At 37.9% G+C, this 121896-nt stretch overlaps 1 protein-coding gene across 1 annotated transcript; it reads left to right on the forward strand.

Annotated features, from left to right (window-relative positions):
- The first annotated feature begins 39187 nt into the window (after positions 1 to 39187).
- Positions 39188 to 118868, forward strand: nr3c2 (nuclear receptor subfamily 3, group C, member 2). Its single transcript, XM_056766072.1, has 9 exons — positions 39188 to 39549; positions 41787 to 43527; positions 82723 to 82850; positions 98583 to 98699; positions 102661 to 102978; positions 104864 to 105008; positions 108515 to 108645; positions 112826 to 112983; positions 114487 to 118868. The coding sequence occupies exons 2-9, from the start codon at positions 41807 to 41809 to the stop codon at positions 114640 to 114642; spliced, it is 2874 nt and encodes a 957-aa protein (XP_056622050.1). The 5' UTR covers positions 39188 to 39549; positions 41787 to 41806; the 3' UTR covers positions 114643 to 118868.
- The last annotated feature ends 3028 nt before the right edge of the window (positions 118869 to 121896 follow it).

Raw genomic sequence — 121896 nt, forward strand, 5'->3', positions numbered from 1 at the left:
TTTATTTGAATTTAGGTAGAAATATTGTTAATAGTTTACAGAATTAAATAAAAAGAAATATTTTACCAAAACACATACATATAAACAATAAATTCAGAAAAACTGAAAGTAATTTCAAAATGGTCTCTTAATTTTTTCTGCAGCTGCATACATGACACGTGTAATAGTCATGCTCCATCAGTGTTAAATAAACAAATTTACTTCTTTATTCTAAAATTTAAGTTACTACAGTTACAAATCAGAAAAAATACTTAAAACACTAAACTAAATTTAAATACATTTTTTTTATTAAATATGTAATATGCAGTTTGTTTCTGTGTTGCAGCTTTTGATTCGAGAAGCAGTTTGTTGCAGCTGGATACAACTAAAGCATGCGTAATTGATGAATCTTGTCTCATTGACTTTAAATCACGTTTGTGATTCACGTTGATTTGTTTACTACGGAAGTTCTAAGAGGCCATGTATTTCTCGTGATCACGCAACTACCCTTTGTATTCTCCTGATCACGACTTATTTTTCTCGTAATCTCGACATAACAAAAGTTGATTTCTCGTTATCACGACAGGCAAGATACTTGCTATTAATAAGTTTATTATTCCTGTTTTTGGTTATTGAAAGTACGGCTAATATTTAATATGACGGTTGTAGCGATTTTAGCTGCATGTTAAAATAAGGATGAGTTTAACTCACCAAATATTGATTCTCCATCAGATCTATCAAGATCACATTCATGAAGTTAGTTATTTAAGCGTCAATTTCAGTCAAGGAATTAGTTTAGCTCAAAGGAAAATATGTATAATAATGGTCATTACACATACATATTTTACAATCTCTGATTACCAGTGTAGTTATAAAAATCCTATATGTATTCGTCCAGCAAATGCATCAATGATTTATACACTAACGTATCTCATGGCCATAAGTAACGTGACTTTACCAGACAGAATTTGTATAGACAGAAAGAGCAGAGGTTGTATAGATCGAAACACAGTTTAAGTGACCAGTTTGTGAGTGTGAGCACAGAAAACCCATCACAAATGCCTTCATTTTTTTTTATTAAACTCTACTCTACATGGTAAACATAATGACCATTGCATAAACACAAACAAATACATGAAACACAAACGCGCTAGGAAGCGCAGAGACAGAGAGGTTAAGAGAGAGAGAAAGATGGAGGTCATAGCCGCGAGGCAGGGAAAACATGTCTGAAAGCCAATAAAATCATCTTTTACAAAGAGGCACGCTCTTTACGCAGCTATTCTATATAAAGAATCGGATACTTGCAATCTCGGTATTGGACCAATTTCCGTATGCGCGTGGATGGAAATCTTGACTGGTTTCAGAATGCAGTCCTGTTGAAACGCTGAGCAAAAGTGCTTTATCCGTACCGGATACTCGGCTGAAACGACTCTAGCTGTGACAAAGACAGTGGTGAACTGCCACCGGCGGTACGTCACTTGACAAATATTAGTGTAATAAATATGACAGTTGCGATAAGGATTGCTATTTGTTGTTGATCGATTTATTTAAAAGAGTTTACATTCACAGAAATTATTGCTATAACTACGTTTCCGTTGCTGCATTTGAACGTGGTCCTGCACTGCAGAACCCAGGTTATTCTGCGGGTTCTGCAATGGATCTTATTGTGAAATGAATAGACACCTAAATTCAAAACTGTCTAAGCCTCTGACCCGCATGTTTAGTGTTTGAGCGCGCATAGGTTTTGCGAACAGACATCTGTAGGCCCTTTTCACACGACATCACGCATCTTTCGTTCTGCCGCGAAGCAGTGTTTAATTTCTTCCCCTAGTGCCTCAGAATGGACTTTACCAAGTGCCTTGCTCAGCTGCCACAAATACGGCTAGATGATGTTCAACAACTTAGCAGACAATTTTCGTTTACAACAATTGTCATGATTCCACCTCACCTTGTCAGGTATTTCTTGGTCTAGAGGTGGAATCATACAGTATCCTCTGTTTCATGTGGGAGAGATACGATTTCATCTCTCTCTGGTCTGCGTCATCGTTCCTACCCTCCTTCCTAACCTGTTCCCTGTTTCCTAGCCGTTCTGGCCTTGCCCATCTTCTCTGCAGCCTTCGCCAGGGGAGTGAGACTGTGGATGATTATGTGGAGAGGTTCCTTGAGATTGTTGACCAAGGGGTCTTCGGGGAGGAGGAACTGGCGGTGCTGTTTAACACCGGTCTCAGAGACCGGTCTCTCGGGCGGAGATGAGAGCAATGGAGCCGTTGGACTTTGATAGCGTGTGGCTAACCGCCGCGGCTCGATCGGAGTCCACGACTTCATCAATCTCAAGATCTCCGCTGGTCACGATAACTGAGAGTGGTCCTCTGCAGATCGGGGTTGTGGGCACTGCCACACACCTTCGCTCAGCCTCTGCAGCCTCTCCACAAACTCCCAGTCTCACTGGCAAGCGGGGAAGACGGGAATCCTGGGGGTCCTCATCGGAAGCCTCCAATCCCGAGCTCGGCTGAAGAAGAAGAGGCAACGGAGGGCAGCTCGTAGTCCGGTGGTCCCGAGTCCGGTGGTCCCGAGTCCGGTGGTGTCAATCCCCAAATATTTTTTTGGGGGGCACCGTGGGGATGTGACGGTCCGAGCGGCCAGCCCGGCCGCAGACTCTCCCCAAAAACCGGCACCAAGCCCCGTCCAGCCGGCCCAGCAGCCGGCACCAAGCCCTGTCCAGCCGGCCCAGCAGCCGGCACCAAGCCCTGTCCAGCCGGCCTTCCGACCGGCACCAAGCCCTGTCCAGCCGGCCTTCCGACCGGCACCAAGCCCTGACCAGTCGGCCTTCTGACCGGCACCAAGCCCTGTCCAGCCGGCCTTCCGACCGGCATCCAAGCCCTGTCCAGCCGGCCTCCCTACTTTCACCACCTGTGTCTGCCTTGCATTTGGGTTCTCTCCCTTGTCAAACCGTGACAACAATATCAAAGCTAGATAAAGGATACAAATATTTTGTTGAAAAGTACCTGTTTGACTATGAAGGTAAGTGTTTTGTTTTCTTTTTTGTTAGTGAAGATGCTAGGATAAGTACTTGAACACGTGTTCTGAATACAATTTTTTTTTAAATTGTTAAATTCCAACGCGATGCCAAAACTGAAGTTTTACTTCTTCTCCTTGTTTGTTGCAAGGCAGATGTTATGATACAGTGCTTTGCGAAAAGGCGGAAGTTGCATCATTGTGAAAAGGGCGTATTCATTTGCCAGTTTGTGCACATCTTTTGAACGTAAATTTAGTACAAATCTGGACATTGTCAACATGTACGTTTTCCATCAACGAGTTGTAAAAATTCACGTTTTTATGGTAATCTGAATAGGAAAGCCAAGGCAGGTTTAAACTTTGTTTCAAATGGAATTGTTAAGGACTGAAATGGTTTATATACGACTGACTGAAGTTGTCACTGTCACAAATCCTTCAGATCGAGGTTTGCAGATGACGACGTACACCCAAAGGGGTGAGAACAAAGGTTTTAATCTTCCTTGAAAAAAACTTAAACACAACTAGAGCTGGATACATCAAGTTTATTGTTTATGTGTACAAGTTGCCATATTTGTTATGAAAGCACAGTAGAACCCAAGTGCAGGCGAGCACGAGACGGAAGGTAGGAGTAACAAAGGTATTTAATATATACAAAACAGGACAAAAAGGCAAAACAAAACCCACAATGGGGAAAACACGACAGGGTAAAATATAAGCAAATACAAGGACACTGACTGACTAAAACTGGATACAAAAACAAACACTTGATAAGACACTGAACTGACACTGACACTGACACTGACACTGACACTGACACTGACACTGACACTGACACTGACACTGACACTGACACTGACACATACTTAGACAACTCAGACGAGGAACAGGTATCACATACAGCATACATGCAAGGTAACACTTACAAGCACAAGTAACGAACCAGCACAGGACAATGAGACATGAGAGGTATAAATAGGGAGACGAACACAGGATAATTAAATAGGGACCAGGTGACACGGATCAAACACTAAGGGGAAGCTAATTAACACAAACTTGGAAACAGGAGGGTAGGAACGATGACGCGACTCGGGGAGAGTATGGAAGGCCACAAGGTCAAAAACATCTCTGCCCACATGAAACAAAGGATTCTGTATGATTCCACCTCTAAACCAAGAAATACCTGACAAGGAGAGGTGAAACCATGACAGATATTATCTTGTGATGAATCCCTGCACCGCCGTGTATTGCTAATACAGTATATGATATGTGGTCACGATTCATTTACTTAAAAATGTAAAAAAAAAAATTACAAATATTACACTTTTCAAATAACCCTATGCATGATTAACAAAACTCTCATAGGCTAAAGCAAGCAAAAGTTTTATATAAACGTCAATTGGACAGTTGGGCTACATTGGTCTCATGGGCTTAATTTAGACAAACATGAATAAAAATGCAACAAGAGAGTTTTTTAAATAAATGTTAAATGAGTAAGATAATTTAAAACAACAAGGTAAAAAATCTCTCTCACGAACCTTGTCTGGAACGGTTCCACATTTTTTGGAATGATCTACCAGCGACTACAGCAGATTCTGGAGCCATCTTTAAGAGTCGTCTGAAAACACATCTCTTCCGTCAACACCTGACCGATCAGTTCTGACTTCTATTTCTTTTCTACTCTTGCCCAAAAACATTAGCTCTGTATACTGTGGTAGGCTATATGAGAACAGTTTTCTATTGCACTTATGCTTTTTATTGTCCTTATGTTGTTCCAACTGCTTTTGTTGTTTCCCTCATCTGTAAGTCGCTTTAGATAAAAGCGTCTGCTAAATGACAAAATGTAAATGTGATTCTAATATAAAAAAATTGCCTTCTACTGGCCTGTGCCTGTAAATTGATAAAATAAACCATCACGTATAATTTGACAGCAGTCACAACTGGCCATTATAAAGCATTTCAAAGAGTAAAATATAGAAAGCAAACAGGTAGACTTGTTAAAGAATTTGTAGAATTAGATTACTTTGTGAAAGTTGAGACAGGAAGTGAGCTTTGAGAACCGTGTAAAGTACATATCAGTTGTTAAAAAATAACAGAGGTGTAAAGAGTACCTGAAAACCATACTTAACTAAAAGTACATATACATTGGAGCAATAATTACTCCATTACAAGTTACAAGTCACCAATTCCAAAACAACTACACTAAAAGTCTTAGAGTATCTGATTTTAACAGAACTTGAGCATTTTACTCAAGAAGCACTAATCCTCAACACTTAAGAGACATGTCAGTGAAAAACAAGAAACAGATGATTCCTGAGGAGAGCAATCACATTTATTTTCTTAAATAATAATAAGAATGAACACCTCAAAATGAAAACAAATCATGGTCAACACCACAACCTACGTCTGTTACAAACAGTCTCATAAGCTCAGGTAAGCTCAGGTGCTCATAAGTAAACCAAACTTCTTTAAAAGGTTATCTTCAATATAACTAATAAATAAAATAATGTTAAGTCAAATAAAAAATTAAAAGCCTTTTTGCAGTGGATATGCTGGTTTTGGCCTCATCTCCAGCTGCAGTCATGTCCTCATTTCACATATATAATCGCCAGCGATTGGCTACTATCTGATACTGCTCCATATTCACATAAAGAAGTCATGTGGACAAGTTTTGGTAAGTTCGGGCAAAATGCACAAGATATAGTACCTTCAACTCCCTGTAAATGGCAATATTAATTATTCTGCAGCAAATATAAACTGCTGCAAAAAATTATAGGTGCCACGTAAAATGTAATTGCATTAGTCATCACAAATGTATTGGAGTAAAGAGTACATATATTTGTTCAAAAATGTAGTCAAGTAGAAAGTAGGAAGTTCTAATATCTTTAATACTCAGTACAACTACAAAGTAGTAATTATTTGTTAGAATTTTCTCAACAAATCAGGTTGCAGCGTCCCCAGATATTAAAAGATATGAACTGTGTGTGTCTTCCCAAAGTTTTTGCTTAGGTCGATGCCCCTCATCATTTATTTAAAGATGTTATGCTCTGCATAAATAAAATCTCTGGTATATATAAAACCAAAGCAATCAAGCCACTATTGTTTACTATATATTTTATCTTCGTGTAGTAAAATGCTACCATTGTTGATTTCACCATTGTTGGTATTTTCTTAAGTTGCTGTTTCTATGGTTACATCTGTTATTTACATCTATTTAGAAGAAAAGGAAGGTAATTGGTTGGATATTTGTTTATATTGCATTACATTTACATTTAGTCATTTAGCAGACGCTTTTATCCAAAGCGACTTACAAGTGGGGTAGATAATGGAAGCAATTAGGACAGCATAAGTACAACAAAAGCATAAGTGCAATCAAAAAGAAGACTAGTCTCATATAACCTAACACAGTATACGGAACCATTCATTCATACTTTTTTTTTTTTTTTAAGGGTAGAGAAGAAAAGAGTAGAGAAGAAAAGAGTCAGAACAGATCAGTCAGATGTTGGCGGAAGAGATGTGTTTTCAGGCGTTTCTTAAAGATGGCTACAGAATCTGCAGATCTTGTAGCAGTGGGCAGATCATTCCACATAGGTGGAACAGATCTGGAGAAGGTGCGCGAGAGAGATTTTTTACCTTTATGGGATGGCACCACAAGACGTCGTTCGTTTGCAGAGCGTAGGGATCTGGCGGGTACATATGTCTGCATTAACGATTTAAGATAAGGTGGTGCCGAACCAGTAGTGGTCTTGTAGGCCAGGAGCAGAGTCTTGAATTTGATGCGAGCGACTACGGGAAGCCAATGTAGCTTAATGAGTAGAGGAGTGACGTGTGCTCTCTTTGGTTCATTAAAGATAACTCTTGCCGCAGCATTCTGGATCATCTGTAGAGGTTTGGTTGTGCAAGCTGGAAGTCCTCCCAGTAGTGCATTGCAGTAGTCCAGTCTGGCCAGGACAAGAGCCTGGACAAGGATTTGTGTAGCATGCTCTGATAGGAAGGGTCTAATTTTCCTGATATTGTAGAGGATGAATCTACAGGACCGGGCGGTGCTGGCAACTTGATCAGTGAAGTTGAGCTGATCATCGACCACCACTCCCAGGTTTCTTGCTTTTCTGGAAGGTGTGATGGTTGATGAGCCCAGTTGAATGGAAAGGTTGTGATGAGTCTTCGTGTCAGCCGGGATTACAAGCAGTTCTGTTTTTGGAAGGTTCAGCTGCAGGTGATGGGCGCTCATCCAGAGCAAGATGTCGGCTAGGCAAGCTGAGATGCGTGCAGAGACAGTCGGATCGTCAGGGCGAAAAGACATGTAGAGTTGAGTATCATCCGCATAGCAGTGATAGGAAAAGCCATGTTTCCTAATGACAGAGCCAAGTGATGTCATGTATACAGAGAATAGCAACGGACCAAGCACTGAGCCCTGAGGCACACCTGTGTCGAGATGATGGGACTCCGACACCTCACCTCTCCAAGATACTCTAAAGGACCTACCCGAGAGGTAAGACCTGAACCATTGTAGCACCATTCCAGAGACCCCCATTGCCTTGAGGGTGGACAGGAGGATGTGATGGTTAACGGTGTCAAAGGCGGCAGATAGATCTAGTAGGATAAGAACAGATGAGTTAGAGGAGGCTCTTTCCAGTCTCAGGGCTTCAATAACAGAGAGTCTAATTTTCCTGCAGTCTCAGTGGAATGACCGCTCTTGAACCCAGACTGGTTGCTGTCCAGGAGGTTGTTCTGGGTGAGGAAAGATGAGAGCTGGTTACAAATAACACGTTCTAGAGTTTTAGCAGCGAAGGGGAGTAGGGATACTGGTCTATAGTTTTCTAACAGTGCAGGATTAAGAGTAGGCTTCTTTAGTAGTGGGGTAATACGGGCCTCTTTGAAGAGTGTAGGAAATGTGCCAGTGGTGAGAGACGAGTTGATAATGTGAGTCAGAGAGGGAACAACTGATGGAGAGATGGCCTGGAGGAGATGGGTGGGGATGGGATCTAGAGGGCAGGTAGTCGGGTGTTTGGAAGAAATTACCTTGGAAACTGCCTCTTCAGATAGGCAAGAGAACGAGGGGAACAAGCATGTGTCAGGGGATTGACTGTGGTCAAGAGGCGGTGGCGCAGAGAATTGATTGCTGATGGTGCTCGTTTTCTTTACAAAGAACGATGCGAAATCGTCAGCTGTTAAGTCTGATGGAGGTGAGGGGGAAGGCGGGCAGAGGAGAGCAGAAAAGGTTTTAAAGAGAGTACGAGGGTCAGGAGAGTTGTTGATTTTAGTGTGGTAGTATTGGGTTTTCGCAGAGGAGACATCCGCAGAGAAGGAAGAGAGAATAGACTGGTAGAGAGAGAGGTCAGTGGGTTCTTTTGATTTGCGCCACTTTCTCTCAGCAGACCTGAGAGATGTGCGATGCTTACGGAGAACATCAGATAACCAGGGGGCAGAAGGAGATGCACGAGATGGTCTAGATCTAAGAGGGCATAAGATGTCTAAGCAGGAGGTTAGTGTGGAGCAAAGGGTGTTGGTGGCAGTGTTAGCATCAAGGAGAGAGAACTGTTTAGTGGGTGGGAGAGTTGCCGAGACTGCAGAGGATAAGCGGGAGGGAGAGAGTGATCGTAGGTTGCGTCGGAATGTGACCAGTGGGGAGGCATGTGTAGTGTCTGGAGAAGTTAAGTCAAGATCAAGAGTGATGAGGAAATGATCCGACGTGTGCAGTGGGGTTACTTGGGAGTGATGGGTGAAGCAATAGCGTGTGTAGATGAGATCAAGTTGATTACCAGATTTATGGGTTGCTGAAGTGGGGACTCGCTTGAGGTCAAACGATGCAGTCAGGTTGTTGAAGTCAGCAGCCTGTGGTTTTTCCAGGTGGATGTTGAAGTCACCAAGTACCACCAGAGGAGTACCATCCTCGGGGAATGATGACAGAAGTGTGTCCAATTTCTCCAAGAAGAGTCCAAGGTGCCCTGGGGGACGATATATAACTACAACATGCGTTTTAACAGGGTAGATGACAGTGACAGCATGAAACTCAAAGGCGGTGTTGTTGCATGAGGGTGCAAGCTGTTTGAATTTCCAGTCATTAGGAATAAGTAGACCAGTTCCTCCGCCCCTCCCTGATATGTGTGGGCTGTGGGAGAAAGTGCAATTATTGGAGAGTGCAGCCGGTGTGGCAGTGTCCTCGGGTTTGATCCAGGTTTCAGTAAGTGCTAAAAGAGAAAGACCCGAATGTTTGGCAATAGCTGTGATGAAATCTGCCTTGTTTACAGCGGATTGGCAGTTCCATAAACCAATAGGAAAGGTAATAGAGGTAGTGCTGGATGCTGAAAGAGTACGCAGGTTGCTAGCATTAGCCATGCGTGGCCTTCTGCGAGTAACCGTTTGTGTACGAGATGTAATGACAGTGTGGATTTGGAAACACATAGTAAAAAAGGAAGGAATGTACAAGACAAATAAAGATAATAGATAAGTGCAATAGTCAAAGTGCAGACAGTAATACTCAAGTGCCTTGTCTGTGTCGTTGCTCGGTGGAGTCGCACAGGTAGAGTCGATGGTCTTTACTCTCTTCGGTCTTTAGTCGCACAGGTAGAGTCGATGGTCTTTACTCTCTTCGGTCTTTAGTCGCACAGGTAGAGTCGATGGTCTTCACTCTCTTCGGTCTTTAGTCGCACAGGTAGAGTCGATGGTCTTTACTCTCTTCGGTCTTCACGCGATGAGGGCTGCACGCGACCGCTGCACGCGGTGGATAGTCTTACTTATATACCCGTTTAAGTCTAGCACTTGAATTCAGCAGGACACGCCTTCCAAAATCTCCCAATAACACGCCAATTAAACGCAAATGTTAACACGTGACTCAGCGTGACTCACCGGACGCACACAATGGAAACGAAACTGCGCTAGATTTGATAAGACACTCACAATAATCAATTAAACTTACGACTTTTAGATGATTCTCAAACTGCAACAAACTGATTCTCCCTTTTATAAACTATGAACAGGAGAACTCCACGGTCAAACATCACTGTACATTCCACTATACTGTATATACTGTACTGCTTAAGCAGTTGATACGTAATAATTACACACATAAAAAATCCTCATAACACTGGCCTGTAAAGGACTGACAAAATATGTGCTTGTGTAAGAAAAAGCATGCGTGAGAACACATCTGGTGTTTGCCAAAATGCACAACAGTGACCCAGTTATGATGTGGAAAAATGTTTTATTGTCAGATGAAACCAAGAAAGCAGATTCGAGCCAAAAAACTAAAGTGACAACAAATTTGACGACATACAAAACATCAAAACAAAAGTATATAGAATAAACCACAGTAAGGTGTGTGAGTGTGTGGTGGTCAGTTAATTTTGATAACACTATACATTAAGGTACCCTTTTATGAAGCATTTATACATGTGTTCATTAATGAGTAATAAGTAGATTACAAATGCATTATAATAACTACATGAACAAAAAAGGGGGATTCTAACGAAATACCTGCCAAATAGTGAGCAGGTATAAGAAAAACAACATAACACCCTACAGTGTCCAGTCTGACAGCTTATATTGCAAAAAACATCAAAACAATAATGAATCTGCCTTCAAGTCAAATAAATTAATACATTTCAGCTTTCCTGTAGCTCAGTGGTAAGAGCATTGCGTGAACAACACAAGGTTGTGGGTTCGTGAGCCTTAATAAGCAGGCAACCCTTTGGGCTGCATTTTACCATGATTAAATCCAATCACTTCACGCGCCATAAACGCTTACTTTCTATCTTACCCTCTGTAAACCTGTCTAAATTACTGCTTATCACACAAACACAATTTATAAATGAACATTAAATATCATGGTCGTGGCATATATGTGTAATTGGATTAATTACATGATATATGAATTTGTTCATGAAATCCACCTCTTTTGGTGAAAAAGTGTGTAATCTCTATGCCAATAGCCGCACCAAATGCTTTCTTATTGTCTGAGGGGATAGATTGGGTCAGACATTACAACAAACACAGAGTTGACACATCCGTGGATTTCTGGACGGACTATTTTTGTTTGACCTTCGAAAGAGGTAATGTTTGAAACGTGTGAATTTCAGTCTCTACAAACTATTCCAGTTTATATTTATAATTTTTATTCAATTTCAAAAAAATCCAGTTTTGTGTAATTTTACTGTTTTGCGACAATTATACAAGGTGGGTCTAAAAATAACATTTTCTCTTTTTTCTGGTGTCCCAGCTGTCGGATTATTACCATTTTTATGGGATTTTTACATTTGACATAACATTATTATTTCTATACATATTTACAGGTCTCATCCTATCTGTTTGTGTTTCTAATGTATGTGCAATGAGGAAGGCGTTACATTTTTTTGTACAGTTTTGTTGACAATAAACTGTTTTGTTCTATTCTGTCGTTATATGACATAAAATAACACACGTGACTTCACCATGATTTTATGATGCCATGCATGTACAATAAAGATGTACAATTTTGCATTCTGTGCTGTTCTGTGAGTGTTTCAGTGAATATTTCTGGGGGGGCATGATATTGTACATTTTCCCGCTTTTTACCCTTTCCTAAAGAGTAAATATTACAATGTCCTCAAAATTACATTTCATGCAGTGTGTTATGCTGCTGTGTCTGGATGTAAGCAGTCTGCCAAGTTGTAAAGCTTAAAGTGAACGAATAACTAAGTTATTGGCTTGGGTGGAAAATGAGTCGACTTTGAATAATGCGAACAAGTCGTCTGTCATTCTAATTCAAGGTAGGATTTGAATCACGGCGTGTAATGCCCACCTACGTTCCATTTGTGACATTGCACGCGGTAGACCAATCACAGCAGACTAGACCATCTGACCAATCAGATCAGAGTAGGCTTACAGAAAGGAGGGGATTAGACAGATGAATCGCCGAACAAATCATTTGAGAGTCAGTCAAGAAGTAAGGTGATAATAAGTGCCTATTTTTTTAATATGAAAGTGTTTTTACACCATGTGCGTAAATTGTTGTTGTTCAATCCATAAACCAAAGTAGGACCTTAAAAATAACAAAATTTTACTCTTTAAAATAATGAATCAAACTTAATAATATCGAATGCATCTGCAGAGTGAAAATAATTCAGACAAATTCCTTATATTCGGAACCTTATCACTAAAAGCGATATAACCGGGACATCATCTGAAGAAAGTATGAAGACCTCAGGGTTACCTGTCCTTATGAAGTATATGATCATTGTAAATATCCATTGTAAATATAACGGTTCCTGAATGAATTCAGGTATCCGTTCCGTAACTGTTGACTGGGCTCCTGTGAGTGGCCTCCGTGTAGCCCGAGCTCTTGCTGTCATATTGAGCGATCGTTACTGAACTGCCCTAATTGTTTAATTAGGTTGGGGCGGATGAGATGTGACAGCTGCAGAGTGATTCGTGTTTACGAGTTTCCCGCCGTCATGATGGCCTGTCGGTGGGTGCGAGAAGTGATGAGGCCTTTGGCAGGCGGGCCAGCATCTGTCATCCATGTCATGAGTAATTGATGAGAGGCCTTCCAAACACTGTGAAGTCACCACTACACCTTTAATATTTGTCTTTTATCCTGCACCTATCTTTCACTCTCTCTCCTTCAATCTTAGCCAGCTGAAAGCTGCCAGGTACTCGTGCTTAGACATAGTCTTTATCTCATTCCTCTGCTACTTGTACAACATGCTGTTAATGTTCTATCTTAATCGCCTTTGGTTTAATATTCTCTTCGGCACACTCCTGTGTCCTCCTTTACGTTTATTCCCTTCCTATCTTCCCAACTACACAATTTCCTATTAGAGGAGAAAGTGTCAGGAACATTGCAGTGTCATTCTCACTCTCTCTGAATCTTTCTTGCACCCACTAGCACAATTGTATTCTTTGTCATGGAAAAAATAAGAGATTCCAGTTTGGTCTTTAATCTGTTAGTATTGTGGTCTGTCCAATGTCTGTTAGAGAAATACTGAGAGAATGCAAAGATGTATGGAAGTTGTGAAAAATTGTGATTCCATCATATATTCATTTTTGAACTGATCATTGAAAATACTGAAAATACATGTAAAACATTAATATTGTGTTGTTTAACCATTTTTGAGTGCTCTGGCGTGGATTCACAGTTCTAAGCACTATATAATGAATGCATGTGATCCTATCGGATCATAATGCAAATTCTAAAAATATGAGGTGTGGTTGACAAGATGTCACATATTATGAATAATAATAATCAACCTTATTTTATATAGCGCCTATAAATGCAGAATCTCAAAGTGCTTAACATACATATACAAAGTAAAAAAGATACACACAGAAGCACAAGCAATAAAAACAAATCAAATAAAACAAGGTCAAAAAAATAAAACTCTGAGTAATCACATAAATCACCATCATCATTGTAGTGCAATGTCGCTCGCATGTCGCTCCTCCGGTTCTGTTCGGAACAAACTAAATCCGCTTGTGTGCGGACAGGTTCGTGCTCACACATCAACATTGACGTACTTTTGCACTAAAATAACGTGCTCTTGACATTTGTAAGTAAATGCACACCATAAAAGACTGACTTAAATTTTGCTTGACGTTATGCATTCAATATTTGTGAATTTAGGGACCGTCGAAAAAGTGACATTCACGTTTCTAAAGTCATTAGCATTTAAAGGGAAAACAGTCATAAAGCAGTGAAGGAGAGATTATTGACAGCACGATGCAATTGTTTCTCTTCACACATACAATTTAAGCATGTAATGTGTGTTTGCTTTTTTATCATAAAACCTAAAGATTGAATGAATCTTCACTTTAAGATACACTTGTATAATAAATAATGTAAACCTGCTTTTGTGGTTTGGCCACATGATAAAATTTGATTTGATTATGATTACAAAGCATTCAACATTTAAAAAAATATATTTGTAGTTTATGTCCTGGATGAGTGTGGGATATCCCAGCCTAAATTTGTTTCCCAGTCCAGGCCTGATTGTATTTGGTGCAGAAAGTTTTACATCCAATCACATTCATGATGTTAAAAAATAAATCAGACAATGCACTGAGAATTAATATCCCTGTGTTCTTGACCGGTCATCTTAGTCATCTTAAAATTTTGCTGCAGTTTTGCAGTAGGTTTTCCAGTAACTTACTGTAGATTTAATTACTTTCCTATTAGTACTATTTTCAGTTTGAGTTAAATTTTACTTTAATCAAAATTAAAACACTTTAACTTTTGAGATTCAAATGAGCAAGAAGAAACTGGCACAGCAACACTGCAAAAAATGACATTCCTAAGCATTTCTGTCTTGTTTTTTTATATAAATATTTGAAACTTCTTAAATTTTGATACATTTACATAACAAGAGTGACCTAAGATATTTAGTATTGTTTCATGAAAGAATATATAAAAAATAAGTACATTTATGTTTAAAACAGCAAAGTTTTACAGAGCACCCTTAGTCTGAGACCAAGAGAAGACCAGACAATGGTCTAAAGTCCAGTCAAGACCAGTCTTGAATACTACAACACTTGCTTTGAAGCTAGTTCTGATTTTTTTATATCATATTTTTACACAATTGTGTAAATTAATCAACAGAGGGTAATTTTTTTACTAAATTACATGTTTTTTTGAACCAGCAAAATAATAACCGAATTAAGCTGTAAATTTGTAGTACTAAAAATATAACTCAATAAAGACAGAAATCAATAGATAAAACACATACAACAGGTGAATGTGTGATCTGTAATGATGATTTGACATGAAGTTTCCTTGGTCTGTTTTCTCGTGAATCTTGTCTTATGGTCTTCTGGCTCAATAATACTATCTTTAATTGATGAAACAGCAGCACTTGGACTCCAGAGATTAGTTCTGGGGCTCAAAACAAAGCTCACTGCAATTACAAAGTTGTAAACCAAACATATTGACCTGGGTGAGAGATGATTCAGCATTATTGTTGCTTCCTTCTGCACGTCAATATAACCACTGGAAGACAACGATAAAAAAGACGTAAGGAGAAGGGTCATGAGCAAAGAGTCTAATAATAGTGGTCCCTCCTGAAACTGCAGGTAAACACTCATTGAATTGATCGCAGCATGATGCATAGTGTGAGCTTCAGTGACTGGACTGTATATTACTGCTGTAATATGGCCCTGGGCTAAAAAAGCCACATCCATTTGATCCGCTGACTGTATATCATAGTTATACTAAATATACTGCTTCTGTATATCAAGATGGCTTAATCAACGTGTACCATGTTGCTACCTGGATGTTTCCTTCATTTGAATAGTTTATTTATTTTGTTTACCAACAAAATCAAGAAGTATATTCACCAAAAAATATGAATTCTGCTAATGTTTATTCTTTGTGGGTCACAAATTTAGATTTTAGGCAGATTGCTAAAAACTGACAGCCTCAAGTTGTGTTCACACTGCCAGACACAGTAACATGATATAATTAATTTATAATATCATGTCAGGAAAGACAGACCGCTCCGGTCGGAGCAATGGTCTCAGCTGCTAGTCCAAGCTCTGGTCATATCAAGACTGGACTTCTGCAATTCTCTACTGGCAGGCCTTCTTACCAATGCAGTTAAGACCATGCAAATGATCCACAATGCAGCTGCAGGTCTAGTTTTCAAAAGAACCGATGTAACACCCCTCCTGATCTCACTTCACTGGCTGCCAGTTGCCGCCCGCATCAAGTTTAAATTAATGACACTGGCCTTAGGAACGATAACGTCAAATTCGCCTCTATAGAAATGTTTAGAAATGTTTAACTATCCCTGCGATGGGTTGGCACTCCATCCAGCGTGTATCCTGCCTTGATGCCCGATGACTCCTGAGATAGGCGCAGGCTCCCCGTGACCCGAGGTAGTTCGGATAAGCGGTAGAAAATGGAATGGAATGGAATGTTTAACTATGCAAAGGAAGAGCGCATTTTGGGAGCAACTATGAATGGGAGTGATCATGTCTTCCATCCCTTGTCAGTTACTATAGATGGAAGTTTAAGTAAATAATTTGTTGTTTGATTTCCTGTTATATATGTCACAGGTAGGTTATTAAAATGATGTGTGGAAAAACTGATGGACCCAAAGAGCTTACGGTTCGCAATGTCTCCAAAGAGCAAATGTTGAAGCTCCTTTTCAGTGATTTAAACTGATAGTTTCACAAAAATGAAAATTCCGTCATTATTAACCAATCCTACATGGTTTCTTTCTTCCGCAGAACACAAAAGAAATTAGAGTATTTTGAAAAAAGTTGGTAACGGAACAGCACAGGTCCCTATTCACTTCTATTGCATGGAAACAAAACCAATGAAGGTGAATGGAGTCAGTTAACAACATTCTTTAAAATATCTTCTTTTGTGTTCTTTTAAAAAGTATAGTTAATAACACAGGAATTCTATTCCACTTTATAGAGTTATCATAATACGACTGCTATGATTAAAAAGATTAAATAAACATAACACTCAAGATAAAAGTGTACAGTGTTGTGACTTGAGAAAGTAGTGAAAGAAAATAATTCACTGTTTTAATTGGAAGCTGCGATAAGAGGCAACTTAAAAAAGAGCTGTGTTTCGATCTGTCCGTAACAAAGACAACCAGCTCATCCAACCTCCTCATTCCCTCATGATCTCCACTAATTAAAAGCTCATAATAGGTCAAACAAAGTTTGTGCAATCAGAGGAAGGTCAGACGTACGGCGTGGTACTCAGCAGCATCCACTCCATAACTTGCAAGCATTGGATATTAGCCAACCTCAAGGGCTAAGTGTTTTCTTCTGTCCTCACAGATGGAATCTGGAAACTACATTCATTTCACTGTGCCATCTGTATTCAAGTCTTTCCCCTTTAACCTAACACCGAGTAGGGAGAAACTCATGACGTTCTTTTGAGTTGTAAATGCACTTGCTGCAGTTGCTTTTAGCCCTTGAAGCTGCAGTAGTTAAATCCTCTTTACATGAAATGTGACGTATGACAAAAATGACAAAAGTATTAAAGAGTGCGACCGATGATCTCTTTGTAAGACGTCTCTGGGCTTTAATGGATGAAATAACTTCTCATGTAATCTATTGCCAAGCAGATTTACAACATTAAAGGAATAGTTCAACTTCAAAATAAAAATTCTGTCATCATTTACTCAACCTGTTGTCATTTTAAACCTGTGTGATTTTCTTTCTTCTGCAAAACACAAAATAACATATTTTGAAAAATGTTGGTAACCAAAAACCGTTGGTCCCCATTGACTGCTATTGTATTGACACAAAACCAATGCAAGTCAATGTGGACCAACGGTTTTCGTCAAGCAATATTTTTCAAAATCCTCATACGGAAGAAAAAAAACATTACAGGTGTGTCAGAAGGACATGTCATAATGAGACTTTTTTGTTATTTTTCAATCTTAATTAAATCTACTGTATTTATAAGAACATTAACTTTTATATTAAGAGCGTCCTTGCTAATCTGGTTTCCCTTTTGCTTTTATTGTGTAGCTGATCAAAACATGTCCATTCATGCTGGTGCTGTGGCCCCTTGCCCTTTCTTTCTGTAAGTGATGGAAAAAAATAATGATTCCCATTAAAAATGCCTTCCAAAGGTCACAATTATCTTGAGTGTTACCTAAACCAGCACCAAATAAACCAAAACAACCTTTTAATGCCCAAAAGCATTCAGGTCATCGCTTGAGGTCAAATCATCTGCTTACGTCCTTCATTAAATTACAGGTTAAGGGTCAAAGTTATGCACTCTTCTAACTCATCACCTACGAGAATCACTTGGATGCAATCAGTTAGGCCCTTCAGTGAAGCTGTAAAATTAGTTCACTTTTTTTTTATTTCAGATAAAAGTTTTTCTATGCTGTAGATGTTGAGGCATAATGAATGTTTCCTGTTGACCGACCTTTAGCTGGGTTCAGTAAAGCCTCGAGAGCTTTAAGCTGCTTCCATATGTCACGTGACTACTGTGTGTACACATTGTCCACGCATCCTTCCACAACAAAACAACACGCTTATTAATCCCTCGTCCTGTAAGGCTTCTAATCATATCATTTATTTTAGGTGATGGACAGAGCACGGTCGGTAACCTCCGCTGGACTTATACTATACTATGACCTACTTTGGAGGAACAATAGGGGTCATCTGCATTTTACACTGCAGTTTGTGAAATACACTGAGAAAATGGAAGTGCAGAAGTAACTTTTACCTCTAAATTCGGTATGAAATGTCATAATTTTTTCGGTTTTATTTGGTATTTTAAGCGATAATTGAAGCTTGTTATCAAATAGACATGTTCAGTTAAGGAAACACATTAAGTATTTTGGTGTAACCTGAAGTAGTTTAAGTTGATTTAGTCAAAAAAAAAGAAACCTGCGGAGACACTGTTGTACATGATTTATACAATTTATATATATAATTTGAATATTTATACTATATGTTAATTTGTATTGATATTAAATAATTTAAGGTATACAAGTAAACCGTTTTAATTTTGCTTAATAAAATAAATTTAGACTAAATCTTGCTGAATGAAAACTATTTCATTATCTAAGGTCCTACTTTGGTTTATGGAGTGTCCAAGAACAAGTTTATGTACATAGAAGGTATAAAAACATTATTATGCCGTAATAATAGGTAATTATTCTTACCTTACTTCTTGAGTGACTCTCAAATGATTCGTTCCGCGATTCACTCTTCTAATCCCCTCATATCCGCTAGCCTAGTGTCATGTGATTGATCAGGTTGTTTTGTCTTCTGTGATTGGTCAAACACGTTTGTAACGAGCAAGGCGGGATGATAGCGAGGGATGATAATGAGTGTCAGCTGCGCATTGCACGGGTATCGCATCTCCTAGGAGGAGATCGGAAGCACAAAAGGACCAGCGCCTTGAGTGTACGACGGGAGAGGACCAGACCTAGATTTTATGTTACGTTATGTTTTATGTTTGTGTGGGCGGCAGTCGACCGTGCGGGAGCTGCCGGCATTTTACCTTCGTTTGTGTTTTGTTTATTTTTTATTAAAAGTTGTTGAACGTTCGCCGGTGACCACCTCCTTCTTCCCATTCCTTGAACTTGTAACAGCGTTCATTGTTTGTCGCAAATGGAACGCCTACCATCATTGCTGGATTACGGTTTACAGGTTATATATTCTATAGGCCTACAGTGTATAGATAGAGATGGCGGGGATTTTACCTTACCAGTTTGAGCCCGAGTCTGAGGAAGAAACATCCAAAGACGATAGTACATAATAGATAGACGATAATAGATTGAACACTTAAATTAGCCAGGTTCTTAGATAGAAAAACAAACTGTAATACCCCAGAAATAACGGTACATGTTAAATTTAGCGTTAAATGCATTAGCTAAACACAGATATAAACACAGTTTGTTTTTCTCATATCACTGTTATGCCGACGACACCCAGATCTACATCTCGTTTCACCCAGACGATACCACTGTAGCAGCTCGCATTACAGCTTGCCTCGAGGACATCTCAGCTTGGATGAAAGACCATCACCTCCAGCTGAAGCCTGCCAAGACCGAACTACTCGTGTTTCCGGCACACCGAGGTCCAACACGATTTCAACATGCATCTTGGCAATACCACAATCACCCATTCCAAAACAGCCAGGAACCTCGGAGTCATATTTGATGAACAGCTTGCCTTCAATGATCACATTGCAAAGACAACACGGTCATGCCGATATGCCTTATTCAACATTAGAAAGATCAGACCATATCTCATGGAGCATGCGGCACAACTCCTTGTCCAGGCCCTGGTAATCTCAAGGTTGGACTACTGCAATGCTCTCCTTCCTGGTCTTCCTTCAAAGGCTATCAAACCACTGCAGCTGGTTCAGAACGCAGCAGCACGCCTCGTCTTCCAACAGCCCAAAAGGGCTCACGTGACTCCCCTTTTCATCTCTCTTCACTGGCTACCGGTTGCAGCCCGTATCAGATTCAAGTCACTAATGCTTGCCTACAGGACTATCACTGGATCTGCACCGGCTTACTTCCACTCTCTCCTGCACTCCTACACCCCATCAAGATCCCTGCGTTCAGCAAACCAGCGGCGGCTTGTATTGCCTTCCCATAAGGGCAGTAAATCGCTCTCCCGCTCTTTCTCATTCACAACTCCTTCCTGGTGGAACATTCTTCCTATCTCTGTCCGTTCAACCACATCTCTCACAACATTTAAAAAACTACTTAAAACCCATCTCGTCTGTGAATACTTGACAAACAAATGTTGAAACCAGTAACTTTGTATTGGCACCTAATGTATTATGGCTCCTGTATGAACTATCGCTTATTGCTCCTAAACTCTTTGTAAGTCGCTTTGGATAAAAGCGTCTGCTAAATGTCTAAATGTAAATGTATATAAGGTATGCAAATATTTCTAGAAGTTCAGACAAAAATAAATAGTCACACTTACAGGTTGTGATTCGTTGGAGCTTACAGGTCCAAATAAGGTTTATATTTCCCCCTCTTTCAAGGATAGTCTTTTAACATTTCCTGCAGTGAACACGCCAAGATTATTGAAGCAATATTTGGTGAAATGACGCGCTCACAGTAAATCCCTGGGGTAACACTCCTTTGGTGTCATTTGAAAATGAATTGAAACCATTGTTTCCTCAGAAGTCCTTTATTTGGTTGTTTAAAAAAGACGCACTTAGTTTCACAACGTAGAACACAGGTTTAAGAGGGTACAGGCATCACGAACGAGCGACAGTGTTTTGGGGGAGGAGAGAATGAAGTTTTCGCGGCAGTCCCAGCAAAACGTAGGCGGGGACAATGTCTAGTGATGTAGATACGCCGTGGTTAGAGACACGTCTCGTTTGCGTGATTCAGAGTCGACTCCCTTTTTTACAAGCCAATAACTTTATTTATTCACCTTAGGACTTACAACTTGGCAGACTGCTTACTTTTAAACCTGGCAACATAACACACTGCATGAAATGTAATTTTCATGATCTCATGCTGCTTACTCTTTAAACGAAACAATTATGCACATTTGCTCCCAAACATGTTTTCAAACATCACATTTATCCGATGTGTTGCCTAAACCAGCTTTTTGTGCCTAAATGCATTCAGGGCATCCTTTGAGGTCAAATTTTCAAGGTTAAATGTAGTCAAGTTGATTCAGTCATGTCAATAAACACCATGCCTATTTATAACTAGTTGACCTTGTACATATACAGTTTACAGTATATTAATATTAAAAATATTCATGACTCTGAAAATTGTCCTTTTCTCATTTTGCTTAGTTTAATCAAAATGTTTACAATTTCATACATATTAGGACTTAACTGTCATTAGTTAATTTAGCAGTACTGTCAGGTGATCTGAACAAAGAACCAAAGGGCAGAGAATTTCAAATAATAATATCCCCACGGCTGCAGCACCCTAGGCTGTGTCCAGGGAAAGATCAAATAAAAATCCACAGCAAAAGAAGAAGAGCAAGCTGAAAAGAGAGATTGAAAGAGAATATGGGGGAACCCCCGAAACCTGGGTCCTGACAAGTACACAAATAAAACATTAAAAATATTTAATTAACTGTCAATTTGGTCAAAGGGGTAAAAAAGAAGATAATAAACATTCTAAGCCGTTATACCACAGTTTATAGGACAGTTTGACTCATGTGACTAAATCTGAAAACAATCACTGACATTATAACATTAATTTACTGTGACCATTGCTTTGTGTCCCACACAGAAACACTTCAAAAGATGCTGTGGTCCAATGAGCCATGAATAAAAGATTCATTTAAAAGATCTGTCTTTCTTTGCCAGAAGTAATTTGCTTTGCTTTAGGGAGAGAATGGAGGAATTGTATTTTATCTGGAAATCAAAGAAATTACTATGATCACTGGCTTATAAGAGTTACTCAAGGCTTAAACCTTATATAATTAATAATTATGTATTAGTATTGATATATATTCATTCATACATTACATAACCATTATAAAAAATATTGTTAAACTTTCATGAAACTTAAATAATTTTGTTTTATCGTTTGTGACAAAAATAGTATTTTGCAAATCAATCAAATTTCACTCTTTTTTAACCTGATTATATATATATAAATTCTAAAAGATCACTATGATTACTACATATTTGAAAACTGAAATTAGAATCTCATCATTCTGAGGTGTTGAATCCCTAGACTTTCATCCTTATAGTCAGTAAACAGTCATTTAATGACACATCTACAAAAATAGTAAAAACACGAAGACACCCTCCCACACGCCTCTTTAAGCCTATTATACAGTTTCACAGTCTTATTAACCTCACTGCTGCTTGTTACTCTTACATCTGTTGGTGAGTCTGCAACAGACATAATACATTGCTCATACACCAAGAGCCATTTTTAAATAAACCGTTGGAGCTTACAGACCAAACAGACAGGAAACATACAACAGACATGTTGTGATAGTGTTTTTCATTCTGAATATTGTACTTGTTCTTCTGAGACTCATATCTCCATATTTCGTTAATACATTTTTTTGCCATAAATTATTATTATTATTCACCCTTATGTTTGTCACTGGGTTTTGCAAATGTCTAACCAATAAAAAGTATTCAATGAAAAGTATTATCTCCATTTCCTCAAAAACAGCACATTTGGATATCTGAGGTTTCAGAAGGACAGCCACAATATCATAAATTAGCTTTCATAATAAGCTTTTGGCAACATTTAAAGAATTGAGGTTTATGAAACACATGTTATTCACAAAGTTATTGAAAATGTAAATTAGTCACAGACCATGACACTGAATAATGACGTAGAAATAACTTGCTTTTTATAGGACTTAAATGTTTTTTAAACAAGATATTTAATCATTAAAAGCTTAAATGCACTGATAGTTAATGCACTTTAGTTAATGATAGTTAATATACTTTAATGCAGTGGTAGTGTCATCATTTACTCACCTTCTTTTCATTTTAAACCTGTATGACTTTGCTTCTTCCGCAAAGAAACAAAAAATATATATTTTGAAGAATGTTGGTAACTGAACAGTGCTGGCACCCACTCACTTCTATAACAAAACTAATGCAAGTAAATAGGTGACGGTCAGCAACATTCTTCAAAATATCTTCTTTGGTGTTCTGCGGAAGGAAGGAGGTCAAACTGTTTTGAAATGACACAAGGGTGAAAAAAATGATGACAGAATTTGTATTTTTAGAAACATCTGGTCTTACTATGCGTTATGTTTGTCATGTTTTCTGTAAAATAAATTTTGCTAGTAATATGACCAGGTGGTCATCTAAAAAAAAGGAGAGATTTTGATCTCCTTGAAGAAGGGAGATGAAGGGAGCTAACCATATAATAAAAATAAATAAAATAAAAATAAACATAAACATAATAATGGTTGCAACCGAATGAAACTATAATCTCATTCACTGCCTCACTGGTCCCTTTGATAAGGTTATGAGCTTTTTCTTTACCTTCCATTTGGACATCCACAAACCACACTGATTCAATCAGACACATGTATAAAAGATTTTAAGATTGATTTATTGGAAAGAGACCTTCTAGGGTAAGATCTAGCCATCCTTACTGTCTGATGGGAATTAAATTGATGAAAAACAAAACAACTGTGAACGGTGCTGTCTGTTTTTCAATCGAGGGTACAGTATATACAAACACAACTGCAAACAAGATTTTTTAACAAACAAATAACAATCACATGTCACGGAGGGACATCAACCACCACATTATTATTGCCGTTTAACACTAAAAAGGACTGTTGCCATGGTGTCCCATGAGCCAGTGTGGAGTCAATTGGTGGGCGGACGGTGGTTCCTTGTTCCTGAAATAGCTGCTTAATTGTTTAAACAGATAACCGGAGATCTGGCTCCAGGCCAAGAGCATGCCTGGTGGGTGCCCACCTGGGACGTGCGGACGGCACAAACAGTATACACCGCTGGAAGTGAATGAGTACATCAGCTAAAGCAGCACATCTCCTATTCTGCTCTCATTCACCGGGCCAGCACGTGCTAATTGCCTTCTTTTCAGTCAGGTTGTGAGCTCATTTTAAATGGAATTAAAGCTAATAAGAGGTTCAAATTAAGGGGGTTTGTGCTGGTGGGATGTAATTCTTCATTTGAGCTCTCAGAAGAGTAAGATAATGGTGACGGAAAAAGGGTTGGATTTGTTCTCGTGTTTAAAGTGATGGGTTCTTTAGACAGAATTCTCTTTAAAAGGACTTTTGACCAAAGAATATCACAGACTTTATAGGAGGAATTGGTGCACTGAATTGCATTAAAGATTATTATTATATTCATCCATAATATGTTAATGCCTTGATGCTGATTTGATCACGTTTACATTTTTAACATTAATTATGCTTTATCAAGATGAACTATGCATAAAGATTGTATAGCACACTACATATTAAATTGCATTTTAAAATTGGCTAAACTTTGCTATCTGCAAATGTCTTTATAGCATTTCATTGAATGGGACAATATGCATGTAGTTAAAAGAACAAATTCAAATAGAAAATAAAAGTTTTTTCTAAATATTCCTATCAATATTTAAATAAATGCCAGACCTCTTAGGTCAATCAAAATAAATAATAAATAATTAAAGAGATAATTTAATACAATTTTGTATGGTATTTACAATTGTTTGTAAGTGAGCTTGCCTCAACCTTTACTTATGTGTCCGTAAAAGGTGATGAGTTGTTGTTTCTAAACACTAAAAAACATTATTGGTGGAATATTTTTGAAAATGAATCACAAATCTATATTTTTGCTCCATGCACCTGAGGACACACTGGATGAGCGTAACAATTCTCTTAACCTTAGATGTTGTTCTAATCAAGCAATTTTTTTCAAAGCCTGCCAATCTCAATTTGCTATGGAGCGTTAAACAAATGTGCAGGCAAACCCAACATGTCATCTGGACAGGGTTAACCATGAACCTAAATATCCAGTACCGGACCACCTTGATGAAGCGCATCACTCATAGCCAATGGATGACCTCACCCCTGCTGCCACTGCCACTGCCTAGTGGCCCATGAAGGATGTGTCACCACAGACATCAAATTGTGATTTAATGCTTTTAATTTTCAAGACTCTGCTCACCAGTCAATGCTGTTGGTCCCCCTTGTCGTACAAGGGTTAGTTTATAAAGAAATTGTTGCAGGAAATGAGAACAATGTTTGAAAGCTGCATGTGCTGGGGGATTTTAAAGACAGTCAGTGATAGCAAAGGGAATAACATGCCTGGTTGAAAAGACAAAACCTTTTTTATATGCACAGAGGAAGACTTGTATAATCATAGTTCTTATCTCTTCATGACGCAAAATTGTACCAGTCAATCAGTGTTCATGTATCCCAAAGTGTAAGAGAACAAGAATTATTTATTCTACCATCACAGAAAAGCATCAAAGCACAGACGCTTATGCTGTACTGTACATCATGTTTACTCAGGCTAAATAAAAAATGTTGCTAGAGAAATTCTGTTAAAGACGGTATTACAGATGCCAATGGGTTTCCTCAAATAGCAGTATAAATATTTTTTATTTATTTTATTATTTTATGTCACAAAATACAAAGTGTAAAATACAGTAAATATAGTTTACAAGGGATTTCTCTGACATGAATAAGAAAAACACTTGCAGCAAAAATAAATTTTTTATTGGGCTATGAATTAAATTAAGCCTAATTAACTCTTTTAACATAAAACACCCAAGAGATTTATATCTTCATATGGTTTCATATTATATTATGTACAGTGATTCCCTGTGTTGAGCTAATATTCCTGGGCGATAACAAAGGAGAAACTTCAGACAAACCTTAAAGCGCAACCTTTAGGATGAACAGGAAGGAAATGGAAACTCATCAAAAGTTTAGCCATTTTTCAGAAAGTTCAGTCTTTATATAAAGACGAGGCAGTGAAGAAGAGTGGGAACTGTTGGTGAGAGAAGCCTGCTAAGTGAAGGCCTCATATTGAACAGAAGGCGCTGTCTCACACTCCTGGCCATTCACACACATAAACACATGCACACATTCACTCAACTCTCTACAGTGAGTAGTGAAATATTAACAGCTATCCTCCACTGTAATCCAACGTAGCTGATGGGCCACAAGGTAAAGTCCAGGGTGCGTCTGGGTGAGAAACTTTATTTACATATTTTAAAAAGAGGAGAACGTAAAAGAAAGGATTGTTAGTGTATAGAAATAAATGACCTTAAAAAAACATAATTACATTCTTAGCACCATAAACACAAGATTAACTGATGTATTGTACTATGCAGTTCTTCTTTATAACCTTCATATTCATCCTTGTGATCTACAATGTGATGTAATGAAGTCTAATTCAACTAAACCTTGAATCCTTCAGAACCTGACAGAAAATCTTTCTGCATTGTTCAAGATTTAAAGTTGACCGCTCATTAATATGAAAGAAAATAAAGAAAAATCTGAAAGTCCCCAAAATGAAAAGAGATGTTAAAAGATTTGCGTAGTTGCCAGACAAATTTACACCTTGGACAAATATCACGATATCTTCATTCAAACAGTCCCAGATCGTACTGTAGACAGACAAGCTCGCCAGCCAAGACTGTCACTTTCCCAGATGGAGACAACTGTTTTAAATAATGAGGAAAGGAAAGCTGGGCTTCACATGCCTGCTTTCAAACTTTAAGTAAGTCGCTGATAACACATGCTCATCTCTTATTATACAAGGAAATTATACCAAGATTTGTGGGGATTATTATTTTTATTTGTGTAGACTAAAGTAACCTATAGTGGAGACTGGGGCAAGTTGTCACATCTCTCTAGCAGTAATTTGGGCTTTATAAAGTTCAAAATCGTTATGTATTAGTAATATTAGTGTCGTTTTGTAAAATAACACAGGGGAATACATTTAGGAATGTTGATACTTAACAACATTGATATTACGTTGAGCTGGTCTGTCACATGTCAATTTTATATTCATTATTTTCGGCCTACTTATTATCTGTTAACTGGCAACTTAGTGACCGTGGAACATGATGTGATGTCACAAAAGGACCAGGAACAAATACAAAATAAATCCCTGATTTGTGTTATTTGTGAGTTTACAGGAATCTAGATCACAAAGAAAGGCAAATGGAAAAATGGAAAAGCAAATACAGTAAGTTATGCCCAGCTTTGTGCAACAGCCACATGCATTTCCTGCTGAAAATGAAATAGTTTAAAACATGACAGCACCAGCGGCGAGACTCTGGGAGAGTTTTGGTTGTCCTAGATTTACCAAATCTGACCTAGAATGGGCGTCCTCATCCTCCTGGTGAACACCTCTGATGCAGATTGTGTCTAGCCGTCATGCAGATCAAATGTAGATCTGTGTTTATTGAAGTGTATTATATTTCATTATTTATTTTCAGCTGCCCATGTCACCAGAGAACAGGCGTATTCAGAGAGATTTGATTAAAAGTGAATTTTGCTCTTAACGTGAACTTCTTCCAACTAATTTATAAATAAATCCCCAGTCAAAGTAGCCATTACTATTTACTATTTAGTGTTTTACATGTTTTAAAATACAGTATCAGCTACTGGCAAACACAGCAAACTCATAGGTAACATTTGTGAGATATGCAATTGGGGTTCTAACAGGTCCTCCTGACTCAGATACAGGCGACCTACTTTCTGAGGTGAATGACTTTTTATTTTGTAACAAGTTAAGAAAATAACAAGAGAATAATGACACTGACATTCAGCCTGACAACATTTCACCTACATCAGATATTGCATTGTTTTATAATTCAAAAAGGGTATATAATTCATACAAACATATACAACTCACAACAAATGAGATGAAATGAGAAAAGAATAACACCCTGTGTCACGTTTAAAAATTAAGACGATTAAAAGAATATAGTGCATCATACGTCTGCTTAAAGTATTTCCATACCGTTTCATTTTTCTTACCAATTGTTCAAAATTTGGCTTAGCTTTAGCCCATTTTTTCACATGAATGTGATATTTACCAAATAAAGTTAAAAGCTGCACTAGGAGATACAGGTGACAACAATATCATTAAATCGCCATGAAGTTCTTTATCAAACTTGAAATTGACTATCAAAAATGGACAAAATTCAAAGTCTGGCGTCACCCACTTTGACACATTGAATGGCATGTTATGCAACGCTGGCTGCTAATTGCAAGTGACACTTTGGAAAATGTTTTCCGTGAAATGATTCACCACTCATCAGCTTTAAATGTTTGGCAGGCTGTCTTTGTAATCCAAATTGAACTATGCAATTTAAAAGTCTTTATAACCAATGCACCGTTATTAGAGCAATCTGGATTATGAGGATAAAGTAAGAGCTGAATAAAGTAGGATTAAAGTGAGAGCAAAGGGAAACATGGGTGTTTTTCCAACTGTTGATTTCGGTATATTTTTTTCGCACAATGACAAGAAAAACAAACACTACTCTCTACTAAAAGAGAATAAATGTGTATTGTATTCCACAAATTTCAATTTTAAAATATTTTGATGGATCTTGAGTATACTTGGTTTGGTAATCCCTGCTTTACAGTATTTTGTAAATTGTACTCATATCATCAAAGTCATTTTAATAAGAGCAAATTTATAATTTTAGACTTTCTATTATAATTGTTTTTCAAGACTTGACTCGTTTAGGTCTATGTTTTAGAAACTTAGATACTTAAATTAGACACAAATGAGAAAATACTTAAAACGCAACCTTTGGGGAAAGAACTCTGGAAACTCACTACACATAACTACGAAGGGGTCTGATTTAGATTTTACTTTAGACAATTCACTCTATGCAAGGCCACTTCTGCATTTAGGCACAGTTGTTATCTAGCTTCCGGCTTGCTTACCAATGCGTGCTTACAACCAATGCTTGCCTAACATTTTATTGAGCTGCCGTTAGGACACAGCAAGATTGAGACGTCACACCTTCACGACGAAGGTATTTAAAGCTTCTTGAACGCATTACTACATGATATATTGATAACATTTATAAAACAGGTATGCAACAAAAGTTTAATATATACTGTATATATAATATAATAAATAGAAATCGCTAGATTATCAAAATATGTGAATATAATATGCGAATATGTGTAAAAAGACTAGGACCTTGTTTTGTTATGAGAGGTTGCTATACCGGAAGCCTGCGTAAAACTGAGATATGGGCGGAAACACGTAAGCAGCAGGGCATGCACACAGTACATTTATTTGAAATTGATGTTTCAACCCCGCTAGGATTGTATGGTCTTCATACATTTAGAGCTTTAGGGAAAATCTATTTAATTCAGTGAACAATTCAGTTAAATGTTTTTTAATGATTTTTAACCAGGTTATGTTCCCGCCAAAAGATCTGGATGATAAAGTTCTGAACCCCAACATTGTGACTATATCATTCTGTTTTGACATTTTTGCTCAATAAGAATCCAGATGCTAATCGTGTTTACGCGAAAAGTGGTGGGATATTTTCTTAATGTCTAAAATAACTATTTTCTCTTCTGGAAAGACATTAAAGAATCTAAAGAATAAAGATGATATTAAATATATTTCCCTCTGAGATGTTTCTATTTTAAAATGGAAGCTGGTTGATATGGACTATGGATTGCAAATTAACGTTTTACAACTTTCTTTAAGGTTTCTGTGTTTGGGATTCAATGATTTAAATAGCCTACAGTTTTTCATACCTAGACTTGACAGACAGAGAAATAAAGAAATTCAAACCAACAGCCACTGTAAACGATCAATATTACATGACACTTGCCTTGTCTGTGCTGGAGGGTTGACAGATAAGTCAGGTAACTCTGACAATGAAAACAGACGATGCTGCCAACCAAATAAAGCTGTGATTAATTAAAGCTAGTCATCAGTGCCTAAGGAACATTATGTCTCTGTTGGCACAAAACCCAAACAACTTATTGGAAATTTGCAGGTTTATTTCTCCACAGCTAAACACTGACGCGCATGAATGCTTCTTTAACAAAATCTTGCAATGAAAAGGGAAATAAAGTCCTCCGTGTCTTGTTACATGACAAATCCGTTAGACAATCAAACACTGTCAGAAAAAAATAGGCTTGATGTCTGATTCACTGTGTATGCTTCAGACAACATCATGTCGGGTAATCGCTGCAAAAACAGCACATACAAATGCTTGAGGAACATTTTGTGTCACTTCCCATCTGTAGTTTTATTCTAGCTGACTGGTGAGACTTGGTGATGCAGACAACAAGGATAATTTACCTTTATTTGGTGGACAAATATTTTGGATTTGGCTAATGGAGGTCACACCCATATCTTATTTAAATATCAACTTTTTTTCAGATGTGTCTAGCTTTTTAAAGTATTTGGCTTTTGCCTGTATTGCTTGTAGGACAGAAAAGAGTTGACAAGAAAGTAGGCGTAAGGATCCCCGTGGGATTAAGATTAGGTTTGGGATCTGGTATGGGATTTCGAGACTGGGTTTATATCTGAGAAGCTGGACACTAGGTTTTCTTTTGCTCTCTATTAAATCTCATTGCCAGAGGAGAAAATAGAGATGAGAGACTATCAGTAATTACTGAGAGAGAAAATGAGCGAGAGAGCGAGAGAGAAAAAGGCAGATATGAACAGGGTAGGGTAAATTATGAGTGAGATTTTTTTTTGTGTAAAATTCAACTTTACCCAAATTCACTATAGACGGACACAGGCAGTCAGAAAGAGAGACAGAGAGAGTTTTAATCCGCTCGATCCTCTCTGTCTCTCTTCCGCTTTAACATTACATCACGCTCACACTGACCCACTTTGTCTCCCAGTCTGCACACCACTGGCGGGTTCTTCCTGGTTCAACCGGGGTCAATGGCCCACTAAAGACACCCACACTATCGTGTTAGTTTAAAGGTGTTTGGATGAGCTTGTCATTGTGTGGGTGGATATCTGTAGTGTTTTCTATGTGTTGTACTGGATAAGAAATTATAATCATTTGGTATTTGTGTGGGTATCTCACACTCCTGGTCCATCCTGTTATCCTGGCATTCTCAAATGTGACTCGGCCTGTGTAAACCAGCCTAATGCTTGGTATTCTAATGATGAGATATTAAGCATTTAAGATTGATTTCAACCAAAAATGAAACTTCTGTCATAATTTACTCACCCTAATGTAATTTCATAAATGTATACAGAGAAAGATATTTGGAAGAATGTTAGCAATTTTCATTTCAGGAACATCATTCACTGAATGATTTTAATGTAGAAAACAGTACATCACCAAAAAATACTTTAGTTACTTTTCAAATATGCATGAAAAGAAGAATTTGGTGAATTTATTTTTTTATGTGTATTTGGTACACATCATATACGTATTGAAGGTCACAGGCACTTTATTTCAATAATTCAGCTAAAATAAATACACTCACAGATTATTTCATGTATAAAGATTTTATTCATTTCGAGTTCATTTCTATTCAGATTGTGACAAAATTTGATGAAGTGAATGAGTTGTTAATATACTAGGGACATCTTCATTTAATCACCCTCGAGTTCCAAAGCTCTATACATTTCTTTATTCTGATGAACACAGAAAAATGAAAGAATGCTTGTAACCAAACAGTTCTTGGCCACTATTGACTACCATAGCAGGAAAAACGACAATAGTAGTCACAAGTGCCCCAGAACTGTTTGTTTTCCTACATTCTTCAAAATATCTTAATTTGTGTTCAACAGAACAAAGAAGTTGACAAAGCAAATTTAGTCAAGGGCAGCCAAGAACTGTTTGGTTACAAGCATTCTTCCAAATATCTTTCAGAAACCAAGAGTTGTTACCTCTGCTATAATTGCTTTCATATTTTGTCATATTTGTTCTGTTTTATTTAGTTGATTACATTTCTAATTCTTCTCACTGTTTCTTTTGCCTCCTGGGACAAAGCCACTGCATAATCGTGACTACATTTCACCTTGCAGCGAACACTACATAAAGAGTACTAAGACACAAATATATATGCACCTTTTCAGTGCTTTACCCTGTTCAAAACCGGAAAATTCGTATCCTACACCGTCATGCTACAACATTACGGCAATGTCACCTCTGCAGTGGCAGTTGTGATATATGCACCGAGCTATATAAAGCATTCAGAATGGGCTAAGGCAGAAACATATGCACACTCTCGAAGTCCGCTTGTTTTTAGACAGCGCGGACCGAGCTTTTTTGAAACGCTACCCGGCATCTGGCTGCACAGAATGTGTGCTAGGAGACACGTCGCATATTAATTCATAATCTACTTGACACAATTTCTTCAAACACCAAATTATTCTGTGATAAAAGGCAGACGCTGTAATGCGCTGATGTGGAGTCAGATCGTTACTCATATTTTGTGTTCCTACTGAATATGCATCAGAGGCGTAATGGGATAAACACATTATTCAATACAGGCGTCTGGTGTACCTGGGGTTCTTTATTTAGCCACATAAACTGTTCACGAACAATCATCTTTTTTACCTGTTTATGGGCCTGGGCGCCTACTTTTTTCCCAGTGACCTCTGATGGTGAGGCGGAGAGACACTTTGAGTGTTTGAGTGTGTTTAAGCCGTACTGAAACTCTGCCTTTGGTCTTGCCTTTAGATTCTAAATAATGAGAGTAAATTATAGTGTTTAAAGATTGTGCTGAAGGGAAGTGGAGGTCAGATGGAGAGAATGTGGTGGAGGCTGGGACAGAAAAATAGAAAGAGACAAAGGGAGAGCGAGAGATGGAGAACTGGCAAATATGAGCACATTCAGGTAATGTTGTGTGATTTTACCATCCATTTGTCACATTGTGTTGTAGATGATAGTTCACCCAAAAATAAAAATTCTGTCACTGTGTGTGTGCCGGCACTGTTCAGTTATGAACTTTCTTCAAAATATATTTTGTGTTTTGAAAAAGAAAGAAAGTAATACAGTCTGAAATGACAAGAGGGTGAGTTAATGACGACAGAATTTACATGTTGGGGTGGAATATTCCCTTTAGTATTGATCTGTTGAAATTGTTACTAGATTACTTGTTCGGAGGGTTAAAGACAGAACAGAAACGGCAGCTGTAAACAAAGCTTTCTCAAAAGAGCTTGTTGTATACAACTAAAACAATCACATGGCAATTCATAACTATTTTACATTTAAGCAAATTGGCGGACAACTTGAATGGCATTATGTTTTCGTACAATCTGCTTTTAATCTGCATTTTTGGTAAATGTATATTCATACAAACAGCATCACCACCTTGTAAAAGACTGTAAAAAAAGTTTTCACATCACAACACATCAATGTTACTGGGTCACTTACTGTGCATGCTGGGGAAAATCAGACAGGTTTGGACACTTTTTGTTTATTTGAAAAGGCATCTCATTACCTGTAATAAAATTGGCCATATACACACATATTCATATATTATGCTGCATATGCTATGAGCTTGATCTGTTTAGTTTTTAGATATGTTAACTCGAACACATGTCTTAGATTATGTGTAAAACCATTTTTAGTTTTTCGAAGTTTTCAACTGCAAAACTCACAAAAGTGAAGTAGTTTGCATCTCTGCATCTTACCATTTAACATTTTTATAATGTTTACGTCTCACTACGCGGTCATCATTAAAACTTAATTACCGCACTGGAGTTTGGGCATCTCAAGCGCCCGCCTACCGACGTTAAATTCTGTCTTCTTTAGTTCGATTGGCTGTATTCTGCTTGGTCTCTGTAATTTGATTAGCTGGAATTCTGTGAACCCGGTCTTGATTTAATTTGATTGGTCAATGTTTTGGCGTTGACGAGCGCTTGTTACCGCTACTGCATTAGCCACTGGGACACAGACAGAAATCACACAGCTAGTAACACGTGGGCAAAATAAAATGATTATTGTTATTTTTTCTTTAAACAGTATCCCCAAAGTGGGCCTGTAAAAATCATTTAATTATATATTAAAAAATCTGACCACCCCATATTTAAAAAAAATGGTCCGCAGCCTCTCTGGCATTTAACAGAATTGCCAGATGGCCAATCCGCCTTTGGCCTGAAATGTATTTCCAGTTAGTTAACTCCGTAGATTCTTCACAGCGATTGCTGGCCTCACTACCTCTTCTCACACAAGTTTCCTTCTCGCTCTTTCAGAAAGTTTTGTGAGAAAAACTTTTCGAGGCATGTCAAATTCAATCAACACAGATTCCTCTTCCTGATAATTGCACCACTAGGACATCCATATTCTTGAATATTGTTTTATAGTCTACACATTTCAAAATGTATGCATTTCCTTGACTTCATTTCTGACTTCTTTGGCATGCTCTTTAGTCTTCATTTTCACAGTTGTCTTTCAGATTCCTTCAACATATGATGACTTAAAGATCAATATATCCGCACATCTCACCACTCAAATAAGGGAAGAGATAAAAATATCAGAACAGCTCCTTCCTTATCACATGTCCAAAAGATGCAAGTATCAGGGGAAAACCTCTCCTGCTAAAAATGCACCTAAAAGGAAAATGATTAATGACTAATATTTGATTAAAGGTTCAGGCTTCTTTAGTGAAAAAAAAAGACGTTGCAATCTGTCTTTAATGCAGCCAGATTTATTTCATTATGCACAACATTCCAGGCTGGATGTTTTCAGCAGATGTCTAGAGGAGTTACCTAGATTTTATGTTTAAAGCCTGAATATGAAAAAGGTTGAGTGCACATGTATTTGTTCATGTACAGTATAACCTGAGATGTTGTATATAGCTTACTGAATGTATTTGTGTAATGTTACATCTAAATGAGCCAAAAAAATAAAAATATATCTGAAAAATATATTTTTTAACAACCTTAATCATATTCTTTTTAGTTATCTGAAGACCAATGCTGCAAATAAAATGGAGGTTTTTGCAAAAGAAGATGTGTAACTGGTTCAAATTCAGCTCTATGGCTGTAACACTCACAGCATCATCGCCGGTCACGCCCACTTCAATGCCTCACGAAATACCTCCCCACGCACTTTCACTGGACTTATAGTTATGGACTCCCTTACCCAGAAATCTGTACACCCAACCATTAGCCCTGAATACACTCACACCTGCACCTCTTCATCCACATCATCTAACACACGCATGATTGTCAGGTCTAGTTGTTTCATACCCTGTGTTTAGCTTGGCTCTGGCTACTCCGTGGATGTTATTTAGTTTGCTGAATAACATGGATGTTTATCTGTTTTATTTGACTGGCTACATAAACTGAATTTACGCTACTTAAGGTTGTCATAGTTTCTGTTCTCCGAGTGTGGGGTAACAGAAGACCTGACCTATGAAAATCCTGATGTCAACACCTCCATCTTCACAGGATTCCCTCGCTGCACTTGTGCAACTTCTACAGCAACAACTCTCGCAGCCATCAAACACCAATCTTCCGTTACAAATGCCCAATCCCATGGCCGCACCCGTCTGGTATTCCGGCAACACGAAGGAATGCAGCGGGTTTATTCTACAGTGCAGACTTTTTTTGAGATGCAACCCAGACTCACTCCGTCTCTTCCAAGGTGGCTTATATTATCTCTCTCCTGAATGGTATGGCCCCTAGATTGGGCAAAGAACATTTGGGAGGCAGGGCGACCCATCATTACTTCCTTAGGCACGTTTATCTCACATTTTCGGGATGTATTCGTGAGTCTACTAACCTAACTGCATTATTAACAGTGTTCCGGCAAGGACATATTACTAATATTCGCATGCAACTAGTCACTTACGACGATTCAGTCAGTCTGGAGAAACTCATCCAATACTCAGAACGAATTGCGCTAGAAGTGCTACCTGCCCCACTTCTGAACCCGCTGTATATCCTCCGCAACCTCTCGTCACACCCTTCTTGAACCCTCCAGACCCGATCCCCATGCAACTTGACGCATCTCTCTTCTCACGGGAGGAAAGAGCCCGCCGTCTCTATAAGACTCTGCCTGTACTGTGGGGATCTGGACACATGATAGCCGACTGGCCTACCCGACCACCACGTCCCGCGGTGAGTAAGTCTTCCTACAATATCTACTGAATTGTCTCTCCTCAATGTAGTGTGATTTGTCCTTCTCGATCTGTCTCTGCCCAGGCCCTCGTAGATTCAGGCACAGCAGGAAATTTCATCTCTCAGGCACTGCTGAATCTACTCCATTTACCCCGAAAATCAACACCCCCTTCGCATCCACAATGTCCTGGGGAAACCACTAGGTCAAGGTCGAATCAATTATCATTCTCCCACCGTCCACCTACAGATCGGCTCTTCCCATAGTGAGGACATCTTGTTCTGGGTCTTGGAGGGTTCTACTGCAGACATTGTCCTGGGACGCCCATTGCTTCAAATACATCAACCTGCCAGAGACTTGAAGTCTGGCGAGGTGTTGAAATGGAGCGATGCCTGCGGTCCCCGCTGTAGTGCACCACAAACTCTTCTCTCTTTTCTCTTTTTTTTTAGCAAAAAGGGCGGAGGTTTGTGGCCGTGCATTGACTATTGGACACTGAACTCACACACCAAAAAGTTTTCCTACCCCCTTCCCCTGGTTCTGTCATCCTTAGAACATCTTCGCAACGCCAAGCTTTTTACCAAGCTGGATTTACGGAACGCTTACAATCTCATACGTCCTCTTGACTTGGATAGGTCCGCTGGAGCGAAGCTTAGAGTGGGGGGTACTGTAACAATCGCAGCATCATAGCCGGTCCCGCCCCCTGCACCAACACCCTCCAAATAGCTCCCCGCGCACTTTCACCGGACATTAAGTTATGGACTCCATTACACAGAAATCTGTGCACCCACTCATTAGCACTGATTACACTCACACCTACATCCCATCATCCACACCATATACACTCACCTAAAGGATTATTAGGAACACCATACTAATACTGTGTTTGACCCCCTTTCGCCTTTAGAACTGCCTTAATTCTTTAGAAAATGTTGGCCCATATTGATAGGATAGCATCTTGCAGTTGATGGAGATTTGTGGGATGCACGAAGCTCCCGTTCCACCACATCTAAAAGATGCTCTATTGGGTTGAGATCTGGTGACTGTGGGGGCCATTTTAGTACAGTGAACTCATTGTCATGTTCAAGAAACCAATTTGAAATGATTCGAGCTTTGTGACATGGTGGATTATCCTGCTGGAAGTAGCCATCAGAGGATGGGTACATGGTGGTCATAAAGGGATGGACATGGTCAGAAACAATGCTCAGGTAGGCCGTGGCATTTAAACGATGCCCAATTGGCACTAAGGGGCCTAAAGTGTGCCAATAAAACCCACCCCATTACACCACCACCATAATTCCATTAATGAGAAATTGAACAGGTGTTCCTAATAATCCTTTTGGTGAGTGTATGAACAGTACTCACCCAAGCATGTTTGTCAGGTCTAGTTGTTTCATACCCTGTGTTTAGCTTTGCTACTCTGTGGATGTTATTTAGTTCTGTATATTACGTGGACGTTTATCTGTTTTATTTGACTGCCAACATAAACTGGATTTACGCTACTCAAAGTTGTCCTCGTGTCTGTTCTCCGAGTATGTGGTTACAATGACATGTCTACCCAAATGTTGGCAAATAAAAAAACAACCTAAATGTGAAGAATTGGTGTTTGAAATTTGTTAACACCTGGCTGATATTTTTCATCCCTCTGCAGACTTAAAAATGTTATAGTAATAAAATATGAAATGGCTATGAAATGCTGCCAGTGTTAATGTATTTTGAATAATGTCATTACTAGCTATTCAAGCTTTTGTCTCATTTCTGAGATTTAAAAATTGGAGACGACAACATACAATCAGCAGTCGAATATCCTTTCTTTTAACAAATCAATTAGTCCACATTAAAAAACTCCAAGTCTTTTTCATTTCAGCAACATAAGCTTAAGCACCGCAGGACGTTGGTAAATGCCTGAAAAGTCTTGAATCTCTACTTAACAGAAATCCTTTAATAAAATGACAAAATAGAGAACCTAGCAACAATTTATTTAACATAACCTTCTTCTCACGTTTTTACACACTTACATTTCCTTTTACTGTAATCAGATGACACAATACAGGTAGCCTTAAATGAGTGATGTCAAGTGACATGGTAAATTAGCATCCTTAGATCAAGATTACATAAGCATAGGCTTAAAGGAGACTTCCCATGTCAGTCAAATCATAAAATTGCTCCACCTGGTGGTAGTTTTTTTGGAAGTGCCTTTATGTAAATCTTGTTTAATGGCAGTGAGATAAGATGACCTATAAAATCTGTTACATTCATGTATGGCTTAATTAGTGAACATACACACTACACAGTCAGTGTCATGGAACAGCTGGTGTTGACATGATAAAACATTGTAATGATCTTGGCTATGGCCTGAAATGAACACAAACCACTTTTCATGTAAACAAAAATAATTGCTTTGTTTTTATTTTTCATAATATCTAACTAACTTAAATTGATGGTGACCTCATGCTGTTTTGTTAGAAAAGCTATACAATTAATGCAATCCAGATAATTGAGTGAATTACCATTGGAGTGCTAGACAATAACGTTTTTATTATGATTATAAGTTATATAAGTTATAATTGAAGAATTTGGTTCCAAAATGAGATATTTTAAAAATCATCTTTTGCATTATGTAATCATGATTTATTGTGTCTTATTGTTTTAGTTTTTTTATTTGCTGTACTTTTTTGAGTTAGCTATTATGGCTTGAATATAAAAAAAAGAACTGCAGTATGATATTCATTTGAATGCACAATAAAAAACATTATTTTTGATTTTCTTTAAATGGAGTTATCTCAATTTGAAACCAAACTCTTCATTTCCTTTATTTTTTCCTTTCAATGACTGGTTAGGACCAGGGATGAGTCACTGCACAATGCTCTTTTTGTGCATAACAGAATAGGCCTAATGACAGTCGCACTTTCAGTTTTTAATGTAAGATTTAAGAGACCTCTGACTGAATATGACAGAAATCTGTAGCATGCTATTGAACAATAGAATGTATTTTTCCGTTTTTCCCACAGCACAGCGCTTGCATTCAATACATGAAATGACAACTGTAGGCTGATTTATATACACTCACCACAAAATAACATGTTCCTAGGGGGGTCATGCAACTAAATGTTTGCACATCTATTTGCCCTAGATGCACAGGTTAGCGCCTGCGTAATCAAACTACCTTGCCCTACTTCGGGAAAGAGCGCGTATATACCTGAGCGCGCGCGTCGCCCCCTCCCACCACGAGCTCTCATTGCAGTAGGAGGGTCCATGTGCACACAATGACGTCTCTACGCAAGTCTGCCCGAGTCCTCCGCTGTTTTATTCGTCTTCTGTCGGACTCCTTCAGAAATCACCGATCTAGTAGCAGTGTGCATGTAAACAAAAGTGTAGACAGGACCTTTGTCGACTGTTGTACGCATGCAGTAGGCTGTCGTATTGGATCTCGCGTAACGTGCGCAGCAGTGCACCGTGCGTTCAGCTGTCACAACTGAAACTAGTAGATGTAGCCGTCGCAACACTGGGAATACTTGCTAAAAAGAACTTAACGACACTGTTTAGTGTCATTCTTTACCTTTTGCTTCTTTGGATTACTATTGGCCAGCAGTAGAGACAACTGTCAAAATTGGATGTCGTAATTACGGTAAGATGTCTTGATATTAAACCATGTTTAAGGTAAAAACAATCAGTGTAGTTTTGTATGAGTTACATTATAACATTGTGCACTGCCCCACAGACGTGTTGAAGTTCGTTAAACTTGTAATCCTGTGAATTAAACACCACAAGAGAAGCGATGTTTAACTTGACAGGAGACCTTGGTACGGTCCACTTTAAAGTGAAATGGACGGCAAACGAACAGCCGATAAATCAGCAAAACTACAGTTAGACACAATAACAGAATTGTCTTTTTTTTCATTTGTATTAACACCCTTTGCGACTATCTGTATCATATTTGTTTTCTGACAAAAACCAGACAACCCATTGTAGCCCTAATAAGGATTTATAGAGGCTAGCCTACGCGAAATGTATAGATTTAAACATGCATGGCTTTCTATTTGGTTTGCTCGTGTACTAGACGATGTAACATACAATTATATAAGAGTTAATATTTTTTACACTGTTTCCAGTGTTTCGTCTTGGAAACTTCTAAACTGAATAGCAGCTGGTGTTGTCAACAAAACAATCCCTTGTTATTTAGTGTTTAAACTGTGCTCATCCCGGTCCGGTGACTCTTGATTTGGAATAAATTTAAGTTTATTCTGACAGATGGGCACAGTTATTAACAGTGATGTCCAGCCTGTCAGACGAGGTGGCTTTCACCCTCACCTTCTGGCTCATGTTATTTATCCGTGTGAAAATTCATGCGAAGAACTCAACAATTCGAACAAATCATACTTGTTTCGGTGTGACGTCATGCGATGATTAAAGAGCATCACAATTATATTAATCCGGACTATATGAGACAGAAACAACTGCGTCACACAGTCATCGTTGTGTGATGTAGGGAGGTCACTGTGCAATGCAGCATATGAAACATCACGCACGAATCACAACTCGTAAAGTTTACTTGAAGTTTTAAAGGCGATGCATAGAGCGAAGTTCTTAAATGATTTATTTTAAAGGTCGTCGCAACGATGTTGTAGCCAGAGAGTTCATAAATTAGACAATGACAGAGCGACCGGACCAATCCGTGAGTTGCTTGATAAACTCTTGGCGACAGTGTGTCTATTTCAGTCCAATGGTTGCACGTAGAAGTGAGGTATCGTGGGAAAAAAATTAAATACAACGAATGTACGAAAAGACAACTTAAAGCCGCGTTGTCGTTTTGACTTTTCAAAGTGCAGTGCAACACAAACTATCTACGAGTAGATAATGCTTGTAATGTTAGTAACATACAGTGTAACTTTATACGCTGGTGAAAATAGTTTGCATGCACTGTAAGCGCATGATTATAGAAAGTGAACTTTTAAACCAATACAGCCCTTGTGTCTGCGCGACTCTGTATTGCGCTTGAAGAGTCACACAGGAGGACCATGTCTAGTCCCTCCCATAAAAGAGCGCGTGCGCTCGCGCTCGCATATGGGTGTTCGCTGTTCGGTGTTTTTGCTTTCTCTCGAGGCAGAGACTTTTGCAGCTGTCAACAAGGATAGAAGGCCTACGTTTTTCAAAATGCACTATGAAAGTATAACATTTCCAACGCAAAACTGCATAAAACGTAAATATTGAAAGTAAAGAGTGAATATTGAGGACAATTTTGTGTTGTTTGTGAGTGTTAAAACACCTGCACATAATTCTTTAGGTTTCCTAGGTTTGATCGACCTTGCATACGTTTAGTTTTAATAAGGTTCATGATTGTTTCTTTCCGGTGTTTTAACCACAATGATTTTGATAGATTGTTAAGTGATCCTGTCAGTGTTATTTCGGCTGTCTTTGATAAACATGGCAGCATACACTATATAACACTTGACAGCACATTTGAGTGCCGTTTCTCATTTCACATGTGATAAGAGCATTGGCAGTAAGCAAAGTATGTGTGATATACAGTATCTCCTTTAAAAACTCAACAACCCCGTTACAATTTAAAAAAAAGGTTTCCTATTTGAATTGGCTTAAAAACAATGGTTAATTGAATCAGTATTCCTTAAATGCCATTTTGAAAACAAAGTTGACAAATAAAATGCACATGTGTCATATGATGTGACAGCCTAGCAAAAAATGCTAATCATTCAATATTTTATATTATTAATTAAAACTTATATTATGAAATAGAGATTTGTCAACTCCCGATATGCAGATGTAAGAGATTTTACCATTAGGATGGTACTAATCAAACGTTGCCATACTAACTCTACGGTTGCTGCTTTTTTATTGGCCCATTAGGTTTATCAAATGACCCTGGTATGGAGACTAAAAGATACCAAAGTTACTGCGAAGGGGCAAATACGGAAATGGCAAACACCATGGATTATTGCTGTTCTGCAGAAGAGACTTTGACAAACAGTGATGCGCTAATGAATATTGTTAATTCAAGCGGTGCCCCTAACATGCCATCTGTCTGCAAGACAACAATGCTAAGACTTAACCAGAATCCACCTTCGGCTCGTTCCACCTTCAACAACTCCTACCACAACCGCAAGTCAGAAGCAGACTCTAAGGAGCTCTCCAAAACTGTTGCTGAGTCTATGGGCTTATACATGAATGCTGTCAGGGAGGCAGACTTTGGCTTTGGCCAACAAGGGACTGCAGGAGGGCAGGTTAGCCCAGGAAAACTTTATCCTCTTTGTGGGTCAGCAATCGAAGGCCAGCCTAAAACGACTGGGAATACAAAGATGAAAGCTCCTCCGGCCTCATTTCCATCTGGGTCCCAACTACCCAATGGTGGCCCCCAGGAGTGTGTTGTAGGCTCTGCCTCAGTGCCCTCTGTGCTAGCCACTGCTCTCTCCTACAGGCCTGAGGGATCTGGCCCCATGTCAAGTCCTACCGGAAACAACATGGTGTCGTCCACTACTAGCCCCACCTATTTTGAATCCGATTGCCCATCGCTGGCTTCGGCTGGCTCCAACTTGCCTCAAGGTCATCTCACCAGCTCCAACACCTGTAGCCCTGTAAAGTCCAGCATGGTGGGGTCACCTCCACTGGCTAGTCCTCTCAGTGTAATGAAGTCTCCGGTTTCCAGCCCTCACAGTATAGGCAGCGTGAGGTCTCCGCTTTCCTGCAACACCAACGTGAGATCATCTATCTCAAGCCCAACAGGAAATGTAGGCAATGTTGTTAACATTGGACCATCCATCTCCAGTCCACCCACATTTGGCACCATGGCCATGTCCAGTCCCAGGAACTCATCCAGGGGTTTCTCTGCTTCAAGCCCCCCCAGTGGACTGGGCCTGGTGCAGAATGACACAAACAGCCCAGAAGGCAGGGATCATGACTTTAAGGGATTTGAGTTCCCAAAAGTGGAAAATGTTGATGGCGAAATATTTAACATAGGCCTGGATGCTATGGGAGTGGCAAAGTATATAAAAAATGAACCCGGCACTGATTACAGGAGTATGTGCCTAGGTGGCAGTAAGAGCATCGTGCCACACTCTCCTTTTATAACTCAGATTAAGACAGAGCCGAAAAGAGAGGTGACTTGTTCGAACCCACAGTTTTGTGAACCTCAGCACTCCCTGGGCTGCTTTTCTTCTGCAGAGACCACATATTTGTCTTTGAGGGATAATATTGATGAATATAGTCTCTCTGGGATCTTGGGACCTCCTGTTTCCTCTCTGAATGGCAACTATGAACCTGGTGTGTTTCCTAACAATGGCCTGCCCAAAGGGATTAAACAGGAAACCAATGATGGCAGCTATTACCAAGAGAATAATCATGTGCCCACGTCGGCTATTGTTGGCGTTAATTCAGGTGGACATTCATTTCATTACCAGATCGGAGCTCAAGGAACAATGTCGTTTTCATGCCACAATTTGAGAGACCAGACAAACCCCTTGTTGAATCTAATTTCTCCAGTAACTGGATTAATGGAGACGTGGAAAACTCGCACTGGCTTGTCACAGGGGCCTCTCTCTGCCAGGGGGGAGGGATATCCAGGCCCGGGCTGCCTTACAGAAAACATGGAAAGGTAAGGCGCATGCAGAGGTTTTTTATTAGTTTGTCGCAAATGTTATGGAAAATTGTGTCAATGCTTGACAAGTGGACTATTATAGTTCAAGATTCCTTCCATCTAAAAATGGAAAGAATATAAAAAATGTATTGTTTATGTATTGTATAATTTGTCTGTCTGTCTCTGAATGACATCATAGGACGTAACACAGCACGTAAAGACCAATCAAATCAAACCATTCAGCAAACCGCAATAATTGGTCAAAATCTATTGAATTCTTATTGAAGTCTGGGAGCTTCCCATCAATATAATTAAATGACAAACTAATAGCCTATAATTTATTGGAAGCATCCTTCTTCATCCCCAGTGGAATAGACTTTTGTGATGCAATACATGTAGTCATGTGATCCCAGCACTACATAACAGGTTGGATGTTACGTAAAGCTCAACTTCAAGAAGGAAGCAAAGTTTTGTTCTTATTAGGCCTTCGTTTTTTAACAACATATTACCTACTGCACTGTGCCTTGCAAGATCGTGCAATGAAAATTTGTCTCCTGTTGTGTACAGCCATTATGTGGCAACATTATAAATAATTAATGATGGCTCATGTGCCGTCCTCACAGAAACAATGATAAACAAGCAGTTTTTATGAAGCTCGCTTCAACAAAAAATGACAGAAAGTGGTTATTGAAACTGGTTATTTTGCAGCCAGTGTCCCAGTGAAATAATTGAAATTCCTATTTTTCATGAAATTTTGCAGCGCTTATTGTAAATAGTTTACAATCTGGGTCATTCTCTTTATAAAATTCATGTGCTCTCATAATCTCCCGTTAAAATCTGAAAATGCACCTCCGCCCAGGCGCCCACTGGACAATCCATCTCAAATGACCTATGTGTTAGACAGCTTGTGCTGAGCATCTGGTAACTCCTCCCCTTCAACTGTCACTCTGCTCCCAGAATCATTTCAAAATGCAACGGCTGGTTTTATACATCCAATCAAATCGCAGTTAATAAACAAACACGGCCACTATGTTTTTCTCATTAGAAACTCCGGTTCACTCGTTAATGTGTCAGTTAAAACGATCGCAACTTCCAGCTCATGGGGTCTTTAAGCTTTATTGTACCCGCATCTATGAAAGTTGCGATGTGAAAATTATTGTGATGTTTTGATGACGAAAAAGTCCCTTTATTGGTTAAGCACAGTGTTCTCATATCTGGTCAAACACATTTGCAGTTTCTTGTGAAGCAGCTAGTAATTCAGAAATGGCACCCTTCACCTTTAAGAAACGCTTGGAATGTAGCAGACTGGTAGACCAAATTATTTGGTTGTATATATATATAATTTTTTTTTAAGCTTGCAAAGTGCAGGAAGCCCTAAACAGCTCTCTAAAGCATATCCTGTCTGAAAGGCAAAACTTTTATAAGAGTCAGATGTTTGCTGGGTTTACTGAGTGATAGATTGAAGCCCCTTTTGGAATGTGTTCATTTGATGCTATTCTGAGACAAGGCAATTACAGCTAGCCGAGCTCTAGCAGTATAGCTAATGATTTTCACCCCATCCCAGATGTCCTCTGAAACAGTCAGCCAAGCACTCATTCAAAATAGCATGTCTTTTTTACCATTCTAATGATATCAGCATACATAATGTTAAGTTGGCTAATGAGGGAACTCAAATATGGCAGCTGTCTGTCGGTTTATCGCTATCTGCCAAGTGCACTTTTGTAAATCTGTAGTAAAAAGTGTAACTTTATAAACGCATATTTTCATGCCTGTTTACTTAAAAATGAGTATTTGCCAGGAACTGTAGAAGCATCTATTATGGAGTGGTCCCTATTGACAGGCTAATACAAGGCTGAAATAAATTATTTACATTTATGATTTACGTAACGTAATGTTTTAGTGCTTTTTAATTGTTAATGCATGTGTTCAGTTCCTTCGTCGATGAGAGGTTAATGGATGTTTCTAAAGGCACCCTAAATGGATTTCCCAAAAACACTATAGATTAAAAACAACACATTTAAAACAAGAACCCCGTTTTGATTTTGCTCATCGGGTGCGCAAATACTGAATTCAGATGTTTCTTTCCTCTCCGAATTGTTCCATGCTGTCATCGAGTTTAAATCAATATCCAACCTACCGTGAGCAAACCATGAGCGAGTGACATAGGCGCCACCACAGGAGGTGGGGGGAGGTGCTGATCTGAGACCGTCTTTTTCCATTTCTAACACAAAGGTTACGTGCTACTTACTACAGGGAACGTGAAAGTAACAGTAATAAAGCAGTTTACTTTGAGGGCAACCCATGCAGTGAGAGTCACATCGTAGCCGACAGGATCAAAGTCACCCTCATCCTAATGAGATCCAGCTTAGCCAGAATGTCAAAGTAGATGACAGTCAGTGGTGGGATGGCTTATTGCCACGCCGGCCCCAGCTGGCCCTCAACATTACGCTTCATGCCTGGTCAGTCAATACCTTGATGTGTTTCCTCTCTTTCGTTTGTGTTTCACTTTTTCTTTTGCTGTGTCTCTTCCTGCAAATCTGTTTTATGTCACTTCCTTCATAAGCCATTACGTTCATCATACTGTGGGAGTTCTGTCGTACACAGATCTTTGATATCTACATTGACGGTAGCACATTATTGTGTCAAAAAATGAATCATGTAGAGGAAGAGAGAGAGAGAAAAAGAGAAGAAGAAAGGTGGGGGTGGTGGAGAGAGAGTATTTTGTGCCTTCAAGCTGTGCATGGCAGTGGAATGGAAATCTCCTCTCCGTTGTTTTTCTCTTTCCTAGCTGTGACTGGGTTTTTGGTAACCAGCTGAATGCTGTTCACTAGACTAGACTGTTGACTGAAAGAATTATCTGTGTTATCTGTGATGAGAAAGATTGAAAGTGAGTGTTAACCGAGAAGAAGGGAAATCCCCTGCAACCAAAATTATGCAAGTCAGTGATGCAGCATAGCACTGTGCGGCCGGTCGTAGACTCGTAGCGCTATGAAATTTTCAGTCAACTTTTGTCTTACAAGATATATTATCTTTTAATGTGCTGGCGCTAAAAAAATTATAATGTCATAATTATCAATGCAATCTGGCTACATATTGCTATACTGTAATTGATCATTTATTTGTGAATTGATTTGTTTTTATATTTCTTGTAGCAAAACGTGCCTTTGCCCTGGGGTTCTCAACCTATGTTGGCCCAAAAAAGAGAAAAAATAATCTTGATTTTCACTGATAATTGCAAGCGGACAAAACCAGTAGTTTTAACATTTACATCTATTAAATTTTATTTTGCCGGAGCACTACAGTTTCAGAAAAAAGATTTTAGCACAGAAGAAATATGATCAACTGCATGGTTGTGTCACATTTATTAGATTCAAGTAACACATTTTTGAAATATGGTAAAAAACTTAAAATTACAGAAACAGACTGCGATTTTTTTGATCTTATGTGAAAAAACTGGTATATTACGGTTATTTTCTGGCTCCCCAGTTACCAGAATTTTTTTTTTTTACAGTGCAGGTATCTTTTGTACCCTTCATTTATTATGCATTGGATAACATGAACTTTTAATTTATATTTTATGACTAGAAATAATACACATATAACATAAAGGGGACTTTTACGTAGCATGATAAAACAATTTTTTTTGTTCAATGTCATTTTCATATTTTTTTCACACAGCAGAATTCCACATGGCTTTTCTGTGTGTGCACTGATGGTCAGTTTAAAATCTAGTGTGGTCTTAGCCAGAGGAGTTGCATGTTAAGGAGGCAGATGTACAGGAGGACGAGAGGTCTTTGCACTGGAGTGTGTCCAACTCTCAATGTTCCTCCAGCAGATGAAAGGCCATCTCCCTCTGAGAGTACTAATGAGCTCTTAATTGTATGTTCTGCTACAAAATTAATGGCCGGTGTAGATTTGATAAATTCGGACGTGGCTGGATACTAATATACCAATTAAAACCCAACCTCACAAAATATGCCCCTGGGCACGATGGCCTGCAGACAGGGGCAACACCTCTGCTCATTTGCGATGGGAAGTGGAAATGGAAAGAAATGGGAAGTGGGGGGAGTCAGAACAGAGGCATCTCTGCATCCTGCAGTGTAACCTGCCTGAGAGAAAAATGTTGGAGACTATTTTTATGCTGCTTGCTTTGATGGAACTAAATTGCTGTGGAGATAGTGATAAAATTCTAGTTTTTTATGTATTTTCTATATTTTTTAAATCAATCATAATTTTAAAGGGATTATGCTAAACATATGGCACAGGGTTAAATTTAGGCCTAATTCCTAAAATACATTAGAAATAAACCAAATACTGTACATTAACCCGCAAAAGCAAAAAAACAACAGAAAGTATTTAGACCTCTGTCCTTTTGTTAGTATACTGTAGATTATTGATGTTTGGGAACAATTATTTATTATATACTGCACATCAGTTATATACCTAATTAAATATTAACAGTTATGTTTTATTCATTTCGTAATATTACATACCCGAAAACAGCTTTTTAATAATAAATGCCTCTGGCCTAACATTTTTTTATTTCTTATGACAGAATAAATAGGATAGTCGGTTGCAAAATTTAGAGGTTTTCTGTAGGTATAGCGCCCTATCATGTCGAGACAAAAATCATATTTTTATGCTTAAGAATTTAAAATTTATAACCCATTATATTTAGGACCAGTATGAGGCTCTGTGCCTAAACTGTCCATGTACCCTCAGATTATGATTGTACATATACCAGATTTTGTGTCAATATGACAAAGCCTTTACAGGAAAAGCCTCAAGTCAGTTTTGCCAAGCACACGGTCGAATATGGTCAATTTAAACTAGTAAACAATACAATTACAAGGTATGATACAAGGATTCAGTGCAAAACGTTCCCACAGTTATGGACCAAAATGGTAAGGTGCGTAGATTTCGATGCCATAGAAGAACTTTTTAGTTCCATAAAGAACCTTTAACATCTTAACATTCTTCAGATTATAAACAAATAAAAATAAATTACTTTTATTTTTAAGAGTGTAGTGAGTAATGGATTTTTGACCATCCCACCAAAGTTTAGTATTTCTACCAGTTATGGCCCCTGATGACCAGACATCTGTTAGGGCAGACAAATAAACAAATTATTACAAATACATTAGGTTTCCAGCTCTTCATGCTTTGAACCTATATTTTATGTGGGCGTTTTAGTCGAAAAAAACCGTTTGATGCCAGTTATCTGTACATGGTAGTGGAACGGAAATCTGGTTTTGTGATAACCATCTCAGTTCATTAGTTCATTAAATTAGGCTGTTGACTGAAAGAAGTATCTGTGTTGTTGTATAAAGGTGATGGTAAAGATTGACAGTGAGTGTTAACAGAGTGGAAGGGAAATCCCTGCAATTTTTTTCCTACAAAATCTATTCAATGGGTGTGCATTGTGTCCGTTGAATTGGTGCTTAAACTTTATTAATTTCTTAATCCTTGTTAACTAGACAGAAGCATTTTTCTATATTGTTTTAAATCATAATTTATTTTTTTATTTATAATTCCTCTTTTTTTTCTTTCTCTTGGGCAGGGATTCAAAATATTTTTTGTTAAAAAAAAAAAACAGAGTCTTGATGTTTGGAACCAATTTGTTACTATAGATATTAGTTATATTTCCAATGAAAAATATGAATTGTAATATTTATGCATTTAAAATATTACATACAACAAAACAGGTTGATAATAACGAATGCCTTTTGTCCTGTCACTTTTCCATTTCTTAATTCTGGAAGCGTGTTATGAAAATGTTTGTCTTCTTAATACATAAGTGAAATCACTCTGTAATTTTGGTTATGTCAAACTGATAGTGGTGCTCGTGAAACGAGTGTTAAATCCATCTCTCTTAGCGTCTGCACTATAATAAAAATGTGGCTGCTGTAAGCTCAGGACCTTTGTATTTGGTGTCCTCATTTAAACTTCTTCCTGAAACAGCGTTTCAGGAAGATAGCTGTGGCATATCTACCCTGGCCTGCACTACACCAGTACCGATCCTTCATGCAGATTAACATCTCTATTATACATTTACCATGTGTCTAAGCCATGCTATAAATAATTCAACAGAAAATTTCCCAACAACAAGATGTAAATCAACTGTGTCTCTCTGTCTGCCTGTCAGTTTTGACATCTCCAGAGTGTATATGCTTTATATGTATGCATGGGGAGACAGACCACCTAAATGACTTGCGAGGGCCGTAATTTGTTTATGTGCATGTATGTTTCGTGGCTTAATTAATCTCAATGTGATATGGTTTATGAATTCATATTCATGACTGTTTCTCATAGGGATTAAGTACTGTAGGTGAAAGAAAACATTCAGACTTCACAATTACAATCTAAAGTGTTAATTTGAATGCGTTCTTTGATTAATTTGAATCAAATGCACTGAATTGGAAGGTCAGGTGATCTTTAATACCTCTCAAGGAGAGTCGCAATTCTGTCGCTTTGTGCTGTTAGACGGAGCAAACAAAAGAGTAACTCGATCATTCACATCAAATTGTGGGCTGTTTAAGCGTTATATTGCCTTAAGCTTCAACACCTTTCATGTTTTCAAGTTTGTTTGTAGATGCATTGACACATTCGTTATCTATTGATAGAACTGAATAGAGATAACAAAACATCAAAACAAAAGCAAGCACTTTACCTTGAAGTGGGTGCTTGACCAAACAAATATTTTACAAAGCAGGGGCATTCAATTAAAGTTCCAAGAGGTCCGGGTTTTTATAATTTTTCTTCCAAACGGAGGTCTGGACAATATGTTTTTTGAAAACAGAAAATATATATTTAATCAATTTAGCACAGCTGGATATACTGTATAAAAAATATGATCTTTTATCAGATCATTTATACTGTATATATTTTGATATCCATAGTATGTATGCATTGTAGGCTCTGTGGCTTAGGAGAATGCCCTCTTAATAGAAGTCTCATCATTAATATTTGTAAATAAAAACCTACTTACAACATACAAACAGCAATTGTAATGCAACGATTTAAATGCACTTATCATAAACAGAAAACTAAGTTACGTTGGAATTTATGTGAGTAAAACATTTTTGTACTATGCGTCACTATTGCTTTGTTAGAGATCGCTTGGTGTGCCCTGAGCACTATTCTCACGGGATTAGTGTTGCCTGAGAACGTGGTCATTTATATTAATTACAGAAGTTGTCTGTGATCTAAAGCCCCTGCGAATCAGGATCTCTGTGATTACTTCTTGATTTTTATGTTTTTAAATGTAAAAATCACACGAACGTCATAAGTAGACCTCAAACAACAGTATAAAACAATAAACAAGCCCAGTTGATCACACCTCTAAAATAAGCATGTGTCTGCTGCTCTTGATGCGGCGCATTTTTGGTGTTAGAGAAGCAGCGTGCGTGGAGCGGAAAGGGTTAAAACTAAGCGCATTTGCCACCAGATATTAGAGGATATAGAGTAAAAAGATAAATTACTTAAATGTTCCTGAGAGAGCGTGTAATGTGATTCTCCGTTGTGTAGATGGGCGGCTCAATTTAAACAATCAAAATATTCAAATGTTTTAAATAGTTTACTAGGCTATGTCTCGTAGTCTGGATGGAACGAAGCAAAGGTCCGAATCCGGCTCTGTTCCGCCAATTGAAGATGACTGATATAAAGTCACGCCAAAGTAGACATTCACATATGGTTTGATGTTCCCAGCACAGGCTCTTCATCGTCTGAATGAACTCAAAAACAAAGAAAACATGTTTCAGCTAGGGTTGTCCGCTAAGTGCGTCAAACTCAATTAAAGCCAAAGCGCATTTCCGAACACATTAACTGTCACTCCCACAGGCAGACCACACCTTTAGCATTCTTGATAAATCTTTAAAAATGGTCACCAATGTGGCATCAGATGTGACCTAGAAACTCACATTTTCCCCTCCTCTAAACTCATTTATGGGAAACAAACACAAGCTCCTCTGTGCATTGTTAGGTCTTCGGTTGCGGCCGTAAAAATATAAAAAATAACTTTTTTCCCATCCGCTTGATCCACAAATCAACATTGCATGCCATGGAGACAAACAGGATCAGCAGGTAAAAAGAGACATGCAGGTGTCAGATAGCACTTTATAGAAACGACACTATATCAAGTGTACAGGATTCAAAGGAGAAAACCTCAGCAGGAAGTTCAGCGGCATCGGTTACAGGAAAGGAAATAATGGTATTACAAAAATTCTTAAAGGTATTAATCAGTCTGGAATAACTTGTCAGAAAAGTACAGAAATGATGCAACAGTGTGGCGAATAAATCCAGCCTCGGTTTCGCTCTAAGATTTACACGCTCAATATCTAAGTTAGGGACTTGTGTCTGTGGCAAAAATTTGAAACACAACCACCTGTATTTTGAACCTCGTACTCATGAGTGTTTTCACAGCCCATGGCTATGTTGTGTTGTTTTTGCGCACCTATCACATAGCTTTGAGGCTGCCTGGGGCTGACTGTTCCAAACCCCCACATTTTACCGCACTGTACCGGTCGAGTTAACATTCTGTTTACTGACTGCCTTTGTTTCTACTGTCATCAGTAGTTGGGCGATAGACACTTTGTATTGCTTTGTAAGATTTGTATTTGTCTAATCAGAGAGGGAGTTTTATTATGTCTTGAGGCCATTAAGAAATTAGTTTTTTTTACCATTGCAACTGCATTGTTTTAGGTATAAACTTAGTGTTTAATTAAATAATAAAGGAAGATAATTTGAGAAAAATGTTTAAGAGACTAATTTATGTGACCAAAACATTTTGATGTTTTAGAAATGTGTCAATGGTAATAGGAAAACACGAAAGATGAATTATCGATGATGAAAGAAGAATACATTCACTGTAAAAAAACTTAATTTTGAGTTTTCATCTGTAATGTGGAGAAAAACAGGTAGTTTTTACAGTGTATTTTTGAAATACAGTCAGAAACCAGCAAATGACAGAAAAAGACTGCAAATTTACAAGCAATTTCTTTTACAGAATATTTCTGGCGTCCCAGCTAACAGAAAATATCGTTTTTTAAGGTTTTTTTTTACAGTGTGGTCTTGTTTTTTCATCATAGTCAAACAAGATTATTGTGTGTGAAACTGGTTAAAGTATCGAAACATATTCTCCAAAATCTTTAAATCTGTAAATTTTTGTAAATAATTTGTACATTTTTGCAATTTTTATTCACATTTATTTTAATCTTCTTGTCATCGAAGATGAAGATTTTCAAAAAAAATATTTAACTATTTCCTGGATTACAGTTTCTTGATTTTAATCAGTGCACTAACTGCATTTAACTTAAAATTATAATACATTTGAAGCCCCCAAAATATTTGAGAAAGTCTGGTGAGACACTCAGTTTGTTACTAGTATTTAAAAAAAGCACTTTCTTGCACCAGAAATTTCTGGGTCATACATTTACGATTGTGGTGGTATTGTGGAAGCGTTTTACCACACACACTGCAGTAATAACCCAGATTTACTCATTTATTCAGTGGAGCCACAGCGAGGCCAGTAGGGTAATTGTTGGGTCGTATCCCCACCAACGTTCCTCAGCCTACTTTAAACTATTGGACGGTCCAGAAAAAAAGTGCTGCTTTCACTGCAATTTACGGTGACTGGCCTCCCCATTAACCCACTTTATTGATGTCGCAAGTCGGCTGAAAAATGCTTTTCGTACTCTCACACCTATTTTATTGGTCTGCACATGCTTTAAAGCTGTGTTTGGCAAAGAACTCTTAAGTTGTTGTTGATATGTTTTACAAGCCTCAAGTGCTTCCTCCATACCGACGGTTCAAACGCATACGCCAGGTTTTGGGAATATTTGTCAGGATGTTTTATGGGCACTGATACTATTCTTCAAGTTTGTTGACTAGAACACATGGAGTTGAGCTGGATTCTGTCCCAAATATAGGGGTGTTTAAACTTCAGGTCAAAGACCATGATGAATAGAGTGAACCTTTGAAAAATCAATGTGTTGTCTTTTAAAAGTCCAGTTTATGAAATTTAGATGCATCTAGTGGTGAGGTTGCGAGTTGCAACCAATGGCTCACTCCACCCCTCCCCTTCGAAGCATTACGGTGGCTGACTTTGATGTTGTCACATTTGGGCTTTTTTCCCGAGGGAGATAATGTATTTACGAAACAGTTTGTCTGTTTAGGGCTACTGTAGAAACAACATGCTGAATTTCATGCGAGCGGACCCGGGGTGTATGTAGATAAGAGCATGTGAGCAATATTTTGCTCAATTACTGTGCGCTTCGCTCAATCACTCACAGACCAAGCAAACGCTCCGCTCACATACATTACGTTCACCGGTAAAGCAAATCCCGCTCAGATCCTGCGCTGACATAAAATGTGTCTAGTGAGCCTAATTGTTGTGAAAAAATGTCTCAGTTTAAGTAGTAGGTTAAAAAAGAGCAGTCACGTTTCAATCCGACAATCTGTGACATTACAGCCAATATTTTTAGTCATTTTTTATTGAAAGACTGTCAGGGCTGGGATTTGAACATGGGTCTTCGATGTTGGAGACGGACTCTTAACTCTGACGCACACAGTGGATCAAGAAGCAGAAAATAGTCCTTTTAATGATCCATATAGCTGCCATAGTGCAACATTCTAAATAAATGCACAAAAGATGAAATGCACTATGAAGACCTTTATTATTACTGAGTTTACCAAAAGAAACAGGCTCTAAAGAAAAACAGACCGAAACAAGGGGAAATGCAGTCTTAAAAGTCAAACCTCAATCGTCACAGCATTTTAGAATGTTCTTTTAGAAACTTGGACAAAGTAGCTGCGTCTTCGAAGGCAATCACGTTTTTGTAAGCGACACAATATCTTCTTAAGAGTAGTAAATATAAATGTTATAATGTTTTTTAACTGAAATGAGCCTGTATCACACATCTTTAGTCGCCCTCGCACCTCCGCAAATGGATGAGGAGTTTGTAGTTGACGCGCATACCGTTGTGCTATTACTCAGGCTTACATGGGACAATAATCCAGCAGCAAAAAAGTGAATCACCAAGAGGGCGAGCGAGCAAATCTGAGCGTATTGAGCGAGCGGAGCGGAATTTTCAGAAAGACGGTTTCCGTAAGAAACCGCTCCCCGCTGATGTCGATAGAAATAGCTAATTGGAAGGTAATAAAAACATAACGCTTCATTATGTAAAGAATTTATACACCTCTGAAGACATAGTTATTAGGGATGAGTCACGAATTTCGAATATTTGATTAGTATTTTAATTATAGAATTTCGAATAGTGTGTGCGATCTTTAAAAAATTTGCCGTGTTTTCACGCGTAACGTGCTCATGTAATCAAAGCGTGGCGCTGCCATTAACGACGCACCTTAAACCTAAAGGCTGTCAATCAAGAGACAGTAGAGGAAAACATTTTCTCACTACAATTTTTTACGAAGTTACGCACACTGTAGACCCGCGTAGCATAACGGATACGATGAATTGAGACGGTGTCAAAAATGAGTTCTGTGTGGGGGTCCGTTAATAAAATTAATTAAAATAAAGTGCAGTGCGAACTCTGCGGTGCAAAGCTGCCTTATCATGGATCAATAACTACGCACAATCATTTGAGGGCGAAGCACCCAGCAGATCCATCCACAGGTCAGCAATCGGTTGCTAGTTTTATGTTCAGAACATCCAATTTGGATGCCAGATGAGCGTAACAAGTAACGGCTTTAATTACTAAGATGATCGCTAAGGATATGCTTCCGATCGGCTTTGTCGATGGAGAGGGCTTTAAAAATCTTATGGAGTTTGCACAGCCCGAGTTTGCTGTTAGTCTATAAAAACGATCACTGCCAGACGACTGGAGAAACTTTTTCATGACAATAGAAATGGAAGCCTTTTGAGCTATTAATTCATGAAATCTATTTAATAGACTATTCCATAATAAATAAAGCAGTGAGTCGCCACGGATTTAAAGCGGAAGCGGTCTCTCTCTCCGTTTATGTGTGTGTAATACTGTAAATGCGTCCACGTGGGGGAGGGGTGCGAATTTCGAATAATTTTCGAATAGTTCTCATCGATCTTTGAATATTATTTTTGCTTTAAATGCCCATCCCTAATAGTTATGTAAATTAAATTGCATTTCTGTCAATAGATCCTCAAAAAAATTACACATTGGACCTTTAAGTGAAATGAGCTTTCAGTATAATCAGTAGTGATGATTAAATTATACATTTATAATTAAAAATATCAAAAAATATAAATTCCATTCCATTCCATTTTCTACCGCTTATCCGAACTATCTCGGGTCATGGGGAGCCTGCGCCTATCTCAGGAGTCATCGGGCATCAAGGCAGTATACACCCTGGATGGAGTGCCAAAAAATATAAATGTATAATAAAAAAATATCTAAAATTATATGTTTTTATTAGTATTGCTACATTGCAATGACATGTTTTGCTGTAAATGGTGATATAGTATTCAACTTTTTCTCACTTGGCTTGGGTACCACAATGTATCCCTGTCTAATACCCAACAAAACTGTGCATAACAAAGATAAACACAATGATTCAAAAAGAACTTTGAAGATCCTTCCAGGAAAAGTTAAAAAGAAAATGCTTTGTTCCAGTGTCTTAACTCTGTTAGTTCCATCAAACTATATTTCATATAGATGACAGAACATTGTTATTGAAGCAGAGTAGTATTGAATCTCATTCAGTTTCTTGGCACATTTCAATATTTCTGAACTGCTGGGATTCACAGTTGCAGGTTAACCAACTCTCAGTCGTGCACTATTTCACGTTAGTTCATCAAATAATGCCGTCTTTGTCTCTCCAAATCTCAGCAGATAAAAAACGTTTCTTCCTGTTTTCTCTGCAGTGATATAATGTTTATTAGATTTCCCATGGTGGTCATATTAGACATGCGCAAATGCAATTGTGGCATCCTCAATAGGACACCAAGCTGCATCAAATTTTTGGAAACTGGGCAAGAAGAGGAAAAAGCATTGTGGAAATTACACTTTTTATCTGTTGAGATGGAACAGCTTAGGTCACAGGATTTAGCATGATGAGAATAATTTTATAGAGGAAACACATTGGGCCCTATCAAAACACCAGCCGGACGCAGTTCTCATTTTCATTCGCTGCGTTGTTTAAAACAGTCCTGCAACGGTGTTTCATGCATTCTGACTTCTTTATAATATTAAACATGCTGTCTTATCATGCTTAACATGGTCAACTTGTCAAAAAACGAGTTGGCCGAATTACGTAGTATTTCTGTGCTCGATACACTCCCCCAGCGATCGTAAAGGTTTCGGAAAGATTTTTCTAACATATAAAACTGTTTTGTAACTATTTTTCTTAGTCCCTTATTGGACAATTCTCCTGGAAAAGCATGCGGCACGCCCACACGGCAGCAATGAGAGCAGGAGATGGAGCATGAGCAGACGTCACATTCACTTGTAAGCAGGAGAGAGAGAGAGCATACGTTCGCGACGTTCAGGTGTTTGTTTGTTCACTGCATTTGGGTGATGAATGTTATATAAACTGTGGCTATAACACTGGATTTGGAGATAATTTGAAACTGGTATATGGAGCTGTCCCAGCGCTAAAAGATGGCGGACATAAACCGCATGCAGTGAGTGAAACTGATGTCTGTGTTTTGTTGGCATGCTTTGGTTCAGCCAAAATCCGGCTTGTCCTGTAGATGCCGTTCCTCTCTGTAGAAGCTTCCAGTCCTTGCTCTTGCAAGGTCCGCTGTGTAAATAGCGAATACACCATGGCGCGAGCGCAACTGGTTTAAAGGGAATGAGAACTTTACACATGTGAAAACAACAATGCTGGCGGCGCGATGGGTGGACACTTTCAGAACAAGGGGCGGAAATATTATAATAAGAACGGCTACCTACGTCAGTAAGAGCGCGATTTCTGAAGTGCTCGTTTTCTCAAAGGCTTGCAGAGATAGGCTCACATAAAAAAAGTTAATGATTTGTCTGTTTGACAGATGCACAAGAGACCAGATTTTAGCATTTAAACATGGAAAAAGTCTGTTTTTCATGAAATGTCCCCTTTAAAAGTAGCTCAGCAGAATAGAAAAACGTCTTCTGTGTAAAATACACAAAAAAACAACACAAATTGGTTCATTTATATTTTGCAGTACTCAACACCTAAAAAAGCTTCCGACCTCTTCTGACCTCTACAACTCGTATAACGTGGGAATAAACTTAATTTAGATTTCTGCATTCAGAAGACGAGCATTTAACAGTCATTGCATTACAAATAAAGCAATATCAATCACCAAAGCATTAAACGATATCTTAATAAAAAAGTTGGTTTCACTTAGCTTAGAGGTATCTTTCGTGATTTCCTCACGTGCGTTAATCTATCCCTGCTAATAAGTCACGTTTAATTACTATTAAGTACTTGTTTTAAAGTCTGACAGTAGAAGACATCAATGAGAATGGCATTACTGGGCACTAAAATTAAAATACAATATGTATACTACAAATTACAATACAATACTACTCTTAGAACTGTCACACCATGTCTACACCGGATGCGGCGCGATGCGACAAGAGACAATAGAAAGCATTAGAACTCATTATAATTTTTTATTTTGTCCACACCGTACGTGGCGTGGTGCGGCGTGACAATCCCATTAAAACAAACCGTTTGTTGCATCGCGCCGCGTCCGGTGTAGACATGGTGTGACAGTTCTAAGAGTAGTTAGCCAAATTACCAACACTAGTCTGACTCTGAGGCGCAAACGTGACTCGATGACATCTTAAAAATGCTAATTAGTACGTCAAGAAACGATTCTGAATCGTATCTGGACCCTAAGAATCGTTTCTGAATTGAATCGTGAGGGACTAAATGATTCCCACCCCGACTCTTTATGTCTGCTGTACATTCACACCTGTGTATTTCATTTTCTTCAAAATGGTTGTTGGATAAACATAATAATTAAAAAACATTTATTTACACTCACGTCGTTGAAAATGGTTTCTCTTTGTTTTGTGGAAAACAAATGAAGATGTTCGAGAAATGTCTATGTGATTTTGTGTCCATATGAATAGGATGATACTTAATGGGGGCCAAGGTTGTTGGGTTACCAACGTTCTGCAAACGAAAGAAAGACATACAGGTGTGGAATGACATTAGGGGGAATAAATGATGACATTATTTTCATTTTTGGGTGAACTATTACTTTAAAGAAGACCACTGGGTAAGAAAAGCAGAAACATTGATTATCAAAATAGTGGTTTGCTGCAGCCGTGGTCTCTTTATTCACCCAGTATGCATTGCATCATTTATGCAGTATGCAGTATGCGATTTAAAATAAAAAAATGAACGTTACCTTGCTAGCATGGGAGCTTAAAGTAAAAGCTGTGCCTCCAACCTGCACCTGAGGCTGTTGTTTTTAATGACTTTTAAAAAAACAGACCGATGGGGGGCACGGTGGCTTAGTGGTTAGCACGTTCGCCTCACACCTCCAGGGTTGGGGGTTCGATTCCCGCTTCCGACTTGTGTGTGTGGAGTTTGCATGTTCTCCCCGTGCCTCGGGGGTTTCCTCCGGGTACTCCGGTTTCCTCCCCTGGAGGAAGACATGCATGGTAGGTTGATTGGCATCTCTGGAAAAAATTGTCCGTAGGGTGTGAGTGCGTGAGTGAATGAGAGAGTGTGTGTGCCCTGCGATGGGTTGGCACTCCATCCAGGGTGTATCCTGCCTTGGTGCCCGTTGACTCCTGAGATAGGCACAGGCTCCCCGTGACCCGAGATAGTTCGGATAAGCGGTAGAAAATGGAATGGAATGGAGACCGATGCCAATGACACACAGGCATCAGAGAGCATCAGGCTCGCTCCACCTGCTATAAGTTAGTTAGTGACTGGGTGCAATGAGAAGGGAAAAAAACGTTTGGCATCAGACGTTTACTGCCCGAATGCTGAGTCACGAGATATACTCAGGGAGTCAAGTTTCGCTCGAGGGCTGGAGTGTGCTGAAGAGTTTGGATCCCTCCATTGCAAACCTTCCTGAGAATCATCTGCACTGGAAATGAGGACATGCTGGAATCATGCAGGAGGGGCTGCATTCCCCTGGGAGCCCTTAAAAATTCTCCTTAGCGGCACTCTTATCGCTGTATTAGAGGCATAATAGCTGCTGCAATTGGTGGGCTGTTTAGACATGATCTCTCCTCTAACCACGTTAACGCTTTCACTGTTGCATAATTGTTTTCAAGCCAAGGATGACAAAATTGTCTAGCAGTGTCTTTTTTTGGTGTTTTGATCATCTGTGTTTTAAGAACACAATCATTTACTTCTTATTTTGGTAGGCAATACATCTAAACTGTATATGTAGTGGAACACCAGAGTTTTTTCTTCAGAATAATTGGATTTTAGAGTGGAAATAAAGAAAAGTTCATGGGTCACTTGTTTTTTTTAATGAATATGTGACCCTGATGCTGAAAATCAGGCTTAAGTCTTATAATGCAGTTGAGATAACAAGCATCAAAGTTTCATTTCAACCCTTAATTTCTTGTTTAATAATTTCTCAATAATTTCAATATTTGACATACATTTACTCAGCCATAATTAAAGTTATATAAAGGTATTATGTAGGATATAATTTGACATTATATAGGATGATTCTATGTAGAAAACAGCAAATCACACATTTTTCATAGGCAGGGTAACATATTTTCCACATTTTATAATAGGAATAAACTCATCAAACTTTGGGAATTATGTTGTGACCAAAAAACAATTACCGTCTTGAAAATAGTCTTAGAGTGATAGTTCACCCCAAAATAAAAATTCTGTTTATCATTTACTCAACACAAAACAAGATATTTTGAAGGTAGTTGTTAACTGGCCTTAATTCAAATGCGTTGGTTTTGTGTCCATACAATTGAAGTAAATAGGGGCCAGTGCTATTCAGTTACCAACTTTCTTCAAAATATCTTCTTTTGTGTTCTGCGGAAGAAAAAAGTCATAAAGGTTTGAAATGACAAGAAGATGAGTATATGATGACAGAATATTCATCATTGTAAGGTCTCAACCTTAGAAGCTTTTTAAATTATATTTAATAAGTTCTCATCTATTCAGGCCTCTTATTGGCTGCTTTGTCTTCATAATTTGGTCAAAATCATTAATTTCGAAAACGTTTTTCTTGGAAAGTATTTGTTATATAAAAGATGAGTTATGCATAATTATATTTTGTCTACAAAACAAATTTCAAACATGTAGACATCAGGAGTGTGTATTGAAGTTTTGAATTGAAACCACTGGAATAGGGTAAAATTGGTTTGCCTTCTCTGGTGTGGTGAGGAGAGATGGTGAGGTGAGATTTATGGTAGTTCTTCTGTTTTCAATCTTGCCATTTAATTTGAGAGCATTTTATAGCATAAAAAACGATTTAAAAGTATAGTTCACCCCTAAATTCAAAGACATCATTTACTTGATGACTTCATCAAGCAGAATATCCAAGCTGCTTATATCATAATGGAAATAAAACAGAGACAGGTTGGATGTGGATGTGACACAAACACATACTAAATCATCTTTTACCAACCTTTGTTTTATAAACTTGTCCTTTATGACTATTTATAGAATCAACAAGACGTTTGGCCAAGAAATGAAGAATACGGCCAGCTATCTATCCCTTATGTGAGCAAATCAGAGCATTCGCATTTCTCTTTAGCTGCCATCTGGGCATTTCAGTTCATTAAATCTGCACTAACAAGATTAAATCTAGTGCAAATGCTCAACAGACGGAACACTAGAGATGAAATGTGCCTATACTGCTGTTAGTCAACCACAGATTATTTTTGAGGAAATTCGGAGGAAAAGGTTTATGTGGTTTTATGAGCATAATATCAACAGTTTGGCAAGAATTTTTAAGTATGTGGTTAGACATCAGATTGTTTTATTGGATGTTATATCAATGAGTTCTACTCTCTGGGGTTAGCGTGTATAAAAATATAACTACAGCAGAAAATTATCAATATCTCAAAACTGGATGTTGGGTCATGCGAAGCTGAAAGTTATTACCAAAGTTATGACTTGTCGGGAATCTCATGGGAAAGTATTTTAGTTAGCTAATTTGTATAAAATTGTACGATCTTAAAATTCTGATATCTTATGATTGCTAACATTTATTTATTGCTGTAATGCTTTAAAATGCCTTATTTTAGGCCTTTTCTTTCCTTTCATAGTCACTAGTTGAAGGTTGGTCAACATTTTCACGACAATTTTTTTTTAGCCTCTTGTTTGAAATTGTGAATGACCAAAAAAGTACCAACATGCTAAGATATCCATTTCCTTAAATAATCGATACAGTATCAACAAGTTTCAAATGGGCAACGAATATCACCAACCTATCCTCCAACCCATGCGACCGTATAAGTCATTTGTCCCCCAATGCATCTGTAAATCACATACAGATTTAGCTAATTTTATACTGTAAACACAGTGGATTAGGGACTATGTAAAAAATTCACACGTTACTTATAATCCAACAAGCATTCTTGATTGGCTGCAACAGTCAAACATCATTTCATGACGTCAACAAGAGTCATTTTTCATGACAGCCAGAGGGCGATTATCTTAAAAACATAAATATAGGCTGTAATATGCTGCTGGCACAATGACGTATGGGGTCATTTTTGGAGGTCAGGCTCTACAGCACATGTCTCAGAGGTATACCAAAGTATTTTGCTTTTCCCTGAAATGACCTTCACGATATTCAATTGCAGCACTTGGATAAAAGAATTCACTAAAGCTTCAAAAAGCTTAACATGTGGAGAGAAGAAGCGTCATGCATGATAGCTCCATCACTTTAACACATAATGAGAAACAAATGAGGAGGGTCTCTTTGCTTTGCTCCACCTGCGGTCACTTACATGCCTTGACAGAGCTGCATAATACAAAGCGTTCACAGGAAAAGTGCTGCCAGGCTCCAGATGTGCCAGGGCCCACACAAACAGCTCTACAGCGTCGAGGTCCACAATTCTCCAGTGGGGCCGATTGTTATTTAATGTATGAAAATACAAATCGCAAATATCTTGGGACTCTATTCATTGTGGTTAATTGGATTGAGCGAAGCCCACTCGTTGGCCTACATACGTATTGTATTGTGCTCAGGACGCCTAATGCGAATGACACTGATCTGGTGAGGCTGACATTTAAGCTCTCAAATCCGCTGGGCTGTTGTGAAGGGCTTTTGGAAATGGATGGGCGGGCTTCGACTGCAGAATGATGCTGCAGCTTATTGTCAGAGCGCCTGTTGACGTGTCAATTAAAAGTGTGTTGTTTTAATCTGCATCTCTTAAGCGACCCAACGTTCTTCTTCCTCGCATCACTTCACAGGATCGCGTTTTCCTTAGACCCGTTATTTAACAACTTTCAGAATCTCTCACTTTCTTCCTCCGACGAAGGTATGCTCGGTAGAGCCAATATTTATTCACTTGTCCTAAAAAAATCTTAGACAGAAACCGCACTGCCTTCAATAAGTCATATTTAATTTCCTATCACTCTAAGCACGATTTGCAGTAAAAACAGGCCAAATGAAAAGAATATTGGATGCATAGCACATGAAAAGGCTCGGGTTCCTGCTCGTGTTTGTCTAGATTACCGTGCTTGAGGAGATTAGGTGTAGATTAGGTGTAGCGCAGAAATGAGTATGAAATGAGATTACAATCTGTTATCAAGGGTATGAGCAAACTAATTAGCCAGCAAGGAGGAACGAAACAGAGTGGAATTAATCCTCAGGCCTAGAAGGCATTTACACGCTCACACATTTATATACATATTCACAAGCACACACATACACAAGACCAAAATAAAATGAGTTTTGGAGGACAGTATTTCTTTTTAGCCTGTAACTCTCAGGTGGGTTGGTTGAATTGGTTGTAATTCATTTGATAAACTATTATACTGTAGTCGATCAGTTTGTGTTTGACTGCATACCACCGTGGTAAACTATACAGTACACATAAGGCTAAAAGCACAACTGTTCCCAAATCCACCGACACTTCTAACTTTATTTTAATTACTGCCTGAGACCATTCCACATTTCTTTTACTGAACCGAAGTACTTTCAAAGATGTTATACACATGAGGGTTTTGTTTGTGCCATTCACAGTATAAACATCAGCATCACTTTATGGCATCATTTTAATGTATGCAAATAATAATGACACAAGGGTGATGTTTATTTACGAACACCATTTTATAACTAGATTCCTTAAAGAATTGTGCAAATTGGAATTCTGAACCGTGCTATTCCACACCTATGGGTTAGTTATGAGTTTTCGGTTGATGCCAAGATTTGAAATTATTTTACTTGTACTGTGCCGCATGGGCCCCAATGAATCAACAATGTAAAATATCAATTTACATATAATTTATATACAATCATACATTTTGCATACATGTGCTTATACTTTATTACAATGCAGTTTTAGCACATTTGGAACCTGATTGAACGGCTTTGTGGATGGTATTGGAGAGACGCAGGTTTTTACGCTTAAAAAGTGTCCCAACTGTGCAAAAGTGACATAACATTCTTTATATACATGTTACACAATGTTAAATGTTACATAAAAAACGTGAACCTGTTATTACACAAAATATGCTGTAAGACAAAGTCACCTTGTTATCAAGATGTCTGTTTGTGTCTGCTAGGTTTATAGCCTGAAATATCTTGAATTCCAGGTTACATAGCACTTGTAAATACACAAGCATTCCTCGATCGCATGTCTTGCATTTTATTAAGTTTTGTTTGCAGATTACACAGTAAACTAACTACAGGGCCAATGCTTCATGCAACCCCTGTGAGCACTATACTACGTGCATGCAAAGAGAAAATACTGCAAAGAGAGAGAACACCTTTAAGCAAATACATGATTGCAAAATGAAAATGACAATAAAACATAGTTGAGGTGATGTCAATTCATTCAGCCTCATTTTGTCGAAAATCTGTAATAAGAGTTGTTTGGTCACAAACCAAATTCTTCAAAATGTTTAATTTTGTGTTCTGCAGAAAAAAAATCATACAGGTTTGGAAGAACATAAGGGTGAGTAAATGATGTAGATATTTGTTGTATTCTTACTTTTGCAATGGAGATATCAATACATAAAATACATTACGTTACAGTACTTTTATTTACATTCTACCGACATTCTTTCATTTAAAGCAACTACAGTGCATTCAAGATGTCAGGTCGTGTTTTCATTTGGAATTGACCCCCAGCTACAGGAACATCTGCTGTGTTTGCTTTCATGTTACTGTATTTACAGCTCCATTGTGTTTTGATCCTTTCATGTTCAACGTAAAAAGTGCAGACTCTGTGGAAACATTTCATACCAAAAACATGACAATGACAATGCTGGAAAAGTCAGATTTACTCAGAAGACTAACTATGATGAACTTGTATTTATTTGGATGTCAAAAGTCTTAAGGAAAGAGAGAAAATGCCATTTTAAGAGGACAAGTGAATACTAGCCTCACTGTCTGGAGGCCATAAATTGCAAAGCAAGACTTGGGGCCGGATCAGATGATAAAACAATGGCAGCACAGGTAAACAGGAACGAGTTTCAGAACAGGTTTTTTCACAAAAATTTTCATTGCAACTTTTATGGAACTGGAAAACGTAAAAGAATCAGTTTAATAAAGCAAGGCAAGATTAAAAATAATCACGACTTAAGATGTTTCTGAGCTTTATTTATGAAATAGATAAAATCTTTTGGAGGTCTATGACAGGACTAGATTTTAATTAATATGGCTTTTTTTCTGCTTATTTAGTAATCTGTTTTATCTAACATGACTTCATGTTACTACTGGGATTTAACTGACTGCGAGTGCCATGACCGACAACTAGTACAATCATATCCATAAAGTCTGGTTAAAGAATAATAGGGAATTGTTTCTAAGGGCCACTAAAGCACAGTAGAAGAAAAGTAAATTAGTGTCTGTTTATGTTAGATACATTAAATTTTTTCTTACATTGCATCAAAGTCATCCAAAAATGATTATTTACTCACCCTTTTGTAATTTCGAAGCTGTTTGACTTTCTTCCTCAGAACACAAACGAAGATGTTTTGAAGAATGTTGCTAACTGGCACCCATTCACTTGCATTGGTCTTGTGTCCATACAATAGAAGTGAATGGGTGACAGCACTGTTCAGTTATCAACTTTCTTCAAAATATCTTCTTTTGTGTTCTGCGGAAGCAAGTCCTAGGGGTTTGAAATGATGATATGATGAGTAAATGGTGACGGAATTTTTATTTTTGGGTGAACTATTCCTTTAAGCAGCTTATCATTCTGAGGTGAAATTAGAAAAGGGAAATTTCCATTCAGAAGATTGACAGGCTTTCAGATTTTTTCCTTCTATGTAGCCATTTGGTTATTTATTTACAACAGTAGGCTCGCTGTGGATCTTAAAAGCCTAATTTTAGATAGCACTCCCAGAACTAGTACCAGGGCTTTCGCTATACTGTACTGCCTTTGAACGGCTCTCACATATGCTAGAGACAAATCCCTGGAGACTCTTGTAGTTAGCCAAAGACAGAAGATTAAGATCTCTGGCTGGTTTCATATGTATGAGACATACTTGGGTTTTAATGTAGGAGGATGTCTAGAGGTGCGAAATGGAAAGAATTCCCTCTGGTTTACAGTGAAATCTGCTCAAGGGGCCGCCTCACCTCCCGGGGGCTGGTCATTACCACTGTGTGTGCTTCTGCACTGGGAATTTTAAAGAGAAATTGGCACTTTTTCTTAAAACAAATATGAGGTTATGGTTTTGGCGTTAAATGCTGGGATAGAGGACAGATCCCAGGAGGGTAAATAGACCAGAGACTGAAGGCCACTGAGTGATGTGTCGCTCTGTTACATTAACATAAAGGAACAAATTAAATCTAGAAGAAATACATTCAAAATTGAATGGAAGATGCTTTAAGTGTCTTATTAAATCTGTCTGTTTACAGCATTGTGCTGATAGTGATACTTCACACCTTATTTTATAGCTACTAATTAAACAGGGTATTTCTCAGTATACAAGAAGCAACATGCAAGGAGATAACAGGAAATATGTGGTGTTTTGGGTTTTTAAAACTGCCTTCTCATTGGGAGTTTTCACTCAAGGGAATGAACGGAAAGTCTTTTGTCGAATAAAGAAACTTTATACTTTGTCAATAAATTCAGAAGGTAATCACAAAAGCAAAAATAAAGCAAGAGTCTGTGCATTACAGTGATTTTACTGCGGATGTTCTACTTATAGTCATAGATTCAGGAAGCTTATTGCTTTTTTAAAATGGAAGCAACACCAATAAAAAACACCAATGCTCAATACAATTATTAGGCCAAGTAATAAAGGCATCACCCACATTACTCAGTAAGTTTGAAAAAAACATGTGTTCTACGTTCTGGCTATCCATCCACACTGAGACGGCATTTTGTGCCTTTTCAAAACTATTCGTACATGCGTGTTTGACAATATTTTTTTTACATGAGATAGTTATGTGATCAAAAGTAATGCGAAAATCCATGTCATGCTGATGTTATTTTGCCTAAATTTACTTTATCACTATTGTTAAATCTAATAAATTGTATAAGTACATCTGATAGAAATCTTTTGTATCTTATCTCACTATATTAGGTGGCTAATTCGTATGAATTTGTATGTTGCGAATTGTACAAAAATGTGTGATTATTAGTAAAACGCAACACCGAAGCCTCTGCCCTAAACCTAATGTCTTGTATTAAGGGTACAAATTAGATCATACAAAGAATATTTACAAATTGACTTGAGATTGTGTCGTTTACTTTTAGTTTAGGATATGTTGTAAGGGGATTTAAAGGGACAGTTCAGCCCCCCCAAAAAATCTGTCTTCATTTACTAACCCTCGATTTGTTCCAAATCTGTATACGTTTCTTTGCTCTGAAGAACACAGAGAAAAAGATCATTTGAAGAATTCTCGTAACCAAACAGCTCTTGGCTATCATTGACTACTATAGTAGGAAAATTACAATAGTAGTGCCCCAGAACTCATTCTTCAAAATATCTTATTTTTTGTTCATCAGAACAAAGGAATTTAAACAGATTTGTAACAACTTGAGGGTGAGCAAATAATGACTGATTTTCATTTTTGGGTGAATTTTTGGTCCCTTTAAGAATTTTTAAAGCAGTTAAACAAGCAACTTTTGGAAATGTTTGAAAAGTGTGTACGACGTTACAGTTTGTTATTGTGACTGTATGCATTACAAAAACAATGTAGCAACATGGTGCATAACCTAGAATATGTGATTACAGGTGTGCAAAAATTGGTGTTTTATTAACATAAGCCACTCCACCACAGAAGTTTTCAGACGATCTTCCAAATAGAACCCTCTTTACCCTCATCTACTGTACGCCTGTATTCCTCTTTTTCAGAACTTGGAATTTGAAAGCCCGGTTCAGAGTCTTAACAGCAAAACCCAGACTTTATTTTCCTACCTTCTGTTAAAACAAAGCTAGGCAGCCCAAAGCCTGTCCTTGTGCCTAAATATTTATGAGAGGAGCGGATGGTGTTGTGTATTTACCTTCACTGGAAGTCTTGGTTGAGTATACCTCAAATAAGGAGGTAGTGTTGGTGCAGGACAGTAAAACTGGGCGAGAGATCGTCCTGCATACAAACAGCTCCTCGGGGATGGAAAATATGGGGGAATATTTCAAAGCCCGGAGCGTATGTGATTGGCCTCTGCTTTGTTTGAACAGGGAATCTGAGTTGTGGGCTCCTGCGTTAGGATTCATTAAAAGCCAAAGTGAATGGGAATGAATATGTGGCAGCTGAATCATACTTTAAGACAGGGGAAGAGAGGCAGTCTGCAGCTATACATACCCTTCAGTCTTTGTTATGTAACCGGCCCTCCTGTGGTCTCTCTGACTCAGTTTATTTGTGGTGTCTAGAGTGAGATATGAAAGCTTTTGCAACCAGCGCTTCTTTACCTATCTACAGTATTCTTACCTTTTCAGTATCCAGTACCTGTGGTTTTTACTTATTAGGTACAATTAAGAGGCAGTTAGCATGTTTTAAAGCGATAGAGCCTTGTAAAGAGGAGTCTAGTTGGTTTATCATTTACCTTTCCTATCTCATCTGGATCAAAGGACACTAACTTTATGTAACGTTACTTATCCTGTCCAGAGTGTATGTACTGTATGCACATGCAACTTCTTTACAGTAAACATGGACTTCAGCATAGACTGCATGATTCCATTGGAATGTTTGTAAAAATGTGAATTCAAAATTGACTACGGTATATTTGCTTGGAAAACATTTTCTTAAAACAAACACTTGTTTTCCAGTGGACACATACATCACATATGAGCCTACTAAAATTTCCATCTTAAAGGTTTAATTCGCCTAAAATAATGGTTTGTCATTTATTTATTCACCCTCATGTCATTCATAACCTGTATATAGCTCTTGCATCTTCATTTTGTCTCAGTGGTTTTGTGTCCATACAATGGAAGTCAATAGAATTCAATGTTATTTGGTTACCAACTTTCTTTTGTGTTGTGTAGAAAAAATACATTAAAATACCTAACCTCTCATTACAGAGGAGATTTACGGGTTGTGATATGGATATATGTGAAATTTACAGCACCGTGCAAAAAACGACTTATACGGAATACAGTATGTGTTCACACCGAAAGAAATCGGTGTGTTTATGTTGGTTTTGCATTCTGACCTTTAGCGGTGTTTGTTATATGAAGAAGGTCCCAGTGAGCATGCTCTGACTTAGAGTGGTGTTCTGGTGCTGACATCACCTAGAAAAGGCTTATCCAAGGTGACATGTCTACCCAGCAAAGGGCAAATAGTGCATTGCCGCAAATATTTCACCTTATTAAATATACATCGATGGGCTCAGGTTTTTAAGCTCCTTCAACTGAGCCAATGTTGCTCTGGCAGGTTTTATTTTTAAAAGCTGCCGACTGAACGAATGATAGAAGCAGAAAGGTAAGAAAAATAGAGATTGAGAGAATTCAGAAATGCAAGAGTAATAGAAATAGAGATAGGAGTATAGGTATCTTTCTGGAAAGCATCCTAAATGTGTCATGAGGCACATGGCATACGCATGTGTGCTAGCATGTGACGCAGAGCGTGACACATCAGGTGGAGTCTGCCTGCAAAGGCAATGGATGTGGCACTGATGAGCTCAGTGTGTGTACAGGCTGGGTGATGTAGCTGGAAGAGGTTAGAACTTGCCTTCTATGAATTTACAATCACCTATACAATAATTATTTGTGTATGTTTGCATGAAATGTGTGTTTTTTCCAAATTCCAGTATGTTTTTTTCATTAATAATTCAACTCAAGTGTAAAAAGTGTTAGAGATTCAGCAAAGCTTTTGAGAGCCTTCAGACACGCCTTTGATGTTTTCTTCAAAATAATGACTTGTGAGCTTTAATTAAATCGAGCAACAAGAGCTATTTCAAATTTTGGACTGGTCTATACGTACATGCTTTGCAAGACATCTTGGACAGGTGTGGCATTGTTCCTTTAACTGCCATATGGTGCTGTAATCCCCCTCATGCACATACTACATCTAAAAAAGGTCATGAAACAAGGACAGCAAGTGTCCAGAGCAACATGTGTGTGGGATGTTCTGGTAGTGTTCTTTTACGTTTTGTACATAAGCTCAGTACCCATTGTACTATGATTTAAATTATTTTGGATATTTTGTTCAGGGTGTGAGATTCTGTTAAATGAATTATAACAAAAGGGATATAGTTTCAGTTGCAACAATCAAGTTAATATTCACCTCAGTTTGATTGATATCAAGCATTTATTTTGTCAGGTAGGATCCTGTAGTCTTGCTGTACCGCCCCAAACATTTTTCTTTCGCACTTTTGGATGCATAATTGACATTTTAAATATTGTCACTGTTCTTCTGAAACCATATGATAAAATTAGCTGTTTTTCAGAAAATGGAAAAAACATTGTACTTTTAAAATTATTACATGCTGTGTTGTCAAAGTTGTCAAGCACTTTTTAATACTTTTTATATAATACTTCTTTTGGTTATATATTTGCAAAGCCCAATAACACACATAAAGGGTGACTTATGATGATTTATGAAAAAATATATTTCAGCAGCGATATATGAATATCATTGTATTAGATAACTAACAGACAACAAAGTAACTGCAAATATGTCTCGCTAGAACATTTCTATGAACTTTTTTGAGCCATTCTTACAAATACTTTTAACAAACTGGTGTCAGGGTGTTTTTTAGTGGATATATAAAGCTTCCTCTAGTTTACCAGCTATCTTAGCAGTCACCACAACCATTACCGTATTAGTGCTTTTATTTTATTTTATTTATGCAACATCTCTTAACAATGTAACCTAACAAATTTATTTTAGTTAAATACCTTGCCTAAAAAGAGTGTTTGTACTGTATTACTTTAACAAAAAAAAAATTCCGGCAGAAGAAAACTGTCAATTATTTATGAAATGAACACTGTAAAGAACATTAGTTAAATTCAGCTGCATTCAATTTTTAAGTTAAATCAAATTAGCTTTATGAATCAATTGAACGAAGTCTTCAGTTCAATTTAATTAAGTTGACTCATAAAGCTAATTTTATTTAACTTAATAATTTAATGCACATGTCTATTTCTGTACCGCATTTTAAAAATACACGAAAATCATAGCTTGATCCATTTTGCCACACCATCTTAGTCATGTTTGGAAGAGAATTTACAACAAGGAGGCTGACTCATAAAATGAGAATTTTAATGCACATCTGTTGCAGATAAGAAGCGGTATGGTATTTTTGTTTCTTCTTAGCGGGAGCTTGATCTCATAAGTCCGTCGCCGATGTCCACTCGCTGCCCTTGAGCGATCCTTGTTCAAGAAATACAGTATGTCATTACAGCTGTTTGACACTGGCCTCGGGCCTGACGGTTTACCATTGCATGGCACGCACTCCAAAATGCAACTCTGCATTACCGACCGGGTGTCAGACGACTCAAGCAGCGGCACAGCCCTGCGTGAACTCTTTTGTTTATTGTTTTATAATGTAAACACGGAGACAGAATGCAGTCTTCAAAGGGGGTGGAGGTACCGCGGAGGTCTGCTCATTGACATGGGCGACTGTATGGCGCTTATGCTAAGGTGGTTTGTGCTTCAGGTCTTCACTAGCAATGTGTTTAGAGTTTCTGGTGGCTACAGATGAATGACAGAAACATTAATAGTTAATAGTTTATTTAGAGTCAAAATCTATCAATTGAAATAGATTTTCAGAGACATTTTTACCTTTAAGATTTATTTTTCTTACTGTAAAATCATAGTATCACGTAGTAATTATTAACATTGTCAAGTTACAACTCTAGGTCTTAAAAGAATATACAATAGTGAAATATACAATAAAACAGATTATAAAGGTTATTAGGGAATTCACCCCTTTTTTTTTGCATTAAGATTATTCAAAGCATTTTATGTCCATTTTGTTTAAGCCCAGGTCATATTTGCATGTATTTTAATAGCTTTTTACAGGTGTCGTGAGTGATGGGTGACTAGGTCAAGAACACTGACTCAGCTCAGTTTGTCTTCAGGTAATCTCACACACTTTATGGGATTTAGTTTGGCTGTTTGTCCTAGTCCTGATAAACCCAGTCTAGAGGTCACTAGTAAATCAGGGCCAGTTTTTGACTGTACATGGAGGCTTCTTAAAGCAAACGTGTGTTAAACTGGATCGAGTTTGGAGCCGCTCAGTGTGAGTTCACAACTTCACCTTAGTCACTAACCAAAACAATCTTGTATAATTTCATACATTTTAGTATGATTTGCTTTCGTTGCAGTTTTGTTAGGTTTACGAGTGGGATTAGGGAAGGGGCTTCCATATTGCTTTTTTCTAATAATCGTATGTTTTTGTATGATTCGCAACATAGGAAATCCCATGTATTTGCCACTTTGTGAAATAGTTATGAATTCCTGAGAGATCATGTAGCAGATTGTGCATGCACATGGTTTGTGCATGCACCATAAGACACATTGGTATAAATTCTGTGGCATATTATGCTGAAATGGGTGCTGCTGTGGTTGGTTGGAAAAACGTTTGTGTTCTTAACCAGTGTTGGTTCAGTGTTGTTTACAACTTTTGAAGTAATCTTTAACATAAAAACGCATTGTAAAGTTTAAAGTGTATTTAACGGATATCTTTAACAACTAAATTATTGTATGCTACTTTTTTCTTTATCTTACTTACACTCACCTAAAGGATTATTAGGAACACCTGTTCAATTTCTCATTAATGCAATTATGGTGGTGGTGTAATGGTGTGGGGGATGTTTTATTGGCACACTTTAGGCCCCTTAGTGCCAATTGGGCATTGTTTAAATGCCACGGCCTACCTGAGCATTGTTTCTGACCATGTCCATCCCTTTATGACCACCATGTACTCATCCTCTGATGGCTACTTCCAGCAGGAGAATGCACCATGTCACAAAGCTCCAATCATTTCAAATTGGTTTCTTGAACATGACAATGAGTTCACTGTACTAAAACGGCCCCCACAGTCACCAGATCTCAACCCAATAAGGCATCTTTGGGATGTGGTGGAACGGGAGCTTCGTGCATCCCACAAATCTCCATCAACTGTATGATGCTATCCTATCAATATTGGCCAACATTTCTAAAGAATGCTTTCAGCACCTTGTTGAATCAATGCCACGTAGAATTAAGTTAGTTCTGAAGGCGAAAGGGGGTCAAACAAAGTATTAGTATGGTGTTCCTAATAATCCTTTAGGTTAGTGTATATCACACTTAAAGAACTAGAGCTCTGTCAGGAGTGCTAAGATCACTACACAAGGACACTAGCAAATATTACGGACAAAAACTAGTAATTAGTGAAGCAATTTTTACATGGTTTATCATGGGATAGTGTCTGAACTTTTGATCATCCCCTGTATGATTTGCGTTTGCGGTCCGGAGGCGGCCTCGCATGAGCAGCGGACCAGGAATAACTCCCAGTGCTCGAGACGGTGAGCTCTGCCATCTCATGAAAACGTATATAAAAACTTTGCATGTGATAATACTTATCGATACCGGTACTTTTAATACTGATACTGATAAACAATACTGTTATCGATACTACGCTTTATAATGTGATGCAAAAACACATGATGTGAAAAGATATTAAACATTTAAAGTTTCTTTATTACAGCTGAGCTTTAGTTTACAAATGCTTCTTAGCAAACAGAAAATGTGTGCGTGTTCCTTAGCATACCACTTATGGCACTTAGCATCCACATAGTAGCACATCATAATGTAATTCTTCATATTAACTTTACATCAATATGGTTATTTGGCTAGTAGACTGTATTTATTTTTTCCTTTCTGGTTTTAGGTCTACATAAATTTAAGTATTATTTTCTAATCAAGTAATTTTTTTTTGTATATTGGTATATGTACTATTTTTTATAATTTACTGGAATTATTTTACTCAATTTACTAAAGTAAGTAAATGTACTCCGTGGCCAAATTATTAAAAACAATGTTATAATTGACGGGTTGCCGCAAAGGGGTGTTTGACGGAAGCTTCCTTGTTGTTATGTGGTTTACTTTGATTGGTGAACTGTCTTTGTAGTGTTAAATACATCTCTCACCGTCTCTGCAACTGCACATATTACGTCTTTGGGGAGCGGGGGCACTGATAGATAGGCGAATGGGTAAAGGAGGGGAGCCGAAATTGAGTGTCTGGATGTGCGCTTGCGCAGAAATATTTCAAAGCATTAAATTTATAACGCACAAAAAAATGATATATTGATGTTCAGTTTGGGAGTCGCACTGTTGAAACCATTAAGAAAAACTGGTCACGTCAGCAGGAAAAATTGTCGCAGAATGCGACCATTTTATCACATTCTAGAGCCCTGATAGTGACCTAAAGTTATAGGGATAGTTCACCCTAAAATGAAAATTATGTCATGAAATACTCCCTCCCCAAATTGCTGTATACATTTCTTTGTTCTGCTTAACACAAAGAAATTTGGAAAAATGTTAGCAACTGACATTTCTGGGACATCATTTACTACCATAGTAGAAAAAAATTAAATGGTATCAAAGGTGCCCTAGAACTGATCGCTTCCTAAATTCTTCTTAATATCTTTTTTCGCCTTTAACTGATCAAATACATGTATACAGGTTTGAAACAACTTGAGGGTTTGTTAATGATGACAGAATTTTATTTGCCCACTCGTTTGACACACCACCAACACAGACAAGTTAGGTGATATAAAGCCTCCAATACTGTGAGGATAAAACTTATCAGCACCTTTTGATACTCCGCTTGTAATGAGAGAAGTGAAACAAATGGTTGCGTAATGCATGTCTGGCCTTTTAATCTTGCTGATTTGATTATTTGCATATAAGAATAAGATTTGTGGGTTGGTTGTGTTATATAATACAATGATTTTAACTTTGCCCATAGTGGTAATGGAGATAATGAAAGGCAAAGCTGGCAGCAGGAGGATCATTGCATCATTGTTGATGTTTTCAAACTGTCACGTCTGGTGATGACCACCAGGGCATTATGTGAGGCTCTGTCTTGTTAGCTTTGCAAATATCATAGATGGCTGTCCTTTCTTTGCTGGGATCCGTCACATCCTGGGAAATGATGCCTCTGGAATCAACATCAGTTTATTTTCATGAACTTCTATCATGCTTTATTGTTACAGAGGACATGAGCAAGATCCTTTTTAATTAAGAGCATTCATTAAATAGTTTTTCTATGGTGCATCTACAGTCTGTGTTTTATTTTTAAATGATGGACATGTGCACAAATAAATTAAATGTCTTCATTAAATGAAATGGTTATGCACAAATCATGGAAAATGGAAAAGGTCACGTAGTTAGGGTGAAAAACGTTTTTATCGTCTTAAAAGCATAATAAACGTGTGCTCCTTTCGTGCTATGAAGAAATCCGTTTTTTGTGTAATGTACCGCACTCAAGTGTGCAGTTTGGTTTGGGAACCCTGAGAGCTGGAGTCGAAAACCACAGCAGAGGAGTCGATGGACGGACCTGTAGAGCATGTGCTCGCCCACTGTGATAAATAGGCTTTTCCCACCGAGAATATATATTTATAATCTTGGATAGAAAATGACAGGCTGTGAATAGAATGGAATCTGAAACACAAAACAAACAATCCAAACATACATACACTCCTTGTGCGTATCACTAATACCAGGTCTTATTGATCATTATTTATTTTTATTCTATTAATATATATTCTATAAATTATTCATTATTATATTCTGATTTTGCTTTACGAGAGAGAGATGATCAGTAAAGAGTACTCCATTTTATAGTTCATTTGTGTTGAGTTTTCCATAAAATGCGTATTTAAGATAATCCATTAATTTGTACCAATAAATTTATATATATATATATATATATATATATATATAAATTATACATTTAAAAGAAACAATATGTAAAACAGCAGCCAACTTCTAATGCAAGATGGGCCAGTTTGAACTGAAAGACCGAGAAGGCTGGTACGCTAATTGTGGAATTAAATTCTAGAATAAAGACAGACTGTTTCACATGTTGATTTCATTTCGTTCGCGTCAGTAGGTTTATTTCATTATTTAAACCGAGATGAAGCAAATATTCCTACACTTGTGCCAGAACTTCTCGCATTATTAAGGTGATTTTAATTATTGGAAATCTTGTGCTGTAATTGGAGCCTTGAAATTATCATAAAATGTAGAAACTGATCATCATAAATAATTACAATTACAATATCAAGGGGAATAATGTAAAAATATGCTTTTGAGATAATCGCAATTAAACCTATTCATTTATCACAGGAAAAAACATAAACGACTAAAAGGAAACGATTGTGTGTTTTTTAAATTAGTTTCACACTTTATCTTAATTAAAGATAAATATTATAATATTCCTATCTATTTCTGATAATTCCAGGTGCTAATAGACATGCAGGCTGTTATGGCATTTAAATCGGGGCCAAAAGATAAGGATGTCACTTCTTCAACATACAAAGTCTTGGCCACGAGAAAGGATGTTTTTCCCTCACCATAGGATCTTGAGGGAACAACTTCACATCGCATGGTCACAACATAAGGATGACGTTTCCTCTAAAAGCTGATTTCGTGGCCACAACATATTATTACGTTCCCACAAGGTGATATCTTGTGGCCACCACAAATCTAAGTGAAACGTGCATGTCCCCTCCCGGTCACCATAGTTTACTGTAATGGCAGGAAGTTTTTTGTGTCAACGAATAGCTGTGAGTTTTGTAAATAAAGTGTAATCTGTAATTAACCTCGTTACCCAGAAAGGCTGTGTTCACACTTTACCTCTTTGTTTTGAGCTGCTTTACATTATAATCCTATGGAGTAAACAGTGTTGTCAAAAAATACCTGATAAAATGCTAGTGTCATTGTTTTTTTTTGCAGCTCAGAGTGTCTTTTTGAGGTTGAAAAAAGTTAAACTTTTCTTGTTTTCTGAAAAAAACCCTGCCTTTTTCAAAGCTAACCTGTTGTTTCCATAACAACATGCGAAGAAGGCTCAAGCTCCAAAAAATAAAATGGCGGATGAATTGCCCGTTGGAGCATAGTTTGTATAAATGTAAGTTTTTTTTTTCACTTTCAATAACTTTTGAAGTCATTTCTAGCGAGAAATTAGTATTGTAGTTAAAAATATATAATTTGCAAAAACGCTCCCTGTTTTTAATTCAAAATGTCTTACGTTTCACTGCCTATGAAGCCTGTCTCTCCAAGCTGCCTTCATGCACAAATGCTGCTTCTGAACTCATTGCCAGCTGCTATTTGTTACCAACCCTCCAAGCTTTTTTTTACAAAAAAAGTAAAAAAGTTTTCTTGTCAAAAAAGAAGTCAAATGTGAACACGTCCAAAGAGGCATGTTTTCTTAATATAAAGATATGTCAATGACCTAATTACAATGTAATGTGTATTTACAGACTTAAAAATGGATTTTGGTTAAACTGGTTTTTGGTAGTTACTGTACGAGACACAGGTTTTTTTAAGTGGCACACTAAATTTACCACAGACAAAACTGTGCCTGTTAGCTGCCTAAGGGAAGACACAACCTGTGGCATTGTCAACAGTCAACAATACCTGCCCAGCCAGTTTTTCTATATTTTCAAGGGTGTCATTTTCAAATGTTAACACATGTGGGTACATGTAAAGTACTTGAATACATTGCATGCATGAAAATGGGGCGTCAAATTCATAATGTACTTGTTTGTCTGCCATACCTGCAGGGCTTAAGCTGAAGGAACAAAGTTTTTATCTTGCCTTGGTGGTTAAAGCATCACACGAAAATCTTTGATGGAACGTCTTTTTAATGACGTCACCGAACATGAGAGTATAATTAATGAAAATAAACTCTTTAGATTTTATCTTTAGATTATAGACATGTGTCTTACACTGTAGATTGACATTAAAACTTCAGAAGTCTTTGTGACACTTTATTATTTTTATAATTTTAACATACACATCAGTTGCACTGTTTGATGCCTTTGAACTGAATTATCACCATTGAAGCATAACAACTTTGCTAACAGTTTTCTCCTCATAGGCTCATGAATAAATATCTTCACCTGAATGTTATTTCTTCATTATTTCACAGAACTTTTAATTTAGTATTATAATTTACAAACAGTTTGTGTTCAGTTAAGAACACATCTCTGTGTTATTTCTTGGGACAACATGTTTGGGATTGTCCTGTGTAACGTTAACTTGACTTAGAGAAATAGCGATGCGTTTGAGTATCTACAAAACTGTGTGTATGGTTTGTAAACATGCGACGCGGTTCTCTCTCCCGAATGCGGTCGTGACCGGACCAATGGGGACTGGAGGGGCAAGGCGAACTAGAGAAAAAAAAAATCACCCCTTTAAATGTGTTAAAGTGAACACGACAATTTTAAGAGTGTGATCATGAGCCATTCACTTTCTACACATTATTATTTTAAATCTTGTTATATTAGGGGATGTAATGCATTTTAACTACTTTATTGCCCACCAACATTGCATTTAACCCTTTGGTAAATTCAAGTCCTCCATAATTCCACTCTGTGGGTTACCCACATTTCCCCTCTTTTTTGATGCCTGACGTTAAGAATGTCTCTTATCAGTTATGTAAGGCATTTGTCCTCTACCTTGTTTGTTTAACCTAATCTACCTTACCGCATTCAAAGATGCGTGTTACATAAATACACTAGACCTGAGAAGAGGAGGATGCTGGTAAAAGCGCTACTGGTTGCACAAAGGTTTTCCTCTTGAAGCTGAGCAGGACTGTTGTTATCAAAGGGTGTAGGTATAGGTACATCTGTAGGTATGTTGACTGTGAAGTCTGATGACTTAAACACCCACTCAAACTGTAGATGGTTTAAATGCAGCACAGCTATCCGTGCGTGTTCTATGTCTGACCGTGCAGAATTGAGCATTGCTTTTGGAAAGCCAAGAGAAAGAGTGCTCGATACGTGTCTCTCTGCGGTGTGTTTGTGCAGTTGTATGGTTTGTTATTTTCATTCCTGATCCATCTGTTGATTTCTTTCTCTACACTGCCAGCATCTTGCTATAGATCTCAGCTGATGCTGCAGGACGCAATAAATATTCCGAATCCAGATCATAGACTTCGGTTTCATAACCACAGTTGTTTCCAAGCTGAGCATAGATGAGTGCTGTGTTGCATTTTTATACGCCGTTACCGTAGGTGACCGGTAAGTTTTCACAAACTGGTTTCAGTTAACAAAGCCTCCCTTTCACAGGATCACGGTCACAGGATTTAATTTCACAGGGAACAATACGTATTTACGCATTAGGGTAACACATGAAATTGATTCCTGTTTGTGTCCCTGCATTTTAGCCATGAAACTGTATTTTCTCTCCTGTATCACAATTTATATATACTGTGGATCCTCCTGCATGCAGTGACTGTGTAGGGAATGCAATTATCATATTAATTATCGTGAAGGATTTCTGTCTCCATAAGTATTTCAAACAGATTGCTTACTGAGGTGTCTCTGAAATGTTTTTTTCAAGAAGAAAAAATCTACAGATGAAACGGCATATTCGTTGCCTTTTGCCTGTTTGTCAAAAAAACAAACAAACAGAAAAATGAGGAAAGTTGCTGTTTGATGTCAGTGCAGTATTAGTCGCCTCTAGTTAGAAAGAAGTCGTACACTACATGCAGGAACAGGACCGAGAGCACCTGTCGCTAGTAAGCTAGCTGTCCTCACCTCACACCACACCTTCCTCTTACAACCGGTGTATTTATGGTACAAGGCATCAAGAGATGAAAGAGAGTCGAGTAATTACTGTATACTTGATTACTACATTTACGTATTTTCTTTGTGTTTACTTAATACAGTTTAAACCGAACACTTCTACTTTTAAAGCAATAAAAAAAGTGTTTCTTGCCATCATTATTGCTTAAGATTTTATATACACACTTGAAAGGTACTTGTTACAAAAATGTAAGGCGGGACTTAATTTTTTTAAAATTGCTAATCTGTGCGATTTCTCCGATAGCCCCGCCCCCGCACCATGACTCATAACAGGAATTCAGAGGTGGTTTCGAAGGCGGGGGGGCTTAACGCTTTTATAAAGAAGTGCATTTTTTTATAAAAAGTCATTTGTCAATAAGAATGGCTTTAAACAAATGCTTGACCTGTGTATTTTTTTGTACAAATCTTCATGACAATTTTTTAAGTCTAACTGCAAGTAGTCAATGGAGTAAGAATGTTGATGGATAACCACTTAAATATTGTTAAACTGTGGTAGACAGAAAATGCCATATGGTTTTTTGATCTCATAGCATTTAAGCATAGCTTAGACAGGCCCCACAGGCCAAACATTTACCTCATTACGTCCATCAACTCGCTATGTACTCTTTAAAACACTAGACATTCATTTGTGTTTTAGTCTTGCACACAAAAACTGCCGCAGGCTCACAGTATGCTGGTCATACAGGCGAGCCGTTTCAACAATAAACACTGACCTACTTCCTGGAAACGCAGTCACCCTGTCAACCCTTTGCTTTGTCTTTCTTTCTTTTTGATTTATTTATTTATTTGTGCTTGGTGCACAATAAAAAAAGAGAAATAGGCTCACCGAACAGTTTAATACAGCCAGACCTCTCCACGTCATGCACAGAGAGCGCTCGGGTGCCATTGGGCAGATTAGCTCACCAGTGCTTGCCAATCGACTCCCTCGCAAGAGACCCCCGCTAACCGGCAAACAAATTGAATGTGTGTTTAGACGGACAAGGCAGAATTAGATCAGCTCTCTTGACTGTGTCAGAAAGATGTTGCAAGTCGCTACCTGCACCGGGCCTTGAGTGGGAATGTGCCTCCGAGACCAAAATGCTTGTTAAGACTCAAGGATGTTGTCAGAATGCTAACCACACAATTACTGAGCGCTTTTGATTACAATGAGCACGATCATGATCAAAGATGGGGTGGGAAAGGTTGGGTGCTAAGTCTTGTCATTAAATTATGGACTGCGCCAATGTTGGACCCTTACCATTTATTATAAAAGATTGTTTAGAGTAAGATTTCTAGTGTACCGACAGTGTAGAGAATATTCTCCTCTCACAATCTTATGGTAGCTATGCATACCACCCTAATGAAACAAAATATATGGGAATATGCTGGCAAATATAGTGCAATATATTAAATTATACATTTTTATATACGTGTATTTAAAAAAGTGATTTATTTCAAATTGTCAAGTGCTCATGTATTATTCAAAATATTGTAATATAGATTATTAACTATGCATTATTCTATAGATTTTCATATAATTAAAAAAATACAGCGGAAAAAATTAAGAGACCATTCCAAATTGTAATTTATTCAGTATTTCAAGATGTATTGTGTCCATTCCAGTCCAGTGTCTGTAGAATTTCATTAAAATCAAACTTAAGGAGTGCCATAAAGTCATCCAACAGCAATGTGAAAGACTGACAGCATGACAAGACACATGTACACTGTCATCAAAACAATGATAAAAAAATATTTTTGAACTTTTCCTAAATACAAAAATTGTAGTGGTATTGCTTAAAAGTGACAGTTATCATTGTCTGGTAATACATGCAAATATAAACATGCAAGTAGTAATATTGTTAGTAATTCACAGAGTAAACAAAAAATGATTTCATTATTTTTACCTAAACACATAGTAAATTCAAACTAAAAATATTTTTGAAATGGTTTTTTTTTCTCCACGGCATTATTATGTATTAAATGATTTAATAGATTGAGAGTTCATATATTTTCTTTGTGTAGGCTTATGTATTTTTTTTTTGACGTCAGACATATTTCAAAGAATGACTTTCGCCCTTTCCACAAAGCACCCTTGTAAGAATCTCTGTCCACTCAGGCCATTTCAGGTTTCACTGGGCGATTTAATCAGATTTCTGCCATGTCAGCCAGACTATTTGAAGAGTGTTCGCTTCATTTTCATTTTCATTGTTTCAATTTCATTTTGGAGGGCATAGGATATAAAATTCTCACTTTTTCTATGTGCAATATTTTCTGCCACGTCATGTCGTTTGGTTTTTTATTTCTGCACGCTGTTCTTTTTAAGTCACCATTATATTAGCCACAAACTAACTGCTAATAATATTGGATGTATTTGCGTTACAGTCAGTTGTCTGTGGCAATTGAACAGATTTCAATGTAAGCAAGACCATTCTCATGATCTGGAGCAAAATGCTAAGCCATAAGTTATGAGTCAGTGACATATGCCGTGCCCTTTGGGTGCCCGGTAACAACGTGGGAATAACGTGATTTCTGCAGTGCTAAAATTGTTAAGCTCAAACGGTCCAGCAGAGCAGCAGAAGAACAAACTTAGCTCAGACCTGAGGGCGTTATTTATGTCCGTTCTGTTATTTTTTGTGCTTTTTCAAATAGTATTCCTGGAATTAAAAAGTACCAAGAACCTCCAGGTGAATGTTCACAATCGTTTTGTTAAAAAGCAATTAAATTATTTTAGAAGTGTTCATTTATTTTAATGAGAATCCATCTGATTGATTATTTTTCAGATGCCGCAGATGTAATTTCTGCTGTTAGCCTTTGCCATTTCAAAAACAGAAATAATTTTGACCATGAGAACATGGTCTGTTATGGCATTCTGTACTGTATGTATAAATAGTCACTTGTACCTCAAACATCATGGCACAATTCTATTTGTTTTCATTGCAGTGCACCTTTGAGACACACATCTTCAACAGCCAAAGTGTGTCTGGTGTGTGGAGACGAAGCGTCAGGATGTCACTATGGGGTCGTTACATGTGGAAGCTGCAAAGTTTTCTTCAAAAGAGCAGTGGAAGGTATGGCTCTCATCTTTATCTTTCTATATTTTGGGATGCAAAATATCCTCATGCAACGAGATATTCCCATTAGCCAAGCACAAATTTCAGGTTTCCTACTGTTCAAACACCTAAACCATTGCATACAGGTCAACCAGCAAAAAAAAAAAAAACATGAAGGATACTCATCATTTGTTTTTTTAGGTTTGGAAATATTTCCTTAGAGATGATGCTTGAGGGCAAGACCATGCCTTTCGGTTCAGATCTTTCAACACTAGATACTGTATGTATTTTACTACATGCAGGCATGTGATCAGCCAAGGAAAAAAAAAAGAAGGAAGACTGCACGCACCCTTTCCCAAACCCCCTCAAAAATTCTGTTACTAATTAAATTTTACATGATTAAAAACCGGCAACTGTTTGCCAAAAGTATATATTTTTCACTTAGCACACAAAGAAAAACTATTATAATTACCAAATTCTGACTGGCAATTTTGGAAATATCAGTTCAATGTTGATCAATTTAAGTCACCTAAACAATATTTAATAAAATAGGTTGATGGTTTGTTCTAATGTCAAATGAGATGGCATTAACAAATTCAAATGTAATTCAAACAACTTTTGTCCGCAATGATCCGCATGTAATAAAGGTTTTGTGAACACTTGAACACTGCATGTTGCAAGTTTTAGTTCCTTTAAATGTATGCTTTCAGTAGAGACTTCAATGCATTTATATATAAACAGTGACTAGATCGGCCATTTGTATGTTTTCAAGCCATTAAATCGCTGAATGGACTATTTTAGTCTATGTATATAGTAGTGGTGGGCCTAACGCCGTTAACGCAGTGAGACTATTATCGCGCGTTAAAAAAAATGTCGCCGTTAATCTATTCTCAAAGTTGGGTTGGGAGCTGGGTCTATACTACGCAAGCTATGATGACCTTCACCTTGATATTTTAGCGCTGATGTATACCAGCTTAACTGCACTGTACGGGGCGAGAACGAGATTTTTCAACTCGCGTGATTTGCGTCATTCGCAGAAGCCGCCTCATCGTCTCATAACCAGGGCTTCATTCGCGATTCGCGCCGCAAGTAGGTCTATTGGCTCTTTGCATTAACATATAAATCACTCGTGCTTGACGCGCCATTCGCGTTTGGTCAACATAACCAACACAACATAACGTTACTGTGAAATTACCGCATCAAACGTGACGTGCTAACATGGATGCAGCTATGAAGCCGCCGGGTTTGCTTCAGGGAATATTCATTTTTAAGAAGCTTCCCAATAGAAACATCGACAAGACTAAGGTTGTTTGCACCTTGTGCAATGCGGAATTGGTTTAAAAAAAAACACTTTCTCTCAACAGGTAGTGGTCTAGCTTTAGTTGAAACCAGTAACTTTGTATTGGCACCTTATGTATTATGTCTCCTGTATGACATATCACTTGTTGCTCCCTAACTCTTTGTAAATTGCTTTGGATAAAAGCGTCTGCTAAATGACTACATGTAAATGTACTGTAGGAGCTCTTCAATCCTCAAGTACCAACTAAACGGAAATCATCCCTTAGCTAATGCGGAAGTAAACACAAGTACATCTTATTGAACATAATTTAATTTTCATCACCAATTAACAGCTTTCTCAAGCAGTTTGTGAAGCATTTTGGAAACAGGAGATGAGCCCCTGGTCTAATGCACCACCTGGCTTGAGAAACCCGTTCTCAAAGACTTACTTTTAGTCATTATTTGGGTAGCACACATATTCTGAATGCCTTCGGCAGAATTCAAATGAGCCATTTTAATCTAGATTAATCTAGATTAATCTTGGAATTAATCTAGATTAATCTAGATTAAAAAAATTAATCTATGACCACCACTAGTATATAGATGATATAATGTTAAAGCATATCATATAGACGTCTCAACTTCCTGACTCGGATTTTCTGTATACGACGGTGTTCAGTTCCCCACTTAATAAAAAAATGACACCACACACTTTTTTGAGTCCCCAAACAGATGTGTTTGGCGTCTATTTTTCACGGACTCTCTGGAAACATTTACCTTTATGCATTTGGCAGAAGCTTTTATCCAAAGCGACTTACATGGCATCACACTCTACATTTGTTTTCTAAGGGGCCGTTTACACGAGACAGTTTTCAACTGAAAACGTAAAAATAATGATGCGTCTTGGCCGGTTGTTTAGACGGAAACGGCCTTATGGGCTCTCCAAACTTTTGAAGACAGGGTCTCAAAGTGCAATTTTTTGAAAATGCCTCCTTTTTCGTTTCCATGTTAACTGCAAGATGGAACCTTGGTGTTGCTAGCGCCGTTTATACATACTATAAAGAGAAACGTAAAGATAACTCCCCAAATTATGTTTTAAGTGAAGCAGTCGCTCTGCATTTATAACATGACATAGAGAGCGTAGAAAGGATCCTGTTGGCAGGCTGTATGATGACTACACGCACATCCCTAAACCCCCAGCCCCCCAATACTGTCACAAATTAAAATAAATACAATTTATTCTATTTACGCAGGTGATCCCAGCAAGGTAAAAAAATACGCCCCTGTACATGGTACAAGTTTTTTTAATCAGGTTGAAAATAAGAGAAATAGGCCAGCTGCAGAGAATAGATTTCCTATAAGATGTACTTGGTAAAGCAGTTCCAGGCCTGGATTTTACACCTCTAAATTTGGGTATCAGTGACATATGGGATCATTCACATCAGATATGGGCAGTGAAATATAGTTTATGTGTTTAGGGAAGTGGGACATTTGGTAGGGCATTTGTATTAGCAGTTTTGAAGCCTTTTCAGAAAAGTGCAAATTGCTCATTAAGCCAACAGACACGTCCATCACTCCTCCGACTAGAAATAACAGTCAGACAGAAGTGAGAAATGGGAAAAAAAGTTTTTGAGAAAATATTCAAGATATCTATTTAGTTTGAAGTGTTGCAGCAAAACTTTGGACTTCATTATGTAGTGTCATGCGTGTGGTGCTTAACTGTTAGAACATTTGCTTTTGGAAAGTGCAGAAATGCATAAATCATTGCCACATCTTATTGCTCAAAGCTTAACTATTATGAAACAGTAAATGTGAGAAAATCTTAGATACTCACATTGGAAATACTAAATGCGCTACTCACACAAATGGCGCCCCATTCATAAGATTCAACTTGCAATTCATCTTGATAGTTTGATGTTAGCATGCTGCTAAGCTAATGATGAGATAATCTATTATTAAGCATTTGAAAAGCACACACAAATACATTATTGGGAAAAAGACAAAAACCGGCCAGTTGAAGGAACTATATCTTGTGCATTTTGCCCTAATACTGTATACTGAAACTTGTCAACATGGCTTCTTTCTGCGAATGCGGGTGCATTATCAGGTAGTTGACATCGCCAAAATCTGATTGTACAGTGCAATAAAGGCTTTGACATCTGTCTTTTAAAACATAACATTATTTTATTTATCCGTTTTACTGAAGAGACCTTTTTGAGGGATATTGGTTTCCTTATGAGCACTTGAGCTTGACTGAGACTTGGGTGTTTGTTATAGACGTAGGCTATGGTGTCCACCTTGATTTCACAAATCAACTGTTTCTTGTTTTTTGATGACATGTCTCTTATGTCTTAAGGACAAGTGCTGCTTTGAGCCAACATTCAGTACGATTAAAATACTTAAGTACTGTTAAAGCCAGATACTCAAAGACTTTAACTCAAGTCTTTTTGGAATTCGTCACTTTTAACGGAGTAATTTTCACTGCAAGGTATCTGTACTTTTACTCAAGTATGGTTTTAAGGTACTCTTTACGACTCTGAAAACTCTGCACCGCCTGTTTACATGTAACATTTATTATTAAAGTCATCTAGTAATGTATTAGATTAGTGCTATTCATATTAAATGTTTCAAATCTATGTCTGGGGGTTTAAATCAAATATTCTCCGGTGTCGTGATCGTCTCTCAGAGCTCTGAATGATGTCACACCTCAAGGGCATTCGGAATTACAGCCCGCTCTCCCAGCACCGCAGCAGAGGTAGTGCTGTGTAAGAGTGTGCGCTCTGTTACCTTACCTGACCTCAGCCTAGTTACCATCTGAGAGAGAGAGGAGGAAGAGAAAGAGAGAGAGACTGGCGCGCGAGCTCGTGGAAGAGGGAGGGTGAGCAGTAAGAATGGAAAAAGAGATAAAACAACAGACACAGACAGTATGAAATAACAAGGAAGCGAACAAGAGAGACCGCGAGACAGCCAGTAGACAGATATTGAAAAATGTACAGAGGGAAGTGGCGAGAATATTTCTTGACCTCTTTTTTGGAGTTTGGAAAAGTCTGAAGAATCTGTGATACAAAAATTATTTATAAATAATCATAGTGATATTGCGACCAAATATGACAATTTCATTATTTTCTCAAATTAATGCCATTCCAAACCCCTTTATTTTTTTCTCGACCTTTGGCTTTCTTCTTTTTGTTAGAGGGATAATTCCAATAGCATCTGGCTGCAGACGAGATGCACTGTCAGACACATGCACTGTCAGCCGCGCATGCGCACTCGTCACATGCACTGTCAGCCGCGCATGCGCACTCGTCACATGCACTCTCAGCCGCGCATGCGCACTCGTCACATGCACTGTCAGCCGCGCATGCGCACTCGTCACATGCACTCTCAGCCGCGCATGCGCACTCGTCCCATGCACGCTCTAACGTATTTCACAAGGTGAACTGTAAGATTCTATTAATAAAATGTTAAGGTTACTGCTTTTTAAGAGTACCGTGAATACTGGTGGTTCAGTTCAAGGCCAGGTATTTATTATAATTATAGCTGAAATACATTAATGTGCATCTGCACTAATAATGAAAATACATAACTTTATAAAACCTTTTCTTGTACACGTAATCTTCCACCCTAAAAATATAAACAAACTCACATATATACATAAATGTCTCATTCTACAATAAACAGGTGCTTGTTAATCAATGGTTTAATGATAAAGTTTTATTATATAGACATACTATATATATATATATATATATATATATATATTATAGTTTATATATATATAGTTTGTTTATATAAAAATAATTGTTCTAATATTAATTTGTTTTAATATTGCAGGTTAGTTTTGTTGTTTGAAATAAAACATAATTTATTATACAAAGAAACGTGAAGCATTTTAGAAATAATAAAAGGGAAGTTGTTCATTTTGTAAAAATAAATCTTGAATAAATCGCATCGTGAGCTGAGTGAATCGTTACATCCCTATATTTGATAGATTTCAACGTCATATTAAATAATTTTGAGAAACACATTGTCAAAAAAATAACTATAAAGTGCAGGTCACCTACAAACTTTCCTGTGAGTTTTCAAGCAACGCTACAAAATTAATGTAGATAACGTTAGTTCTTCAATAAATTACTGTATGAAGAACATGTATCGTTAACCAAGTATCATAGATGCGATATATCTACCATTGATTATAAGGATTAAGTTAGGTTTCGAAAACATTATCTTATATATTAAAACGATACTTTACATCTATCTAATACTGTATGAATGAAATCAATATACTTACAACATTCGTCTGATAATGTTAAAGAACGTTTTCGATTATATTTGTCAAATAATTCATAATAACACTTTTACTTCGACTTGATCTTGTATGAGAATAAATAAATAAATAAATAAATTGAATATTTAATAAATATACTTATAATTGGCCTGTAGGTGCATTTAATTCACACACGTGTCTGACAGTGCGTTTGTTTGAGTGCGCATGCGCGGCTGAGACTGCATGTGTCGGAGTGCGCATGCGCCGCTGACAGTGCATCTGGCCTGAGAGTGCATCTGGTCTGCAGCTAGACCCTTCTCGATAATTCGCCAAATTTTCCAAATATGAAAATACTGTCTTCATTTACTCCATCTCGGGTTATTATAAACTTGTATAAATGTCTTTGTTTTGTTAAACACAAAGAAAATCTTTTGGAAGAATGTTAGCAATTTTCAGTTCTGGGACATCGTCCACTTCCAATATATACTGTACATATATATATACACAATATAAATACTGTATATTTTGTGTTCTGTTTAACACGTAATTAGATATTTTGAAGAATTTAGGAAAGCAAACAGTTCTGGGGCACCTTTGACAATCATTTTATTTTCCCTACTCTGGTAGTCAATGATGTTCCTGAACAGAAAATAACCAAATATCTTTCTCCTTGTTCGTCATTTATAAAGGTATGAAATTACACAATGGTGAGTAAATGATGACAGAATTTTCATTTTTGGGTGAACTATCCCTTTAATTCTCAATTTTTCTATTGAATGTAGGTGAATGGAGGGTAAAACTCAGCCACCGACATTTTAAGGCAAATAATTCCTATAAGAATCCCTGTTGTGTAGTTTTCAGGGCCTGCTGAAGAATAACTAGTAGAAGCAAAAACACTTGTTTCGGTGAGAATCGTGCGAAGTGCCCATATGGTGTCAGCTAATACTCAACAGACTCTACAGCTGTTCAGTCTGAGCACTAAAATATTTGTTCCATCATTATGGGGATCTGTTATTACGTTTGGCACCAGGGGTAGAGCAGATTCACTGTGTTGATATAGCTGTAGGGTTTGTCACCTCGGGCTTGGTCGGGGTCATATGCCAAAGGCAAGGAATTCACACACAACATATTCAACGCCAGAGTTGTTTCTGCTTAGAGAAGTAGTTTTGAAATAAGCCAACACTGTGCTAAATAATGATTTAAATACACTCCTCATAAGACCTTTAAATCTGCTGTGGTCATCCAGGAACAAAAAAATGTGGGGATAATCCAAAAAACAAATCTAGATGGTACAAAGTAAGATTGCACCCGTTATAAACTATACATTAATCTGTCTACACTTCAAGCAGCCGATGTGTCGTCTCTCAACACATACAGTATTCGTTGACAGCGCTATTGTAGTTGTGTTGCCCTTCTTCTCAAGCTAGTTGATTTTCCCCATCTGTCTGAAATAAGTGATTTTGTACCAGACATGGATGATAATGTGTAAGTTACGTAGCAACAACCAGTTACGTTAAAGATCCAATGTGTAATTTTTTGGAGGATCTATTGACATAAATGCAATATAATACACATAACATGTCTTCAGAGCTGTATAAAGACCTTACACAATAAAGCATCGTGTTCTTATTACCTTAGAATGAGCTATTTTTATCTACATACTAGGTCTGTGTATTGGCACGTGCCTCCCGATACGATACATATCACGATAGATGGGTCACAATACAATATATTGCTATGTACTTCGATACGATACACATTTGCGATATATTGCAATACTTTAGATAAAAAATGTCAAAAGTACAGCTAGAAATACAACATGCTGTGCACCAGTTGGGGTTTTCTGTAAGGATAAGTCTAAAAACATCCCTTACCTATGCAGAGTGGCCATTATGTGCTATGTATGGACCTTAAAAACAGAGGTTTGGGTTCCCAAACTGTGGATTGCGCCCCTCAAGTGGGTAGCACAGGGGAATAAGGTGGGTCTCGTAAGTCACATGGCTGTTGTGGTGCATTACAGTTAAATCAATGAACATCGGTAGTTTAAACCCCTGGTTCATCTGTGCTGTAAATGTGCCGGTGTCATATCTGTTAAAGCACACCAAATGTCATTGTGACTTTTTCAAATAAACTTGTCGTCTAATGCACTGCAGTAGCAGACTTACAGCCTTATGCTTACAAACAACATTTATTTTATATACCTCATTACTCCATGACTTATTTTTGAGACCAAAGCACACTCACACATTAGCTCTGGAAGCTCGAAGCGTTCTTATATTTTTCGACATGCTCACTACCACTTACTTTTGGCCATATGTATATGACACGATTTAAAAAAAATATCGATAGTAGAGGTTTCACTATCGATACACTATCGAATAAAATAATATTTCGATAGCTACATGTATCGATATATTTGCACATCCCTACTACATGCAGCGCCCTTGCATGGAATTCGCCATGTTGTTTCTATAGTAGCCCTAATTGAACATTCTGACCGATGGCGTTTTGTAAATACGTTATCTCCTTCCTCAAAGAAGCAAAAACGTGACGTTCTCGTCTTGTGTCAACTTGACCTTTAACATACTGGAGTCTGGAAATGTGGTTCAAAGATATAAGTGCAAAGTGGTCATTTCGACAGTTCCATCCATTTGAGGTTTTTAATGTATGAAATTGAGTTTCTTGGAACACCAGCTGAACCTCAGCCAAGCATGAGAAATGTGTACACAAGGTGGTAATTGGGGCTGTGTGCCCACATATACAGTTTTCCCATTATCAACACATTTCCTTATCACTTGTCCATTCCCAAAGTCCCAAACCACATCGGCTGTGATGTCCTTATGGGCTGCCAGAGATTTCTTTCTCCGGAATCTCCTTGAATGTTTATAATTCACAAGTCATCAGTGGCTTGGCATGTTATCATGTTTAATGACAGCTCATCATTGAAGGACTTTTATTGAACTTGCAAGGCCATAATGAAACGCTTGAACCTTGGTACAGCAGAGCTGTTGAAACATATCTGGGTCTTGGTAATCGTAATATTGCAAGAAATTACCGTGATCTACAGTAGCATGGCCACAGATCCTTGGCTATGTTCTCTCTCAGCTCTATACAGTAGACACTGTGCTATATACTACAAATCCATTCAACACTTAGATTTGTTTTACAAAGCCTACAGTACTTTAAGGCAGCCCTTACAGTATATTTACTGTAAATGCCAATCAATTGTCGCACTGTATTTGGAAAAGAAATACGCACCCTTAGGTGAGAAGCTTTTGTGATTTTCATGGAAAGACCAACGAATGTAGAACGTTTAATGAAAACAGATCCCCATCTATCCATATTCTCAGAATATTCAACCATGATTTACAGCACCAAGCATGAACCTGCTAATTAATTTGGTTTTGATGATAAGATGACTAACAAACACTTTGTTACATGTTAAGAAGACTCTCATACCAAACGGTGCCATAATTCTGGCTTCTCTTTTGCTTTGTGTCACGACAGATGATCAGCCAGACAGTCAGCTAAACAGGTCATATGTGTACCTGAGTCTCACCTTAAATAACCCTGCTGTGTGTGCGCCTCTGGCACTGCTGCTTTCACTATCTGCCATCTCTTCCGCCTTCTGGGTGAATCCTTTGTTCTTTGCCTTCAATGCAAAATGCAAGTGTGCTGTGAGGAGACACCCTTTGTCTGTAAGCAAATCGCATGGCGGCTATCGTGTCGTGTCATCTGCTTTCCCAATATTTTGGGATGCTGCCATACACTATATTATTGATATGGCGTGAAAGGCTTTTCTTTGGTCACTTGGTGACAGATCTTTCGTACTGCAAAAAATGATCTTTATAACCACAGAAACTAATTCTGAACTATTGAGTTATAGATCTCTGATCTTTCTGAGGGCACCTGGAGCCTCAAAGATTATTTTTTATTTATACTGTTCGTGCAATAATAATAAAAAAACTTTTCGTCTTTTTCCATTTGACTTTACAGCAACGCTTTATGTTACATACAGATAAAGCAGTAGCTTTGAACGAGACACAATTTATAACAGGAATGCAGAGGACATCAAAGTACAGGAAGCGCATGTGTGGAAATTACAATTGATGATAGGAAACTGGAAAAATGTGTATTTTATACAAGATTGCTGCTGCGCTTTGGTTTGGAATTTAACACTTATGTGTCCGTTCACATGGGATAAAAACCCTGCATCCACCGAAGTTAATGAAAAGTAACTCATCATCTTTCTTCCTTCTGTTGAACACAAAAGGCAGTTTTAAAAAATGGGGCATTCATTATCATATAATTAAAGTGAAAAGGGTCTGGGGCAAAAAAAAAAAAGGTAAGTAAAATGAAAGTCGGTTTAAAGTTGTGTACCTGTTTGTATATGACTCAATTAATTATTTTTGTGTACACAATTATTCACTGATAAGTCACACCCAGTTTGATGATACCCGCTGAGTCAGTGCATTTAACCGAAATAAGAACTGGATCTGGCTGGATTTGTTAAGGACTTTTAAGGATGAACCATTTCTTCATGAATCAGACGTGAATCAGTTATTTTTGGGTGAACTGCACCTTTAAGGAGAGGCTAACGTGTCCAGACTGTAGCTAGATATGACACGAATGTTGGAAAACAGATCATACAGTAATGCTGTGAGTGAATACTGTAAAGCAGTGTTTGCTTTGTGTCCCACAGGGATATTCCTATTAAAAGGTCTGTTTCATTTCAAAGCTGACAGGAAACGTTTTCTGTGCATCCCTCTATCGTGAAATGACGTAGTTGGCTACAGTAATACCAGACACCGGCTCATACAGGAATACCCATGTTAACACTTCATAAGTATGCACTGATTATAAAGCTTCTGTGGATGGCGAAGCATAATAGGGAGGTTGTGGGCACTAACAGTGTTTGGTGAAATGTGTATTAGGAGGTAAATTTGTTAAACTGACATCTTAGACTGTTCCTTACAATCTGATTTAAGATGAAAAAGCATGTACTGTAAATCTCTAAGTGGAAATATATCTTTAATTGAGATTTATTTCGATAGTGCTTTTCAGAATTTGGACTGTAGCAGCTTTACAGTATCTACATATTGTATTAGTGAATGCATTAAAAAATAGGAAATTATGACATATATATAATACTTAATACATGGTATTTCTGCAAATTTTTCAATACTGAAAATAATTGTTTGTACGTTTGCAAAAAAAGACATCTGTCATATAGGTTGACAACTCACAACAGCTGGTTGTGCCATTGTATGGAAGCAAATAAGAGACATAATGTTTTAAAATTGAACAGTCTATGAATACTTGATTTTGAATTATTTTACTTTGGAAACCATGTATCTGAATTTATTTGTTTCGAATTTACCTCTATGAAATTTAAATATGAAAATTCTTGATTTCCAATTTAAAAACCTGAATTTAATCCTCGAAATTGTGAGAGAGATACATCTCTTTGTGTTTTATTCAGATCTCAAATTCCAAGGTAATACTTTTCAAAGAAAACATGTCTAATTCGACTGCTCAAATTCAGATCGAAAAATTCAAGTTAAATATTCACATGGTAACATCCGGGCTACCCAGGATAGGAAAACAGTTGAGCCCAGAGCCCGTCTGCAATTGAACCGAACCAATGAACCGAACCGACGTCGGTCGAAAAATAATAATAATAATAGTTCCAAAAAATAATTAGCAACAACATAATTTTGTTCTGTATAGTCTGATTGTACAGAAACAGGAAACTTACTGGAGCGCCTTCGTTTTCCCTAGATGTCATCTTAACAGGTTTAATGTCCGTGCCTTGGCATCTTCTTGGATCATGACAGACAGTCAGGTTGTCGTGCTCTGATAGGCCGCCCGACGTCGGTTGATTGGTTCTGTTCAATGGTTCGGTTCAATGGTTCGGTTCATTTGGAGACGGGCTCTGGGCTCAACTGTTTTTCCTATCCTGGGTAGCCCGGATGTTACCGTGTGAATATTTAACTTGAATTTTTCGATCTGAATTTGAGCAGTCGAATTAGACATATGTTTTCTTTGAAAAGTATTAACTTGAAATTTGAGATCTGAATTTTCATATTTAAATTTCATAGAGGTAAATTCGAAACAAATAAATTCAGATACATGGTTTCCAAAGTAAAATAATTCAAAATCAAGTATTCATAGGCTGTTAAATTTCAAAACATTATGTCTCTTATTTGCTTCCATACATTGTTGCTTTTTTGGGTTGGTAAGAATGCAAAACAAAGCAAGCAACAAAATCTCACCGGAATTTTTTTAGATTTTACGTGGTGGCCAATTCGTACAATCTCAGTTGTCTTATTTTCATAAGACCCGGTACCACCGACATATTAACAATTAACTTGTGTAGTTCTTATATATAAAATGGCATTGCTTTTTATACATTTATATTAATAATGGGCTTTATTAATAAAATTGTGTGTTTCAGTTAGCATGTACCGGTGTTTTGCTTTGGTTCCGAAATTGGTCCTGAGAACCGTGGAATTTTACTGGTATTGGTACGACTACTGAAAATTTGTTACCCTGACAACACTAAACTTACGATTTTGTATGATTCACACAGACAAATTCATATGAATTAGCCACCTCATAAAAGAGTTACAAATTCCTGTGAGAGTAAATCTGGGGTAGGAGAAAATATATTAACCGAAAAATGACCTGGAAATTGTTAACCACAGTAAAGGAATAAGAAAAACACAATAAATATAGTCCTAAACCAAACCTTGTGGAAACATTGGCTAAACTGTGAGGTCACATACCACAAATGTGATCAACCACAATGCGCACTTGTTGAGATTCTGTAAACCAATGCACATAAACATTCTACAGATCTACAAACAACATGTACAAACTCAACTTTCCCCGCATGTGCCTTACAAAAAGACACTGCTATAGTATTTTGTCAAGAATTCAGCTACACACATTCTAAGATAACGAACGGTCAAATAACAGCTTCCATGACTTTAAAGCTGATCTGTGTAATACACTGATGATGTTTGTGTGTGTGTGCACGTGCATGTAGCCGACCTCTACAACACTTCTATGAAACGTCCTTTGAAATCCTGCTTGCAAATGTGTCCTAGTCAATCTTCTTGTTTTATTATCCAACTCGGGTCCAATATAAAAAGGCAAAACCAACGCTTCTGTTATTAGTGTTAAATAATATAACCGGTCGGACACCAAACAATCCAGAGTTATTTCCCTCACCATAGTAGGAAAACAATTAGCAATCTCTAAAGACAGATTTTTTGTTCCTGCGTAGGACCTACGCCTTAGCCTCTACACCGTAGCCTATGTGTCGGTTTTCATATATCCTTCTACCTCGTTGTCCGCGTCGAAAGGCAATGTCCACTAGACGTCAGTCTCTACGCGTGTGTTGCTTGTGTAACCAAGACATGAGCCGAAGAAGAAGCAGCTCGTTTGATAAGCATTAGCATTGAAAGTGGCAAGTAAACAGTCACTTTTGTTGGAGATTTGAGATGTTTAATACAAAAGTACAAATATTTTACATAGATAATTCATTCGGAAATGCGTTTAAGAAAAAACGACTCTATCTAGAGTTTTTTACCTGAGGGAGGGGTTCAAACAGACCAATCCCAGCGCTTGCAGTCCACGTAGGGTCCGCGTTGAGTTGATGCGTTGTTACTTTTGAGAGGTGTGCGTCAGGCTAGGGCGTAGGGTACGCATAGGGTATGGGGCTCTGCATAAGCTGCGTAGGTTGCGGCCTAGGTCCTACGCACGACTATAACTTGCACTTAACAAAGACTGACGTTTGCACATGCACTAGCAGACCTCCGTTACACTTCGATTGATCCGCATGTGTTAAACTGATGAAGTGAAGTTGTTTACGCCATTGTTACGGTTTATTGCTAAAAGCTAAAGTTTATGAATACACGTCCACTGAGAGGGGCACGACCAATCACAACAGCCTGAGAAGTGGAAGCTCCCTGATATGGTATGGGTGGGACATCTTCACTCACACGCTCTAAGCGGGGAACCAATCACGACAGACCTGGTCAGCTTTACCAATCAGAGCGTTTCAGAAAGGAGGGACTTTATATAGACCGGAAGAAATCCAGTCATTTTGTGAGAAGAGGGACAGCGGTGTACAATAGACTTGAAATATGTGAAATATAAAGCGTTTCTTAAATGAGAAACATCAAAATCCATTGTTAAAGACCCAAAAAACACGATCAAAGACTCTTAAACAGCAAAAGACTGGGTTCTTTAATAGGGCACCAGCACACGTGTATGCACCTCTGTTTAGATACTGATTAACATGAGTTTGTGAAGCAGTACAGTGGTCATGGGGCCCGAGAGATAGTCGAACGGATTTCAGGTCCAATTTGTGTCTGTGTTTAGGCTGCGAGGTGGAGGAGGGGCGCATTGTGTTTTCCTGTTGCAGTTTACTGTTTTTTAGAGCAAGAAAAATGGGCTTATGTAAGAGGTCATGTGATTTAGCCAGAAATAGTGGCAACGCTACAGCTGCTGTTGCTCCGTCTGCAGATCTTAGGCTTTTTTGGCAGCTCGTAGACAGATTCACTGCGCATTTTCCCCTCAACCGAAAACGCTCATTGTGCCTGTCTGCAGCCACAACGTCCGCCAGCGCACAACGAAGAAGCCGCACGAAGGGTTTAGGTTTAGAAGAGCCCTTCCGTGATGCCCGAGTGAAGTGGAGTGAGATGGAGGGGGTGGCATGGAGGCCGTGGATGAGCGAAAGAAAGCATCAGAGACGGAGTTAGAGATGCACACGGTCATGGTGCCTGGATGCGGCCCTGCGGCGCTGCGCTCTGGCCCGTGGAGCGCGTGGGTGTGTGGCGAGTCACTGGAGCGGAATGGCACTCTAAAACCATAGCTCGTTCCATGAGCTGCGGCCTCGGCCAAGGAAGGCGGCGCATGAGGGATTCTCAGCCTGTTACAGTCTCTGTCATAGTGTCCCAAACCATGACACACTCAATAACACTGTTTGGGATGGCTCATCTGTCCTATGATAATAGCAGAGGGCTGTAAAGCGAAAGACAGCTTTCTCTTTTTTGTCGTGTATTGAGAGAGATGACTACTGTACTCATCGGAGTCATAATGTATTACAGAGAGAGTGTTTGCACACTCACTAAACAAAAACCTTACTGTACTTTTGCTTTTTACCTTGATTTCCCTTTGATATAATCACATTTAACGGCGTATTCATTGTGTGCATGCCTTGTGTACACAGCTGTTTATATTTTGACAGCAAAGAAAGGGAAAAAACGGGAATTTTGTAATATGACAATAACTGTGGTCAATAACACTGTTAAAAACAGTAACAAACAAGTTTTGGTAGGTTTTAGAGTTTTTTCCTACCCACTAGGGCTATCAGGATATCAGAATTTCACTACACTGTTATCATGGGCAAAATAATAAATGGTGGCGAAATTATGGCAATATCATTTTTATATCAACAAATGTTGCTATCAAAATCATCTTTAACTTGTGTTATGTTGTTTATTGGGTCAATGAATCACAGTCAAAATACAACTTTGGGAAGTCAGAAAGACTTTTGACTTTCTGACTTTGTGGTTTCATTGAGACATAGTGATTGTTCACCCAAAAACGAATTATTTACTCGCCCTCTTGTCATTTCAAACCTGTTTGACTTTCTTTCGTCCGCAGAACACAAAATAAGTTGTTTTGAAGAATGTTGTTTACTGGCCCCCATTCACTTGCATTGGTTTTGTGTTCATACAATAGAAAGTAAATGGGGGCCGTGCTGTTCGGTTACCAACTTTTTAAAAAATATCTTCTTTTGTGTTCTGCGAAAGATAGAAAGAAAGTCATAAAGGTTTGAAATGACAAGAGTAAATGATGACAGAATTCACTTAAAGGCAACATTTTAAAGTGGTGCTGAATAATTCACGATATTACGTAATGTGTGAATTAACACAATATCAATAATAGTAGTTTGTAATATCCCGGTTATTTTTAATACCAGACTTGTGACACCCTACCGACATATAAAATCACACTCAATACTTTTGCTGCAAATTTGAGTCTGTACTGATGCCCATAACAAATACGTCCTTGTATGTTTCCTGTAAATAATAAATTAGCAAAAAAAAAAAAAATTTTATAATAATGGGAACCATGAAGATAAGTAGAGAACAGTGTGCAAATGTTGACAGAAATCTCTCTTTTTGCAGGTCAGCATAACTATCTGTGTGCTGGAAGGAATGACTGTATCATTGACAAGATCCGCCGGAAAAACTGCCCAGCCTGCAGAGTACGGAAGTGTCTACAAGCGGGGATGAATCTTGGGGGTAACTGATAAAATCTACTTATCACAAGGCAAAAAACGAAAACAATTAAACTGGGACCGCTGGTCATAGATCCATAACATTATACTACAGATAGGATGGCAAACTTGCTAAGAATGAATGGCTGCCTGCTCAAAAGTGGTGTTTATTTGCATGCACTGTGTGGATTGTTTTAGCAACCGATTCGCAGAAGGCATCATGCAAACCGTGCAATGGCAAAAAAGTGACAACAAATAAAATCTTTGCTCAATGTAATTTGCATGTCGCAATTGCCCATCTTGCAGGCCGCTTCTGAGAAGAGGATGCAGCAGAATGCCTTAAGTGCATATTTACATGCTCAATCATAACAATCTTCTCCCTAATTTAATAAGACTACTTTAAGAGAATGGTTTATATAGAACAGACAGCACATGCGAACAAACACATCTGGACGAGTCAATGGTTTGGAAACGCTTTGCTAAAAAGTTTTTTAAAATATCAACGTGTATTCCTTAATGTTGAAAAATTACATTTGCTGACAAAATTTGTGCCAACATATTCATTTATTTTGTTAGAAAACAAAAATATTATTTAAAAAACTTTTGAAATAGATGGACCAAATAAATAAAAAAGCAGCCAATAACAGCCCAGAATAGTCATTAAAACCCCAAGAACTTGAATGATAAAAATGTCAAGAGATTGATTTAGCAAATTCTAGTCAAAGGAAACTTAGTTTTTATTTATTTTAAATGTTTTTATTTGCAATACAATTCCCCCATTTGCAACTATCCTTTTCTATAGTTACGATTAGTTTACTTGTATCATTAAAAAAATATAAAGAAAGAAAGAGTGTTTTTGACTGGTGATGTTTTTGCATAGAGTAAAAAATTTTAACCATCGAAAGGGGCCACCACCTCATTGATGAATAAAATATAAATAATATCACCTAAACAACATTGGGGTTCGCCCTTGAGAAACAATCAACTCTGACTACTATAGAAAAGGCCAATGAAATTTGGCGAATGAAATTTGCATGCCAGTCTCCACCCCCGGATGTCCGGTATAAAGGGAAGCCGGCGTGCAGCATTCATTTACCTCTTGTTCTGAAGAGCCTGAGAGCCTCTCACGACTGCAGCAGAATACAATATGTGTTTGTGGCATAAGGGACTCAACGTCTCCTTCCCTCCATCAGGGAACTGAGGTTACATACGTAACCAAGACGTTCCCTTTCTGTCGGTCCCTCAACGTTGTGTCGAGAACAACAGATGGGGTTACCTATGGAAAACGGCACAACGCTGTATCGCGTCACAATCTCTAACGAAGCGACGATAACAGGCCTGGACGTGTCAGCTCGAAGCTTTCATGAAACTGTAACCTTCCAGTGTGGTGGTCGGGTGGTTCCAGAGCTTTCTAGAAGAAAGGTGGGTTACAGCCCTGACCGGTAATCTTTCACGGACGGGACCTTAGCTCTCTACTGGCGAGAGGCCGTATGGCTCGGGTTTACACCGGGTAAGCGCAACTTCCGTAATCAGGGATGCTCTGCAGAGGCCACATCCTACCCGTGGGGAGGAATATGGTGGATATAGGTATGGTCTCGTCCTTGGAGGAGAACGCATGGAACGAGCGGACTGAGTAGTTAACCGCTAGGTGGAGGTCCACCTGGGGAAGCTCATGGGTTACCAGGAATGGGAACCATTCTCATGAGGATACATCAGACGGAACAGCTCACGGAGGGGGTGTTACAGCGTCTGGTAGTACTAGGTCCAGTTAGAGCTATCTGTGATAGGTCATATGGTGTCCTGGCCTAAGGGGGAAGGCTGCTCTGCCCAGCCAACCTCCAGGGGGTGCTTGCTTAGTGATGAATGGAATGCCTGTTCTTAACCAGTGTTTGGGTAAGAAAGAAGGTTGGTGAGGTACCAGTTTCTTAGCTATGTGTTGGAGTAAGAAAAAAGGTAGATGGCACACTGACCCAACCTCTTGGAGGGTGGGAAGGTGCTTTCGCAGGCATAAGCCCCCATGGATGCCAATCCTACATGTCGCCATGCAGGACGTGGGCTGACACCGGGTTTACACAAAGGTTGTTAACCCTTGCGAAGGTGTTCGGGCGTAGCCCAACCCGCAGCTCTACAGATGTCTGCTAGAGAGGCGCTTCTGGCCAGTGCCCAGGAGGTGGCTATACCCCGTGTGGGCATGGGAGATTCTAATATCGGAATGCCGTCGTAACGGCATCCTCGACCCAGTGAGCCAGCCTCTGCTTGGAGACAGCCTTCCCCTTATGCTGTCCTCCAACACAGACAAGGAGCTGGTCAGAGCTGCGTACGGTCCAGAACACAGACAAGGTGCTGGTCAGAGCTGCGTACGGTCCAGGACACAACACGGATGGGGTTGGGTCTTCCTCCCCGATGGGGAGCGCCTGCAAGTCTACCACTTGGTCCCGGAAGGGTGAAGTGGGAACTTTGGGCACGTATCCGGGCCTGGGTCTCAAGATAACCTGAGAGTTTGCCAGAGTTTCTCGTCCCTTCTAGAGACCAGACATGGGTGTTCCAGAGGTCTGATCTGGGATGCCAGAACGTGTCCTTCCCCTGAGAGAGCAGGTCCTCTGTCAGGGGAATGGTTCAGGGGGAGTCGCTGTCCAGAGCATCAAGGTCCCCACATCACTAACACTGCTAATACAGGCGGGCTTCGGGGCCGTAGACACCGATGTCACGGCCTGGGTAGCAAGTTCCCGTAGGAAGACAGCCACCGTGACCGCAACTTCTGAATGACAATCTGCCTGCAGTGGAAACCGGCATGCAAATTTTGATTCGCCAAATTTCATTGGCCCTTCTATGTTAGTCAAAGTTGATTGGTTCTCAAGGGCGAACCCCATCTGTCGTTCTGGACACAACGTCGAGAGATGGACAGAAAGGGAACTAGCAATTCCAAATTTGGAAATGGAGTAACGATCCAGACACACAAATATCTGGAAAGCAAAGCTAAGCAAAACGAGCAGTGCTGCTGCATCATCAAGCTGGATTTGCTTGATGTGGAAAGCTAAGATCAAAGTGACGTCTCTGTCTGGTTGAATAGTTAAATTTAACTTCTGAGGTAGAGCTGATGATTCACCTTTAAAAAAACAAAAACTGATTTGTTAGTCAAGATTGGCCATCAGATGTGAATAGAGATAAATCAATATCAAATGAATATCGGTTTCTCACCATTTTGCATTTTAAGTAAATACTTTTAACACACCCTTATTTCTGAGAAATCTACAATTGTGATACAATTCAAATAAAACTGACCTTTGATTAGATTTTCATCTAAATCAAACGTAGAATAGAAAAGTGTGGTGTTTTTTACATAATTCTTTGAGAGTGATCGAACTCCCGGTCCCTGTGTCTGTTGGGTGAATGATACATAAGCTGGGCATTACGTTTTTTTTTTACTTTTGCAGTTGAGAATGTGAATGTATAATGGCAGCTTCTCTCATCAATTTTTGTTTTTTCATTATTTCTCAACACCTTTAGAGTGAAATAAATTGGTCCTATTTTTTCGTTTAAAGCAAGTGATAGTGATAGACATCACTAGTCATGCACACATGCCACCTTCAGTCACACATACCGCTGTGCTATGAAATCTGTTGGCACAGGAATCTTGCAATTAATGTTAAACATAAACACAAATGAACAGCAACTTTCTGGAGTACAGAGGGGTCACAACTGTACACGAGGGATACACACTGTTCTATATGATCCATCTCTACATCAAACATTTCTGCTATCAGCTCCAGCTCATTTTAGATAAGGAGGAAAACTCTATTAACATTATTTAAAACTACACTTGGGGTCTTTTCATTAATATCTAGTGCATCCTAAATTATTCATCACTCTTAAAAGACTCTCAATGTTTAACATAACTTGCAATTATTCATAAAAATCAATCAGACAGCTAAAGCGAACGTCCTTCGTAATACAGTATGTATCATTTTGTTGTGTTTTCTCTACAGCACGCAAGTCAAAGAAGTTGGGAAAGATGAAAAGCGTTAGTGACGACTCTTCCCTGCAGAACTCAAAGGACGGACCTGCGTTCCTGACCTCTGAGAAAGAGCTGAGCTCCACCACCGCTCTCGTCCCTCACGTCTCAGCAGTCGCACCATTTTTATCGCCGTCTGTCTGTAGCGTCCTGGAGCTTATCGAGCCTGAAGTAGTGTTTGCTGGCTATGACAACACACAGCCCGACACCACCGACCACCTGCTCACCAGCCTCAACCAGCTCGCCGGCAAACAGATGATCCGAGTGGTCAAGTGGGCCAAAGTACTTCCAGGTACGACTTCAAGGCAAATCTGTGTTCAGCCCTTTTTAATACTATTTTGTACTTTTTGTACTGTATTGGGATTTATTTCAAGTTCAAGGCAAGTTAAACTGTTTGGATTATCCCTGGAAATGTCTACAACTGTAGCTTCCATGTGAACATTAAGTTTTAAAAGAGCAATGTGGAGATTTAAGAGGCATCTAGTGTTGAGGTTGCGAGGTGTGGAGTTCCACCTCTCCCTTTCGAAGCACTACGGTGGCTGACACAGGACAAAGATGTTGTCACGTTTTCACTTCTTTGCTGAAGGAGATAACGTATTTATGAAACACTCTGTAGAGTAGTTTGTCCGTTTAGGGCTACTGTAGAAACAATATGATGAATTGTAAGTGGACCCGCCGTGTGTAGATAGAAATAGCTCAGTGTAAGGTAATAAAAACATAACACTTCATTACATAAGGTCTTTTTACACCTCTGAACACATAGTTATGTATATTATATTGCATTTCTGTAAGTAGATCCTCCAAAAGATACACACTGGAGGAAGGTCATTTTTGACTTTCACAACAGAAATTGGTTATTTGGTTAGCATACGCTAAAATTGTACACTAAAGTTTACCATACATTTGCTCAATATTTACATACAGTAAGTGACATATTGGATCATTGTCTTTGCCGTCTCTAACAAAGTCTTGCGGTATCTTGCTATGAGACGGTCATTTGCTGTATTGCAATTATTTGATACCACGGTGTCTGCTTGCTATATCCGGATACAGAAATAGCAAGCTGAATAAACACCAGGGCTCACTGACTTTCAAAGACACCCGGTGTTGAGCCGTCAGTGCAGTACAGTATATACAGTAGCCTACAGTGCACACCTACAAGTGACAACTCAGGGAAGGACCAATGAAAAACACATGTGGTCAGCGGGTAATCATTATGTACGATCTATGTTAACATTTTAAATCATTAAAGTGATTAAAAAAGCCTGGCTTGGGACAGTGTGATGAAAAAGGCGGACCACATTTCATGGTGCTGTACATTTGACGTTGCCATAAAAACATACTATTTCTCTAGTTTCCGCATGTGGGCCATTTTCTCAAGAGGTGAGATGGAAATATGATTATTTATAAGGAAAGAGAACACAAGGGACGCTGCTCAGAAATTGCCTGGAAATGATGAAGGTAGCACAGAAATGAAATATAAACTTGATAGTGGTGTGACACATTATAGTCAATAGCGAATTGCATATTGCAGAAAAGCTTGGCCAAAAATAGCCTCTGTCTCACCAATAACTTTATAGCGTGTCCTCATTTGGCTTATATTATAGCATGTGGGTGACTTTATAGCTCTCAATGTGAGTGTTGGCAAGATTCCAGCCTGTTCTATTTATTGCTAAGCCTCTCTGACAACGGGACAATGAGTGGAAACCTTGAATGATTCATGCAAAACGAATTCTGTCGACTTGATCATTTCTGAACAAATTCGAACAGCTCTGGGAAAAAACCCCACACTGCGTTTGAGGTTCACAAATGACCAAACCAATCAGATTTGTCAAACATATTTTTATTTATGCATTTAACAAACGTGTTATCCCAACCAATTTAAAGTGCACGAGAACGCGCTTATCTTGGGAATTAAACATACGACCTTGCTGTAGCTACCACCTTCCTCTACAGAAACACTTTCAAACACAATTTCTTCACACATTCCTTTATATATCTCGCACCAAACCACCTCGCTTCTTTATTTAACACAAACATTATAGTTCCATCTATTTTGTTCCTCAAGAGCCTAAAGTCAGTATTTAATATTAGCTGTGCTTCAAGGCAAGTCATGGCCCTTTATGTCCCATATGTCTCTCAGCTTTGTGTTCACTTCCCCTTGGTTTTTTTCCCAGGTTTCCGCAGTCTACCCATTGAGGACCAAATCACGCTGATCCAGTATTCCTGGATGTGTCTCTCCTCCTTCTCTCTCAGCTGGAGATCCTACAAACACACCAACGCCCAAATGCTCTACTTCGCCCCTGACCTCGTCTTCAATGAGTAAGTGAATGTTTAGTGCGATCATAAATTATGTTCATTTTCAGTATATTTAGAATCCATCGAAACATCTCAAGGGTCTTGCTACTTTTGTTAACTATAATGTACCAAGAAAAATGTTGTGTTGCTCTTTCATAGTTTAGGCGAATTCTCAGCACTTCAAAAAATACCCGGTAAAAATAACGGTAATACAACAGCAGCTGAGGCAGTAAAATATTTTTTTGGGTCTAGTAAAATGACATGTTGTTCATTTTATTTTACACCCAACTTGTAAACTTGCAGTCCAAGGATTTTTTTTAACCGCACTTCAAAAATGTGTGAATTTTCTTTCAAATAAAATGGTGAAATACCGTTAAATTGAATGTTCTTTTTCCAAGCGCATGCTTTTCAAATGTACCTTTCAACACTTTACAAAAACATAAACAACTAAAATAGTAATGTAATTAATGTTATACAAATTTTTTGTTATTATGTAAAACTACTTCTGTCTAGTATGTAAAAGATTTAAGATATTCAGTAGATCTTATATGTAATTTTCCTTCCCACGGGTATTCAATCCTCAATATCCTTATCTGTGTTAACCATAACTAGAAATTTGACGCTTCAGGTTCTTCCAAGAGAATAATACAAAATGATAAACTCAATCAGCATGCTTCCAGCCGGCACAAGACTGTGACCTCAGAACTCTCCTTCAATTGATCTACTACAACTGGAAACTGGTTGTTTCCCATAAGGGCTTCTTAATCGTGTTGATCAGGTCAATGGGATGTGTAATCACCGCAATTGACAAGAGATTATGAGAAAGTGTTGAGTGGAAAGAGCATGAGTGTGTGCTTTTGAAGCCAAAAGTCTGATTATTGAATGTAGTAAAGAAGCTAAAAAACAGATCACAGTGACCCCTGCAGGAGGATTGGAGAAGTTCCGTGTATTTACGATTTTCTGCAAAACTAATTGGCATGTTCACATATATTCAGGTTTTGTTTGTGCAGTCTTATTTGCAAATGAGATCACTTGAAATTTGAATTTGTATGTAAATGTGATGTGAGCCTGTGCTCACTTTATATTTAATATCCTTAAAGGGATAGGTCACCAAAAAGTGAAAAATTCTGACATGATTAACTAAACCCTCAAGTTATTCCAAATCTGTTCAAATGTTTTCGTTCTGCTGACCACAAAGGAAGATATTTGGAAGAATGTCAGTTGCCAAACAGATCTAAACCCCCATAGACTCCCATAGCATTTATTTTACCTCCTATGGCAGAAAATGGGGGATTAAATCTGTTTGTTACTGACATTCTTCCAAATATCTTCCTTTGTGTCTAGCAGAAGGAAGACATTTAACCTAAAATCGTTGGTCCCCATTGATTTCTATTGTATGGACACAAAACCAATGCAAGTCAAGGGGGACCATCAGTTTTTGGTTACCAATATTTTTGGTTTTGTTCTGCAGAAGAAAGTCATTCAGGTTTCAATTTGAAAGGATATGTCCATAATTTTAATTTATAGTTGAACTATCACTTCAAGTTAAATGTAAAGTTTGTGTTATAGAACGTTGTTAATCTTTACAACGTTCATTTAAAATCAATATTTGACAACAATAAAATAACAGAAGGAAGCATGTCAACATCATACAAAGATTAAACATAGAATTTTCTTGTTATTAATCGTCCGGCAAATGCTAAAGTGACCTTGAATAGTGACGAAAACTGAAGGTCAGGGTATTAAATGCATATGATAAAAATGCATAGCTTGAATGCAATATAAGTCTCTTTGGATCAAATTCAGCGTCTGCTAAATGCACAATTGTAAATGTTGTATGTCTACCAGCAGGCAAACAGAGCAAAAACTGTGTAAGATACCAGTAAGATAGATTTATATTGAAGGAGCCAAAAATACAAGAGCGTTGACATTGGTTTGCAAGAGTGATGTGTACGAACCAGCCTTCATACAATTCATTAACATCACTTACAGAAGGACTCTCCATGGCAACTGAAAGTGGAGTCACAACCAATGTCATTTCCTTCCCCAGAAGAACACTTTATTGCTTTCAAAGCTTAGGAGACTCCTCAGTTGTTTCACTGAGGGATCAACTTTGTCTTAAATGTTGTTTTTTGTGATACACAAATAAGACAACGGTTACAAATCGACAGAATATGGTTTGAATTTGATGAGAAGAACATTTTAATTGTAGACGTTGTTGTATGAGAAACAGTTTGAGGTCTCTTTCTCAGGAGATAAATGTAAGCAGGAGACTTCGGCAAAAATAATTACAGTCTCAAAGAAACATTTGAGATATTTTAAATATTTCATTTAGGAATTTTCCTGGCAGTAGATCACCCTCGGTCGACAATATTCAAAACAAAGTTTCAGTTTCAAAGTTTATGAGAGAATCCGGAAGGTATGCATGAAAACTGCATCTACAATTCAGGCTGAGATCTTGCATCTAATGATGCTGGGAACTCTTTTGTCATTCAATCTGGATTGAAAAAGGATGGGATATTAAAGAAAGCTGTCAGACTGGAAAGAGAAAGAGAGAATCAGATCTGGCAGGAAGATCAAGAGCAGTCAAACCTGGGCAGCCAGTCACGCAGTTTGTGATATAGACACGAAATTTGGAATCTATTCAATTGTGCTCTTGGACATTCATATCAGTAAACACAAATTAATAGATTACAGTTTGTGACGATGTCACAAATGACCGTAAGACTATGTTGCAACGAAAGCTTTGCAAGACATAAAGGCAGAAATGTATCCAACATAGTCAAGCATGCAGAAAGATAGATTCACAACTTAAGCCAAATAAATTGTAAGATAACCATCTAGTAAATGAATAATCAGCCAAGAAAATGACAAGATGAGGCCAAGAAGGGTAAATAAGAGAGATTACAAATGAGGGAAGATCTATATCATGTATTTTATAATATATAATACTGATATGAAGTGTAACATTTGTGCTATATTTTCCTATCATGTTTTTATTCTCTTTTAGCACAACAGTTTAAAATATGATAACTTTCAAAATTCCCTTCAGCTTCAGTGGAGCATCTGGTCTGCACATTTTCAACCAAAACAAACCGAAAACGTTCTGTTTTTTCCATCTTTGCTGTCTAAAAGGTTATTTGAGGAGCAATATAAGTTCAGATCACCACACAGGTGAATTTTATTTCACCATATTATTTACTCTAGGAACTTTAATATGTAAGGCATATGATGTAAAGGGTTTACTGTAATGACAAGAATACTGTACATTATCCTGCTTATTAGATGTCCACTTGCTAAGTGAAACAAGCTGAAATTATTCCGTTATGTGAGAAGATAGCATGTGGAGTGATCCAAGAAACAAATGAATATCCATGAATGTCACAGCTAACCAATCAGAATAGAGTATTTAGAAACCAAAGGCTCCTGATACCGGGGTCACCTGAGGAACCCCGAATGGTTCCCCAATGTTTAATGAAATGTATGCTAGTGACATCGTTTACTAACATTCTTTCTGATTTGTCTCCTAGGGAACGAATGAGGCAGTCAGCTATGTATGATCTGTGTCTGGGCATGCGGCAGGTGAGCCAGGAGTTTGTCCGTCTACAGCTGACGTACGAGGAGTTCCTCGCCATGAAGGTGCTGTTGCTGCTCAGCACAGGTGAGTGCGTGTGGTGTAAAAGCAGGTGTGTAAGAAGGCATTGTTTTTGTGTGTTTTCCGGCATTTCAAAGCCACAATTAGCCAATAATGCTGAAAATAGACGGATGTGTGAGAATGAATGGATGTTCGTAACATTTTCCTTCAGCATCCATAAAGAATTGTGTGGGTGTGTGATATCAGAGAATACTTTTTTTAGTGTTTTTAATATTGACACCTGTTGTGTGACCTAGTGACTGAGTGTTTGGACAGCTTATGAAACATCACATTCCCATAACAGAAAGTCGTAGAATGCGAGTCATGCACATGGTCTGGTTTTTTTCGAGAGGAGATTGCAATGGAGAAAAAAAAACTTTGTAGTTCTGCAAGAGCTGTCTAAATTCAACTTCATTTTATAGATCCATCTGGTCCTGTTAACTAATGAAGAGAATGTCTATTTTAATGAAGGGTTCAAAAAGAGGGTGATATGCTTACAAAAAAAGTTAATTTAGGCATGTCTTCAAGTTGATCTAACTTAATAGGAATTCAGAAAAACAGCAAACTTAAGTGTTTCATGCATTCTGACTTCTTTACGATGTCAAACGTGCTGGCTTCTCATGCTTGACATGGTCAATTTGTCAAAAATGAGTTGGACATATGATGTTGTATTTCTGTGCTCGATAAACTCCCCCAGCATTCGTATAGGTTTAAGAAAGATTTTACCGACATGAAATTCCCTTACGTGACAACTTCTCTTAGTTCCTTATTGGACAATTCTCACAGAAAAGCACGCCCACACGTCAACCCGCAAGAGCGACATGAAAGAGCATGCCCACGCGTCAACTAAGGAGAGCGGGAGAAGGAGCACGTGCACAAGTCAACCAGCTGGAGCACGAGAGAGAGAGAGAGCACTGCGTTCGCTAAGTTCAGCTGTGTTTGTCTGTTCACTCCATTTTGGTGAGGAATGTTATTTAAACGATGGATAAAACGCTGGATTGGGAGATCTTTTTAAAACTGATAGATGGAGCGGTCCCAGCATTAAAAAATGCCGTCATGAACCGCACATGCTAAGTGTGTCATATGTCTGTGTTTTTTTGGTAATCGGCGCAAACGTGCATAAGATACACAACGCGAACTTATAGTGAATCAACAGTTATGCAGGGATAAGGCGAGGGTGTATTGTGTGCTCGTGCTCTAGGTCCCAACCAACCCCCCCATCCTGCACACGTTCAGGGCTCGCAGGTTTTCAGAAATAATTGAACAGCTGTATCTGTCTTTTAAAAATATGATCCAACTCTAGATTCTTCGAAGATACAAAGTATGCAATACTCTAAAGATTAACATAAGATTGGCAGAAACTGCGTGTCTTACATTCGCTTTAAAGCAGTAGTTCAGCCAAAAATTTGAATTAAAAAATAATTTACTCATCCACTTGTCATTCCAAACCTTTAAGAAGATATTTTGAAGAATGTTGGTTACCGAACAACATAGGTACCCATTAAATTGCATTGGTTTTGTGTCCATAGAGTGAATCGGTACATACAGGTTTGAAATGGAAGAGAATGAGTAAATTATGACAGCGTTTTCAATGTCATGTGAGACCACAGCAAAGTTCGAGTTTTGTATCCGCATGATAGCTTTTAGGATCCAGAAACACTTTCTGATCCTCTGGAGCCCTTCCAGGGAGCCCTGCTGTACTTAATAAAATCCAGTCAAGAGATGGGCTCTGCTCCAAGAGCTGGTGTTTTTCTCCATTTTCCTCCAAAAAGGGGTTATATGGAAGGGGGATTCACAGTGAAGTGCACGCTGGGTAGTTAAGGATGGTGCATAATTGAAGCTAATAATAATATTGATGGTGTGGCACTTTAAAAGCTGTTTTCCTGATACAGATTCGATCCCAACATGATATTTAGGTTGCCTTCGCTGACTTTTTCGGTTTTCAAGCGCGATTAATTTCAACTTTTGCTGTGCAAAGCTGGGAAGAGTTGTTTCGTATCCAAACAAAGAGCATTTTGTTCTTTTAGAAAACCAAGCTATAACACAAACCTATGTTATGAACTAGTTTCATAGCTTATTTTATTGGTGTATTGGGGGCTTTTGTTTAATAAGGTTAACATTTCAATTATTTTTGCTGTGTTGTGAATTTAGTTGCTCTGCTAAAGCTACTATAAAGAGAGAGCGAGAGAGCGAGAGAGAGAGAGAGAGAGGAGCTGTATTACTTTGACCTTGGCTAAGGTTTCAGAAGCCCTGCAGGCTCTCATATGACCTTATTTGTGATGGAGATGTCGACCTGTTAGTCACCAAACTAAATCCTCTCTCTTTTTTAATCTTATATTTAACCTTTATTTGCTTGTGTTAGATAAATATATCAGGAAGAAATATTATCACACATGATCCTGATTTGATGTTGACTGCATTTGTAATGTCTTTAAAAAAGTAATGTCTTTTAATGAGTAATAGAATCAATTTCACCTACAATACATACGTAATCAGCCATTGTTACTGTATTATCCCCCTATATCACCCAAGATGGTCACTACCAGAGCAATCTTTTTTAAGGAAATACAACATAGTGCATGATTCTCTATATTGAGCAATAACAAGCCCATTACGGGGCAAATGTGGCTAATCTCTTTAATACTGTCAGTTTTGGCAACAATCTAACAGTCAGAAAAATCTATTTCACAGATTAACGTTGCATAATCGTCCTACTTTCTATTCACTGGGGCTTTAAATGGCAGCCTGTGGGTAATGAGACTGGATATGGGTCAGTGGGAGAGCAGAAAACAGGGGGAGGTGACTGGAGGTGTTACACACACCTGCCACTGAGCAGAGGTGTATAACCCTGTTGCAGCCTGAGACAAACACAAAGGGTCTTACAGAAGAGCTTTTTCGTAACATTAAAGGTCCAGTGTATGAAATTTAGCGCCATCTAGCGGTGAGTTTGCGAATTGTAACCAGTGGCTCACACCACCCCTCCGGCCTCACCTCCAAAGCACTACGGCAGCTCTCACTGGACTAATTTCCTTTTTTTGCTTTTTGCTGAAGGAGATAACGCACTCGGTAGAGCAGTTTGTCCATTTAGGGCTACTGAATAAACAACATTGCAAATTCCATGCAAGAGGACACACGGTGTATGTAGATAGAAATAGCTCTTTCTAAGGCAAACCAGAAAACAACCGCTCAAAACACGGTAACCCGGATGCTGCAAATCATTTTGACAAATAAAAATAAATGTGTCTTTTAATCTATGACATTATATTTACAAATGATTAAACCAAATTGCCTGTTCGTGACATTTGAACCTCATTTCTTACCTTAAAACCGAAGTAAACGCACTTGGTAAAAATGAGCCAAAATATTTCAAATTCACATTTCATGTCTAGTTTTGTTTTCTCATGTGGCAAGTAGCCATGTAATAAGTAGGATAATGTATAAGTTGCCTAATTTCTGCTATAACAACCGGCCGCCTATCCATTATCCATTACATATTGCATTTCTGTCAATAGATCCTCCAAAAAAAAAATCACACAGCACCTTTAAGACAAGTGTGATTAAAATTAAACTCTTTTTTTTGTATCTTCTAGCATACAAACATTATAATTGCTGATGATTCTTCAGATCTCCACTTCTTGTTTAGTTTACTGGTCCATCTGGTTCTCTTAATTAAGAGAATTGCCATAGAAAGATTTTAATTGAAGGATTGAATGAAGGGTGAAATGTTAGCACATTTCACTTAGGCAGGTAAGTTAACTCGGTGATAAATGTAATTCGTTTTACTTTATATGTATCATTGCATCTAAATTAAAAACTTTTTTCAGCATTACTGCTGCAGCAAACTGTGGGGTTGCAACAAAATACATATTTTTTTGGAACAGGCAATGCATGCGATCTAGATGTAGATAAATAAATAAAAGAGCTGTTTGTTTCTCAGCTGTCCATAAACCAAATGTCACTTTAGATGGTTGGCTGAAGGCCATGAGTGCACTTGTTCTTTACAGGATGGGAGAGGATTACGACTTTCAACCTGAATGTGATTCCATAGTGCACTGCCAAAAGAACTTTTCAGTACCTTCCTTCAGTTAATCCTTAAATAACTTCACATAAGAGGACATTGCTCACTCAGACAGACAGATCAACCATAGCATGTCCAGCAACCATCATGAAATGCTATAGTTTTAATCATTTCATATTTTGTTGGCAGTGCCCAAAGACGGTCTGAAGAACCAGGGGGCGTTTGAGGAGATGAGAGTGAATTACATCAAGGAGCTCCGTCGATCCGTCGGGAAGGCCACTAACAATTCTGCTCAGACATGGCAACGCTTCTTCCAACTCACCAAGCTATTGGACGCCATGCATGAAGTGAGTACAGAGAAACTCGACGGGTTGGTAAAATCATCATGTGCCTTGTTGAAATATTGACTTCGGTTGATAGCTCAAAGATGTAATTCTGCTGTTATTATCAGGACAGGGTTCACAAAGTTTATCTTTCCTTTTTATAATGGCTCCCTCAAGTGGTACATAATAGCATCTCAATATTTACACAGCACCATTCCACGAATCAAATTATGTAAGAAAAATCTTTTAAGTGAAGTTCAAGCAAAACGGCTTAAATCGTGAATCTAACACAGGAAAGACATTATAGTAAATTGTAACATGGGTATTGTGGTGCATCAACTCAATTTTTAAGTTTTGCAATGGACTTCCTGATTTTCAAAAAGTAGTCAAAAACATAAACACTCTTGAAGAGCAACCGACTATAAATGTGTATCAATCTTTTAAATCTAATTCCCAAACAAATCGGATTGAGCTTTTGCAGATATTTTTTGTCTTGCAGAGAGATGCAGTAGAACAGACTGACAAATTGAATTCAAATTGATTTCTATAGTGCACAATATAATTCGCAATCTTGCATTGTTGCAATGCAACTTTGCAAAGAATATATTTTAGAAGAGACAGTACGAAGATTAGGAGAAATCTAAAAAAGATAGTATATGACAAAGAAAAAATCTATCTATCTATCCATCTGGGAGTTGAGAAATATACCATGTGTCCTATGGTGTGAGGGCAAGAATTTTGAAAACAAATTTTTAATAATATTTATACTTATATTCATAATAAAAATAGCATAAGAGAGATGTATCTTTTTATCATGTTTTCTGTCACACTGTAGGACACATTTACAGTTTATATGTCAAATACCCATGTACAGATTTTTTTTACCAATCTTCAGGTTTTTTATTTTTTGACTATACAATAATAAAGTATTTTCCCATTTATGCTAAATTATTATTTACTATTACTACTAATTACTAATATTATTGGTCACACAACAGGTGGTCGTTATAAATCATTGACCCATATATATATATATATATATATATATATATTTAATGTATATAAATATACAGTATATATGTATACACACCAATTTAAACCATTTAAAGAAATTAATTCTCATCAAAAATATATTTTCATTTAAAGGCTTAAACTGATCATAATGATTGATACATGTTATAAAGTTAAAATAAAACCAAATAATCAGCATATTCATTTCTACATATTGTTCCCTTTTTGTACAGGATCAAAAAGGGTTGCAATGTTTAGAGTGCCTTCAAATAAAAAAACACTTGCCTTCCTTCATTTCTGCCACAGAGAGATCAGAGGATCACAGTTCAATTCTAAGGGGGGGTTCATACCAAACTCGAAATTAAGCAATTCGCACTAGTTAATTACATACAAAGTCAATGCAAATATGCGGATAGACACAAACAAGAGCGTGATATGTAACGAGATGTCAATGAATTAATCTGAATGAAACAGAATGGTCCCCCCATTAAAGTGCTTTTCTTTCCGTCTTCACAGCTCGTGGGGAGCCTGTTGGACTTTTGTTTTTACACTTTCCGTGAATCGCAGGCCCTTAAAGTCGAGTTCCCCGAGATGCTGGTGGAAATCATCAGCGACCAGATACCAAAGGTGGAGTCGGGCCTTACACACACCCTCTACTTTCATAAAAAATGACCAAATGCTCAGCAGAGGAAAAAGTGAAGGATCAAACGAGAGGACACCCAGCCCTCAGAAAACGAACAAGAGCAAGCCCGCTATGCACAAAGCAAGGCGTAACAAGAGGCATGGTTGAAAGCCACATGAGGCTCGAGAGTTCAAGAGAGATGAAGAGCGATCTCTGTAGCTGGTCATCAGAGAACTCAAATTTCATGTGACAGTGCATTCCTTACCCCCAAAGACAATGCTGACAATGTTCTATATGGATATGAAGCCATATTCTTTGGTAAAGCTGTAGTGCACATGCACATGTGAGTCACAGAAACACGGACCCCCACACACACTAGACATATCTTCGACTCATGGACATGTTAAATGTGCCAGAAGACACATACATACTTAAATTCTACTTAAATTTGCCACTCTTGATATTACCGTTGAATACAATTTAGATTGATTTATTGCTGATTCAGATGCCCACAACCATATTTATTTTATGAAAAGAGGAACAATGATTGGACATATACTAAGGGCTACAATACATCAAAGCTCAATAGTTGCCATTTGGTGTATAGTATGGTACAGTAGTAACACAATAGATATTATAGTAAATACAATCAAATCTAAACTGATCTGCAAAACATTTGGGTTTCAAATTATGCAATTTTCCATTAGAATACAATACTAGAAAATTGGGTTCAGTTGCATATTGAAAATTCCCTCGACCTCATAACTCCAAGTTGAGACTGGAAAAACAAAATGACAATTAGATTATGGACTGAAGTGTTAACATAGTGAGCATCGGCCAGTCTAATGGAGAGCTGTGGTGGAACGGTCAAAGGTAATCTGAAAACTGGCAGCTCAATATAACGCAACTGGGATTTTGAGGACAAAACATGCTTTTTTACATTTGCAATACAGAAAACATTACGGCTTGCCTTGTAAAGCAACACCTCACTTCTACACAAATGTGATATTTTGTGCGAGAGCTCAGATTGTAGCAAATAAATTGTACCTAAGCTGTTACTAAACAAGCTCCCTTTTAGACATTAATGAAAATACCAATTTACAGTCCCACAGAGCAAAAGCTTTTTCTATGATTGTGATGTTTTTTTCAGTTAAGAACCAATCCAGCTGGAAGCCATTTTCTAACAAGGTGCTTCTTTTTTCTTAACGTAACAAGTAGGTGTTAAATTTTCAGTAGCAGCACATGTACAGTTATATATGGGGAAAACGTACTTATCTTCTCTGAAGCATACAGCTTTCTAATGAGTAAACAACAATAACAGAACCTGCTCATAAACAGCGTGTGTGAACTTATCTCGCAAATATAACTTGCTTGTAGGCATATTTTTCAAATGTTGTACATAGGTTTTGCTTTAAAACACATTTTAAGGGGCTATTTGAGAAAATGCCAGTGATTTTTTTTTGGAGAGAATTGTACAAATGAATCTGGACCACTGTTTTATAATCCCACTATGCTACTGATAAAAAACAAGTAAAAGAGGTACTCCGAGAGGTTTGCATTGCTGAGGATATTAAAGGTGTCAACTTGTGAGTAAGACTTCTTCCCTGTTGTTTCTCTATTAATTTAACGCACAGTTAAAGCTGTTTCACTTTTGAAAGGGCATTGTTCATGGGATTGGCATGATCCTATTGGCTGACATTGATTTGCAAAGACAAGATGATGTTATAATTGGGATATTAGATGTTATTGTGTTGGTTATGTAATGTGCTGGGGTGGGGGGATCGGGGATGTATTGTACAGTGTGTGAACTGGAAGGTCAAGGAACTCTTGACATTTGCCTTTGTGAGGCAGCTAGTTGGTAGTAAATTACTGTTAAAGGACAAGAAAAATAAAGTAACATAAATACTGAGAATCCAAGTTATAATAGTAATGGGGTCATTCTATAATTGCGGGTACATCTCACATCTGTCCGATTTGTTTTTATTATGACGTCATCAATATAAAAAAACGCATTTCATAGGTTTGCCTTCAGTTAGATTCGATAAGACATTTGGTTCTTCAAAAAGTTTTTATTTTATTCATAAGTTTCTTATTTTGAGAGATGCGCTGGTACTAAATTTCTCCACTGATACGACAGCAGATTATGCAAAGTGCCAATACCATTAGCTTGATGGTTATATTAACTTGCATTAACTAAATTCTAAAGGTTAAATTAATACTTCTTAACTTTCTGAATGTCATTCATTCTTATAACGACTAATAACATTGAACATCAAAATGGTGATGTTTCTAAACATTTAAATTAGACAGAGCACAATATCGATAGCCGATAGTGTGAAAATTCACTTCTACCGACCAACACCAATTTTTGGCTGATCTATTGGTTATCTTTATGCGTCTAAAAAACATTTTCAACTAATATCCTTATCAGACGCTTAGTGTTATGTCAGTTTCTTTTGAAGCACATGGATGAAAGACTAGAAGTTATGGCATCTTTTTAAATATGTTATTTAAGGACGTGTTTGTGCTTTGAAAAAAATCTCACATCTTTACATTTTCGAATGCAATATGTGCCCGAAACTATAGAATGACCCAATGAAAAAGATAACTCAGTCTCTGGTATACAGAGTCAATCCCATTTCACCAACCTATCAATACACTTAACACTGTAGGGTATGGAAATTATCGAAGGCCATGAATTAGATGTTGCAGAGATATTTAGTATCTTATTTCAACCTTTCCCTTTTTTAAATACACAGATATATAAATAATTGCTCAAAGGTTCATAGGATGTATGTGAAGTATTTTTGAAAGATTCTATTTTGCTGGACACAATATATAAGTAATTTGTCTAAAAAGAGTATATGAGACCTTTTGTAAAGTGAGATGTTTATGCATGCTTTTTGAAAAGATGTTTACAGTGTATTTAAGAAGGGAAACTTGTGCCTTTTTCTCACGAAAAGTAAGCATTTTACAATATCTATTGTAAATAAATAGGTGAATTATTTTGTTGCGTTGTATGGAACATTTCTATATAAATATGTTTTGGACGTTTGAGACACACGATTTCCCTTAAAAGTTACTGATCGCCCCTATTGAATTGAGAGCTTGGAGAGCATGGGATGAAAACAAGTGTATTTTACTTTACACAGCAAGAGACGTAATTTACTACCCAAACATAATCTTTAAACTTCTGTCATTTTTTTTCAAAGCAATGTAAACTAATGTTCAATTGTGTTTTGTGTTGTTTCCTCTGCTTCTACAAATCTAACAAAAACATACTGCTATACATCAGAGCTCTATTATTTAGAATGGATTTGTGGTTGCCAAAATCTTTTTATCCCAGATTTTTTTATGTGAATATATAAGGAAGATTAAACCAAGCAAAAAACAAACACTGAATTTCCAGTAAAGATGAAGAATTTTGCACTAACAAAAAGTTTTATCATATATATTTTGGTTTGGTTTTTGACCTGGTTTGGTTTGGTTTCACAAGACATTGATGTATTTTATTATTTATATACATATGTATACACTGAACATATTTTTATTTCTATGGGTGTATAAAATACAGTATGTAGAGAAAAGCCCTATAAAGACAGAACTAGGCGAGAACCACCTGATATGAATTTGGATTAACATCACACACCTAATGCAAATATAGACTGCCATGCTTGTTACGGCATGTTAGCATTCTGTGTTACTCAACTACCAAATCATGAAAAAATAGGTTGTTATTCATAGATCCACTTTTGAGTTTTTCATATTTAAGTTTAAATTAAGTTTAAAATGTTCTGCTCAAAGCAAGAACTTTTAGATGTGCATTGGGGTTGGGGTCCAGCAACACGTAAACTATGCATTTGTACAAATCACATTTAACAAGGGCAAAGCATGGTAAAGTTGGCCAATATATGAAACTAAAACCTACAGCAGCTTACTAATGAAAAGCTCATCCTGTAGTTTGGAAGGCAATCAATCTTTATGAATAACCATTTGTTACCCCAATTAAAGCTTTTTAAATGTGTGATACATTGTTTAAAGTGCAAAGCCATAATGCTCTTTTGTCATAAAAGAGGTAAATGTGCATTTTTGTTTTCTTTCCTTTTCTCAATGCTTTGTACAATACTTGTTAGTAAACCTCCTCAGTACAGACATATTCAACATGAGCTAAAGACAGATGCAACTAGTTCCTCTAAACTGTATATCTTGATGCAGATCTTGCCATAACTATGTTTGCAGAAACATCATGGGATTCCAATAAACCTGTTAACAATTATTTATATGCGTTGTTATTTCATCACTAAAGACAAGTTTTAATAACTGGTGTTCAGATTGGTGTTTACTCTTTATGGTGGTTTTAAAAAAATTGTGTTAACCAAAATTTTACTTAATGTATGGGTTGTGCGCTGGTGAACGCATCTTAATGAACACTTTGGTAACACTTTCTTAACAATTAGATAATGCATGATCTACAACCAATGATGAACTACATCTATAGCCTTTAATCATTTGAGTTTATTTTATCATTTACTAATAAAATAATAACAGAAGTAATATCTGTTATCAAATAGTTAATGCACAATGAACTCGTATTTATATGACCGATATTTCTGTAATGCAATATGGTATGCCAAAGTATTAATATTCTCTTGTCAACAATTTATATATAACAAATTCATATTTTTTCTTAATTTCTTTCACAAGAATAGAAATACTGGAGGTCTAGTCACACTCAACTGATTTAAGCACAATCCGAACACAAACAATAAAAGATAGTAACAACCACACACTGTATTCTAATGCAGATCCAAAAGAAACATTTAAATATATTAAAAAAACGTGCATCACCGCTTAATAAAACGTCTACAGAAACAAAAGATCACAATATTCTTGTATCGGCGGGTCTTTTGTGACAAGGTGCACAGTAACGTTATAAATCGAAGAGCAATTTGGAAATTATTTGCCAAAATTCCTTTTAAATGGATAGTTCATCCAAAAATAATTGACTCACCAAATCTGTTTAACATTGTTTGTTTTGATGAACACATAGAAAGATATTTGGAAGAATGCTTGTAACCAAAAAGTTCTTGGCCACCATTGACTATTATAGTAAGAAAAATTTCATTATAAATTTCTTTGATCTGCTGAACACAAAAGACGATATTTTGAAGAATGTAGGAAAGTAAACAGTTCCGGTTGCACTTTCGACAACCATTGTAATTTTATTAGTCAATGGGGTCTAAGAACTGTTTGGTTACAAGCATTCATCCAAATATCTTTCTATGTGTTCAACCAAACAAATACATGTATACAGGTTTGGAACAACTAGGGAGTGGCTAATTCATGAAATTTAGTAAAGATTTAGGGGTGAACCGCAGTGAATGACACTAGGGCGACAGGATGGAATAAGTCGTGGGGATGCAATAGACATCCTGGTGGGTGGCATGCGAGTGGAAAGACATAGCTGCAGTGTGAAGGAAAACTAAAATGGGTGGATACAGTATGTGGCAAAATCCACTGGAAATAAACATGCACAGAGCATATGCCGAACTAAAACCGGAAAGATGGAAAATTATAATTTTATATAGTTTTAGTAAAGTTTATTGGCCAGAACATGAGGTACTTAGTTGTTACAGCAGTAATAATAAATGAGAAAGTTTCACTCTGCATCATCTCCTGTTGGAGCATCGATGGAAAGCCCTTCAGAAAACAGGACTACAGAGCGAGCTCTTCCGACAGGGAGCACAAGCATTAACAATGTAACACCTCAACGCCCCCAGACAGAAAATTTGCCATTAACCTTGTTACAGGCCCAATCTAAAAAAATGTGCCTGCTTGCCAGACTGTGAGAGTAGACGGTATTACTTTTGCTCTTTTGCGCAAATCCGCAGCCCACTCCAAATCTCTCCCAGATTGCCAATAGCGCAAGCTGTGTAGTCCTGCCAGATAAACAGAATCTATTGGATCAGGCAGATTTCAGGGCTGTGGCTTCACACATGGCGGCTTCTGTGCCCCAGATTTTCTGCCCGCAGACATTTCTCTTTTTTTTTCATTCCTTTCCTGTTTTGTTTTTCTGGAAGTCGCACCTTCTCGCAGTGCCATTCCTCCGAGATACGAAAAAAGTATCATTTTCCTCTGCTTCACAGGTTCCAGGGTGAGGGCAGGAAACTCTGCGTGGAGTCAGGATTTTTGAAGTGAGCAATGCTGCCACTTAACCACGAAGCTGGAAGTCTTGTGCCTTTACCACATAGCACTAAAAATGGAGACGATGTAATCAGGTTTGGGGATTTACAGAGGTACAGATTCTCTCCGAGCAGAAGGCTGCAGACAACAAAAAGAGCTGCTGGCCGCGAGCGAATCTCTCAAGAGAAAACGAAACGAAAACATTCGGAGTTTGGCGGATAATAGCAAAGTACACAGCAGCATACTGTACACATGGGCGATCGAATGCAGTGCTGCATTGCGCTCTCTCTCTCTCTGTCTCTCACAGACTGGCTGAAGTGCTCTCAGACATTAAGACAACAAAAGAAATGTCTCAGTGCTACTCTCAAACACTACTTCAGTCTTAGTTTAGCCTGCTCCCGAGTCTCGTCCTATCATCTGCTCTATTAGATACTGCGTGTCTGTGACTCCACCATGTCATGATAATTATGTAATACAAGGCACTCGCACACATGTATTCAGAGACACACTTCTCAGCAGTCTGAAAGACATTTGCGCGCTAATGATGTGTACAGTGCAATGAAGTGTGATAACACATACAGTACACAAGCACATGCACACCGGAGTCAGGAGGTGATATCTAAGCTAATTAGACGGGCCTTTTCTGCACTTACAGTCAGCAGAAAATCGAAATGTACCCCATTTCTTATTATTCATGGATACCTTGGTATTATTGTAGGTGACACATTTGTGTAAGAAGTGCTTACTTTTGTAAGCTTGCATCATAATGTAATGACTAAGCAAACAGTTCTTGGCCCCCAACGACTACTATAGTAGGAACAATGACAATAGTAGTCAAAAGTGTGCCATAACTGTTTGCTGTCCTACATTCTTCGATATATCTTCTTTTGTGTTCAACAGAACAAAGACATTTAAAAAGCAATTTTTGCTACTATGCAAACTACTATGCAAACTTTGCTACTATGCTACTTTCTTCCAATCTATCTTTCTCTGTGTTCAACCAACCAAACAAAGAAATTTAAACAGATTTGGAGAAACGGTGAGTAAATGATGACAGTAATTTTGGGTGAACTGTTTCTTTAAAGGGGTCATATGACACGGCTATAATAAATATTATTGTT

Source organism: Triplophysa dalaica, chromosome 2, assembly GCF_015846415.1.
Source record: "Triplophysa dalaica isolate WHDGS20190420 chromosome 2, ASM1584641v1, whole genome shotgun sequence".
In the NCBI taxonomy this organism is placed as follows: Eukaryota; Metazoa; Chordata; class Actinopteri; order Cypriniformes; family Nemacheilidae; genus Triplophysa; species Triplophysa dalaica.

Bases quoted from the DNA above. Each gene is read 5' to 3' on its own strand.
- nr3c2 (XM_056766072.1), top strand. From the start codon at position 41,807: ATGGAGACTAAAAGATACCAAAGTTACTGCGAAGGGGCAAATACGGAA. The intron at 82,851-98,582 runs GTATGGCTCTCA...CTCTTTTTGCAG, and splicing joins CTTCAAAAGAGCAGTGGAAG to GTCAGCATAACTATCTGTGT. The intron at 108,646-112,825 runs GTGAGTGCGTGT...TTTTGTTGGCAG, and splicing joins GCTGTTGCTGCTCAGCACAG to TGCCCAAAGACGGTCTGAAG.